This window comes from Halictus rubicundus, chromosome 12 (genome assembly GCF_050948215.1).
Source record: "Halictus rubicundus isolate RS-2024b chromosome 12, iyHalRubi1_principal, whole genome shotgun sequence".
Taxonomy (NCBI): Eukaryota; Metazoa; Arthropoda; class Insecta; order Hymenoptera; family Halictidae; genus Halictus; species Halictus rubicundus.
The window spans coordinates 119459-241354 of NC_135160.1; the positions used below are offsets into that span (position 1 = coordinate 119459).

General features: G+C 42.3%; 2 protein-coding genes and 1 long non-coding RNA gene across 5 annotated transcripts; 2 read left to right on the forward strand and 1 right to left on the reverse strand.

The window, feature by feature from the left end:
* The first annotated feature begins 31534 nt into the window (after window positions 1–31534).
* On the forward strand, window positions 31535–32366 carry LOC143359500 (uncharacterized). Its single transcript, XM_076797447.1, has 2 exons — window positions 31535–31937; window positions 32021–32366. The coding sequence occupies exons 1-2, from the start codon at window positions 31746–31748 to the stop codon at window positions 32279–32281; spliced, it is 453 nt and encodes a 150-aa protein (XP_076653562.1). The 5' UTR covers window positions 31535–31745; the 3' UTR covers window positions 32282–32366.
* A 23383-nt stretch (window positions 32367–55749) lies between these two features.
* Window positions 55750–114707, reverse strand: LOC143359572 (uncharacterized). 3 transcript variants are annotated; one of them, XM_076797580.1, is made up of 2 exons: window positions 114581–114672; window positions 55750–56127 (listed from the first exon to the last, which is right to left on the reverse strand). In XM_076797580.1, exons 1-2 carry the CDS (start codon window positions 114669–114671, stop codon window positions 55805–55807), a joined length of 414 nt encoding a protein of 137 aa, XP_076653695.1. In that variant the 5' UTR covers window position 114672; the 3' UTR covers window positions 55750–55804. The 3 variants fall into 3 exon arrangements, 1 of the variants encoding a protein (XP_076653695.1); XR_013083133.1 differs by lacking the exon at window positions 55750–56127 and adding an exon at window positions 59929–60079 and having other exon boundaries at window positions 114581–114687; XR_013083132.1 differs by lacking the exon at window positions 55750–56127 and adding an exon at window positions 74076–74360 and having other exon boundaries at window positions 114581–114707.
* On the forward strand, window positions 109673–110206 carry LOC143359686 (uncharacterized). Its single transcript, XR_013083150.1, has 2 exons — window positions 109673–110034; window positions 110086–110206. It is a non-coding gene; the product is annotated as an uncharacterized LOC143359686 (long non-coding RNA).
* Window positions 114708–121896: the final 7189 nt, after the last annotated feature.

Genomic DNA, 121896 nt, shown 5'->3' on the forward strand with positions numbered 1-121896 from the left:
AATAAAAATAATTATGTTATCTCTATTCCACACGTAATGAATTTATTCGACGAATAAAGATTTTTTTATAAAGACCGACCAACAGCCTACAATGTAAGCAGATGGAGAATCCAACATTATTGGCAATTTATGCTTTTATGTTTTTAATCGGAACAATATTGTTGATACGAATGAGTTGTAGAGCTCATCCCGATCAATATGAGTCCAAACACGACATCATTTGGACTGTCTTTAATGAGATTGTAATTTTTATCGTAACATTACGTATCAGTAAACCTGGTCGATTACACCCGAATTTGGCCTCATTTTCATCAGGAAAATCCCTCTATTCGCTCGTCACAATTTTATGAGGATATATTGAACAATCTAAAAGTTTAAACTTTCATTCGTGCGCGATTCTCCATCCGTTTACATTGTATGCTGTTTGGTAGACGCTGGGTATTCGACGTTCGCCGCTCGTCTGTCCTCGTCGGCCGTCGTCGCCGTTTATTCGTCGAGCTGGCAAAAGTTATCCGAAGATTTATTCGAAGCCTTCGAATAAATCTACGGATAAAAATATTAAATACATTCCAATTTGTACCGTGTTTAGTGTCATTTTAATCAGAAGAATGCCACGAATGACTTGCCGCAAGTCCCATAAAAAAATAATGAATAATAAAGAAGTTTTGCAATTGGATTGGTAGTTGATTCACACCGATACCTCGCGACTCTACGAGCTCGGAACTTCAAAGACCAGCGACCGACCAACAGCCTACAATGTAAGCAGATGGAGAATCGAGCATTATTGGCAATTTATGCTTTTATGTTTTTAATCAGAACAATATTGTTAATACGAATGAGTTGTACAGCTTACCCCCATCAAAATGAGTCCAAAGACGACATCATTTGGACTGTCTTTAATGAGATTGTAATTTTTATCGTAACATTACGTACCAGTGAAACTTGTTCGATTACACTCGAATTTGACCTCATTTTCACCAGGAAAATCCCCTCCATTCGTTCGTCACAATTTTATGAGGATATATTGAAAAATCTAAAAGTTTAAACTTTCATTCGTGCGCTATTCTCCATCCGCTTACATTGTATGTCGTCTGTCGTCGCTGGGTCTTTCAAGCTCGGCGCTCGGCAAAAGTTATTCGAAGCTTTATTCGAAGTCTTCGAATAAAAGATACAGATAAAAGATGAAAAAATTATTCGAAGTTCGAATAAATCCGCTTCGAAAAAAAGAATTATCTTTTTTCGTCGAATAAAATTATTTATTCGATACTCGTCGAATAAAGATACTTTTTTTATTCGAACCTTCGAATAACGAATAAAAATTTTTTTATCTTTTATTGGTTATTCGAAATTTTTATTTAGATAAATATTTTGCCCAACTCTGCCATAAGAAACCTATGGCACACCAAAATGACTGGTATTCAAACGGAGAGAATATCCGTCTCCGATATAATGTTGCACGGAGATGCAGACCGCGAAACTGGAGAACCGTCGTCGCGTCGTCGAGGAGTGGGCCACACATTGTCGGCTAAATCGGTGTGAGACCAGAAGACCACTACTAATCCAATTACAAAACTTCTTTATTTTTTGTTATTTTTTTATAAAACTTTTACCAACATATTCGTGGCATTTTTCTGATAAAAATGAAACCAAATATGATATAATTCCGATGATAATTACTTGTGTAATGAACGATTGAAGTTTTGGACGCGAAGAAGGACAGTGTATGGGAAAGAAAAAGCCGCGGAGAGTCGAAGCGTTCGGAAAAGATGAAAGACTTGCATGAGCTCAGGACTTTAAATAAAAAAATAAACTTTTTCATTATTAATTATTTTTCTATCGGACTTTCACCAACATACTCGTGGCATTTTTCTACGGAAAACGGTACCAAATATGACAAAATTCCGATGATATTTACTTGTGTAATGAACGATTGAAGTTTGGGACGCGAAGGACAGCGTATGAAAAGAAAGAGACGCGGTGAGTCCTCGCCTCGAGTTCGACTGCTCGCTTTTCGCCGCGTTGCACAGTGCGGGCAAATTGCCGAATTTCGGGCAAAAGTCTAGATGTGGTTACTAATGTATATGTATTGACAATTACTCACAGAAAATGAAATTTAACAATACAATTATTGATTATACATGTAAGTTTGTATCTTCGCGCCAAACTTGGTCGCCTGAGTCACACGGTTGGCACAGCGTGGTGGGAGGCAGCGTGGAGAGAGTAAGAGGCGCGGGCTTCAGTAATAAGGTGTTTATCGCTTACCATTAAGGACAGTTGTATTGATTCAGGTACAATATTATTGATTGTTTTTGAAATGTGTTATTGGTCGTGAGCTGGTCTGTAAATGTGTTTATTGATTAAAAACAGGTGTATTTTCTGCATCAACACGTGTCTACGGTTAACCTAAAATTCCAAATCCTATATTGGCGAAATATAAATTTGTGTCTTACATACATAAAGTTAATTGCTTATAAAATATGTTGTAAGTTTTTATGCTTACAGATTTATTTAAACTCTCCGTTCGCTAACTCGTACTTCTCCGCTCGCCCGCTCGAATATCTCGAGTATATCTCTCTTCGCTCGCCCGAGTACCTCTGCCTAAATACGTTTCTGTTACCGATCGTTCTTGTTTGTCTCTCACTCATTCCCTCTCACTCTTTCCTCATCCGACCTATCATTCGCTCCGTTTCAGATACATTCGATCACTCATTCGTCGTTACGCACATTCTCTCTCTTTCTCTCTCACACACAGTCACTACAGTTTCGGCCCTTCCTGACATCTTCGACGACCTCGTCGAAGTTATGAACTCCTTCTAATTGTTTAACGCAATACGAGGTTTTACACAGTCGTTCTGTACATCTTTAGCTGCGTTACTTGCACAGCTGCCTCGTGCTCGCGTGACGACTCGATCCGAATATTCGTGCGCGGATGATACATATTTTAATCGGTCGACTGAGACTACATTCGAGTAAACACGTTGACTTTGCTGTTCGCCTTCGATGTCTCGTACTATATATCTATCTTTGTCTAGGACTTCGGCAATTTCGTATGGGCCGCGATATTTCGGCGCCAGTTTTCGACTTTCTCCCGTTGCGGGAATTTCGCTTCTGACCAGTACGATATCGCCCTTGCTATAAATTTTTGCTTCTTTGCGGTTTTTATCATACTGCCGTTTCATCGCTCCCTCGTTTTCGCGTAACAGCTCTGAAACGTCGCGCTTTTCCTCCTCGGTTCCTAATTCGTCATTTATTTGCCTAATTTCTATCGTTAATGGATTTTCGCGCCATCCGCTGATTTTATAATTGAAAACAATCTCGTGGGGTGTTCGACGTGTGACTCTATGATAGCTACTGTTGATCGCCCACTGCACTTCGTACAGTTTTTCGTCCCAGTCTTCACAGGTTATCGTGCGCGTCGAAGTAGCTAGGCAATTTAGTATCACATTGTTTATCTTTTCTATCTGTCCATTTGCTCGTGGAGTGCCGGTTGCAATTTTAACGTGTTGTACATCATGTTCGCTACAAAATGCGGCAAAACTTTTTGCTGTGAAGGCTGTTCCGCGATCCGTTATAATACGCATGGGCTTTCCGTAATGCGACATAAATTCTATCACGAATCTTATTGTGCTAGCCGCGCCTACATCCTCTACCGCTTTTAGAACTACGTATTTGCTGAATCCACATACCGCCGCTGCTACATACTTCTTATCCCTTTCGGTAGCAGGTAATGGTCCTAGATGGTCTACATGAACGCTTTGAAATGGCCTGGCCGAAATTTTTCGAGCGCACATACGATCGCCAAAGCCTCGAGTTCGTACGAATGATATTTCGCCTCCTCAGGAGTAGTTTTTCGGCTAAAGTAGCTAACAGGTCGCCATGTATTATCCGACTGTTTTTGTAGTAAAACGCCACCCAACCCGGCCGCACATGCATCAGTGTGCACCTCGGTTTCTGCACCGTGCTGATAGATCGTTAATACCGGTCTAGTAGAAAGCAATTGCTTTATTTCTTCGAACGCTTTCTTTTGTTCCACCCCCCAACTAAACGGTACGTTTTTCTTTAAGAGATCGGTTAAGGGCTTCATTCTCACGGCAAAGTTTTTTATAAACCGGCGAAAATAACTGCTTAACCCGGCGAATCCCCGCACGTCTCTAATATTCTTTGGCTCAGGAAAGTTAATCACGCACTCGATCTTCCGCTTCCCCGGTCGAATCTTTCCCACCGATATGTCAAACCCTAAATATTCTATTTCACGCTTTAGATAATGACACTTTTTCAAATTAATCCGCAACCCGTTCGCGCGCAAAAGATCAAAGACGTGCTGCAATCGTTGCAACCCCTCTTCGACGTCTCCACTTGGGATAATAATGTCATCGAGGTAAGCTATTGCTGTATCAAATCGCAGCGATCCTAAAATCGTATTGATAGCCCTCTGAAAAACCGATGGCGCGTTGGTTAACCCGAAAGGCATACGGCGAAATTGGAAATGCCCGTCCGGCGTGACGAACGCGGTTTTCTCTCGTGACGACGGTTCCACCGGAATCTGGTAATAGCCACTGAACAGATCGATTGTACTATAATATCGATAGCCGCGCAACAAATCGATTTGGTCGTCTATACGTGGTAACGGATATTTATCCTTCAATGTAATTTTGTTTAAAGCGCGGTAGTCGATACACATCCGAACGTCTCCATTCCGCTTTTTTACTAATAGTACGGGGCTCGAAAACGGAGATTGACTGTCTTCGATCACGCTCGCGTCCTTTAATTCGTTTGTTAGATCGCTCAATTTTTTCCGTTCGTGATACGATAAACGGTACGGCCGATACACGATTGGTTTATCTATCGTTAGCTCTATTTTCATCGCCGTGCAATTAGCTTCTCCTAATTGTTTAAAATTCTTCGCAAAAATATCGCGGTTCGCGTTCAACATATTTACGAGTTTTTCCGTGTCTTCGCCGAGGACATCCGTATCTATTTCTTGTCTCGTGACTTCGTCGCAATTGACCTCCTGCGCCAACCCTGAATGATTGCCGTCACCCTCCCCCTCTTCGCACGTTTCGCCGCGAGCGACCGTCTCGCCCTCGCGCACAGTGATCGGCGCATCGGTAACATTCAGGACCGGTAGCACCGCTAGTCCTTCACTGTTTGTCGAAACGATGCACCTTGGGATGCTGAGAGTCTGCGCGCGCAGTCCTCCCTCGACGCAAATGTCTTGCGCTGGTAACTGGCTGCGCACTGTCACGTGTCCTAGATAATTTCGTGGAATCACGTACGGTCCTTCTGATACAAGCGTCGTCCGACGCGGAGCCGTGGTTGCTGCTGTTGCCTGGTATGCGTTGTCCAATGAGGGGGCGATGATCAGCTCGCCCGCCCGGCTGAGTATGACAACGCCTTCAGCCTCGGTGTATGGATGCCCAACGAGGAGCGGTATGGTCTGACTACCGCTTGGCACCACGTGTACAGTCACTCGAGTCTCTACGGCATCGATACTAATATTAGCGGTAAATATACCAATCGGACGTACCTGTCCTGCTCCATATCCGACGAAGGGATCCAGTGCCGTCTCATGATACGTGAGCTGCAGTTCGTCAGCAACATCCCGGCGCAATGCTACCACGCTGCTGCCTAAGTCGATGTAGCATTTTACAAGGTGGCCGTTGATGAGAGCGTCCTTATAATATTTCCGGTGCGTGTCCTCCGTGATGTGCAGCACGGCAGGGGGTTGACTGCGCGCCCTTATCCTCGTCGTTTCAGTTGGAGTCGTGGATGTCACCGCCTGATCGCTTCTTCTTCCATCCCGATTCGTCGTGGGGCAGGCACGTGAGACATGGCCTGTGTTTCCACATTTAAAGCAGGTTATAGCTCTCGTTCTATTTGGACATAGTCGTGCTTGATGACCTGGCTGTTTACAAACAAAACAGTTTGTATTACTCGCCGACCTTATTGTCGCGCCATGTGCCTTACGTTGGCTCGCTACGGGGTTCTCACGCATGAACGCAGATCCTGCTTCCAAATCCGGCAATAATTCGCTCGTTCTTTTATAACGGCTCAAAGGACCCAAAAAATCTCTGTATCTTGGATTGTTTAAACCGGCCACGATCCATTCAATGGTTTCGTCATCGGCCATCATCGCGCGGTTGCATCTCGCAAGTTTTTCATAAAAATACTCTATCACGTTTTGGCTGACCGTTTGTTTATAATTTTGTGCTTCTATTCGCGTCTCGACAGCGCTTCTTTTGCAAGGAAAGTCCCGACGTAATACGACCTTCCATTCCACCCAAGTACGTTCCAGTCGCGGAAGGCTATCTCTCCATTGTTTTGCGACACCCGCGAGCGATGACAGAGCATAATGCCTTACCGCTATATCATCCCATTGATATAAATCACCGTATTCCTCGATTTTTTCGATCCATTCGTCCACGGAGAGCTGTTTGGATACCGGGTCGAATTTCGGTAGTACCTCCTCCACGTTGCGAAAGTGTTGCTCCGCCATGCTGGCTTCCGTCTCCGCCGCTCCAAAATGGAATAATCGCCACTCAATTCGGCCTCGATTTTTCCTCCCGGCGCCGTAGTCTTCGCGTCTTCCTGACCGAAGTCTTCCACCCACGGAAACCCAACCCACGAAAAGTCACTATTTTTCGCCGCACCGAAATCGCAACTTCCGACTCGCCACGTGTTCGCGATCGTGATCTACCACGCGATTTTTCTCGATCGCCACTAGATTTTCGCGCTGGGATATCAGAGATCCCACTTCTGAGAAGCTGTTGTAAGTTTTTATGCTTACAGATTTATTTAAACTCTCCGTTCGCTCACTCGTACTTCTCCGCTCGCCCGCTCGAATATCTCGAGTATATCTCTCTTCGCTCGCCCGAGTACCTCTGCCTAAATACGTTTCTGTTACCGATCGTTCTTGTTTGTCTCTCACTCATTCCCTCTCACTCTTTCCTCATCCGACCTATCATTCGCTCCGTTTCAGATACATTCGATCACTCATTCGTCGTTACGCACATTCTCTCTCTTTCTCTCTCACACACAGTCACTACAAATATAAAATGTAAAGAAACAATACTATAAGGTATAAAAAATAGCAAACAATACAATTATAATTAAAACTTAAAATGACTTTGTAGGGACTAGAGAAAGTTGGAAAACTGCTGAACACGATTTATGGTATACGTGACTAGACAATGCTATTTTTGAGAGAACTGTTTAGTTTCAGACCCTAGCATGATTTTAGTTCGAGTTAGTCACAGTCTCAATAGCTGCACACGGGTACCATAAATCGTGGAGTGCCGAAGGACCTTCGACAAGAGGGCAGCGGTCGTCCGCGACCGGAAGAGCCCCACGTGCGAAAGGTCTGGAGGACACCAGCACTATTTGGAAGAGATTTCTCCCTGCCACAAAGGGCAGAGAAAAGTATAAGTAGACAGGGCGATGGAAACCCAGGCAGTGAGTCCTCAGCTACCAGTCTAGACGTCACTCTGTCAGTTGTCCGTTCTGAAATAAATCCTCTACAACAAATATCCGTGTACATTGAACCAGATTCCAAACAGACTCCTCATATATATGAAAAAATTTAAGATAGTGTTGATGACAATAGCTCATTATTAGATTAATATTCAGTTTGGTCGCTTTTAAACTTCGATATGAGATCTGTATTTGTTCGAATTTTTCCGGATTTTCCATTTTTTACAACTAAAGTTTGCAACTACAAACTTGGAAAAAAAATAAAATACGTATCATTACAATTAATATTATTCTTAATTTATATTAATTAGAGATTTTGTACACAAGATTTACATGTTAGTTACATATTTCATATACAACAATTAAGCTGTACGTTCTAATCCTGGTTAAAAAAATAATGTGCGTTCAGTTTTATGCTAAAAGACTGACCGGTTCTGTCCCAGGAAGGACTGACCGGTTCTGTGCCATGCTAAAAGACTGACCGGTTCTGTGCCATGCTAAAAGACTGACCGGTTCTGTTCCAGGAAACTCTGACCGGTTCTGTGCCATGCTAAGGCTGAGCAGATGTCAGCACTATATCGGGAACGCCGAAAACCCGGGCGTGAGCACTTTCATTCCTCTCTGATATAACAGTTTGAAGTTTCGAGTTGAAGGTACTTGAAGCGCTCGGAAATAGCGTTATGGAATTATACGCGCTTGAGTCCTTTGCTTATTCGTGAAGAAATAAAATGTACTTTAAATTAAATGTTCAAAATGTCCACCACGGGCTTGTAAACATTTATTTACTCGAAACATCAAAGTTGTTCTAACATTTTTTAACATTTCGGGAGTCACTGAAGCGCAAGCGTCACGTATTCTTTGTTTCATATCCTCTTTTGTCGTCGGTGGTTCAAACATTACTTTGTCCTTTACATATCCCACTAAGAAAAAATCTAATGGTGTTAGATCGGGGGATCGAGGAGCCCATTGACGAGGTCACCCACGACCTATCCATTTGTTCCGAAATTTTTCGTTCAAAAATTGCCTGGTGATGATTGCAAAATGTGGAGGAGCGCCGTCTTGTTGGAACCACATTTCTCTTTTAACGTGCAGTGGCACATCTTCCAAAAGCGCAGGCAAATGATTTTTTAAGAAATCACAATAACTTGCAGATGTTACAGTTTCTTGAAAAAAGTAAGGTCCAATCACAAAATCTCCTATTAGGCCACACCAAACATTTAAAGACCATCGATGTTGAAAGGGAACACATCGCATCCAATTTGGGTTTTCCACTGCCCAATAATGCAGATTATGTCTACTTACATGCCCTGAATTCATAAAAGTGGCCTCATCGGAAAAAAGTATTTTGCACAAAAAGTCATTTTCCACAATTCCCTGCAGCCACTCACAAAATCTTACGCGGTGATCGTAATCTGCTATCGAAAGCTCTTGTGATAAAACCATGTGACATGGATGATACTTTTGCCGTTTCAAAATTCGTTGAATTGATGAACGACTAATATGTGATGTTTGTGCAAGTGTACGTTGACTAATATGAGGATTTAATGTAATTGCAGCAAGAATACTGGCACTATTATTTTCATTAGTGACAGCTTTAGGTTTATTGCGAGTTTTTTTACACAATTCACCGTGCTCGCGAAGCCGCTTTTCTAAATTATGAAATGTTGCATGACATTTTTTGATCCCATAACGTTCAAAAAACATCACTGCTGCACGCCGATAATTTTTTTGGCATTCACCTAACGTTAATAACATATTCACTTCTGTGTCAAAAGTAGCCATAATCACAATGTTACTGCTTGAATAACAGCTCTAAACTGAAAACGTTTTCATAGATAAGTGAGTCAAACTCAAGAATTGTAAATATTATTGTTTGTGTTTCTTCACGAATAAGCAAAGGACTCAAGCGCGTATAATTCCATAACGCTATTTGCGAGCGCTTCAAGTACCCACAACTCGAAACTTCAAACTGTTATATCTCATCATGGTAGTATCTGACAAAAAAATGTTTCCGACAAAATTGACTTGTTTTTTCCGGTAGAATCTAAATATGTAACATTTTACAGGGGGTTCCATTTAAAATTACAAAGGTACCTCCCCTCCCCCGTTAAAGGGGAAGGGAGGCCACTTCACGTTTATGTAGTCAGAAAGGCCCTTCAGTTCCATGCAATTTAAGACTAAGAACTTTAAAATCGATGGCATAGTTTTCGAGATATTGAGCTGTTCAGAGTTATGTGGGCCACCCTGTATATCTCGTCGGTGACGCGACGTAGTTCCACAAAAAAAATGTTAACCATTCCACAATGAGTTTTCCCTACTGACCGTTCGAGGACCGTTCAAGAATTGGCGTGACAGTCAAGGTCAAATTCCTGCCGGCCCCCTTAAAGACGTTTTCTCACAAATAGCGTCTTATGGTGTGCAAACCATAAATCTTTCTTGGCGCTGGTGCGCTGAAGATTTCTCTTCCGGCGCCCAGCTAGCCGCTACAATACTAAATATTAGGAACATTGTTCCGTCGCAAGGAACAATTCAAGTGGTGCTTGCCTTCGGACAATTGTTTATGATACGCTCGTAACTAAGTGATCACTTTCAACGATTAGGCACGGCGCAACAGTGACGACCATTCAGGCTCGCATCACAGCCTGTCTTTCGTTTGTTTTCACTTCCTATGGTTACGGGACGTCATAAATTAAGTCCTACGAAGGACCACCCAGACGAAGGGGCACTGTTCAAAAGTGTCGAGGGTCAGCCTCAAGAGAGACCAGCATCAGCTTACGCTCTCCAGGGCAAGGCCTATTCAGCTCACCTGAACAAGGTGACAATCAGTCAAGGATGCGCTGATTGGGTAACGCAACATTCAGCAGAACCAATCAGTGCACTTCCTCTTCCATGAGGACCGCCCTCTCAATACATAGAGGAGCCTCACGAGACAGAAGAACTAAAAATCAAGAGCACTCTCGAGTTTTCTTTCAAACGTGAACGTTCAGTTCCGAGTCTGTTCAACCAAGATTCGACTCGAACGCTCTCGCGATCGATCACATACAATCATACGAGACGAAATCGACGCGTCGTCCAGTTCCTAAATCAAATCCCGAATGGATCGCATCGGCGGATGTCCAATACTATTCACACGGATGTCTAGTCACTGGGATCGTATCGGCCGATATCCAACATCCAGTTCCTAAATCGAATCACGAATAGATCGCATCGGCCGATGTCCAATACTATTCACAAGGATGTCTAGTCACTGGGATCGTATCGGCCGATATCCAACATCCAGTTCCTAAATCGAATCACGAATAGATCGCATCGGCCGATGTCCAATACTATTCACAAGGATGTCTAGTCACTGGGATCGTATCGGCCGATATCCAACATCCAGTTCCTAAATCGAATCGAAAACGGATCTCCAACAATCAAGATCCGGCGCGAAACGCTCTCGCGATCGAAAACAATCACACGAGACGAACCGACGCGTCTAAGGCAGGGCCTGCTAGATCAGCCTTACTGACGAATCCTCTAGCAGGTCTGGAGTGAAACGCGCTTCCGACTAAATTCAGACAATCAAATTTGAAACAGCTGTCCAAGATTAATTTGGCGGACAGTAAACCTCGGCGGTATCGGGAGTGACGCGTCCGCGATCCAACCGGGCCCAAGATTTACGACCTTGGGCGGAACAATCGTCCGCGTATCACGTCAAAAATCCGCAACCGAACAAACATGAATGCATACGTGGGGTCCATTGAGGATCCCACTTACCTAATTCCTTGCTAACTTTGATTGCAGCAACAATTTATTTCTGTAAACACATTAAACATAACCTAAATATTGACAGAAGCAAATAGCTGAACTCTCAGTTCACAAATGGCGCGGCTAAAAATGTTAACACAAAAAATCCAACACTGGGGTCTTTGCGGACCCCACTAATGCATTTAAGGGTTAAGAGTCCTACCGTCTTCAAGTCATAAGAAACCTATGACTTGAAAACGCTACTGACGTGAAAACGGCGACAACAGCGAAGGTCAAGAGCCGTCGTCGTCGAGAAGTGTGCCACACATTGTCGGCTATGTCGGTGTGAGACCAGAAGACTAATCTAATCCAATTACAAAACTTCTTTATTTTTCATTATTTTTTTATGAAACTTTTACCAACATATTTACCAAAATTTTTCTGATTAAAACTAAACCAAATATGATATAATTCCGATGATATGTACTAGTGTAATGGACGATGAAATATGTAGGAAAATTGTGTTGTGTCTTGACATGTTCTATATCTTTAGTATAAATTCGTGGTTAGATCGTGCATACATCACAAACGACAATCGTCCGTTCGCTGCACCAGATACCCGGTGGGCCATATCAAATGCCCTGGTTGGAAATTTTGGAGGTTGTGTCTCACATACCCTTTTGTTAATATCCTTTTAAATTTATTAGTTGTTTTGTTAAATTTCATTATCTGCGAATAATTAACAATACATATAGATTCGTAAATAAATATGGATTTTTGTTCAAAATTTTGCCATTTGTCCACCACAGTCACAGTGCGGAATTTACTAGAAAAGGCTATAGCCGGGTTTGGGGGTCACATTCGCCCTCGGCCCTAACTTAATCTAATTTGAGCCATTCGATAGCATACTAAAAAAGAGACCTTTCTATTGTTATCTCTTTGCTATTGGTCTATATCAGTGACGAGCAACTCGCGGACTGCAGTGGGTCAAAAGTGAAACCTAAGGCCTAGTTCAGAAACGGCGGGAAACCGCGCGGTTCTTATTTACATTAGCTGATACGCATCCATTGTGTATAAAAAGAGACTGAGGTGTGTGCATGAATAATAGTGGTAAAGTATTTCTAGGTTATAACATTCACAAAAATTCGTATCCAGATCTAACCTAATCATACATTACCATTATTAGGATCATACTGCTATGCAAATGCACACAGACTTTTTGACAATAATACTGAAATAAATGTAATGTAAAAATTACCATTTTTATTCTGCCATAACCTGTGAACACCTCTGAATACCAATCGTACCATACTTCAGGTAAAAAATCATGTCACTTATGTAGGATCGTCCACCCTATAAATATCCAACATTCAATAATATTGAAAGGCATAACGAAAACTGTACAGCAGATATCGACCTGCTGATTCTGGAAAAGTCTCATAACTAAGCTAGTATAATATCCTGGTTGTAAAAAATAAAAAAAAATCGGAAAAATGCAGATTTCATATTGAAGTTTAAGAGCAACATGATTTATATTTTCACAGCATCAGTGTATAGGTTTACGTATTGTTCATGAATTTTGTCAGATTGTCAAATAAGGTTCGCCGAGGCAAAAACGATTAAAAACCGCTTTTTCGATGTTATCCCCGCGAAGGACTAATGTAAAATTAATCTTTTAGATTTTATGAATTCTGTAAATATATTAGCATCGTTAAATATATATCACAACTTCATTGCAAAATCTGTATTTTTTCCTATTTTCTTTTATTCTTTACAACCAAGGTGTTCTACTTAAAGATCTGAAATAATTACAGTATATGTATTTGAGTATTTGACATCTGTTCGATATTTTTCTGAATTTTCGCATGGGACTAAATAGGGAAAATAGGCCAAAAACTACTCTTTTCTATTTTACCCCCTAACTATCCACCTAGTCGATATGTAGGGTTCAAATTTTACACAACGTGATTTTCCTAATGCTGCATCGAATGGTCCATTAACCTTTTATTTTGGTTCAAGGGCATTTTTTACCATCTTATCCGGCTATAGTCATTACATTTGCATTCGTAGAATTTTGTTGAAGTAATTAATATGGACAATATTGAGCATGTTACATACACAGGGACAATACAAAGCTAGTAATCAACTTTTTTTATTTTTAACTTGTTGTTGTCTCTTATTTTTAACTTGTTGTACTATTTTTACCAAAGAGGAAAATTTCTTCTCTGAGCGAAACTGTAGAACAGTTACTGCCTCTCCGCTTTCCATGATTTTTCGATGTTATAAAACTCAACATTTTTAACAGCTTCTTTCTGTACACATAAGGCATGCACTCGCTTAGTTTCCGAGATATTCGGAAAAAACTGCTGGTACTAGTACACTGAATTCTACTTATGAACGATGTTGGTCGAAATGAGCAATTTCAGTGAACAAGCATAAATTGAGCAAAGAATATAATCTTGTATCTAGTGTGACGTGGACAAATTTTGCATGTCCGTCCCTCCGACGTTCGAACGACCTGGACCACTCTCTGATTATTAACCCTTAGCACTCGAATGGTGACTGTAAGGCACATCAAAATATTTTTTACATTATTAAATTTGTTTGTATTTAATGAATTACTAAACATTTCGGTATTGTACGAGTAAGTTGCACCATTTTCGTATGTATAACATGAAAAAAAGATACATAGAAGGACAATATTCTAAGTCGGAAGAAATGTTTAATTTTCGAGTTAAAATAGCTTCGTTCGAGTGCAAAGGGTTAATTTAGAAACTTACTAGATTCGCGGGCGCTCTACCTGAGACGTTCTAGTAATGATTTCGATATATGGATTAACGTTTTTGTGTGCCGCTTCTAATACGCGACAGGAATTGCAAGACCATATCCGAAGGACAGGAGGCCTTTCCCCAAGTAGAAGATGTAATTCGAGCAATGGTAATAGAAATGCAATTCGACTCAGGGGCGCCTTCTTTTAAGGGGGCCGGCAGGCATTTGGCCTTGACTGTCACGCCAATTCTCGAACGGTCCTCGAACGGCCAGTAGGGAAAACTCATTGTGGAATGGTTAAAATTTTTTTTGTGGAACTACGTCACGTCTACGAGATATCGGTAAAAAAGAATATATGCAATGCCGACTTGAGTAGTAGCAGAAGAGAGAAACGAAAATTGAGAGAGAAAGCTTGCGACTAGACATGGTTGCCACATATCATCGTTCGCCTCACTGTTGCCATGTCGTCAAACCCGTAAATGTACAAGCGTTTCGTGAAACTGATTCCTGCCTCATGAGCCCAATTCAGCCGACCAACACATGCTAACACATACATTGCCACGGGCGCGTAGATATACGCAGGACTTGTTGTCACATTACCTCTGCAGTTTTTCGCTAATATCTCTGAAATGAAACTCGAATGGCGGTCAGTGTATGCAAAAGCTAAGGAAATCATTTGATTTATATTAAATTGAATCAGTTTATTCTTAACATTATAATAATTTTATACATATTACCAGGACTTCTTGAAAATGAGCCGGAATTTACTTCCTGTCAGAAAGAAAATTATATTCAAATCTCATTTAAATGAAATTTAAAGCAACTCTTTTTATGCCACGAAGCGCATAAATGTAATAATATATTTATATTATTATATATATATATATGTCTCATATTACGATATTATAAATTGTATATATATATATATAAATGTATATATCTTCTATGTCATGCCGTATTTGTTCTACACTACAAAAATTGGTGTGGCGCGACGGTAGCGTGCCAAGCTTTCACCCCGACGATCAGGGTTCAAATCCTGCCTACTAACGCATTTTTTAAAAATTTTATTATGTTTTATCATTATGTATTTATATTTTCAATCGATTAACACGCATAAAATTGCATTCTGAATTATAAATAGCATGTATTTATTTACTAACAACAGGATTATTTACTATTATTATATATTATTATTTATATAATAATTATATATTAAATTTTATAAATTTCCTGTGATTTTCCGGATTTCGAACAAGTTACTATTACGTTTGTGTGATGTGACATAAGTTCATCTACCTTTTTTTGAACAAGTGCGGTCTTTTCTCCCTTATATGATATTATCCTTTCGAACGTTGACTGATACTGACATCCTGTCTGATCCGCAATTAGAATTGCGAGGTGATATTTTTTACTACTTTCCGATAATTTTCGGCGGCCTGCTATATTTTATACCGCGCTTCTTCATTATGGACCTCAAGCTTCATGCATCAGTCATTTGTGTACCGAGGTCATTCCACGCGAAATCGGGCACATTTTCGAGTACTGCTGTGGGATTTTGTTCAAATTTGAATATGTTGTAGTCTTTGGCGACCTATGAACGAATGTCAAAGGATTTCTCGATATCTTAAAAATTGTTGATTTTAAATAGACGTGTTAAAAAAAGGATCACCCTTTCTTCATTACATTATAAAGTCAGAAAAGTAAAACCATAAAAGTATCTACTAAAAATGTTTCCCCTTCGTAATGACCCCTTTAGAAGGATGGAGAATTGAACATTGGCTTCACAATGAGCTGGAAAAGGACGCGGAGTGTCCCTGTTTCAGGTAGGTGAGTGGTGCGCTCCGCAATACCTGCAGACTTCGTTTACGACTAGACATGTGCGGGCCGCCCGGTATTCGGGTTCGGGTCGGGTCGCAGAAAGTCGGGCGGGCTCGATTCGGGCTACCCGAGAGTTTCGGGCTGCCTGCTCGACTTCGTCGGGCGGGTTCGGAATGAATCGGACAAGTTCGAGCGAGCGAGTTATCGCGATACCTGAGATTCAACTCTGCGTTCTTATGAAATACATAATGGCAATAATGATACTTCTTTCATAGCTTAATTAACGTAATTTTTAATATACTTGGTTTTTTTCATAATTACCGTAGGTATAATTGGCAAACATATGCATAATCTTGATTTGTATTAAATTTTGAAATAATGCACGTTACACGTGAAAAATTTAAGAGAGAATATTTCTGGCATTCTGACGAATTTGTTCCTCCGAATGAACTTGCATATGTATCGATAATGTCGTTAAAATATCCTTACGAAATTACATACAACTAGAACGCATGAAAATAAGGTAAATTATGACAATTTTTTACATTTTGTGCTGTTTTCTCTTAAATTTTTCACGTGTAACGTGCATTATTTCGAAATCATATATCATTGTTACCATTATGTATTTCATAATAACGCAGAGTTGAATCTCAGGTATCGCGATATATCGCTCGCCCGAACTTGTCGGATTCATTCCGAACCCGCCCGACGAAGTCGAGCAGGCTTCCCGAAACTCTCGGGTAGCCCGAAACGCTCGGGCCGCCCGATGTGTCATGAAGTATCGCGCGCCCGACTTTCTGCGACCCGACCCGACTATTCGGGCGCCCGACAATCGGGCGGCCTGCACATCCCTATTTACGACTAAATGACCCTTTTTTTACCTCGAGAACTATGGGTCATCCCTGTTGTAGTAATGTTTCGGCTTTTATTCAAATTTTAATATACGTAGTGTTTAGTGACCGAATCTCAAAGTATTTTTCGATCTCTTATAAATTGTTGATTTTACAGACATTTCAAAAAACGTGTCGCCCTTTTTCCATTAAATTCTAAGACTAGAACTCCCAAATCGACTATATGACCTTCCAATGACGAATAAAATTTTTTTTATCTTTTATTCGTTATTTGAAATTTTTATTTAAACATATATATTGCAGACAGTACCTTGCAGACTGCAAAGCCGACAACATGAAATTCTGGTTTTGAAGTATATTTTATGAAACCCTAATTGTCAAGTAAATAATCACCACGTTCTCGTGGTTTTCATTGAGAAATGACGCCTTTCTTGTAGAACATATTCAATTCACATACAAACTCACATCTATACATAATCAATCAGAATTCTCCATTCTTCTGAAGGGTTCATTTTGAAGGGGAAATTTCAGGGAATGTGACCACATTTTTTCCAACATGTGAATCACTGGCTCATCATCGAAAAAAAAAACGCAAAAAAAGAATTTGTTTACACTTTCCTACACTATAAAGTTTCTTGTCATGGTCGAAAACATTATTTTACAACAGCCGTATCCTTTCCAAATTAAACAAAAAGAAGTGTAGCTGAAGTGGAGAAACAGTTCCGGTGATAACAATTCGCAAGCGAAGCCCGTTCATCGACAATGTAGGCAGAAATTGCAAACTTCGCCTGTAATTTCTAAAAATAGTCCTCAAGCTGCAAAAAAGAAATTATTGCTAAACCTCTTCTACTGTCACATGGACAACAACATATTTCATTCTAGTTAGTTACTGGAATATAACGGATATTTCGAAGCAACCTGGCGTTACGAGACGCGTAGCGACACGTACAAGGGTCAGAAACCTTTCCAAACTATCGCTTCAATATAGCAATGAGCAGTTTATAAATGGTCAATTGTGATTCCCAAAGGTTCAATACATGTCTGTACAGAGCCCAAATTTCGAATTTCCACCTCATCGGGGAGTAATTAACAATATTCGGCAGCATGCCGCCGGTCGCGAGCCGTACGAAACAAGCCTGACGTTACGAGCCGCGTAGCGGCAAGTGCAAGGGTCAGAAACCTTTTCAAACTATCGCCTCAATATTGCAATGAGCAGTTTATAAATGGTCAATTGTGATTCCCAAAGGTTCAATACATGTCTGTACAGAGCCCAAATTTCGAATTTCCACCTCATCGGGGAGTAATTAACAATATTCGGCAGCATGCCGCCGGTCGCGAGCCGTACGAAACAAGCCTGACGTTACGAGCCGCGTAGCGGCAAGTGCAAGGGTCAGAAACCTTTTCAAACTATCGCCTCAATATTGCAATGAGCAGTTTATAAATGGTCAATTGTGATTCCCAAAGGTTCAATACATGTCTGTACAGAGCCCAAATTTCGAATTTCCACCTCATCGGGGAGTAATTAACAATATTCGGCAGCATACATATCGTACATACGTAAACCTGTACTATCGATCTGCATTATCGACCGTATTCTATCGCAACGTACAGTGTTTGCCGCGGAGAGACCGTGGCGCTAGTAACCGGAACCGCAAAATTGTGCCTTTTTTCTAGTCATTTTACGTCTTAAATAAGTAAGTAATCAATTAAAAATGCATACCACCGTGTTTGTACATGTCTTCGCTATGTCTGTATAGAGCCCTTTTTTCGATACGAACACTAAATCTCGCGAAATTAAGAGAATCTCTCAGCGGCAGCCATCTTGTGACGTCATACTTGCTTCAGAATTCGAATTTTCTGCCGAATATTGTTAATTACTCCGCGATGAGGTAGAAATTCGAAATTTGGGCTCTATACAGACATAAATTGGACTTTTAGGAAACACAAGTGACCACTTTTAAACTGCTCATTGCAATATTGAAGCGATAGTTTGAAAAGGTTTTGAACCATGCATAAGCATATGGATTTCAAACCCTGCCGGCCCCCTTAATGGCCAACAAATCTTCCGGAAGGGAAAGTAAAGAGTGATCGTATCTAGGTCAAGAGACCTGAAAGCGCCAACAATGGGATCATCAGGTCCCGAAACATAATTTCAACGCCCCGATCCAATGGTCAGGTGAAGCGGAAACAGCGTTTCAAGCATCCAAAGATGCACTTGCCAACGCTACGCTACTAACGCATCCATCGAGTCGTTTGCAACTCGCGATTATGATGGATGCGTCGGATTTCGCGATCGGAGCAACGCTGCAACAGCGACAGGGAAATTCGTGGAGGCCACTAGCCTTCCACACGAAATCCATGTCGCCCGCACAGCGTAACTACAGCGCATACGATCGCAAACTTCTAGCGATATATACCGCGGTTAAAAAATTCCGACATATGGTCGAAGGTCGCTCGTTCACAATATACACCGACCACAAACCTCTGACTTTCGCGTTCAACCAGAGATCCGACAAATGTTCCCCTCGACAGTTTCGGTATCTGGATTACGTAGGCCAGTTCACCATCGACATTCGGCACATAAGCGGCAAAGATAATGAGGTGGCGGACGCACTATCGCGAATCGAATCCATCGCGTCGACTATAGACTACGCGGAATTAGCACGTTCGCAAGAGAACGACAAAGAAGTCGATAGGTTCTTAACCGCGTCCGGCACCTAATTAACGCTCAAGCGCGTCAACGAATGTCGCGCGCCCATTCCTAACAGCACCGTTTCGCCGACACGCGTTCTCAGCTGTTCACAACTGCGCCCATCCAGGTATCAAGGCCACCGCGAAACTCTGCAAACAGAGATTTGTTTGGCCGTCGATAGAACGCGACTGTCGCGCTTGGGCTCGCAGTTGTACCGAATGTCAGCGCGCTAAAACGAGTAGACACGTCTTCAGCCCGATATCGGAATTCAAAGCGCCGTCCGCCAGATTCGAGCACATCCATCTCGATTTGGTGGGCCCGCTACCGGTATCAGACGGCAAAAGATACTGCCTCACATGCGTCGATCGCTTCACGCGTTGGCCCGAAGCCTTTCCGATCGCCAATATCGAGGCAGAAACGGTAGCGAAAGAGTTTGTCGCCGGATGGGTGGCTAGATTCGGTACCCTCATCCGGATCACAACGGACCAGGGTAGGCAGTTCGAGTCGCAATTGTTCAAACACCTGAGCAATTTATTAGGCACGAAGCACATTCGAACTGCAGCCTATCATCTGGCGGCAAACGGCATGGTCGAGCGCTTCCATAGACAGCTCAAAGCTGCTATAAAGTTCCACGGCACGCAACGTTGGACCGATCCGTTGCCCGTAGTACTTTTAGGTATTAGGGCAGCCTATCGGGACGACCTGCTGGCATCAACGGCAGAGCTTGTCTATGGCGAGAGCGTTCGGCTACCTGCCGAATTCTTTACGAACACAGCGAATAACGAGGGCCCCGCGAGCATGGTGAGGCAGTTACGCGAGCACTTCCGCGACGTTCGTCCGGTGCCGGGATCGCGTCATGGTGACAACAAAGTGTTTGTCTACAACGACCTAGCGACCGCCTCCTACGTGCACCTGCGTACTGACGCAACGCGGACCCCACTACAGAACGCGTACGAAGGACCCCTCCCAGTTATCTCTCGTAACGGGAAGAACTTCAAAATTCGAGTGCGCGGAAAAGACACGACGGTAACCATCGACCGCCTTAAACCCGCGTACACGGTAAACGGTGACGAGACCGTACAGCGTAAAGAGCCGCAGCCAACGGCTGAGCCGACCCCCACGCAGGTACCTGTCCACACGCGCTCAGGTAGACGCGTCAGATTTCCTGACTACCTGCAGGTCGGAACGTGAGACAACCTTGCCACGTTGTATATATTGTACATTTTGTAAATAGCCTGCTACAATAAGAATAGGAATAGATTACCCGGTAATTAGGATTAATTTAGGATAGCGTTAGCACTGGTAAGGGGGTGATGTAGCGGCTAGCTGGGCGCCGGAAGAGAAATCTTCAGCGCACCGGCAACAAGAAAGATTTACGGTTTGCACAGCATAAGACGCTATTTGTGAGAAAACGTCTTTAACGTTTTTGGCCACTTAGCGGACAGATGTGTCCTTGTAGTTCCTAGCGACAAACTCAATAGCGCAAATGGACGCCATAAATTTTGGGTAGTCGAAGGGTTTCCAGCCTAGAGTGTCCCAGCGACGCGCGCCTGTTTTCTATCACCCGGGAAAGTTGGGCCCGTTGATGTAAGCCAGCAGCCACGTACCGCACTTAGCACTGGACCCGGAAGACACCCCGCTGCTTCACCAAAATTAGTTTTTAACAAAACGACGCGCTCACCCTTCTCACGCACGAAAGGCGTGAAACGTGGGCGTGTTATGCAAAATGCACGGATTGGTGGAAGTTCCTCGAAAGGACTTCCACCAATCAGTCGACAAGCATTTTCGAGATATAAGGCAGAGACTACCGACGCGGAGCTAGTCAACGCAGTCTAGTCTCCGCCGAGTCAAAAAGTCGTTAGAGTCTAGTCGCAGTCCGGTCGCTGTTAAATCGCAGTCCAAGTTCAATCGCGAGTCGAAGTTAATCGCCGTTCTAGTTGAACTACCCCGGACGCTCTCGCGACAGCACTCATAATAAATAAACGACTCAGTCACGTACACCTGATTTGAACACTTATTCTGAAGGTACTCGCCTCCGATAACCCAGTTCCTTCAATAGTGTTTTGTTGACATACGAAGTCGTTGCCGGCGGTACACTTCCTCTTCATTGTTCGACAACTTGGCCAAAAACAATCGGATACCTACCATTGAGGGCTCATTTTAAAGCTCTGATCTTCAAGTCTACGTTGGTTTCATTCCTTTAAAAAATTTGTTAATGCTCGTACGAACGTTTAAATTTGGAAAATTTTTTTAATTAAAAGGCATGTTCTCTCTCTCGCCTGTTACGTGCTGTACAAAATTTTGTTGAGAAAAACGAATAACGAGTTCCGAAAGTACAAAGTTCAAGCTTTAAAATGAGGCCAGAACGAATATTCTAAGATTTACAGACTTTTATATGTTATATGTTCACAGACTTATCAACAGATGGAAAATACCGTGCTAATATTGCATTTGGGATTGGTGGACCTGGCAACGACCCTGGTGAATGCGGCGTTCGCCAGTGAAATTTGGCAGGTCCACATTTGGTGCCAAATGTCGGGATTCCTGACGACGGCGCTCCTCCCAATGTCGGTATGGACCATCGCAGGGATAACTTACGACAGGTTAGTGTACAATTTACTTTTCAGTCATGCTTGATCTTCCTTTTTGGATCAGGTCAAAAAACAATTTCCCCTTAAGGGTTGATGCTCGTCGGAATTCTGCAGCGTAATCTGATTTTTGTACAGGTACACTGCGGTCACGGCCCCACTGGAATATGTCACTCGGGTGTCTTGCCATCGCGTAAAGCGTTGGCTGGCAGGACTGTGGACCATGCCGATTCTACTGTGTACACTGCCGTTTTGGGGGATCGTCCCTGTTGCGACGCGTAACGACCACCCAATCGCTCAACGGTTTTCGGACCGTCCTTGGGCTACCTGCGCCCTCACCTTCCTTAACAATGGCCTAGGCGAGCCGTCTGTCCGCCACGTGCCTACCGAAAAAACGGTTTAACGCCACTACCGAGACGGGTTTTTTTACAACCCTTGCAAACCTAAATAAATTGCCGTTTATGACATAGCTACAATAAATCCTCGAAGCCATGGGACATAACTATTTAGCGTCCGATTTTTAACTACAGATTTCGTTCCCGGGCCATCTGTTTGCCAGCCCGCGCTATCCTATTCATCGCGTTTTTAACTTCAATATGTCTTGCCAGGTCCGAAGCGCTTCCTTGGTTTATTGTCTGCTACGGTCATCCTCCAAATTCAACTCCGCCAATCACAGCCCCTAGGCCACTTTGAAAACTCCTCCCAAAAATGACGAAGGGAGGGAATCGTAGCGAGCGTAGATATAAGTATCGCCAAGCACTAACATAAATGAGATCAGACCAACAGAAATCGCGAACAACAACCGAAATCATATCGTCATCGTATCGTAGCTTTAACATCGGGCAGTCGCTGTAACGATCGTAACCGTTTGTAACGCCGTATAAGTTGTAAAATCGTGATCGGCCAAGTTTACTCAAGTTTCGTTATATTAAAATAAATTTGTACAACCAACGATTCGTATATTAATTTCAATGAGTTCAGTTTTTCGTTAATTCGAAAACTAACAAGAGCAACGCGAAACGAAAGTCGCGGCATCGCTCAACAGTCCCATTTTACAGGTACACTTTCTTCATTATTCCTATTATTATACCTCGCTCTGAAAGGCACTTAACACATTATCTACCAACGATTAATTCATAATTTTTAATAGTTTTTTAATAGTTTGGGATTATAATGTAAATGAAGATTTTTAAGCTTTCTTTCCGCACGGCGCAATTATTAAAAGTCTTATTGAGTAATATGTGTAAGCTAAGATTTAATCCGTCACTGTATATATTGTTCATGCAAATACTTGAAGGAACAGGGTTATATAAGGCGGGTGCCTTAGAACAAGTGTTCAAAATCAGGTGTACGTGACTGAGTCGTTTATTTACAATAAAGAGTGATGTCGCGAGAGCGTCCGGGGTGGTTCAACTAAAACCGGCGATTCGCTTAGACTCGCGGTTGAACTGTATTGCAACTTAGCAACGACCGGACTAGACTCTAAGTCACTCGGCGGATACGCGGCTGTGTCTCGACTTCGTGACTCCCTTACGCGTCGGTAGTCTCTGCCTTATATCATCAAAAATGCTTGTCGGCTGATTGGTGGAAGTCCTTGCGGGGAACTTCCACCAATCCGTGCATTTTGCATAACACGCCCACGTTCCACGCCTCTCGTGCGTGAGAAGGGTGAGCGTGTCGTTCTGTTAAAAATCTAATTTTGGTGATGCAGCGGGGTGTCTTCCGGGCCCGTGCTAAGTGCGGTACGTGACTGCTGGCTTACGTCAATGGGCCCAGCTTTCCCGGGTGATAGAAACCAGGCACGCGTCGCTGGGACACTCTAGGCTGGAGACCCTTAGACTACCCAAAATTTATGGCGTCCACTTGCGCTATTGAGTTCGTCGCTAGGAACTACAAGGACACATCTGTCCGCTAAGTGGCCAAAAACGTTAAAGACGTTTTCTCACAAATAGCGTCTTATGCTGTGCAAACCATAAATCTTTCTTGGTGCTGGTGCGCTGAAGATTTCTCTTCCGGCGCCCCGCTAGCCGCTACATACTCATATATTCACATTATTGATAAAACGAACGTCGAAAAACGAAAAACGAACGAGACGATAAAAGGACGAGCAGTCTCGTCAGGTCGGATACCGGAGAAAGACGTGTTGTTAATAAATGATTTTATGCTTTCCGTCTGTTTAAATTCCTTACAAATTCAGAAGTGGGATCGAGGCAACCGTTTTGCAATTTCTTGTCGGTCTTGTCGGTCGAAGTTTAAGTTACGTGACGGACGTTTGTCTGAAGTGTGCATTCCGATTAAAAAATGAATTGTTCCCTTACGGTGTCGGAACTGAAGGAGAAGCTGAAAACCAAGAATTTGAAATCGACCGGTACGAAAGCCGAGCTGTTAAAACGGTTACTGAATGCTGGTGTCACAGCGGAAGAATTAGCCATGACAGAGGTCGGGACAGAATCGCTGCGGGGGGGGGGGGTCGCTCGTTGGGGTCGACCAACGAGACTCAAAACCAACCCGATACGAGAGGGCTGGACGAGATAACCATCCGTGAATTAGACGTTTTAAGAAGAGAACGAGATGTTATCGCTCGGGAGAATGAGCTGCTTAGGGGAGAATTGGCGTTATTACGGGAGACGCCAAGCTCGGAAACAATCCCATCTGGATGGACGAGAGTGAAAAAGTGGCAAGAGTTAAAAGACATAGTGGGTGAATTTAGTGGAAGCAGTAACGACTTTGATCGGTGGGAGAAACAGGTGAGAGGACTCCTGTCGACGTACGAGTTGGACAACCACCAAGCGCAAGCTTTAGTGTGTAGCAGATTGACAGGTCGTGCATTGAAGTGGTATCACTCAAGAATAGACTGCGTAGACTTAACTGCCCACGAGCTTTTGAGAGAGTTGAAGAGGCTGTACGGGCAACGACCGGATCCTTTATGTTTGAGACGTGAGCTTGAAGCGAGGAAGTGGGGCGTGGAAGAATCTTTCACCGATTATGTACACGATAAGACAATCCTTGCAAATCGAGTACCTGTTTCGGAAACAGAATTACTCAGCTACGTCGTCGATAGTATACCGAATAGGGAGTTGCAAATACAGGCTAAGGTACAGCGTTATGAGTCCGTGGACGAAATACTGACGGCTTTCACGAACATAAAGTTGCCGGCGGGAAGACTACGACTTTCGGAGGGAGTTTCGCTGTCCGGAAAAGTCGTGTCATCAGATGGGTCTGGTAGACCACCCATACGAAGACCATCGCCGAAGGAGGGACTAGGATCAGCGAGCACCGGGCAGAGATGCTTCAATTGCAACAAGCCAGGTCACTTCTCAGCCGAATGTACGAGACCAGTGAGAGAGAGGGGATCCTGTTTCACGTGCGGAAAGATGGGTCATCGAGCGAATCAATGCAACGCACAGACAACGAGGAACGACGTCAACTACATCGCGCGCGGGCGAAAAGAAGACGATGATTTTCGGCGAGCGGTAGAAATACAGATAAGTAGCGAGTGCGGTAGTTTCAGTTCAAAAGTAAACGCACTTATCGATTCGGGGAGTCCGATTTCTTTTGTTAAAGAGAATTGCGTTCCGAGAACATGTTTTACAGCTGATCGCGTTTCAGATAGGTTTCACGGGATTAACGGTAGCGACTTGAACGTGTTAGGAAACACGCAAGCCACAATTATTTACGACACGGAAAAATATTGCGTTATGTTGAGAGTTGTACCAGACGAAACGATGAAAAACCCTTTAGTTTTAGGACGCGATTTCATGAAAATTGCCAACTTATCGTTGAGTAGAGAGGAAACAGTAAAACGCGAGGATATAGCCGATATTATGAACACTGAGGTAGATCAGGGTAATACGTGCATCAGTGCCGATGACATGCGTTTTGACGAGAACCTTTCTAATGAAGTAAAGACACGAGCGCGGGAGTTATTTAGTAAAATGTACATTAACGCACAAAGACCTGTGGAGCCAAGTGTAGAAAACACAATGAAATTAACACTTACGAGCGACAAACCCTTTTCATTTTCACCTCGTAGATTATCGTATGACGAGAAAAACAAATTGCGTGGTATCCTCGATGGATTATTGGAAAAAGGGATAATTAGGGAGAGCACATCCGAGTACGCGTCTCCTATCGTTCTAACGAAGAAAAAGAACGGGGGAATTAGAATGTGTGTAGATTTCCGTACATTGAATAAAATCACGATCCGCGATAACTTTCCGCTGCCATTAATCGAAGACCAATTAGATTTGCTGGAAGGGAAAAAGTATTTTACCACCCTCGATTTAAAGGATGGATTTTTCCATGTCAAGATGCACGAAGACTCCATTAAATTTACATCTTTTGTAACACCTTTCGGGCAATACGAATACACGAGGATGCCATTTGGGTTAAAAGGCGCGCCTCTTAAATTCCAACGCTACGTCACTGAGATCTTTGAAGAACTAATCAACGACGGCGAAATATCTGTTTATTTGGATGATTTTCTCATCGCGACTGAGACTATAGAGCACCATTTAGAAGTCCTTGGAAAAGTATTTAAACTACTGACAGTGAATCTTTTGAATTTACGGTTAGATAAATGCAGATTTCTCCAAACAAAACTCGATTATTTGGGTTACACGGTAACAAGCGAAGGAATCAGGCCGACAGAACGAGGCCTCGAGGCGGTAAAAAAATTCCCATTTCCGCGAAACGTTCGAGAGGTGCAGGGATTTTTGGGCTTGAGTTCAATACTTTCGGAAATTTATTGAGGGTTTCTCCATCCTCGCGAAGCCCCTATACGATCTTACGAGGAAGGATGCAAAGTTTCAGTTTGCCGAAAAAGAAAAACAAGCGTTCGAGACGCTTAAGAATCGATTGTTAAGCGCGCCGATATTAAGTATGTATTCTCCACAAGACGAAACCGAGTTGCACTGGGATGCGAGCGCGTCGGGGTTCGGTGCTATCCTGTTACAAAGGAAGGCCGATAAGAAGCTACACCCAGTGTTTTACTTTTCTAAACGCACGACTGAGATTGAATCACGCTATCACAGTTTTGAGTTAGAAACGCTAGCAATCGTTTCTGCTCTCCGACGTTTCCGAACATATTTACTAGGAAGAAAGTTTAAGATAGTTACGGATTGCCAAGCTCTTAGTCTGACGCTAAATAAAAAAGAGACGAATCCCCGAATTGCACGTTGGGTGCTTGAAATGCAAAATTACGATTACGAGCTAGAGCATAGGGCCGGTTCGCGTATGCTCCATGTAGATGTTACAGTGAAACACCGAAATCTGGAGAATGTCGACTTTCACCGGTGAATGTCAACATTCACATAGTCGCTTGGTGTATGTCCGAAATATTTGCTAAATACCCTTATTTCTGACTTACACCGGTAAATGTTGACATTCACCATGCACTAATGGTGAATGTTGAACATGTTGGAGATTTATATTTTCTTCTCCGTAATTCAGTCGCTATAAAACGTCACGCCAAGTCGTGATTAATTTCGGGTTATGTGCCTTACGTTACATTTCCTCATAAAAAAGGTTTAGGGTTAGGGTTAGGGTTAGGATTAGGGAATCACTTGGGGGTAGAAGGGGGTGAATCGACTTTCGAGTAGAACTACGGGATTAGGTAAGGGTGGTATGCCCCTGGTAAATCCTCCCAAAATTTTGTTATTTTCTTCCTACGACGCTCGGTTTAGGAGATGCAACGATTTTTAGAGGAGGCGAAAATAAATTTGGGGAGGGCAAAGGGGTGGCGAATCGACATTTGAATAGGAAAGGAATGACCAAGAATTTAAAATACACAGTACATTCTACATGAGAAAAGAAAATAATAGTAATAAAAAAATGACTTACTGCATTAAACAACAAAAAAAAAAGCTGATTGACTCCGAGCAGAAGAAAGGATTTGGCGGGAGAGAGCCAGTCGCTTGTTTTTTGACTCTTCTGTTTTGGACCTCCACCAGAGCATATCTGTGATTGTCGACATACACCGGACAGGGTCCGAATATACAACAATGTAATAAAATATTCGATCTTTCACCGACGTATTTGGTATCTGTTGACATTCACCGGTGAAAGTCGACATTCTCCAATTTCGGTCATTCACGGTAACATAGACACGTTAAGTCGTCAGGTTTTTGTGATTGAAGACAATTCGTTCGATAGAAATTTAGCGCTATGCCAAAATGACGATAAAGTTATCGAGAAAATCCGTACGGAATTAGAAAATTCAGAAAATAAATTGTACGAAATGAGAGACGGTCTAGTATATCGGAAGCATCAGGATAGAATTTTGTTTTACGTGCCGAGCACTTTAGAATCAAGTATTATGTACAAGTACCACAATGAGATGGGACACGTCGGAATTGAAAAAACGGCGCGACACATTGCGGATAGTTATTGGTTTCCAGATATGAAATCCAAGATCGAGAAACACATTCGCGGCTGTTTGAAATGTATCGCATACACGCCGAACTGCGGAAAGTTAGAGGGAACCTTGCACTGTATACCGAAGGGTGATAAACCTTTCGATACCCTACACATCGACCATTTAGCGACGCGTTCACCAAATATATAAAAATGTACGCCACTAAGACTACGAACACCGCTGAAGTCATAAAGTGTCTAAAATCGTATTTCGAGCATTATAGTCGACCGCTGCGCATAGTTTCGGACCGAGGAAGTAGTTTTATGTCTCACGAATTCAATGAGTTCATACAAGAATATAATATACAGCATGTTAAGATAGCGACCGCTTCTCCTCAGGCGAACGGGCAGGTCGAGACATATAATCGCACAATTTTACCGATGATCGCCAAATTGATGAGTGAGCGTGGTGTGGTATGGTATAATGTATTGCGAGAGGTTGAATTTGCGTGTAATAATACTGTTTGTAAGTCTACCGACAAAAGTCCACAAGCATGTTACTGTTTGGTATGCGACAACGTGGTGAGGTCATAGATGGTGTAACGTGGCTCTCAACTCGCCGCGTGGGAAGGCGGGAGCGGGGTCCACTCCGGGAATTTATGGGCTCAGAGGCCGGGCCGCGTACGGCCGTGAATAGGCGGTCCTCCCGGTACTAACGGATTCCCGAAGGTTCTCGGAAATCGAAAAGAGCCTGCTGCTCGGGCGCCAGGCACCGGAAGGGTGCCACGCGAAACGCAGACGAAATCCGCCCTTAGCCGAAGCTGGGGGCGGGAGGTGAACCTTCGGGAACCACGGGAATGTCGAGAGGCGCGAAAACGGGTCGGGGGTTCGGACACGGAAGGGAGCGACGACAGCCCTCACGGCAGGGCGGATCGCGCAGGGGAAAAGATCGATAGTCGGGCTGGGCTCTACAATTTTATTGGCGTCGGTTCTTACAAAGCCGCGGCCACGTGGCCGCACCCGAGAGCCCGCGCTCTTCGTACAAAGTTTGCGTAGATCGGCACGAGAATTGCCCCTCCCCGAAGCGAGAGGCTCGCGGCACGCAGGTGGTCGGCGCGATTACGGTATGACTGTCGCGGCGCGGTTTCGGTTCCGACGGACGGCGAACGCTCGGCGAAAACTTCACGATAGGCTATGCGACGGCTCGATAGGAATAACGCGAGAAGTAACGTAACGAACGGACGGTTGCAAACGTTCACGGCGGCAGCTCCTCTGAGGAAGACTTCCGTACGATATTTTTCCAGGAACTCGGTGCCGCGGCTCAAAGTACCGATGGATTCGGTACGAGCGAAATGTCCGAGGCGAGAAGCGCCCCGGCACGCGAAAACTCGGGGAACGAGACGCGATATTACGCGCCCGACGGGCGATCCGCGAGCTCGCGTTGCCGCGAGGGCAGGGAATCGTCGTCGGCCGACCTCGTCGGTTCCCCGATAGAGCCTGGCGAACCAACTCGCAAAAAAAAACAAACGAATACGGTCACTTAGGGGACTCACCGTTCCTCTCGATACAATCCCGCCTTCGGTCGCGGTTCTGTCCGTCTCGCTCGGGATGGTCTCCGGCTTCCGGCGCTCGACTCGGGACGGGATCGAGATCCTCGAACCGCTGTAGCCCGGTAATAGAGCGCACGCACTTCGCGTTTACGGCAATCGGTACTGATAACGCGGTATCGCAAGCTACACGGCGGTCTGCGCTGGCTCGGTATTTTCGGGTGCGATTCGGTACGGAAGTCACCGCGACAGTAATTCGTCCTGGTTCGTTCGCGTTACGGCAGGGTCCTCGTATCCCCACTCCTTGCCCTAGTCCGGCTTTTCCTCTAATAGGGCGCGCGACTGGCGCGAAATTCGTAACACGCAGGATCGTGCCTACGTCGGGTCCTTGGGCCCCAGACCTTACGCGAAAATCATCCCAAGATTGGAACATGGGGCAGATCTGCGATCTCCCCCGGTATGGAGGGGGGGGGGGCGCCTACACCACCCTCGCCGAGGCCCCTTGCAAATGGCTAGGTGAGGCGGCGGCAGGACCGCGAAATATGTTGTCGGTTGGTCGACAGGGGCCTTCGTCCCGCTTCGTCACCTCCGGGTTGTCTGGCCCGTGTGTGGCGTCGCCCATTCCTCGACATTACCGGTGCACCGGATTTTCGTATTGGCCATGGTTTGGCGTAGGTGGTCCCGCGAAGCGCTGTGCCCTTTCCTCAGGTCGGCTGGGTACAGGGTTGCCATTCGCCTACCTGAAACTTGCCGGGCTCGGCGCGCGCGAAAGGTGTAAAAATGCGAGTTTCCCGTCGATTCGGGAGTTCCTCGGGGAGCGCTTCCTAACTCATCGAGCCGTGGTTCTATTCGCGATAACGTTGTTTTCGGGCAGTCCGGTCCCTTCGTTCGGTTGTCTGGGGCGCCAAAGGGGCGACGCGATTTGTGCAAATTCACAATGGGTTGCGTGATATGTTGGAGATTAGTGGAAAGATAAGTATTTCCCGTGATTTGAATAGCGTCCGAAAAGAAGCTAGTAACCGAATTCGAAAAAATCAGGAGTCGCAAAAACGCATTTTCGATAAAACACATAAGGCTCCGAATAAATATAGGGTTAAAGATAAGGTGCTTATGAGAAATTACGATTGCACCCCAGGAGTGTCAACAAAAATAATTCCGCGGTTCAAAGGACCGTACGAGATCGATCGTGTATTGCGAAACGATCGATACGTAATTAAGGACGTAGAGGGGTTCCAATTATCGCAAACGCCTTACCGTGGGACATGGGAAGCCGCTAATATGCGACCATGGCGACCATGAGTGTAGATTTAGATGTATAACGTTTCATTGTTACTTTTGCGTGTTATGTTTATGTTCAAATTTGTTCTACTTTGCGCCGTGATTAGCGATTGATTTCAAGATGGTAAATCGGGACGATTTGTCGTCAGGACGGCCGAGTTATAAGCTAAGATTTCGGTAAATCGGGACGATTTGTCGTCAGGATGGCCGAGTTGGAAGCTAAGATTTAATCCGTCACTGTATATATTGTTCATGCAAATACTCATATGTTCATATTATTGATAAAACGAACGTCGAAAAACCAAAAACGAACGAGACGATAAAAGGACGAGCAGTCTCGTCAGGTCGGATACCGGAGAAAGACGTGTTGTTAATAAATGATTTTATGCTTTCCGTCTGTTTAAATTTCTTACATATGATCCTGGTAGGTAAAGTGTTAACCACCTGGCAGCCTTTTATTCATTCTTTACTGCCTCTCTAAAGTTTTAATTACAAATTGGCTGGCACGTTCGTGCACGCATAATAATGAGAGGTGCACTTGCTTGGTATTGTTTGCAGATACAGACCAGGAATCCGGAGTTGCATCCCGGATTTCGGAAACAGCTTGTGGGGCATCACGGCCACAAGCTTTGGATTTGTATACGTCGCCATGGGGATGATTGTGCCAGTGATGTGCATCACTGTCTGGAGTCTGCATGTGCTGACTATAGCACTGCAGCACAGACATCGCATCGCTGGCGCAATCATTAACGCGGGATTGCAGTCTCAGGCTGCAGTCACAAAACAGCGGAGCACCACAAGTGCACCAGCGGTGGGACGGTCCAGCAGTGCGACAGCCACGGTTCGTACATAGAACACACGCATTCTATATCCATGAGATCCCCGTCTAGTACATAGTTAAATAAGAGTTAACTGTATTTTCAGGTGATCGAATTGGTCAGTCCGCTTTACGTGCTATATATGCCGTATTGCTGCCTGATCATATGGGAGATCAGCGGGGTCTACAGTCGACCGCAACTCCTCGAACACCCGGAGTTGACTTCGGCGGCCTCACTTCTGCTCGGATTGAGTCCGCTCGCCAATGGACTTTTGTGCGCCGCCAAGTCGCAATCCTTGCGACTGGCCGTACAGAGGTGTTGGCGGAAGAAGATGACCCGGTCGCAATTTCGGCAGGTAATAAACTAATTCTGAATATATGTGCTCTGAAAATTTTGCTGTCGTTCAGATTTAAATAGAAACTGTTCGTGTTTCAGGAAATTCATGCTCGAGCAACCAGTGCTGCCGAACTCAAAAGCGGCACTGGGTCCAACACGTCAAACGCCCCGTTGGTGCGAGCGATCAGCGACAATATGCTGATCGCTGGCCCCGCTCGCACCAAGTTGCAACCTGGTGGATCTTGCAACACGGTTGCCATCCCCATGCTTGAATTAGGTTAGTGATCGAAATTCCAATTAAAACAACTAATGTATGAAATATATAAGTTTAATCGTTTTAACTGTGGCGGACCCCTTGGAGAAGGGTTGATCGGACCCAGGTAGGAGCGTCGTCTGCGGGCTGGGACCTTGGACGCGCTTGGTCGCCAAGCCCAAGCTCTTTCCGAGCGCATACTTAGTCGCCGGAAGTCTGTTCCTACCTGGGGTGCACATTTGGCGACCAGGTTCGGGGTTTTTCCTTGGCGTGCACATTTGGCCGCCAACCCTTGTCTTTCGCCAGGACACGGATGTTCGGTGCAAGGACACGAACTTTCTCCAAGGGGCACGTACAGGAAGCGACATCCCCACTCCAGAAGTTTCCTTGTTCAAAGGAAATTCCTGGAAGCACGGGGAATAGATAAAAGCGCGCATTCTGACGGATGACGGAGTCAGTTCAAGTCAGTCAGCTCAGTTCAGTCAGTTGTAGTCATCTGTCCGCGCATAGCACGTTCCGCACCGTCGGCATTGTATTTCGTTCGTTATCTCGTTATTTCGTTGTTTCTTTTATTCTTGTTACGTTGTTGACTTTTTGTTGTTTTATTAATAAATGGTTATCGTTGTATTGGGTGAATCCTTTACTTAACACCCAAACTACCACACATACCAAATAACATAAACAACTTATTATGTTATTAGGCGAAAGCGGCGGGACGAGCCGATCGAGCACAAGCGGGGAGATCCATGAGACGGTGGCCAACATCGAGGCTTGTTCGCAGATGAATTTCCTGCCAACGTAATAAAGTTGTCTTCGTCCACTGCAACATGATAGTAAGTATCCAAATATTTTTAACATTCTTCAAATAAAATACTATTTTAAAAACTTATAAAAAGTTGGTTCGCATATTTAAAAATAAATACAAATATTTATTGTTTACTATTTAAAATACTATTTTTTCCAGCTCTGGTAGCAGCATGCCTGCGGAAGCCCTGCAGATCCCACCCGAGATACGGAGATACGCAGGAGCAAATGGTGAATTTCCAAATATAATGCTAGTAAATTACTAAATATCTGTTATTTTAGTTTGTATTTTATTAGTTCAGTTTTTATATGTTACAGAAGGAGATAATGCGCGGCAGCTACTACTATACTTATAGTTATATAAATATATATTTATTATTATATTATATATGTGGTATCGGGAATATGCGGGCACCCGGTACATAGTTTTAAGATATAGACTTTAGGTAGACTTTAGGGACACTTTAGGACAGGCATGCAGCGAAGACCGGATAAAGGCCATAAAAAGGGAAAGCGACATTGACCAGCGTTGGATTGCGAGCGACGATGGGCCTTCGGCCCATTGACGATGTTCATGTCCATATTTGAGCATGGTGAAAACTCCGGAAGGGGCGAGCGTGGGGATAAACCGAGTCTTGCTAGATGAGGGATGGGTGGGGGGGGGGGGGGTCAGTCGTAGTCGTTGTCTGAGAGTCGTGGTCGTTGTCCGAAAGTTGTAGAGTAAGTTGTAAGAAGTTGAGGGTTGAAGTTGTATAGTTGACGTGTAGTTTAGATTAACGGTTAGTAATTAAGCGCGCGACTATTGTACACTTAAGTCTATTTCTTTTCTGTTCCTTAAATAAATAATTAATTATACGTGTTACCAAATATATACTTATATACTATAAACAAAATATACTTATATTTATATAAATACTATAAACTACTATACTTATATAGTAGTTACTAGTAGTACTAGTAGTACTTATACTTACTACTATACTTTATACTTATATATACTTATATACTATAAACAAAAACTGTTTGCTATTCTTAATATAAATGTAAATAATATATACATACATGTATATAATGACAGTAAGGAGAATAATAGGTCTAAAATAGTGTAATGAAATTATACAATACAAAATAATTATTTTCCAAGCAATTACAGAATGGATTATGTCAGCATTCTGCGTTTATTTATTACCTATGTCACTGACGTTTCTTCTAACGTTTCTTTCTAATAAAATGAATAAAATACAAGGCAAGAGATAAATGTCATTCCAGTATTTTAATTACCAAATATTAACAAAAATTTTATAGCTTCCTTCAACTCTATTTTCACAAGGTATATTTTGGGTACATTGTTATTTTTTTTTTTTTTTACATGATACGCGCCTACTGTGTAAAAAGAGACCGAGGTATGTGCATGAATAATAATGGTAAAGTACTATTAACACGTTCACGGACAGGAAAAATTGCAGTGAGCTGCAAAAATAGACAGGCAATTTCTTTTGAAACTAGTTGTACTATCCGAAATCTGATTAGACATAAACAATAATAATAAGTTAACTGTCATTAGTAATGACAGTTGGTCATTACTTTGAAATGTATATTAATTACAAAAATTTAAGGTTGTATAAAATTAAATGAATAAAAATTGGCTTTAACATTTGAATGCTATAGCATTCATGTCATTTTGCATCACTATGAAAATGAATGCTATAGCATTCACGTCCGCGAACGTGTTAAGTTATATCATTCACAAAACATCGTATCCAGACCTAACTTAATCATACATTATCATTATTAGGATCATACTCCTATGCAAATACACATAGACTTTTTGACAGTGATACTGAAATAAATGTAATGTAACAATTACAATTTTTATTCTGTTATAATCGCTGACACCCGATCGTGCCATACTTCAGGTAAAAAAAAACACGTCACTTAGGACCTTCCTCCCTATAAATATCCAAAGGTTCCCTTTTGAGTACCTTTCTCATTCATGACTCAACACGCCGGTGGTTCCATCTAATACCATACCTCGTCTATGACAATACCACTTCTATAACGGAAACTGTACACCAGATACCGACCTGCTAACTATGAAAAAGTCACGTGACTACCCTAGTAGAACCACAGACGAGGTATAGTCCTTATACCTGTGGTATAATAGTCCTTATGTCTGTGGTAGAACCAGGTGGAACAACCTGGTTGTAAAAAATTTTTTAAAAATCGGAAAAATGCAGATATTGAAGTTTCATATTGAAGTTTAAGAAAGGCATCATTTATATTTTCACAGTATCTTTTCAGAATTTTTCAGATTTCGTTGTGAGGTGCGCCGAGATAAAAACACTTAAAAACCGCTTTTTCGATGTTTTCCCATCGAAGGACTAATGTAAAATTATAGTTTTTAGATTTCATGAATTCTGTATGTATATTAGCATCGTTACACATTTATCAATTCAAAACAACAATTATACAGTAAAATCAATATAATTTGTGAAATCTATATCGTGCGCGTTACATGCAAAAGTAAATAGTAACGCCATTTCGAGAAGTCTATTTGGCACAGCGTATTAGATAAAGAAAAAATTTTCCCAAAAGGTTTTAAATCTCAGATTATGGGTATTTCATGCACTAGATAACCCAATACACCTGTATGTACGTGCGTAGATGGAAAAGATCGGTTTAAGTCGACTTTTCTCACATCTATCACTCCTGCTTGGTTAATTAAAACCGTGCTAGGTAGTTCTTTTTGATGGTGAGGTGTTTTGAGTAGTAGAGAAAATGGACAACTTGTTAATAACAATAACACGTAGTTTAATGATAACGAATGTACAAAGATGTGACTAGTTGAGAACTGATTGAATACAAACTGAAGACTGAAGACTCGCACGCAGAGATGGGTATTTAAGAGATGTGAAATTGGTGGTGGAGGTGGTAAATGGTAGAGGGAGAAAATTGGGGATGAGTGGTTAGAAATTGTCCAGACGCTGTCTTACATGGTTATGTGCCAGAAACTCGCGGAGAAAATGGGACGAGTCCCGTCGTTTGGGTCTCAAGAGTCTTCGCCTCTTAGGTTAATTTATTGCCTCCAGCAAGGGTGGTCGAAGTGATAGGGACTCGGTGTCAGGTTCGAGAGACCCTTTCGTGGGTCCCGCATTGCGTTGCGTCTCAACAACACCATAGGTGAGTCAATGTATGTAAATGGCTCATGAGCCCGCTGATCGAACTGCTACCGTAATGGCTAGGGTTCGAATCCAGCTACATGATGTTTTTCATGATGTTTCTAACATTACTGGAACAATTAAAAACCATATTCTGGATAATTAGATGGCAAATCATGTTGTAGTGTAACTTCTACAAAAAAATTTTCTTTTAGTTCTACTTACAGGTAAATTTTTTATGGTGTCGACAGTTTATAAGAATAATAATAATACTAATATATTGTTTTATTCAGCCTTACAGCTAAGAATTGATCTCGGTTTACAATATCCTATATTTACAAAAATAAATAGGATTATTTACTATTTACTATTGAAGATACTATTTTTTCGTAGATCCCACCCGAGATACGGAAAAACGAAAATCCAGTTTTGGCCCATTTTCCCCATTTAATGGCAATTTAAAATTCTGAAAAAAATCTGACACATTTCGGACACCAAATCACATACTTTGAGTCGTTTTCAGATTTTTCCGTTGCAAACTCTGGCTGTAAAAATCGAAAAACACGATAAAAATCGAAAACATGCAGATTTCATATGGAAATCGAAGAGTGACTAGAACAGAATTAATTTAGCCATAAGATATTGTCCTAAGTATTATGCTAAATTTTTTTCAAATTCCTGCGTTTGGTGCGTCATAGTAGGAAAAAATAAAAACCACTTTTTTCGGCGTTTTTTCCGCGAAAAACTAAGTTATAATTATCGTAAAAATATATTATGTAATATTGAACATCCCTAAGTTCAGAGAAACATCGTGCAGACTTTAAAAATTGCGTATTGCAAAAAACGACAATTATACTATGCAGGGTATATTCCAATATTTCGAAGGTACTTTCAACGGCGCCGGTTGGTGCAGTAGCTATGGTCTCCCCCTGTGCAGCCCTCCCAGTCAAGCACCCCCGAGGCAGCGTTAGTGAAATCGTTCCAAGTGACACAGTGAAAAAATTGGTGTGAGTTAACTTGCGCAGTGTCATCGCAACAGTGTGGGTCCCCATCGGGGCAACCCAAATTGCAGATTAGTGGTGACAGCGTAACAAGTCAGTGAGTGCAAAAAGAAAAGAAAAAATAATTATCACAATAGTCCGCGAGGCCCAAGATCAGTGTAGGGCGGGCGCCCCATCAAATGCTGCGGGCAGCAAGCCAGAGCAAGCAGAGCCAAGCACGCCAGTCAAGCAAAGCAGCATAAAAGACACAAACAAGACTGCCCACCAAGCCACAGCAAAACCAGTAAAAAAAAATGCAGCTTCCCAGCCGGCATTCTGGAAGATCCACAAACCGCCAGAATTATCAGACAACTATCCAAAAATAATAGAAGCAGAAGAAGGTTAAACCCCGCGCCCAACATAAAAAAAGCAAGCCATCCCAAGCAAAAACAACACCAGCAATCACAGAGATGGGCAAAATAACAAAAAAACCGTCCACCCCCACACAGCCACAGAAGCCTAACGACAAAGAAATAAATCCCAACAACAGGATGGAGGAATTAATGAATCTCATAGCTAACTTAAATGAGACAATAGCAAACCTTACTAAGCAGTTAGAGGAGGAGTGAAAAAAAAACATTCTAATATGCCAGAGCAGATTCGCAGACGCGAATAAATTTGCAGCGTTGGAAATGGACGACTCTCCAGAACCATTCCCGGCGCTACCTGATACAAACGCCCCTAAGATAAAAAAGGACAGCAACGTCGCCGGTCATAAAAGACCCTGGCCAAACAACGACGCCCAAAAGGCCATAAAAAACGGATAAGGACATACAGCCTTCACCGAAGAGACAAACACAAGGACTTCCCCAAACAACAGATGCATCCCGGACATCAGAAAATAAGGAAACGTTAGCAGGGACCAGCAACAACATCAGCCAGGCTAAAACACCACCACCCCAACCAGAGAACCAAGGCCAGCAGCAGCACTCAACAGGAACACCAGTCCACAGACCACCGCATACTACACAAAACCCAGGTAGCCACACGCAAATCACGCCATCACCCGTAAACGAAACAAACAATACAAATACACGCACCTACAAACCGCCCCCAGTCATACTACACATAAACACAGTCACACCATTAATCGAGACATTAAAACAAAAAATAACAAACTTCACAATAAAGAGAATAAATAACAACAAACACATTCTAAACACGCCCACACTAGACAACCACAGAACCGCATGCGAAACACTAAAACAAAACAAGATACAATTTTTCACATACACCCCCAAACCGGACAAAAACATCACAGTTATGTTAAAAAACATAGAAGGAAACGAACCCACCGAAATATTGGAGGCATTAACAAACAAAGGCACACCAGGTGTCACATTCCTAGCAGTAAAGCGTTTTACAACCAAGAGAGCCATAGAAGAAGGCAGAGCCCTACCTCTATTCTTGGTGCAACTATCAGCGGACAGCTCGATAGCGAACCTGAGCCAGGTAAAAACCATTTTACACGCCTGTGTAAAATGGGAAAAAATAATCAAGAAGGACCGCATCCAATGCAAGAGATGTCAACGCATCGGGCATGCGACATCAAATTGCAACCTTGAATACAGGTGCGTCAAATGTGACAAGCCGCACATCCCTGGGGAGTGCAAAAGATCATCCGCTTCTCCCACCGAAAGAACAGAGACACCCCCATACTGCGCGAACTGCAAAAGCCACGGTCACCCCGCCTCATACAGAGGCTGCCCTAAACTAAAAGAGATGAGGGAGTCAATCGCGGCCAAAAAAGTGGCATCAAAAATAGTAATTGAAAAAAAGAACAGCATAAAATCAAACTTTGTAAAAGCCGGTATTTCATTCAGTTCTGTAGCAGCTAACACTACCCCGAAAAAACCATACACCCAAGCACACACAGCACAGACACCGCACCCACCCAACAAACGCAAAACACCTTACTAGATCAAATAAAAACAATAATGGATGCAGCAGTCAACACACAAACAGCACATTTACGCTCACTAATACAGGATAACAGCAACAAAATCAACACAATAGCTCAAGCACTAGACCCAGAGTCCTAAATGGCTAATAACACAGTAACTAACTCCACAGACACAACAACCACCCCAAACACGAACACATTCCAAGCATTAAAAATAACAGAAATAAACGTAAACTCCCTCATCTCAAATGAAAAAAGGGCAGCCCTCACTGACTATCTTAACGCACACGAGCCGGATGCGGTCCTTCTGTGCGAAACCAAACTGAACCACAGACATCGCGTTAACTTTAAGAATTACGTAACGATAAGGAACGATAGGCCAAACTTGAAACAGGGTGGGGGAACCGCAATCCTGATCAAGCGCAAAATTAAATTCAAAACCATCCAGTCAAATACTAACCTCAACACAACGCTCGAGTCAACAATAATAAAAATCAAAGTCCGGCAAAAAACCTGTTCCTAATAGCAGCATACGCCCCCAGCAGCAATAAAAAAGAATTTACGGCAGACCTTAATAATATATTCGAGAAATTAGAGCTACACAAATTAAACAACTACTACCTACTAGCAGGAGACTTAAACGCAAAACACACCGACTGGCACAACACCACAAACAACAACAGAGGCATCACCCTAAACAAATGGCTGCATCATAACGTAATTCAGTACAAAGTAACTCCTCTGAACACACTTTTACCATCCTTCCCAATCAGCGGATCATTCATAGACATTTGCTTGACAGACAATAGAATCCAATTCCATAGACTCCCCGCACCCGGAAGACTTAACACACGTGATTATGACAGCGACCACAGAGCTACAGAAATGACCATCACTCTAGACGCTGACGAACCATTCATAATAGACGAACCAACTCATACCAAGAAATACAACTTCAACAAAGCCAACTGGCTCGACTTCCAAACAGACCTATTAACCATCGACTAAACTAAACACAAGCATCAACTCCGCCATAGACAACACAATACCCCGCATCTCAAACGACTACAACTCGACAGACAGATATATCACACCGACCATAAAAAACCTAAAAAAACTAAAATGTACGCTAATCACGAGACTGAACAGAATGACCAATCACCAATTACACAACAGCGAACGACACACAAATAGCACTAACCAAAAAAGCATTCCAGAGATCTGTAAGTGATTACTGGAGAAAAAAATAGAAAACATCTCGAAACACAACACAAAAGATTTATTCCCCTCAATAAACACGATATTCCGCGCAAAAGAACAAAGCACCATAAACACCCTAAAAATACACAACAGCAACTCAGACTTAATAGCAAAGGCAAACATAGACAGCATAAAGACACAAACTGACGACGAAGGCAACCTACTAATCACGGACATAAAAGACAAACTGAACGTACTAGGGGCACATTTCGAGAATGCACACACACAGAACAACAGCATGGGTAAACCACAACTATCGATCATAATTACGCAAAAAATAAACACTTTAAGAGCAGAAATGGACGAGGACAGACGAAACAACATAACGGTGTGCAACTTCTCTGACACAAACAAAGCAGACAACCCAAACACAGACGTAACCTCGACAGACTTCTTCACTTCCACATACGAACTTAGCATAATACTAAGAAAACTTAACAATAAAAAATCCTCAAGCTTCGACAACATCCCAAACATCATTCTGAAACATCAACCCCCACGATTCATATACAATTACACCATAATCTTCAACAACTGCCTCAATATAGCATATTTCCCAGCAACCTGGAAAACTGCAAAAACGATATGCCTAAAAAAAAAAAGACAAAAACGAAAGCATCCCCGCCAGCTACCGCCCAATAAGTCTCCTGCCGAACATAAGCAAATTATTCGAAATCACAATCAACAATGCAATAGAGTCAGTCTGCGCAGAAAGAAAGCTGATCCCAGAAACTCAATTCGGTTTTAGAAGAAATCACTCAACGGTACATGCTATCACAAAATTCTCATCTGACATCTGCTGGGCGAGAAACGCGGGCTATTGCGCAGGAACAGTGTTCATTGACCTCGAGAAAGCGTTTGACACAGTATGGCTGGATGGTCTCTTTTACAAGCTACTAAAGAAAAACTTCCCGAAGCACCTAATAAAAGTTTTATGGAACATGGTGCACGAAAAGAAATTTCAGGTAGTAGAGGGCCCAAATATTTCCTCAAGAAAATTCGAAGTTGGGAATGGAATTGTGGCGACCATGGTGCGTGGGAACGTGGAATTTTCGGACGCGGAAATTCCATCCTTCTCAAGTGCGTACCATGGGAGGTCGGGTTGAGGACTTGGTCATTTAAGTGACGATTGCCAGAACCTCGGCTCGACCGTTACAGTACCCTTAAGAGTGAAGTCCCCGGATGCAATGTTTGGGGGAGGAAACTTTCTCCATGCCCTCGTGGGGGTGGAGAACCTCTCCTTATTTTAACGGTTTTCGGGGACATTATTTAACGCGCCTCAGAAACGAGAAGAGCAGAAAGCTTTGGACTCTCGCGGAGAACGATAGCTACAGAGAGTTTAGTCTGAGTCACCCGCGACGGTTTTATACGCGAAGTTGAGTTACCGTATATTTTGTCTTCGCGTTTTTCTCATGGACTCGAGTTTTCTCGTTTTGTTTTATAGTTGTTATTATTTGTTAATTGTTAATCGTTCTCGTTAATAAACTGTATTTTTGTTACCCGTGAAACCATCGTACTACATAACATTTCATTTACCCCACGTCACCTAAAGACTTCAACAAGGTGCGGTAAATTCCCCCATCCTGTTTAGCCTATATATGAGCGACCTACTTAAATATGTACGACCTAAATAACGACAACCAAAGAGGGGCTATAGCATACGCAGACGACCTACTGATATATATTAACGACAACAAACCCTCCAATCTACAAACTAAACTACAAAACCTATTCGACAAAATACAGGACTACTTCGACTCTTGGAAACTAAAAATAAACTCAAACAAATGCGAGACAATCCTTTTCAGACCATATACCTATCTCACAAATCTCAGACGCAGAGACGTACGAAAAAACGCCAGACACTTCCACATACGAGACAACAGGGACGCCACAAAATGGGACGCCATCATAATCCCCCACAAAAAGGTTGTGCGTTATTTAGGCGTACACCTAGATGTTAAGCTAAATTATAACGAGCATGTAAATATACAAATTAGCAAAGCGCAAAAAGCCTTCGCGGCGAACAAAAGGCTTTTTCATTCAAAAGACCTCGATTCATCAGTCAAAATCCTCTGTTATAAAATGCTAATTAAACCAATAATCTTCTACGGTTTCCCCATTTGGTTTAACATAAGCGCCAGCACCATGGAGAAAATCCGTCTCCTAGAGAGAAAATGTTTGACAGCCTGCCTTAATGCCAACAGAACACCCGAGTCTAATTATACAAAATACATTAGCAACCATAACCTTTTGCGCAGAGCTCAAATACCAAGAATTGATATACACATGATAAAACTAGCCAGGAACCACTGGGCGAATACACGCAGAATACAAAACAGCTCTAAACTGAAAACATTTTCATAGATAAGTGAGTCAAACTCAAGTATTGTAAATATTGTTGTTTGTGTTTCTTCATGAATAAGCAAAGGACTCAAGCGCGTATAATTCCATAACGCTATTTCCGAGCGCTTCAAGTACCTACAACTCGAAACTTCAAACTGTTAGATCTCATCATGGAAGTATCTGACAAAAAAATGTTTCAGACAAAATTGACTTGTTTTTTCCAGTAGAATCTAAATATGTAACATTTTATAGGGGGTTCCATTTAAAATTATAAAGGTACCTCCCCTCCCCCGTTAAAAGGGAAGGGAGGCCACTTCACGTTTATGTAGTCAGAAAGGCCCTTCAGTTCCATGCAATTTAAGACTAAGAACTTTGAAATCGATGGCATAGTTTTCGAGATATTGAGCTGTTCATAGTTATGTTGGCCATCCTGTATATATCGTGCGCGTTACATGCAAAAGTAAATAGTACCGTACGAAAAGCCCGTTTGGCACAGCGTATTAGATAAAGAAAAAATGTTGCCAGAACTTTTATACTTTTTTTGAATAAACAACTTTAGGAATAAACAATTTATACTTTATTTGTGAGTGTGTTCGGAGCTCAATGACACGACGCACAGTGGGCGAAACTGCCATTTTGGCACTTTAAATTAATAACTTCTAAACCATTAGAGATAATTCAATAGGAAATTTAATAGATAAAAAGGTAACATTTATAGCCTCAAATTGCAATAAAAATCAATTTGAATTTACACGGTGTTCATTAATTACACAGGATTTAAACAAATTATAGAATAAATGGAATTAATGTACCTGATCCTCTGCATTAATATTCCTGAAATATTCGGAAAAAACTGCTGGTACTAGCACATTGAATTCTGGTTTTGTTCGATGTTGGTCGAAATGAGTTTTCAGTGAACAAGCATCAACTCAGCGAAGAATATAATCTTGAATATAATCTAATAAAAAAATAAAGAAATACCTACCTTCAAATGATATCGTTAAAAATGTCAGACAAAAAACAGGAATAAAAAATATGCAGTATGTTTATTACATATTAGAGCGGAAATTTCCTCCCAGTACGTATGTTATCAGGAGATTGTGAATTTTATGTATTTATAGTATTTTTTATCTTTTCAAATTCAATACACAAAATTGTTGAAAAAATGTAATAACGTTCCTGTCTTCATTGAAATGAAGTGAAATTATTTTGTATCGGTTCGATATTGTATCAATTACCTAATAAAAGTTTGTATTTACATAAAGATTGTTGTCGGTCTAGTTATCAGTAAATCAAAATGATTGAACACCTACAAATATATTTGTCGTTTCATGAACATTGTGACACGTCCTCGTATTCGTGCGCTTCATTTTGTCGAGTTCGAGTTGTCGAGTTACTCTGATAGATTCACTCTGCAGAGACACTCTTGATCGCTCGAGAGCTAAACAAAATCTGCCGCCCCATCTCGGGCCATCGAGGGCTTTGCCTCCCATTTTCCCCACTCCGCAGAGTGACTCCGTCCTCGTGTACGCATTACAAGGAAGCCGATTTTGTTTGTCGCGGCCGCTCAAACGTTTCGGCCGCGCGTAATGGAAACGGATCCCAACTGTCGCGGCCGATCAAACGTCTCGGCCGCGCTACAATGTAAATACACGCGCGAGCACTCGGCAACCGACTCCGGCAACTTCTAACGGCAAATGCTTAACCTAATAAACGCTTAAATCTACGACATATTGAACATGCATTTTCAGGTAAACAACAGTAGTTTAATAATTGTTAAATAGAAAAACGGTCGTTTTGACGGTGGTAGGTTTAGTGTTAATAGACCTTGATTGTGTAAGACGTGATCGAATTAATATTTCAATCGACGTTTAATAGACCATTATTTCAAACTGGATTCCGTGAGACTTTCCAACGCAAGCCATACAGCATCAGACAGATGATAAAGATACAAACAACTTTCTACGTGAGTTCACGAAACGCGATAACAATGTACTTTTACCTCGTATAGTTAACATTTTTGAACCTAAAACCGCCGAGTGCTTCATATGCACGTGACGAAGGGAATCTCGTGAAAAACGCGCATGATCATATTGATTTTCATCGGGTCAGCTGGTGCTGTTCGCCGCGGAACGATGCGGTTACCGTTTCTCGCGAATTTCGATACGCGATTGTCTTTGGTGACACGAGCGAAATGGCCAAGGGATTCCCAATGAAGCAGAGCCGAGCGAAACGCAAAAGGATTCATCTATAAATGGTGATCAAGAAACGTCTACTTGTCAAAGTGAGTGCTGATTCGGGTGCCAGATCGGGAACCTGCCAAACGCGACACGTTTGACCAAGTCGATGGTAGCTGGCGATAGCTGTTCGCTCGACGGGTTTTGTAAACTTCTAACTCTCTGATGATATAATTGCAATTTTTTAAGTGTCGCTTAGACACTTTATTTTATAGCAGAAAAAAACATGATGTCCTCGGCATTGTCCAGCATCAGCACCAGTACGCAAGTACCGACAACGTTCTCCCAGTATTGATAATGAGTCATTATTAATGACAAACGAAAGTGTCATGTGCGTTTAAATTACTGCCCCGACATATAAATACACTGACTCATTCTTTTTTTCTTTTAAATAGAATATCACAAAACTATTGAAAAAAAGAAAATCTTTGAGTTACTCATTTCTGCTGATAAACTTATCAGTTCCTGAGAGACAAACTTCATCTCAACGTTATTATTGACAATGACGGATTGTAGTCCAAAATACAAAGATAAGTTTAATTTTGGATGACAATACAATATTCTCTATTCATAACGACTTGTATCCTTAAAAACTAAATGTTAAATTCGTATTTTTGATCGACTATTATACAAAATTTTCAATAAAGAACAAAAGTTACAAAACTTCGTTGACAATCCTGCATTTAAGAAAAGTGTGGAGTTATATGTTAATGACAGATAGTACTTACCTAACACCGTTGAACATAACCTCGACAGGAACTCCACTTTCGCAGCTTTGTTGTCGACCAATTGTCAAACTATCTGATCGAATGCAAATTTGACTTTGAATGTCACAAACGATACAATATTGAAAGAATTATTTAGTAACAAAATTAAATCTATTGAACCCCGAAACTTTTAAAGAGGTACAAATGCAACACGTCAACTTCGATACATTCTTATTCGCGTACTGACTTAATACACGAGCAACAAAAAATCAGTTTTGAGATATGCTAATCTTTCACGCGCAATTAACGGTTGATGCTACCTCTACACTGGAGTATACACTCGCCGAAATTTCTATAAAGTCACTGTGTTTTGTAATGAATTCTTATAATTATACCATTACCAATGAAAAATTTGTATTTGGTAGCATTTCGGGATTACATAAAGAAAGCATACACGCCGATTTAAAAACATAAGTATAACATTTATTGATAAAAGAAAACAAAAATATAATTTTACACAGAACAGACTGCGAAATTTCTATAATGTCAGTTTCGTTTTATACGGATAAAGTTGAAATTAACAATTGTTTTTTTATTATATCTATTTTAATATTTAGTGTAACCTCCATTTTTTTGAATTACATTAAAAATGCGATTGGGCATTGACGAAACTAACTTTTGTAGCGTTTCTGTTTTAACAGACGCCCATGCTTCAGTCACCGTATCCCTTAGTTCGCTAATGGAGTTGTATTGTTTGCAGTTTTTATAAACATGTCGCGCAATGATACCCCAAACATTTTCAATAAGATTTATGTCCGGAGAACAAGCAGGCCATAGCAAAACATTGATATTTCTTTCAAGAAGCCACTGCTTTGTGTGCTTCGACGCGTGCACTGCAGCATTATCTTGCTGATAAATAAAATTGTCATCTTCAATATTTTCTGTAAAGGGTATTAGAACCATGTCTAACAAATCCGTATAATTTTCAGAATTCATTTTGTGTTTTATGAAACACACTGGAGTCCTTTTGTCAGCTTTGAACGCAGCCCATATCATTAGGGAACCACCGCCAAAGTTACGACTCATTGTCACACTTTTCTCATTTCTCAGATCATGCCAATAATATTTACAGCCATCAGGCCCATCCAAATTAAATTTTTTCTCATCTGAAAAAAATGACAGACTCCCACTCTTTCGTCCAGGACATGTGTGCCCGTGCGAAATCAAGACGGGCCTGTTTATGTGTTTCTTTAAGGCCTGGTTTACGTTGCATTTTTGTCCACACAAATTGCCCAGAATAATTTAAAAGTTGTTGCACACGTCTTCTTGTTACTGGGAGCTCCAATTCAGCTCGCAATTGTGCTGCATTTTTCGTTTCCTTAGCCGCAGACCTCATTAATAATGAATGTTGTCTCTTTGACAATTTTTTATTACCACCTTTAAAATGATTTTTTCCGTCATTTTCGCGTAAATTGATATAATTATTAATCACAGTATATGACCGATTAATTTTCTTAGCAATTGCGCGATTAGAGCAGCCCATATTTTTATAAGCATCGATCGATGCTTTTTCTTCAATTGTTAGTACTTTTCCTCTCGGCATTATACTACACGCGAATCAAATTATAAAAAACAGGATTTCTATGAGTTCTAAAACTAATACTTTTAGAATGTTTGCAATTTCCTGTAGTTCTCTGCTCAGAATCCAGAGAAACACTAAGTGACTTTATAGAAACTTCGCACTTGTGTTCTGCACCACGCAGAAATAATTAAAAAAAAACGTAAATAGTAAACAATGCGGTCTTGAGTGCGCGGTCCTTCTATCAGAGTGTCAACAAAGCACAAGGCCAGATACGATAAAGCAACAGAAATTGTAATATTTTAAAAATATCTATGAAAATGACGATGACTTTATAGAAATTTCGGCGAGTGTATACGTACAACAACTCGAATAATGATAACAGTTACAGAAATGACTTTTGTAATACTTTGTAATAATTATCATTTTGTTTGATATCTACGTACTTTGAGATATAACTATCTACTTATAATGAAATTAAAAACTTAAAACCATTAAAAATAAATAATGTAATTGTAGAATATGTCATGGTTTTAACGATGGTGAATAATAAAATATGTAACACAATTGAATTGTTTCGTTCGGGTTAAATATGGTTTTATTAAAACGTAACAAATAACAATTGTTGCCTGCGGAATTAACTTTGGACAACTGTTTCACGGAGCCAGTAGACTCTCGCGGTACAAGAAATATGAAGAATTTCCGAGTAAAGAATTTTGTCTGATCGAGTAACTAACGAAGTCTAGTCTAACTTCTGTGTTCTCCGTGTAACGAGTCTAGTCTTTCTAACGAGTGACGAATGTAGTCTCACTTCTGTGCGAGTCTCCGAGTAACGAGTGTAGTCTTTACGATTCTAACTTCTATGCGATTCTGTGCGAGTCTAACTTCTGTCCCGGGGTCCGCTCGCTGGTCACCTCGGTGGTGCCGAGAAATCATCCCAATTTGGGGGAAAAGTCTTTCCCATTCGCTGGCTGACCTGAAGGGGATGAATCTTCCGGACAACCCTCACCGGTGGAGGAGGAAGTCTCCACCCACAAGTCAAACCAGGAAAGTTGGTAAACAAAACGAATTGCAGGACCCCGGAACAGCCCGAGTATTTAGCCTAAGTGGCTCGCGACGAATTTATTGCCCCTTAACTTGGGTCCGGTGACGACGGTTAAGGAGCTCGCGCACGTGTGGCACAAGAGGGGTTGCGCTCTTGGCCTGGTCGACGCTTGAGCGGGCTATAAGGCCCGCTTTGTTCGAATCCGGGACCTCCGGTACATTGCGGGTGGTACGCGGAGCGAGGATTTCCTGGATTGAACTTTTATGGCCACTTTCCAATGCCATCAGCTAAAAAATCCTCGAGGGCCGTGCGTACGGCCACTCGAGAATTAGCATTCTTCTAGTTTTCGAAGGATGGCTAGAAATCGGAGAAGGGCATAATTTATGGCTTTCAGCTTTAATTCTACGCAGCTGTTGCCTCGCGACGATTGACTAAATCTAAAGATAAATCTCGGTGGGACCGAACAACAATAACGAAAACGACTTCCGCAATGCGTTGTTATATCTGTAATGCTACTCCGATAGAAATTAACAATTTGATATTAACACTAGGTTTACTTTTAGAAATTATCTAGCAAATTTATTTCTTTGAGTATATATTATTTTAAAAGTATTGGTAAAAATGTGGGTAGCACCTTCTTGTTATTTTTATAAAGTAATGCAAAATAGTCACTTTTAGTGCTCCGTAAACCTAGTGTTAATCAATGCGAGACCACGCAGTATCAACCATTATTCATTTGGTCTATCAACAATTCACGCATGGATTAGATGCTTCGAATGTGTTTTGCAGATAGCATATGACCTAGACTTCAAAAAATGGTCAGCAAATACACAGGACACTAAAAAATGAAGAAAAGGGAGAAAAGAACACATTCAGACACAGTTCAAAGAGAAAATGGGTTTATTAGTTGACTTTGACACCTTATTTCAATGTCTCAAACGGTTCAAAAGTTATACATAAATGTCCCTAAGTTCTTCTATCCGGACCACTGTGCGGTGCGACGATCGAACGACGCGCATCGACGGGGGGCCGACCCAAGCGGCACGCATGGACTTTACATTTTGTTTGTGCTGTTATGCGAGACTACCGGACTTATCTATTCTCTATAGATAAGTCAGACAAATAGATGAGTCAGAACTCACGGGCTTTCTCATCTACTAGACTAAGGCAAAATTACTCACCGGTACAGAGATTTCAGATTAAAGTCCAACCCTGCGAAAACTCCGACCTCCACGTCATTCCCTATCTCTAAGGGCTAGTGTCATCCATCCCCACCAAACTTCCATAGTTGTACTCTTATATAAGGCCCTGCGAAAGGGCGCGGACAGACAGAGAAGAAGTTACAAGTAGCCCGTCAGTCGACGGTAAAAACTCTCGAGAAAATGAGTCGACCCGCGAGCCCTGTTAGAAGCAGCCTTGAACAACAAATGGCTGAACTACTGAGAAAATGTCTTAAATTAATGACCCTCTGCGAAGAGCAACGGAAAGAAATCGACGAACTACGACATGGGGAAACTTCAGTACCACTAGAACCTGTAAACGTTAGAATCAGAGATGATGAAAGTGACAGCTCCTTTCGGCCAACGGACGAACAACGCGTTTTGCTCAGGAGAACGAAAGAATCAAGACAGGTTTATACAGTCAACAAACCCACGGGATCTGACCGAGGAATTACAAATCGAGGAAACCTTACAATCGCTCTCCGAATGGGACAAAGCAGGTCAAGTCGAGTATTCCTCCTAGACACAGGAGCGAGAATAAATTTAATAAAAGCAGCAGCAGCAGTTGTTTTACCTACACGAGCGCGAATCAATCGTTTTTATGGAATTGATGATAGAGAAGTCGTCTCAACCAGAGAAGCTAAACTTACAGTAGGAAATCGTGAACATATTTTAGCAATAGTACCAGATAGTTTTCCTATAGTAGAAGACGGGTTACTCGGCATGCCGTTCCTTGAGGGGGAGGAAGCCAAGATAGATACCAAGCATAGGACGATAGAACTAACAGGTACTTTGCATAGGATCCTACATTTTAGTAAGGACTCGATTGAGGGTCGAGAAAAACGTTTAAAATTATTAGACGAAAATACACGGGTAGCCCATTTGACAGATCCGAAAGCTATTGAATTAGTCAGGAAGGTATCGCGAGAGTTTGAGGACATCTTTGCTTTGCCAGGTGACGCACTGCCTATGACAAAACTGACCGAGCATAGCATACCTGTCACAGATGAAGCCCCTATATGTGTCAAGCAGTTCCAAGGATTGGCAGGATATTACCGGAGATTTATCCCAAATTTCTCGCAGTTAGCTAAACCAATGAATACGCTTCTGAGAAAGGACAGGAACTTCGAGTGGAAGCAACAACGAGAGGAATCTTTTCAACATCTGAAGACAGAACTTTGCGGAGATCGTGTACTCATGTACCCAGATTTTAAAAGACAATTCATTTTATCTACTGATGCCTCCGGTGAAGCTTTAGGAGCGGTACTGGCACAAAAAGATGAGAGCGGAAAAGAAAAACCAATCAGCTTTGCGAGTCGGACCCTAAACGAAGCTGAGCAAAAATATTCAACCACGGATCGCGAAATGCTTGCCATGGTTTGGAGTGTAAAGCACTTCCGCCCCTACTTATATGGTCGAAAGTTCGTTATAATTACTGATCATCAGCCACTGAAATGGCTAAATAACATGAAAAACCCAACTGCCATGCAGACGCGATGGAGGATCATTTTAGAAGAGTATGATTACGAGATTCAATACAAAAAGGGATGTTTGAATTCTAACGCTGATGCACTTAGTAGAAATCCGGTAATTAATCAAACTTATCGTCTCCTACACGAACGTTTTAACCGCGATATTAATGAAAAATGGCGTATGTTATACAGTATAGGCATAACTTTACCTAATAGAAGTAAACATGTAAAACGTGGTTGGTTGAATCCCATTGGAGATTTAGCCAATGTATTATTCGGAGCCCTTAGTCAAAAGGACGCCGAATATTACGATTCGGAACTTGATAAACTTTATACAGATAGTAAAAGTTTAGCCGTACACCTGGATAAAGAAACAACCATTGTAAAAGGCATTGTTAAAGACTTTTCCAATTATCGTGATAGAATTCAATCATTCATAAATGTAACCACTGAAGCAATCTATCAGGTTATAGATAAGATAGAACAGCGACAAATTCAACTCAGTACAGCAACTTTATTATCTGAACTTGTAACTGAATACGGGGAATTAACGCACAAACTCAGAAGTTTAATCAACAATGGAATCCAAGGAAAATTGGACCCCACATTGCTAAATTCAGTAGACTTAGTAACAATTCTAAAAAGCATTGAATCCAAATTTGGAGCTGAAAGGATGCTATTTCCTGCCACGAAAGAATCAGCCTTCCTATATCAACGAGTCATCGAAGTTAATATTTTTGTCTTACATGATACACAACTTTGCTTTGAAATGAAAATTCCAATTCTTGAACCAGAACAATATAACCTTTATCAACTAGTACCAATCCCCCTTATTCGGGACAAACTAATGTATGTAGTTAGCATAACTGTTCGATATATACTACTAGACAGCACAACTAAATACTACAGCCCTGTCGAGTCTATGGATATTCACAAATGTAAAATCTTCGAGAAAATCCGAATTTGTGAAAGAACGACTCCAGTTCTCACTTCATCATTTCAAGACCAATGTATAGCGCAAGCAATTCATATATTCCCAGAAAGTAGGAAATATCAAATATCCATCATCAAAATTCTAAATCCCATCTGGATACAACTTTACTCTAAACGTGTAAAGAAGAAGAAGATATTTTAATTCATCACATATCTTTAGGTATAACCGACATGACGATTCCTAAATTAAACAACACCATTCTGGATTTTGCACAAATACCTTTAATCTCTGATGTTATAATCTCTCCAGAGCACTTGCAAATTTATTCCAAATCATTGGACGAAATATCTAGAGACGCAAATAACATAGCCACGCACGTAAGAAGCGCGACGCGAACCGAAACCATCTGGACCACACTTAAAATTATCACCGTTAGTTCAATCCTACTAGCTCTATTATATGTATTATGCAAATTAAAAGTCTGGAAACTCATAAGTTTATGCTGCAAACCTTGCAATCAGTATGTAAACTGTTTCAATACAGGAGGTACCCACGTTTATAACGAAAATGTAACGACAACGTCACCTCAGTATTCTGTCAGGTTCACATCAAAACCTCAAAATGACCAAGCATTCACTGTTGAGGAACTTAGCGACGAACCCGTACCAATTTATGTAAAACCGTCAAAGCGTAAAACCGTACTCAAACCAATCTTGTAAAAAGAACATACCTTACCAAGGTATATTCTTTTAAAATAAGGAAGGGGATGTTATGCGAGACTACCGGACTTATCTATTCTCTATAGATAAGTCAGACAAATAGATGAGTCAGAACTCACGGGCTTTCTCATCTACTAGACTAAGGCAAAATTACTCACCGGTACAGAGATTTCAGATTAAAGTCCAACCCTGCGAAAACTCCGACCTCCACGTCATTCCCTATCTCTAAGGGCTAGTGTCATCCATCCCCACCAAACTTCCATAGTTGTACTCTTATATAAGGCCCTGCGAAAGGGCGCGGACAGACAGAGAAGAAGTTACAAGTAGCCCGTCAGTCGACTCGTTTGTTACAAAGTTATTCGTCGTGTATAAAAATCGCTTGTATTCTTGCTTGGCGACCTATTCCCAAATAAACCTAAGTTGTGCTGGAAGAGTTTGGAGTTTATTCGAGGATACTCTTCATCTACCCCTTCCTGCGGCATAACAGTGCGACCCTCGAGGGTCAGTTTATTAGCTTGGACGAAGTGCCCGTCGTGCACATTTGGCAAACAAATGTTCCGAGAACGGAATCTTTATAAAATCATTTACAACCGGGAAGGTAAAAATCACGCTTCGGGGATTAGGACTCGGGAAGTAGTTTGTTACCCTTGCACGTGCGCTTCCCTGGTCTTCACTTCCGAAATGGCCGTTTTCACCCGTCTTCATAAAATATTTGGGTCATTGTCACGTGTCACCGGACGGGCCTTACCTGCGTTGCGCCGCCTGAGTCCGGGTTTTTCCGTCAACACGGCTTGCCATATGTTTCCTATGCTTTTCCACCACTTACTCTACCGTCGTGGGCGTTGGCCAGTCAAGTCACCGCCCATTGACAACTCGCTTTAAATATCAGTGTTTGGCAAGCGCGGGCAGATTTGGAAAAAACACCGAAGTCCCAGCACTTCTCTTACGACCACTGTTTCGTACAGTCTTTAGTCAGAACAATATACCGAAGTCCTAGCACTTCTCTTAAGGCCACTGTTTCGTACAGTTATTTAAGACAAGAGTATCTTCTCTTGTGATAATCAATCGCGCTAATTATACAGTCCACAAGTTTGTTTTATCTTAATGTTAAATAAAGTGATTAATCTGTTACTTGTTAAACCTGGTAATCTCACACAGACCATACAACAAACCCCTCCCGAACATTCGGCGCGAACACATTTACTCTTGCGACTTTCGGTGCGACCATACGGTCGACGAATTTGAACACGCTGTGCACGTAGAACTTCGCGTCCTTGGGACCGGCACAAATATCGGTAAAAACATTTCACATTTTTCACAGAGTTCGCACACGGCACGATATCTTAACCGTAGACGGCTGGAAAAACCACGTAAGCAGCTGGATACTGGATCTTTAGGAACCGGTAGCCGATGACTTCTCGAGAATGCCGATCCTGGGTGCTGAACGGTCCTCTGGATACGCCCGGGACGATGCGCTGTTCCGTCCTCGTCGAGCTCGTGCAGCGAGCGGTTTGCTCGCCGCAAGGAACTCTGAGAACGTAGAGTGCAGCGATCGGGTTGCTCAATTTACCTACAATTTAAAACAGTGGGAATATTATAAAAAGATTTAAGGACATTAGAAGAAAACACAAAACAGAACATATAGGACACACAGAATTTCTCAGAATGGATATTACTGGAAAAATCTGGTGGAATTTAAAGAATTTCATATGGAATGTACTGCATAAACAGAGAACATACATACATACATAGAGAGGCAGAGAACATACTTTTTAATTTAAAAAAATTTCCAAATTTATACGTTCGTACGAGAATTAAAAAATTTTTAAAGGAACGAAACCAATATAGACTTGAAGATTGGAGCTTTAAAATGAGCTCCCAATGGTAGCTGTCTGATTTTTCTTTTTTTGCCAAGTTATCGAACATTGAACAGAAAGTGCGCCGCTGACAGCGACTTCGTATGTAAACAAAAAAAACTGCTTGCTACACAATACGCAATAAGCACAAATCAAGTAAACAAACATACACCCAGCGTTCGACCGAACGATTTCCTCGACGAATGCCACAGACATTATTTGAATTCTGGCAGCACACTTTTCATTCAATGTTCAATAATGTGGCCAAAAAATCAGAGCTGCCTCCCTCAAATGTAATATTGATCAAACTTTTTTTTAATCGAATATCAAATAACGGTTAAAATTGCCACAATTAAGGCATTAATGTACAAAGTTAACTTAAAACTGGAAAGAAATAATTTAAGAGTTAAATGTAAACAAATACCTTCATATTTTACAGCAGAATTTAATTAAAAGTGCTAATAATATGAATATACGTTATAGTTTACGCTAGCGACCTTCAGTGCGACCATACTGTGAAGCCAATCTTATCACCTATCCGACGAATAGAGTAAACTGCTCCTTGGCTCACCGTACGCGTCATCTTCTCCTGACGCATAGAACAATTACTAAGATGTCCTTTGCATTTCAAGACTCATCATCGAAGATAACGTACCCTTTCGAACCCCCAAAACTGTATGTAAAGCCTACGCCAGCTCAATAAAGCAGTCCAGTTGTGAATACCTTACGCCACGCGCTGTTATTCTGCCCTGTCGACTCCGTATTTCGTACTACGGTTCAGAATACGTTATTTCCGAAGTATCAACACGCGAAATCGCGAAGTAATCATTGTCGATTCCCGGACTACGACAATTGTCCCGTGACAATACGGTCGACGAATTTGAACACGCTGTGCACGTAGAACTTTGCGTCTTTGGGACCGGCACAGACATCGATAACGTTTGTGTATGCGCGGATTACAAAAGCATGGCGCGAATGTCGAACGATCGACCGCGCAACAATGGAAAGGTCGAAGTAACGTTTACGTGAGGGAACGAAGGGCGAATCTACCTCGCGATAAATCGCCAATGTCTTTCTTCCATTTTTCACTGGGTTCGCACACGTCACAACATCTTAACTGTAGACGGCTGGAAAAACCACATAGGCAGCTGGATACTGGATCTCTAGGCACCGGTGGCCGATGACTTCTCGAGAATGCCGATCCTGGATGCTGAACGGCTCTTTGGATACGTCCGGGACGATGCGCAGTTTCGTCCTCGTCGACCTCGTGCAGCGAGCGGGCTGCTCGCCGCCAGGAACTCTGCAGACGTAGAGTGCATGGTGAGGCAGTGGTGCTCGAAAGTCCTAAAATGCAACGGGTCTCAATTCCTCAAAATCTCAAGTTTGTTAGGGGGGGGGGGGGCGGGAGAGGCAGGGATGGGTGACACAAGGAATTGTTCCAACGCGAAGCCGAAATTCAAGCACAACAAAAGGCGTTCGAAGAGTACATGAATACTTATAAACTCGAACTGTCCGAGATCCGTCGTGAACTAGACGAAATTAAAAACGAAACCGTAACTCATTCGCAAACTACCTCGCGAGCTATGCGCGAAGACCCCATCGAGGATTCACAATGTCAAGAACCCATCGCGTTCACAGTTAAGCAAACGCTAGATTTTGTACCAACTTTCGATAGATACAATTTATCCGTGTTCCGTTTTATTCGCGAATGCAAACGCACGCGCGACGTAGTTTCCTTGCATGCGGAACATATATTAACCAAATTAATATGTAACAAACTTCGCGGTCGCGCATATTCCGTAATAGAAGACAAAGATTGCTGCACCATCGATAATTTATCCAAAAGATTAAGAAACGTGTTATGCCCATTCAAAACGGTAGACCAGTATCGAGGAGAACTCGCGAGTATTTCGCAATATTCCAATGAACATATCATGGATTATATCAGTCGAGTAAAAGACCTTCGTACCGCGATAATGGACTCAGCAGAATGGTCAATAGACATTGAAGAAGTGAATACACTAACCGCGAGTAGTTTCTTACGTGGTTTAATTCCGCAGATTCGAATAGAAATCCAAATACCGCGTTATTCTCCAGTAGACGAAGTTTTTGACGAAGCAATAAAGGCGTATAAATTATACGAGCACGTCAAACTACGCGTTAGAGAACCGCCGCGTGAAAATGACAGACGCGTGCAATTCACCCACGGGTCTCTGGGGCGGACGGGGGCGAGGGACTACATGTTAAGGTGGTGAAGTTAGGTGAAATACTCGGTATATAGGGGGAGGTCGCGAGCACGTGTCCAACACACAAAAATGGAGTCATTTTTCTCTCTCTGATTTTTTGCAAATTGTAGCGGACTAGCTTTATGATGTTCCTTTAATATCTATTTTCTTTGAGGTTTTTGTTGAGGGTTACAATTAATGTTCCTTCTCGAGAATTCTTTCTCGAAAAATTTAAATCTAGGAAAATTCTTATGAATCTCATTTATTTTATAACATATTTTCGGAAATGAATTTTCAGTTAACTCAAATAGCATATTACTAATCAATCGCGTACGTATAAGCATATCTACAGGCAGAACATCAATGTCTACGTATGCATGTTTGCATTGTGAAAATTTATAGTAATTGTTGCGAATGCATGTCGACGTGAGGTAATGCACACCCAAAAGGACACCCAATCTTCAGCAACTTTTGGATGTTCTGTATACGATAAAGTCAACATCCAGACAAAATGAAAGAAATTTTTCTACGGCTACAGATTTTGTTAGAAAAAAAAGAAGTATATTGTCTGATTCTACATTAGACGCATTATGCTTCTTAAGAAGTCATTTAAAAAAAAAGCGTAACGTTTCACTTTATAAAAGTTTGGTTTTAAATAAATAAATTTGTCGGTTTCTTTGATTTAATTTTTTCCTTGTTTTTAAAGTTTTGTACATATTGAACAGGAATAAACACTGAGTTTAAGTTTTTTGCCCTTTCGATAAATATTATTAACGATATTCCAAATCTTATAAGTTTCCTAATATTTTTTTATTTTATCAAAATTCTCGAGAATTTTCGACAAATATAGTCTTATTTCTCATTTCTCGAGAAATTAAATATGTTGAGAAATCAGGAACACTAGTTACAATATCTACCGTATCAGTTTCTGTGCATACGGCACTGCGGACCGCCGGACTGCGGCAAGGTGGGAATACGGCCGCCAAGCGCGCGAGACGAGAGGAGCCTCATGGCCACTCATGGCGTCAGCCGAGTGTTACGTCCCGCGGGTCGCGATTGGCTTTTTTAAAAAGGGATCGCGAGGAATACCGCGGATCGAGACGTTAATTGACCTGACTTTGGTCCACGCGGCACGTACGTCCGTCGTATGACCGGGATTCGCGATATAACTATCGTCGACACTTACCTTTGCTGTCTTGCTGCCCTGCTGACGGAAGGTAGATTTATGGCCTTGTTTGCGCCAACGGCCCTCGTCCTCGCGTACAGTTCCCTCCTCGGGTCTCCCTCAGGTATGCGGGCGACTTCGTGGATGACTGGCTGAAGGGTAATGGGCACCAGCGCGTAACGTGGCCTCAAAGGGTTGGCGTGATTACGTTCTCTCAAGGGAAGCCTGGCTTCCTGTCGTGGCTGCTGCTGGGCTGGAGCTGGGGCTGGACCGGTCACGATGCGGATCTTCGCGGAACACGCGGTTTCGCGAATTATGCGCGGCACGGAGCGAATGCCAACGTATGGGCTGAAACGATAGGTTTGTACGTCCGAAGCGTATTCGCGGGCAAGGCGGCTCAACTGATACTTACGACCTGCGCGGCGCGGCATGAAGTGTACTTGTATAACAATCACGGGTTAATGAGATAGTAATATGCATGCGAGAGATCTTCCGTTTAACGTGTCGAGACTACCTGGTGGGCTCAGACACACGTGTAAAGGGGAGACTCGGTCTTAGCGCGCGTATTTCCGTCGAAACACCGAGACTGCCTGGTGGGCTCTGGCGTGCAATGAGGGAAATAGTTAGATTAATAATATGATGTCGAATCGCGAGACACTTCACTTCGCGTAGGTTAGGCGTTAGAATGATCGATACACATTTAATATAACAACTAGATTTATTAATGATAACTGGATTAATACAAAAACTAATAATATAAACGGTTTAAGAGTACGCGGTATGATATAGGATATAGAAACGCAAGATATAGAAGAACTAGGAATAGTAATCGCGAGATATAGAAGAGCTGGTGAAAAGCGAGATGTAGACGCGACTAAGGCGCGAGCACGATTGAATGTACAAGAGGCTGCTCGGACCTCCTTCGCTCGGCGTGCGAGTGGAGGGGCGGATGACGCAGCTAGCGCGGTGGTGGGGCGTGTGACGCGCGCCTGGCGCGAGAGTGGGGCTCGCTAGAACGTGATGACGTAATAGCGAGCGCTTTCGCGCGTCGTGAGGCGGAATATCGGACTTAGAATTATTTCGTGAACGGATATATACATAACGCTATAAAAATGAAATGAACAATATTAAAAATACAATGATATAAAATATGACTTATAGCTATGAGTATGTAGTGATATGTAATATAGAATATAAATGTTATGTATGTACATATATATATATAAGATCTTATTGCTAACTTAACCTAAGGTGCGTCGCGGATGACGTCACCGTCAACACGTCGTTCAGCCGACGTGACACCTCCCCCCCTGGGAAAAATAATTTTTCGCTCGGGAAAAATTATTTCTCTTCCTCAGAGTCGTAGGTAAGTGTTCTTCGGGTTGGTTTCGCAGGCTGATTGAATCTAAAACTAGTCAAATTTACAGGGTTCTTATCTGCTACGAGACTATCCACGATCACTGTGTGTAGTTCGTCGCGGACAATGTTTGTCGTTATCGCACTGGGGATGCACTCAAGGTTTACAGTTTTTGAGGGAGATTGTTCGCACTTCACTTCACTGTCCTTATTCTTCAGATATAGGCAGAAATGAGCCAGTGCACTCCATGAAGCTGCTAGGAGCTGAATGCTCCATCCGTATGCTGGGTGTAAGGCGATCCCGTTCAGCACAACGTTTATGCAGATTTTGACGAACCGAACTGCCATGTAGATGCCGATTAAGGGTCGACCCATACAAGACCGGGACGGGACCGGGGACGTTTGGCCGCTAGATTCGAAACCAGGGTGTAGGGTTTGAGTCGACGGGGCTTCAGTGTTCCAAACTATATTTCTGCTCGCCCCGGTTGGGTCATTATCTCGAGCGTTCGACCATTTCCAGAAGGCCTTTCGGGAGCGCGTTGACAGTTCCCTGCTGTGCATGGCACAAAAAAAATGTTTTTAGGGCCTTCACGGTTCCTTAGGTAAACTATCGGTATCTCCCCTTTACAATACCATGGAAATAGGAAACCTTCCTACCTCTTGGTGAAACATCATACATCCTTGTATTGTATGTAAATTATACATACATATATTGTAAAAACGAGAATAGTTGTTACTTTTTTTTTAAGGAAATATCCACATTAGGAAGGGGATCATTCCATGTGAATTCGATCATTTTTTGGGGACTATGTCTCGAATTTTGATGACATTGAAGTATGTTGTGGTCCAAGAGAAAATGGGAGGCGGGGGTTGAGCCGGGTTATCACAAAAGACTGCTGTTTTCAAATAATTTATTTTTTCCTTGGTGAATGTCATTTCTTAATTAAAAAATATTAGAAATATCTTTGTTTTGCAAATTTTACCACTGGTTCAAGTGTGAAAAAATTTGAATAAATATGGCTGTATTTTACGTTTCTTCATGTTTCTCTTTGAAATTTCGTTTTGTAATTCGCGGAGCCGCAAAACTATTTATTGTACTATTCATTATTTTAGGTTCATAAAATTGCTGGATATTCTTTAGACATTCTGAAGTAAGGGTCGCTAGCGAAAAAATGTATGTATATGGAAAACTCCTAAATTCTTGTCCATGATGGCCTAAACATGGTTAGATGGAAGGTTCCCTGGCAGGAATGCGATGGCGTATCTATATCTTGTCCAATGAGACGAGACAGTAGACGTAAACATAGGCGCTCGAGTGCGACAGAGTTGAAGTTACCCTTACAAGACAATTAGCAAAGGACGCACGCTGGGTGCTTCACTGCCTTGGTCTCGTTGGACAGAGCGTAGGTACGAATGCGCGGCCGATTGGATCAGAGTGCAAGGGACAGGCCTCGTTTCACGCGTACTTTCAGCTACAGTCGAGATATTGGCTACAGCGGTTACACGTACTATGTAGCGGGTGACGTCGAAGCCAAAACAATGGGACTACGGGCGCAGCTGTGGTGGGGATAGGCATACCTAACGGTGGGCTTCTCAAGAATGGTGACACTTTAAAAATGGCGAAATTAAAATGGTTTCAAGTGTACACTGCACCGCGACATTGCGGTGGTTGCATGGTGGTAAATACCATCATTAGCAGAGAGGACATTGGTTTTTCCAAACCTGTCGGAGAATAGCGGTCGATCAGTCGTGCACTTACAATTGGCTACCTGAATCGCCGAACGTCGCGTCCTTACCTGGTTTTACCTGATTGAAACCTTGGAGGCTCCATAAATTAAAAACCAAAATTTCAAAGAGGCATCATCGAAGTACTGCTCTGTAACTATTATATTAAAAGAACTATGATATTCACTTTTTGACCTGTCAATCGAATCTCGAAGGATTCTTGGGGCTATAGCCTCAATTTTTTTCAAATTTTTACAAAGGTACCTGCTACGAAAACATAGCACTTGTTTAAAATAATTGCCAAATAAATGGTGAAAAAACATTTTCTCCAAATGACAACATTTTCGGTAAACAGTTTTATGTTTTCGCTATAAGCTTCCAAAAACTCATTTTCATCGGTGTGACAGTTCTAGTCTTATAATATAATGAAAAAAGGGTGACACGTATTTTTACGCGTCTGTAAAACCAACAATTTTTAAAACATCGAAAAGTCCATTAAGATTCGATTAATAGGTCATCATCATCGGTGAAGTAGTTTTTAAAATAATACAACATTTATAATGTTTTTCTCCCTTCGCCACGGCGACCGGGATCGCTGAGTATTCTTCGCAAGAATATTTCGTGAAACCCCGGGCCGGGCCCGGTCGGCTCTACCATAGGATCCTGAGGGGTATGCGGGGAGTAAACGGTGCTGGGGTTCTGGTAGCTAACCCCCGTGGTGCGCGGCACTTGGCCTTTGTTGCGAGCATCTTGAGCGCCTCTCAAGTCTGTATGGCATAGGGAAAACGTGCCCCGTTCCCGGTCCCGGTGAGACCCGTCTTGTATGGGTCGACCCTAATCCGGCTATCACGGATCCAAATTCCGTGAAGCGTGCCCAGATCCTTTTCCCTGTAGACTCTGCTATTTTCTCCAGGGTTTCTTTGTCTAGCAGGTTGTCCAGTGAGGCTGATCCCTCGGCATAACTCCTTCCAGAGGCTCCTTGAGCTAATGAATCGATTACCGCCGTCTTTTCGATAGGGAACATTATATGCTCGTTTAGTTTGGAGATATCATCTGCGGAGTATATGCCTCCATTGGCGATATTCTTCGGGTCCACGTATCTCCAAGAAGATTTAGTAAGAGGCTGGATTGGCGGGAACGGCATGCTTTCGACCGGATTGGGCAACAATTTGTACCATGTGCCGTGAAGTCGATAAGCTGCAGGAATCAGCTCATTGCATTTTCTTCTGGTTCCTACTGTGGTGAGTATGTGGTTGCGGGCAGTTAAGAAGTACGAGGAATTGTGGTAAGTAACGGGAAGCTCCTCGTAGCAATCTTCCGTCTTCCTCAGTGTAGCCTCCACTGGAATGCATTTGATTAGATGAATAACTTCACCAGCCTGGACTGCCATGAAGCCGTGTTCTCTGGCGAGAGTTGTTGCGACTTCCGCTGGCTCCGTATGGATCATGGCGATAGCATTCTTCAGTATTTGTCTCTCCAGTTTGCATTTCTGCTGGAGGACGTCTCGGTACATGGAGACTACTTGATTTTTAATGTGACGTTCCAAGTAAACGAATTTCGTATTGATATACGTGAATATATCGAGGTTGTTTACTTGGATTGGTTTGATGTCCTTGAAACGTCCTGATTTTTCCGTTTCTAGAATGAGCAGCTTGGGATGCTCGGTTCGGATAAGCGTGTAGCCGCATATGGACGTGCGGCCTGCGCTTGTTAAAGAGAAAGCGGTTTCGTCTGTCGTCACGGTGTATATGGTGGTTGCAGTCGATCCTGGCATCCGGGTGCGTATAGATTTGCCGTCATAGAGCACCTGGTATCGGTTGAATTGGCAGCTGTCCCTGGGGAGGCTGGTCCAGAAGGTGTGGCCGTCTTCCGAGTCCATACAGGATTCGCGTTGGAGGCTGCACCGTTGTCCTGAGGGTAGGTATATCTCGTTCGACGTCAGTTTAATGGACGCGGAGAAATCTTTTAATGTGATGCGTATGATGGCCTGGACCACGACATCGTTCCAGGTACCAAATGGATCGCTATATGTAGCGCCGCTACATGTGCCGTCATTTTGGATACCGCCGGCCAGAGCGATACTTCGGGTAGAAGTATGATTGGATGCGAGCCCGGTGAGTTGAGCGAACGGCGGCAGGAAGAGGGTGCCGGTGGAATTCATCTGTCGGCAGGTCTCCTGGGAAGTATGCATGATGTACTGCTGCCTTCCGTTTTGTACGATCGACACGTGAGAATGCATCCCACAATGATAAATAGTTCGATCGATCTCGACTCGGCATTGTATGGCCGGAGTGTCCTCGAATTCTGTGAATTGAAGTAGCTGGATCATAGTTTCTTTGTTTTCCAGCTTGTTGTCGGCGACATCGCAGTTTGGTCTATCCACCGTCGAGAATGTTGTGATTTTTAATGTGGACCCGCTGCAGTCATAGCCGATTATGGCTGAGGCGATGTGAAAAACGCTCACGGCAGCTAGGGTGGCTGTGGTAGTCTTCATGGCTGAGATGTCGGCTGTAGACTGACCTTTCTGGAGCTCGCTCGCGGATATATACCGATCGTTATCAGCGGTATCGTTGGAGGGGGTTATCGGTGTTGTTATCGCATTTTGAACTCGAAGGGGCGGCGCATGCTTCAGTTTATTCACGTGAACAATACGTGTACGATTCTTAAAGCTAATTTTCGCATTGTGATTAGATAGCAATTCGACGACCTGATATGGACCGGTGTACTCATCGTCGAATTTGCCCTTTCTCGGCTCTTTGAGGAGATATACCTTATCTCCGACGGCAAAGGTCTCGGTACGGAGTTTACGGTCGTAATACGTTTTAGATCGTTCTTTTGCTGAATTTAGATTTTCGCGGGCATTTACGGTGGTTTCGGCTATTTTATTTTGAAGGTCAGATAAGTAGTGAGAGTAGAATTCGTCGGAGGAGTTGCATTTTTCAATGTCTGCTGAAGGAGTTCGCGCTATGTTTCCGAATACTAATTCGTGAGGGGTGAAAAGCGTGCCCTCGTGTACGCTTGTATTGTAGCTAAATGTGGCGTATGGCAGTCACTCGTCCCAATTTCCTTTTTCAATAAATTGCTTGAGATATTCGGTCAAAACGTGGTGCGACCTCTCGATGGAGCCATTACTCTGTGGACGGAATGCCGTCGTCTTAAATTGCGTGATTTTAAATTTTTTTGCTACGCTCTTCATAAGAGCGCTGAGGAAGTTCGTACCTTGGTCGGTCAACACTGCTTTCGGTGCGCCGAATCGACAAATTAAATTCAGGATGAACGCATCAGCAACATCGGTAGCGGTAGTGTTTTTCAAGGGAATAGCAAGTGAATATTTAGTAAGGAGATCTTGTATGGTAAGTATGTTTGTATAGCCGTTAGGAGAGGTAGGGAGAGGACCGACAATGTCCATCGAGACTTTGTCGAAGGCTCGTCCGGGTGTGTCAGTCAGAATCATCGGCTGTCGTGTTTTGACTCTAACAAGTTTTTTCTTCTGGCAGGGTATGCAGGAGTTTACGAAATTTTGTACGTCACGTTTCAGTGTTGGCCAAAAGTATTTTTCGCGTATGCGTCTGTACGTCTTTGTTATGCCTTTGTGTCCGGCGAAGGCTGAGACATGATTTTCTACGAGAATGTCATTACGTCTGTCAGCTGTGGGGATGGTGACCTCGTGAGAGCAACCGAAGATTTGAACGTTTGTGGGTGAAAAGAATTCTAGTAAGAGATTTTGTAATGAAGGCCATGAAACGTCTTCTACCGCGGACTTTGAAATACTAAATGATTGCAGCTGGAGTTCATTTACAACGTCGAGCAGTGAGCGGAGACACTCGACTATGTCTTCGTGAGATGCAATATGGAGAAGAGATTGTTTTGCAGGTAATAGTATTAATTTCTTCGAATTATAGTTTATAACTTTGGCGCGATGGAGTGTGAAATCCTTAAGAACTGGAATTTTATTATTCAAGACGAGATCTTATTGTTCCCGTGTCGAGCGGATGGCCATCAAGCGTAATAAAACCGACTAGATTATCGTTACGCATAATTAACCTGTCTCGCGTATGAATGATTGTGCGTCTCGGTGTGTCCGTCATAGGGTAGGTCGCTGGTTCAAACATATTCTCGTCGCTGCTCTCGTCCGAGTCCGTCTCGTCGGCCATATTGTCGGTCAGGGACGGGAGGTGATTGGACGAAGCGGGCGAGGAGGCGTGATCGCGGGATGATGCGGCTGGCCTATCGGAGTACGGAGAGCGGGGAGTGGGAGTGGCCAATGGCGCTGGGGATGGGGAGCGCGATGGCGGCTGAGTTGCTCGCATTGGCTGCGAAGCGGCGTTGTCGCGGGAGAGGGGCGGAGCCTGCGCGCTGATTCGTGGAATGCCGTCATTGGCGGATAGGAACGGCGGAGTGGAAGAGGACGCAGCGGATTGGCGGATGGAATCGAAGATGAGTGAATCGGAGGAATCTGAGGCGGCGGAAAATGGCAGCACGGGGACCGGATTACGCGATAATGCGTCTGCGTTCAGGTTTGTTTTTCCTGTTTTGTACGTTACCCTATAATCGTACTCCGCGAGCTTCAAGCGCCAGCGTAAGAGTCGCGATGTAGGGTCCTTTACGGAATTAACCCATACTAATGGCTGGTGATCAGTTATTAGGTTAAACTTATGGCCATAGACGTAGGGTCGAAAATATTGCACGCAGTAAATGATCGCGAGGCATTCCTTCTCGATTGTAGAGTAGTTCAACTCGGCCCCATGCAAGAGTCGCGACGCGTATGCGATCGGTTTGTCCTTCCCGGGGTCTCCCTGGCTCAGGACACCTGTGATATTAAATTCTCGCGCGAAATCGGGATATTGCAATAGTGGAGACGTAGTGAGAATTTCGCGGAGAGTGGTGAAAGCAATTTCCTGTTCAGAATTCCACTCAAACTTCTTATCCTTCTTTAATAAATTTGTTAATGGTTTAGAAATTTTGGAAAATTTATCTATGAACTGGCGGTAATAACCCGCGAGCCCCAGAAACTCGCGAACCGATTTTACGTTTTTAGGTCGCGGAAACTCCTGTACCGCCACGATCTTTTTGGGACACGGTTTGACGCCGTCCTCCCCGATGACGCGGCCAAGGTATGCCACCTCTCGATGCAGAAAACCGCATTTAGACGGTTGTAGTTTGAGATTTGCTTTCCGCAGCCTTCCAGCCAACTTTTCAAATTTTGACCGGTGCTCGGAAAGACTTCGAGCATAGATTACGATGTCATCCAGGTATACAAAGAGTTCTGTACCCTGGAGACCTGAGAGAATGTTGTCCATTAACCTCTGGAAGGTTGCGGGAGCATTCCGCAAACCGAATGGCATCCTTTGATATTGATAATGGCCGTATGGCGTTGAAAAGGCTGTCTTGGCCGCGTCCTCGGGTTCCATACCGATCTGGTGGAACCCACTGGCCAAGTCGAATACGCTGAAATATTTCGCACTGCCGAGTTGGTCAAGGATTTCTAAGATGCTCGCCAGCGGATACGCGTCGGGGATGGTTTTTTCGTTCAGCGCGCGAAAGTCGATCACCATGCGCCAACGTTTGTTACCGTGTTCGTCTGGTTTTTTCGGCACAATCCACAGAGGACTATTGTATGGTGAATCAGATGGTACGACTACATTACTAGCCAACAATTCCTTGATCTGACTATTTATTTCTTCTCTGTGAATTGGCGGATAGCGGTACTCTTTTACGTGCACGGGCATCGGGTCCGTGGTAATTATCTTGTGGCGCACGGTGGTTGTTTGGCCCAGGTAGTCGCCTCGGAGGTGGAAAAGATCATGGTGCGCTTGGATTATTTCACGCACATGATGTCTCTCTTCCTCGCATAGATGATCCGTGCTAATTATGCCGCTGATTTCATCTATACGGGAATTATCAGAGCTGAGATTAAATTTGGAATTGGAATGAGCATCTTGGCTCGAATTAGAATAAGCATTGTTGCTTGAATTGGAATTGGAAATGGAAAAAATTGAAATTACGTCGGCTTCCGCGGCATCCATGATCTTTTCAACCTCCTCCAGCTCCATGATCGGCTAGGGGAGGTCGACGTCGGTTTCAGTCGTATTAACGACCTTCAGGATGGCTCTACCGTCGGAGATTCGCGCGACGCAATGAGGAATTAGCACGCCGGGTGCTAATTCTTTTCGCGGGATGTAGCCGCACTCGGGTCCGGTGGCCGTTATCGCCACGTATGCGGACGTGCGAGCTTTCAATGATATTCGATTCATCGAAAGAAAGGGGAGACGGATAGAGAAGAGCATAGGATAGAGGATATTATAGGATAGAGGATAGGACAGGGTAGGAGATACGATATTATAGAGCATATTATAGGATAGAGGATAGGATAGAGAAGAGGACAGGATAGATGATATTATAGGATAGAGGATAGGACAGGATAGACGATACGATATTATAGAGGATAGGACACGATAGAGGATAGGATAGGATAGATTATAGGATAAGATAGAGAATAGGATAGTAAAGATGATATTATAGGATAGAGGATAGGACAGGATAGAGGATACGATATTATAGAGGATAGGATAGGATAGGATATAGGATAGGATAGGGGATTGGAGAGGATAGAGGATGGGATATAATAGAGGCTACGATAGGATAGAGGATAGGATAGGATTGAGGATAGGATAGGATAGTGGATACGATATAGAATTGGATAGGATAGAGGATAGGATAGGGTAGAGGATAGGATAGGATAGAGAAGAGGATAGGATAGATGATATTATAGGATAGAGGATAGGACAGGATAGATGATACGATATTATAGAGGATAGGATAGGATAGAGAATAGGATAGGATATATGATATTATAGGATAGAGGATAGGACAGGATAGAGGATACGATATTATAGAGGTTAGGATAGGATAGAGGATAGGATAGGATATAGGATAGCATAGGGGATTGGAGAGGATAGAGGATAGGATGGAATAGAGGATAAGATAGGATAGAGGGTAGGATAGGGGATTGGATATATATAGAGGATAGGATAGGATAGAATTGAGGACAACTGCACGGCTTCTCTTAAACACTGTCGACTTTCTCCATAAATAAAAATCATATCAATCTTATCTTCCTTCGAGTAACGCATTGTGAAACGTTCATCGATATACTGATCGAGAAATCTTAGAAACTGTGGAAATCTGATAGCAAGAAGGTCTTCTGAGTAATTAGTAGTGGATAAACACGATTCCGTACGAACGTATAGGTGAAGGTATATCATAATTGTCCTCCTGCCAACACCGAATCTGTTATTATGTTATGTATTGCGATACATTTGAATGTATAGCAGCTCAAGGGATGTATTTTTGAACATTTGGCGTAACAGAAATACATCAAATGAATCTTACACGTTGAATTTTATTTATACCATTTTTCTGGGTTGAAGGTCGTTTGAAGGTCATATTGTGTTACATGCATGAATTCGTTATTTTGTCAGCTACAACATTACGTTAACGAAAATATATCATTCCATTTAAAAAAACATCGATAACCTTGAAATCTCATAAAAATGACCTTGAAATTTTTTCCCTTACACCGTTATATGTGGCCCTTCAAACAGTGTAACTTTGTCCTACGAAGTTTTTTTGTACAACGAAAAGTAACGGAGATATTTAGGTGTCATGCTTTATCGAATTCACCCTGTATATCAGTGGTTATGCGGCTAACGAAACTTGCGAGTCTTGCCAGTTGGCAGAATTTGAACCCTGGTCGTCCGGTTGAAAACTTGGCACGCTACCGTCGCGCCACGCCGATTCTTGTAGCCTAGATAAAATACAGCATTACATAGGCAATAATGAAACTTTAATCGTCAATATCTCGAAAACTATTGGGTATCTGTCCCTATGATGGTATATATTCATGAACAGGAGAACGAGATCTATAAGTATGCAAAGTTTCAACCGAATCGGTGACCCGAAGGTCGTGGCCTCTCCTTGTTAGTAATATTTCCTCCTTGTTAGTAAGTCGGCTGTAATATAGCCAGAACACTTTAGGCGACGCGACGGTCCCAGGATTTGGAGTGTCATCGGACACCACTACGAGACCTCCGTGAGCAAGCCCATTGAAAGGGCAATATACAAACAGTTCACTTTCCAGACCTTTTTCCCATACCTCTCACACCTAATCCCTTCAGATCATCTAAACACAATTCCACCAAATCGCATCCCCACTCCGACGACCAAATGCACCACCCATTAACCAATAGAAGAAGAGCCCGAGTTGACATTATAGACGACACGACACCGAACCGCAGAAAGCTAAGATACCTCGAAACAAGAACACAAATCGATCGCGTCGAGAAACTCGTTGTACGCATTATATCTCGCCAACTGACTTGTGAATGTTAAGTTTGAAATACATTGAAGTGTTGTTCCAAAACGTCGAGTCTCATTGCAACTAGACGTAGCTACCCCGTAACTCCGTCAAGGCCCGAATATCGTCCGCGAGCAAGCGAAACGGGATTTACGACCCCGCGAAGTCCGACAGGCGGACTGACGACATTTCGGACGCCTCATTTTTGGTCCTTCGAGCCGGATGCAGCGTCACTGTGGTACGCCACAGTTTTGGTCCTTTAAACCGGATTCAGACTGTGGCAACGCCTCATTTTTGGTCCTTTAAACCGGATCCAGACTGTGGTGCCTGAGTCCATCATCACACGGAATTCGACGTCTGGAAGCAGCACTTCCAAACAACACTTTTCTACAACGCGAAGATTCGGTTGCACAGCAAGTGCAACATCTTCTGTCATCGACCATCGGAGCAGTGGAGTCGGTAGCGCCTGAAGCTCTACCTCTGCAGCATCCGCAAAATACATCACAATCGGTTGTGCGAGGACACAACATTCGTCGGGCGACGCGGCCATCGTTGACGAGAAAGCGCAACGTCAACATTACACCAGGGGTGTACCTCCACGGCTGTTTATTGCCGAACTACCTGCCACGGAAGCGCAGGGAGCATCAGCTACCTGCCACGGAAGCGCCCGGGGTCACAACAGCAACGCAAGGAGTCACCACCTGTGAGGACAACTCATCGTCCACATCTGCAACGCATTTGTGCTGGATGCACTTCCCACCTACACCGAGCTGAGAGCAGCCAAAGCAGTGGACAATCGAAGCAGGAGCAGCGCAAACCAGGTGCCATCCCAGGTGTCATCGCGTACCTTGCAACGGTGCGGTAAGTCACACTGTTAAATTCACCATTCCTTTGCATCCGTTTTCTTTTCTTCTCCCCTCCGTGTCATTCCGAACGTAACCATGGCATACGAGGGCAACGTACATACGGAAAGCGAACTAGTCAGAAAGCGTGGGTCAATAAAGTCGAGATTGACGACGTTTATCAAATTTTTGAATGAGTTCATTGAATCAGGCCCGGGTGCCATTCACCAATTGCGGTTACGTGTAGCAAAAATGGAACGCGATTTCGAATCATTCGAATTAATTCAAGAAACACTAGAGCTTATCACTTCCGATGAACAATATGAATCACGTCTTAGTGAGCGCACGGAATTTGAAGATTTATATTACGCGAACGTTGCTAAAGTACATAAAATTCTAGAAGGAATCGATCAACCGCAATTGTTAAATGTTACTTTCAATCAAAACACGGTAAAGAATAACCAATCGCCAGTAACGTTAGAATCTATGCATCTTCCGAAATTTAGTGGCTCCTCCACAATCGTTTCATCGTCTTCCATGAAGACGACACCCAGTAAGGTTCGGTTGTCCTTTCCTTCCGGCAAGACGACGAAGGTGGTCCAAAGGCGGCGACCACGAAGCTCTACTTCCATCCGAGCGGCCTTAACAAAACTTGCGTGTTAGTCTTGCCTAAGCCTAATTTCAACCAATATGTTGAATGTTGGTGCTATAAGGCGCTGAAACTCAAGGAAAACGTTAAGAATATATTTCGCAGAAGTCTTAAGGGAATACCAATCCCTAAGTCCCATAAATTTCGAATTCAAGAAAACAAGATCTATTCAAATTAAAACATTGATAAAGAAATAATGAGAAAATACCTGCAAAATTACTTCTTAACCGCTGGAAACAAAACACGTGGTCCGGAGGTGAACGAGGAACCAGTCTGCGGGGTAAACAGCGAACCCACATCGTAGCGTCCGGAAATATGTTGAATGTTGGTGGCGAATTGGCTATTGAAATCTAATTCTCCATTTTGTCTCGGAGTGTGTTTATCGGGTTTATGCGAAATTTTTCGGATTGTTGACCCGTGGAGGTCTTGCCTCTTCTACTACTAATTTCTTCATTTCCAAGGTCCATGGACATTTGAGAAATGATGTTCATTGATTAGATACCGATACGAGAAGGTTCGTTCTTAGACTAAATGTCACTTAATTTTCCGATCCGGGCAACTGTGCGGCGGTATATCTTGGATACTCGGGTAGCCGGGTAAATAAGATACTACCTGTAGCAGGTACACACGGGATGTATGAACTAGTAGCGGGAGTTTTTTAGGAATATCTCGACAATTATTAATTTGTGTAAAAATGGGGGGGGGGGGTCTAAATGTATAATCGAACAACATTTTTATATAAAACCTAAAAATTTACATACCTTTATCGAAGAACAGCTTCCGCTTTCGTCACCTAGGTGATAGTTTTTAACTCACTTTCACTTCTCACAACTTGAACCGCCGACGGCTTAGGTAAGACTCTTGTCATCGCCGCCTGCGACTGCAATCCCACGTTGACGATTGCGTCAGCGATGCGATGCCTGTGCTGCAGTGCTATAGTCAGCACATGCAGACTCTAGAGAGTGATGCACATCACTGGCATATTCACCCCCATGTCCACGTATACGGACCCAAAACTTGTGGCCTTGATGCCCCACAAGCTGTTTCCGAAATCCGGGATGCAACACCGGATTCCTGGCCTGTATCTGGAAACAAGGTCAGCTTTCATTACAATGCGTGCACGAACATGCCAGGCAGTGCACAAAGCAGAAGCGTCGCGGCCCACAGACGTGCTAGCAACCATGGCGAGCACTTCGAATCTTTGCTGCATCACGGGCGTCTGTACCAAACCGGCTGGTTTTAGGTTATTCGGCTCATTCCTGGCCAAAAGTATCGGCTGATTATTCGGTGTAGCGTACGCTGTTCTCCATAATTACCTGCAGTGGCATCGTCGTGGTATGCTCGAAGAATTTCCTTTCTCTCGTGCGAAGGTACAACCAGCTGTGGCTCTTCCATGTCCACATTTGGAGCGTGTCGATACAGTACTCCGTTGTTGACCAGATATCCCCTCGTCGACCTCTTGATCATTTCGTCGTCTCGCGTAGTCGATTCTAGTGCTTCGATTATAGTCTTCAGGGCCTCGTCTTTTAATTGTTCTTCTCGGGTTACTGCTGGTCCTCGTGCTGGTATGTCGACGGAAATCTCTGCGACCTCCGCTCTGTTTTCTTCGTTCCATGGCTCGCTTGGTATCCCAGATAGCATATCGGCAACTACATTGCATCGGCCTGGAATATATTGAATATTAGGACAATATGGTTGAAGTAACAATGCCCATCGGGCAAGACGACCGCTGGGAGAACGCAAGACATCAACCATTTCAGGGGTTGATGGTCCGTGGCGATAGTGACAGAAGTTCCTTCGATGTACCCTCGGAATTTGTCGACGGCCCAGACTACTGCTAATGCCTCTCTTTCTGTGGTCTCGGGATGTCGTCCTTGTCCGTCGTATCGTTCGTCCTCGGGAATCACCTCCCAGGATTGCTCCTTGACTTCCTTTGATGTCACCGGAGCGCCTTTTATCATGCTACTCCAGTTCCGTTGTCTCCGAGAGCGCTCGGTCGACGGACCATTTTTGGGGGTCTGTACCCTTGCGTCTGCCCTCTTTAGGGTCGCCTTCGTTGCCACCCCGCCGCGATATCGTAATCCGCGGCCGACGCTCCATATTCTGGGCACCCTCGTTGGCAAGGTCGGCTGCTGCGGTTCATGGAACCGCAGATCCATGCCCGTCTGTGTCGGCCGCGACACCATCGCCCATGATACGTAGGCCTGCGTGGACTGGTCTCGCTTGGTGATTGGCTTCTGTTCGTTTTCCATCGTTAACTGTGGGTTCCTCACGGTGATCCATGTACTTATAGATTGGAGATTTGGCGGCTTCTTAGAATTGCTCTACGTCGTGCCATGATATTTGGAGCTTTGTTTACTCGTCATGGGTCTCTTCGTTCCGATGGGATTTTGTTTACTCGTTAGGTACCATCCCTTTGCCCCGCGGCTCATCTCGTATTGCTCGACATTCGTTGACCTACTAGGTGTTTCCTTGTCTGGTTGGTTGTATTGCCGAAGGCTTGTTGCGTGGAACGTGCCTCGTATTTCGTCGGATTGTGGTCGTCGCAGAACGTACGTCGCCGGGCACTCTTTTCTCGCCACCTCGTATGGTCCTTTATACGAGTGGAAGAACTTTGCGACTTCTCGCTCGACGGCGTGTAAGATAGGGTTAGCTCTTAGTAAGACACGTTCGCCAATCTCGTATCGTGCGTGTGTCCTTCCTCTATTTGCATTTTCCACGGTCCGTTCGTCGTTGTACATTATCATTTTTTACTCGTTGCAGAAACATCTACTCCGTCTAGTCTAGGTGCAAGTCCTGTCGCTTATATCCTAATCGCAATTTTATCTTGAAGTCTCTTCCTGCTCCGAACCTATTTTATCACTGTAGCTACCGGAAACCTACTAACACCAAACCTACCAGCACCTATTGGAGGCTGTAATGTACGAAGCTGCGCATCGAATACAAGCGACATGACTCGCGCGTCGACCGAGTATACATTGGAATACCAACTTGTAACGGTATTACGATCATAAAAAGTTTCTTGTCCTTCTCAGCCAGAATGTGTTTGATAAACGTCCAGCCCGTGCCGACGAGGACAATGGTAATGAAAAGTACAGCACCCTTCAGTAAATGCGTGATATAATAAAGAATCGCCCACGCAGCTACGTGTTCCCCTTTCGTCTGGATGAAGTGATAGTTGATGCCGTGGAAGAGCAACGACAGAGGCTTTAAGTACACCAGCACCGCCATCAGGTAGTGGATCTTGAATACGGGGTGCCTGAAGAGAAACGAACGCTTAAACATCGTGACTCTCAACATCTGTACAGAGTACACCAGCTGCTAGCCCAGTTTCCCGACGTGACCCGACCCACAGCGACTCCTAGGCAAGTCAAACACGATGTTGTACATCATATTGTAACGACTCAGCGTGGGTAAAGCTGAACCCAAAGAAAGTACTCTAGCCCTCAATGTCAGCCAAAGTGTGCCCTTGAGGGGTGGCGACGACCCTCGAAACTCGAACCAGTGAGACCGAACGCCTGCTGGAACTGCGGGGGGGGGGGGGCACTGCCTTGGCGAGTGCCCGGAACCAACGAGGCCACACTGCTACACGTGTGGCCGTCCCGAATGCTCCGTCCGGATATGACCAACCTGCGGGCCCCCCTGGCAGGCCGAAACCTCCAGCAGAGCGCAGGAGAAGTAAGGACCACCCCTCAGTACCATACCCAGTACAGCCCTATTATCAATTATAACGCTCTTTTCTTTTTTCGTTCTCGTTAAAATTCCGCCACCCGCCCAATATTATCGTTGAGTACCGTTTCGGTACACATTTATGATCATAGCTCGTAGTTATTTCCGTTCGTTCCCGTTCGGGGAACCCCGCTATAATCAATAGACCGAAAGTTCAGTTATTTATTTTCATGTTAATTCGTCTTTCGAGGCCTCCCGAGAGGCCAAGGTGTTCCTACCGCAGGTGCGGGAAAACTAATAAAAAGACTACCGCAAAACCAACGGTGAGTCGTGTCATTTTCTGTTTCGACCAGGCCCAGCCCAAAACTCGGTTCACATATTCCAGTGTGAGTATTCGATTAATTCATATTTAAAAACACGGAGTCACAATTTGAAGTCTTCAAATAGGGTAGAAGTCTTCAAATAGGCTACTCTTCAAGTAGGGTAGGGAAAATGCCGTCCTAGTCTTGCGTAAGCCGTCGGAAAAGGAACTACTAATCTGCGAATTTAATTCGGACGAAAAAAAGAAAGCGGAGCTGTTCTACGCGATGAAGGTATGTAACTTTTTGGGTTTTATACAAACATTTTGTTCGATAAGACTTTGGCCCCTCCCCCATCGGTTTTTTCGAAATGTGAGGGGTGCAATTGAATTAACAGTAAAACGTCATAAAAACGGTTGGGCATTTTATGAACACGCAATAAACTTCGGGACGTCCAAAATGGTTTTATTGCCGTAACCGTCAACTACCTGCGCTGACGAACCGGGCAATTCCCAGCGTTAGTCCACCCCCACAAGGAGCGTCTTCCAAAAAATATTCCGCCAATTGAATTTCGAGAAATCCCCCCCCCCCCCCCCCCCGCCAACGCTCGGTTCATATGCCGACCAGGAAAGAAGAGACTCTCGAAAACCGGCAAAGCGACAACATCTAGCGTCTAACTCGCCGTCCGATACATTATGTAAGATTCTCGAGGAATGGGGTGGTTGATTTTAAATAACGCTTTACTGATTATATTAGTATATTTCAGCTAGTAGGTAAACGCTCGCTCTCTTAAAACGCACCGTGATATACTTTCTTTCTGATCGACTGCGACTACCACTCTCGTCGAACTTCCACGCCTTATATACTCTTTCACCCCCTTGCAATCATCTCGCTTGCACTCTGTCTCTCGCATCTGTCACGGCCCGATAAGACCAGGACAACAACTCTCGCAACACGTCACCAGGCCCAAGTTCACGTCTGACTCAACGCCCAACACTTGGACCCATTGGACAGTCCCAAACCTTCGTACCTCAAATAAGATTACCTGTCAGTATATAAGACCCCAGAATCATGTATCCAGTCAGTCGACGATTACCTCTGCTACGGCACGAAAGTGAAATACGGCGTTCTTTCACGAAACCACCCATTTCACCGTAATACATCCATGGCTTACATTCGTAAAAACATACACTTCCCTATCGCTCAGTTCTAAACACTTTTCGTTCACACCTTCTCAATCACTCGAGTTTTCCAAACATACCGGCACCGTTCTGTCGCAACATGATCCGGTCGCCCGCACGCACGCAAACACAATGAACCATTTATCCCACAATTATAACGTACTTCTCACTCGCCGTCTTCACATTACAAGTTCTGTTAGCCACCCTTCAACTATTCACTCGCCGTTAAGTCTGCGTGTGAAGTAAGCATTCACCACGAAAGATCGTCTTTTAATTTAATCTTTTACTTGCTCATGCATCAACAATAACTATTTTCAGTGTTTCCGAGTGGGTTCCCGAGATACAGCCATTTAAAAACTTTTTTTTTTTAATCAAAAGACTACATACTTCATGTGGTTGGGCATACCCCATATGCCGTTCTGTTAAGCCTTTTGCAAATTTCGTTATTTTTGAGGTAGGACGCACCGTTCCCGAGATACAGCCATTTAAAAATTTTCTTTTTCTTTTAATACATATATATCTTACAAAAATAACATGATATCCAAACCAAAACACTTCGTGTAAAGGTTGACCAAGTTCCCCGGCCTAAGGGGCAAGTAGGAAACGCGATGTGTACAACTCCATGTCGGATAAATTTCCACCTTTGTTTCCAATCAATAAATAACTAGCTTTTTCATGTGCAATAATAAATATCGCCAACATACGCCCGACTGAATTCCAAAATTTTTGTATCATTGGATACAGTTACTATTCCAAAAAAATATGTAAAATAATTCTGAAGAAAAATATGATCAAGAGGACTACAATGCAATTAATGTTCATTTAAACTCTATGAAATTGTCCACTTTATCATCTCGAAAACTTCTTCGTGACAATACATAAAAATCTAATCATACCTCGAGACTACACAACAAACAACCCTTTCTCTCGGGGAACAAGCAGCATAGTTCGCGAAAGGGTGGGCAGATGAACTAATCCAAAGTAAAAGTATTCGCTAATCCGTGGAGCTAGCAGAGTTACGACATCTATCGCAATAACAAAGTTGCCCACGTGTTAATCGGATCACCGCGAAGTTCGATGGTCCCTGTGGATGATGTTAACACGTTGAGCACCGTGTGAATTATACTTAACTCGCGCCGTATTTGATCAAGAAATTGCGTCACCTTAAAACATTGTTCTAATCGCGAACAAAATCTGTCAAGTGGACAAAGTCCCTTTCATTTCGCGTCTCTAAACACGATCCTACTTCTAAACAATTGAAACATCTTTGGATACATTCCACTGTCTGCGCATTGCTGAAAAAATTAAATTGTCAATGTCATAGTATACATAGATGTACATAGTACATCTTCTGTTCGTACAATCGTCAATCATGTCATAACTTTGCGTCGTGCATCACCAACATCTGTAGTTAAAAAATTAGATATATGTATTATGCAGAAAAAAGTTTATCGACAATATTGAATCATAAAGTACATGTCAAAAAGATTCTCAGCCTCGAATAATTTTTAATAGCTTTCCAGTATGAAATCGTTAAAAACGATCGAAAAAATCCCCATTTTCCTTGTGACTTGATGAAAGAATGGTACTTCCGTATAAATTCGTTATTTAAGACTAACATGTAGCTATCAATTACATGTTTCAGATAACTCTCCGAACAGATGGGCAGCCCTCGTTGGATTGCTGCTTGTACTATTACTCATGACGTGTGCATTGTTGCGTTTATTATATTATATGTTGAATGTATTGGAAGATGTCTTCCGAAAAAAGCAAGTAAATGTTAAAAAATAAAACACTCTCTACATACAGAAGATATCCCTATTATTAGAAGAACTCCCTATCCCAGTTAGCACAGAGACGTCTTAAAAATGTTTTAAAGACGTCTATCGATGAACATTCAGACGTCTTATAGACGTCTTGAAAGTCCTAGGAACGTCTTCTGGTCGTCTCTGGAACCTTCCGTCTTCCGTCTTCCGTCTTAACAGAATGTTGTTAATGATTCTAAGATATGTTGTTAACAATTAATAATTAATAATTAATACAATCGGCCGCCCTCTTCAGCCACGTCTGTCTGTATAGCTGCCTAGGTGTCCTTTTGGCTTCCAAGCATTTTCGCCTCTTGTGTGCTTTAGACTCTTTAGCCTACAGCAACACTTCGAGTAGCAATCAGACAAACTGTGTCCCAAAAAAATGAACGAAAATTAAGAAAAGTTATAAAACAACAAATGGAACAAATATAGCTGAAGAGCATAAACAAAAACAAAAACGGTAACAAATGATAGCAATGAAAATACTTACTTGTCTAAATAATATGTAAATAACGACGTGCAATAGCGATGTGGAATAACGCTGTCCAAAGTACCCAGTTCACAACACTCGACGACTCACAACACTAAGGGATAGTTCAGACACGGCGGAAGCCGCGCGTTTGAACGAATATGAAGACGTCGTTCGAAAGTAATCGAAACACGGCCCTGAATCCTTCTAGGATAATTGACGAGAAGTCCTTCCCCACGCTGTAACAGTTCGCCATTGGTTCCCACTCAGATGGATCGGTAGAAAAGGTGTTATTGAGTCGCCAGTCTACTAACTCCAGTCTACTAAGAAAACTACCATTATTCCTAACTCAAATAGAAGCGCACAGTGATCTCTCATTATTAAAAGTCATAAAATACATATTACACCATAGAATCACCTGGGATAGGCTAAAACATCAGTCATTTAAACAATGTAAACGCTGCCAACGCTTCGATAACAACGCAAGAAACTGTAACTTAAATTACAGATGCGTCAAATGCAATATCAATCACGCTCCTGGGGAATGCAACGTCAAAAAAAGCTGTCCGCTGACCCTTCCGATCGCTCTGGTACACCCCCTTTCTGTGTCAATTGTGAGACCTCTGGACACCCAGCCTCGTGTAGAGGGTGTCCAAAGATAAAGGAGTTCATAAAACAGATTAAAAACGTAAAGCATCAGTCAGGTAATTCAAGCAATCTTTGACTCAACCCGGGATTTTTTACGCTACTATAACCTCAGGTCGATGAAACGATAGACATCCACACCTAACACCACCACATCCCCAAATCTCGAGTCAATCCGAAGACAGCACGAAAATCTCCTTTTTAAAGTCCCGGACAAAGAGCCTTCAAAACACAATTACTGATCTCACAAATAAGTTTGAGCTTTTTAGCGCACAACTGAACCATATTATATCAGCACTCAGAAATGACCCTTAACCCATATGCACGAAATTCAACTAATTGCAATATAATGGTTACCTCCTGAAACACAAACTCGCTCATAAGCAATTTTAAAAAAGTAGCACTTCTAAAAAAAAACTAATAGAGGATAATAATTCCGATATCCTGCTTCTAAATGAAACTCACCTTAAACGAAAGCTCACATTCTACCTTAAAGACTACCACATAATCAGAAATGACAGACGGACTGTCAAGGGCGAAGGCACCGCAATAATAATAAGAAAAAAAGTTTCAAAATAGTAGAATTTAATAAACAGTTTGAAGTAATAGAGAGAAATGCTATCCAACTAAACCCAACCCCAGTGATATGAAGGATGGACCAAGTTCCTCTCGCCTATCAAAGTTGTGATATGAAGGATGGACCAAGTTCCTCTTGCCTATAAGGGCTGTGATATCGGGAAGGACCAATTCCCAGAGGCCAATGATTGTTGCACTTACCTAATTCAAACTTTACAACTTAGGGAACTTGGCGTCGGCGCTGGCACTAGTATTTTGACTTGCATGAGAAAAATTTATATCCGGATAGATAGTATTACTAAAATAACAAATAATTTGCAAACAAATAAATGCATTAGCACTTTTAAAATTAATGAAATGAATTATACACCCTCTCTTTGACTGTTTTACACGTCGCCATCTTGAAATTTCAAATGTCAGTGTCGCACGATGAAACGAAAAGGTTAGAAATACATGATTATGACAGGACGTGCAGATATGCAAGTAATGAAATATGTAATGGTACGTAAATTGTACGTAAATAGACTGCCGGTCGCGCACGTGCTCATGGTTCGGCGGTCGAGAGCAGAGAGAGCTCGGCGATCAGGCGGCAGCGGTCAACGCGTTACAAAACAAAAAAATTCCGCACGCGGTTCAGGTGTCTTACGTGCGGGCACTTTGAAAATCTTAACACGTACCTTCTGCCTAGCATTTCGCCGTCCGTCGGAACCGAAACCACACCACGACAGTCGCATTGTAATTGCGCCGACCATCCGCGCGCCGCGAAGTTCTCGTCTCGGCGAGAACGTTAACCCGTGCCAATCTACCGCACGCGCGCGGCAGATTTTATCGAACGACTCCCACGCGCTGCGATCCCTCCATCGATCTGCCAATCTTGTACAAAGAGCGCGGGTGCGGCCACGTGGCCGCGTACCTTGTAACATCTGACAGGGTATAAATCTTTTAGAGCCCATTTCGTATTGCGATTCTTTCAACCTGCGCGACCTGCCCTGCCGTGAGGGCTGTCCCCGCTATTCCCGTGTCCGAACCCCAAGCAGGTGGATAGTGGATTATGCGCGTATGCGAGACTTTAATGATCGCAAAAATCAATCTGCCGGTTTTAGCTGGGCAGATGAGGTCGATGTAAGAGATCGTTATGAGGCTGCGGTCGGTGCAGGCAAAAGAGTAACGTCGTTTATTAAGGCTACCTTTGTAACGAGAGAACGTTTACACTTATTTGAAATGCAAAACCAGAAGGTTAGGAATAATTCCACGGGAATACCTGTGATGAATAGAAGTGCGAGGCGGATGTTTGAATATAATTCCCGTAAGCATGAACAAGCACCAATTAGTGCTAACTGGGCCGATGAACCTGAGCCTCCCATTCAAAGGCCCGCTGGTCGAGGAAAACCCACCAATCGGTCTAGAGGCTGGGCACAGAAGGGTGAAAAACCTCCTACTAAGCCAGCTTCAATATCAGATCACCGCGGCGTCCCGCAGGGGTCGGTCCTCGGACCGCTCCTGTGGAACTTGGCGTACGACGCGGTGCTGCGGGTTGTCCTCCCCCCGGATACGGGTGTCATCTGCTATGCGGATGACACCCTGGTTTATGCCGAGGGGGGACTGGAGGAGGACCAGGCACCTGTGTGAGGCCGCCCTGGACTGCGTGGTCGGGCGAATCCGGGGGATGGGACTGACCGTGGCCGCCGCAAAGACCGAGGCGATCTGGATGTATGGATCGCCTCGGCCGTGGCGGCTACCCCGTGGTCAAGATCTCCGGATTCGCGTCGCTGAAACCTCCGTCGCGATCGGGCCCAGGATGAGGTACCTGGGCCTGGTCATAGACGGCCGCTGGCGATTCGATGGACACTTCGAGCTCCTCGCCCCCCGACTAGAGAGGACGGCAGCCGCATTGGCGCGGCTGCTGCCAAATGTCGGGGGGCCGGATTTGAAAGTACGCCGCCTCTATATGGAGGTGGTGCGGTCTATAGCCCTTTATGGGGCCCCCGTGTGGCACCGCTCGCTCGGGGCCAGCACGCCAAGCCGCAAACTCTTGGAAAGAGTGCGGCGGCGGCTGGCCTTGCGGGTCATACGGGGGTACCGCACCATCTCCACCGAGGCGGCGGGACTCCTCGCCGTGATTCCACCCTTCACTGTGGTGGCGGCGGAGCGGGCGAAGTTATACCAGATCGCCCGCTCCTTCCGCCGCCCGCCGGGGGTGGAACTCACGCGCGAGGAGGAGTTGGAGCTCGAGGGCCAGAAACGCCAGGCCCGGACGGAAAGCTTTTCGGAGTGGAGGGCGCTGCTGACGCCCTCCACACGTCCGATTGTCCGGGCCCTCCTGCCCATATTTTATGTATGGTGCAGGAGGCGGGGAAGGTTGACCTTCCGCCTCACGCAGGTGCTCTCCGGCCATGGCTGTTTTGGAGAGTACCTGCACAGAATGGGGCGGGAGCCGACGGCGCAGTGCCACCACTGCGGCGAAGATGTGGACACGGCGCGGCATACCCTGGAAGAATGCCCAGCTTGGGCCGGGCCGCGCCGTGTCCTGAGAGCCGCGGTGGGCGGGTGGGACCTCGCGCAGCCGGTCGTGGTCGACCACATGGTCGGCGGCGTGGGGTCGTGGAAGGCGGTGGCCTCCTTCTGCGAGGAAGTGATGAAGCAGAAGGAGGCCGCCGAGCGGGCCCGGGAGCGGGACCCGGGCTCCGCGAGGAGGGTGGGGGCGCGGGGAAGACCCCCGCGCCGACGTGTGCCCCCAGGAGGGGGGCGGAGAGGGTAGGGAGGGCGCGGGGGTCTCCCCCGCGCCAACGTGTGCCCCCGGTGGTGGGGGGCGGAGTGGGTCTGGCGCGGGGACTCTCCCCGCGCCATGTTATGCCCCAACATCTGTGGGCGGTGAACTTGGGGGCTCGGGGTGTGAGCTGACCCGGGCCCCCGGGGGGGAGCGTAGCTCCCCCCGTGATAGGCCGACACCCCCCGGGTTAGTTTCCCGGTGTAGGGGGTGTCGGTCCGTCCCTCCCCGATTGGGGAGGGGGATCCGTGGGGGGTATTGGGTGAGGAAGGGTCGGGGCGTGCCGGATCACGCCTCCGACGGCCCTTCCTTCCGGTGGCGGCGTCTTCTTGCCTCGGCCGGGGCTGGTTCCTTCGGGATACCGGCTCCGAGCGGGGCACGAAGACTCCGGGAGCTGTGGGTGGACCGAGCTGGGGCTCGGGAAGCCCAATCCGAAGGCTCCAGGGATGGGGTATGATGATAGCAGGGAGGTGTCCTGTTGAGTACTCGCGTGATCCAGGCACCTCCTGTGTAGCTTAGGTGGGCGTGAGAGGTTTTAGTGGGTAGTCCCCGGGGGCTCGCCCCCCGGGGAGAATCCCACATAACCCCGGCTTCCCCCAGGGAGTCGGGGTATGTATAAAACATTTCCTCACGATAAAAAAAAAAAAAGGCAAAAGAGTAACTCCTAGCCACCAGCAACATAACAAATGTCGTTCCGACCGTTGGAAGGAGGGAGCTGGAACACCAGCAAATAAACAACCCTCTTCTGGAGATGCCGAGTCCGTGGTGGACTTGAAGATGTTCCGGGCACAGAAACAAACGCCTGAAGTAGTCGACGACTTGTACTCCGTGGGGTCAATGGGGCCACTGACGCCCATCGCCCAGCAGTAGGGTCACAATCTTGACTATTCGACATTTCCGCTTCTTGTTGAGCGGACATTTCGAGACTTACTCACCGTTGACGAACGGTTGTCACACAAGATGCCGTTTTGTGCATTCTTGCATTACTGCAACACATTGCTTAATGCAACTATTATTGACGTCTCCCGAAACGAAAACCGTCTCGGGGGCCCTATATGGAGAAGGAGATGTAAGGGGATATCTTGACTACATGGTACCTAGTCAGATTGGAGAATACTTCTCCCTTATATCACATGTCACCACGATTGCTGGTGAGCACGTCCGAGTTAACATTCCGGACGTTGCTATTCGGCGGAGGGGGAACCATGCTGGCACGTTTGTACCAGTGACTCCACAAAACCATAATGCATATGAGTGCTATGTCGCCCCGATGGTTACGCGAAGAAGAGTGGAAGCCACTCTTGATAGAAATAGGAACTGGCGTCCATTGCCCGAAGACCTGATGGGCTTGGAAATGGTTCCAACATCGAACTTCCTAGGATACGGACCAATTGAAGATCTTAGTCCGGAAGGAAGGAATGTTCTTACGGGGGGATATTTTCCGCCCGCAACCGCCGACACTTTGGAGGGACGCCTCCAATTCTCCCGGGAATTGATGACCCGAGTTAGCCATGTTATGAGCAACATGGAAGAAAAATATAAGATGACGTCGGCCATGACGAAAAAGAAGGTTGTACCAGGCCTTGTTGGCTATCTGGAGGTGACACAACCTACTGAGAGCACTGAAGACTTGGCGAATGTTAATGCCGCCGTCTTGACGTGCAATAACGTCGGTTCTTCCATCGTACAGATGATGCAGAACCATGGATTAAAGAGGAAGCGATCTAGAGTCGCTCCTGGACTATGCGCATTGAGTGTGGAGCACACGCCTCTTGATGGGTGGATGACCACCATCAATGCTAATTTTGATTGCAGTGGAGATTTCTCCTGCACGCGATATCGCGATGATCCGGGACTACGTTCAGCCCGATTCATCGCCATCGCACCAGATGGAAACCGGTCATACGAAATTGACCGATGGATCATCCGTAACTTCAGAAAGGCAGATGGATGGTGTTGTAGCGCGTCTGAATCCGGGGTGGATTCTATGGGATTGGAAACATTTGGAAACACTTGGAATCATTGGAAACAAGAGTAGTAAAACTAACGTAATACTACGCATCGATAGCTCAGATTCAGAGCCAACGTGTAGTGCTTACTTCAAGGGGGTAAGAATGTAAGTAACAAAGGACATCTTTTCAATTATAATCCAAAAATCATTTAAATAAACCCTTATTATACCCCGATGGAATTTTATTTGACTATTATTAGACGTGTTTTAACGAAAACACGACTGCCCCGATGGAGGCCACCGTCTCGAGAATCTCCCCGCGAGGATCATGCGAGTACTCAACAGGACCTACTCTATAAGACCCCGCTCTGATCCTTCCCAGCTCACCCCCACGAGTCCTGTCAAACTCACTGAATTAGTTTATTACCTGACGAAATTCCGACGTGCTCGGAACTGTGTATGACTTGTCCCAAGCATTGCGACTTGATGGCGTACAATTGAGTGATATTGGTAAAGTATACAGTAGAAGTTAAAACATACTCACTTAAACTATATTCTTAATAATAATTTATTTGACTTCACAAGTACTTCATCCTGCGGAAATTAGACTGTGACTGACTAATTTATTTTACTTTAATTCTGATAAGACGGCACTAAAAAATTTACCGTTATCATTCAGCGCTTGCTAGTGCATTTGAGTTGCATTATTGCAGCGATTTACATTAGAGTACGGAGTTAATCAATATGGCCTCTGAAATAAATTATTTATTATTCAATGGCCAAACGCTCACACAAACGGCGTACAAAATTTATGCGGCAATATTGGCAGAGAGATTAAGAGAGGAGGTAGAGGGAAAAGGCTATTACCGGATAGTCAGGCAGGCTTTAGAAAGGGGATGGGGTGCATTGATAACATTTATGTGTTAAATTATTTAATAAACAGGCAAGTGAGGAGGAAAAAAAGAAGGTTTATAATAATGTTCATTAACCTAAAAGCGGCATTTGACTCTGTTGACAGGGAAGAGTAGGTGAGGGCAATGAGGAAAAGAGAAGGGGGGGAAGGAAGGGTTAGTAGAAAGGTGCGGGGAATTACTAAAAGAAACAAAAAGTAAAGTTAGAGTAGGGGATGAAGAAGGTAAATGCTTTTGGACCGAAAGGGGAGTGAGGCAGGACTGTCCGCTAAGCCCACTACTTTTTACGCTGTTGATGGCAGACATAGATGAGGAGTTGGAGAGGGGAGGATGGGGAGGGGTAAAACTAGGAGGGAGGAAAATATATACGTTAGCGTACGCCGACGATTCAATGGCCAAAAAATTTTGTCGTTTAATGTCTGATGGAGGTAGGTGAGTTGAGTAATATTACAATACTCCACCAGGCCACTCCCCAAAGTGACCCCATGCCCCTCACGACAGATTACGATTTTCGTGAGACAGCTCGTAACCCAGACAACAACCCTGGTAAGGACTTGTTGTAAGCCGTAGCTCTGCGCATGCCAGTGCGAGAGAGCACCATACAGATATTGATACCTGACTAGTAGGTGGATTGCTCTGTGCATAGATTAATTAGGTATAAGTGTAGGATTAATTTAGAATTAACACTATACATAGTCTTCTAGTTAAGCGCAAAAAAAAGAGCCTCGGACAAATAACAAAGAGGTGAAGGAGGGGACACCGCACCCGGAAGCGGTCGAGAAGGGAGCGGTGGTGGACGTATGCCACCAAAGGACATGGGGCCCCCGGCCCCAGTTTAAGAGGCCGGCCCAAGCCCCGGCCTGGGAGGGGCATCCCGGTGCCCAACCCGGCGGACGACCAGGCCTCGGTGCTGTCGACAGCCTCGGATGCCACCGTCCGGAGTCGGAAACACCTACGCTCGGGGGGCTCTCCGACCCCGTTGGAGGATGGAGGCGGCTGCATGATGTGAGGAGCCTCCTCCCGGGTGAGCTGACCGCTCTTGGAACAGAGCGGTCACGCGTGGTCGCTGACCTGGCCGGGAGGAGCAAGAATCTGAAAGGGACGTTTCAGAAGGCGTTCCGTGACTGCTCCGGGGTGACAGAGAAGGTGTTCAGGGAGCTGGAGCGGAGGGGTGTCCAGGGGGAACACCCTGCTGCTGGCACCGACCCCGCCTCTCTCGCGGAAAAGAAGATCTTACGGGAGAGGAATGCCGAACTGGAGAGGGAGTTGCGGGATACCCGCGACACCCTTGAGGCTATCAAGTGGGAGCTGATGCTCGCCAAGCGGCTGCGCGACGTTCCCCCCTGCCGTCAATACCCGCCTCCAGCGCCAGCGGGGACACCCCGAAACCTGTGTCCCTCGGGGCGCCTCATGAGGGTGAGGCGGCGGCGGATATGATGGCCCAGATGCGGGCCCTCGTGGAGGCGGCCCTGAGCTCCCTCCGCGAAGAGATGCGGAGGGAGCTGCGTCGCGCGGCCGGGCTCGGTGCGCGGGGAGCCCTCCACGCCGCAGGCGCCTCCGCCCGGGGTCATATAGCGTAGACAATGGGGGAGGCTAACCCACTCCCTCGGGTATCATGTTAGCTAGTAGGTGTCCTGTTGAGTACTCGCGTGATCCAGGCACCTCCCCTTTAGCTTCCCCCAGGGAGCCGGGGTATGCGAAAAGCATTTCCTCACGATAAAAAAAAATGGTAGGTTAGGGAGGGACGTACGAGAGGAGAGACGAAGGCACGTGACACCGACGTAGATGCGCGCTGCACGAAGATTTACGATCACTTTGAAGATTTAGGATCGGTAGGATGTAGTAAAAAAAGTAGCGACTAATACATTGGTTTTTATGGTCAGGGGCTTGTTGCATAATTGGAAACAACTTGTAGCATACTTTCTGACCAGTAATGCAGTAAAAATTAGCGATTTATCATCCTTATTGGATGAAATAATAGAAGCAATTTTAAGCACGGGTTAAAAGTACGTGCTGCTGTTTCTGATCAAAATGCCAGTAATCGAAGTGCTATTAAATATAGAATTTCTGTAGACCGTCCATATTTCATGCATGGAAATAAAAAAATATACACGACCTTTGATTCAAAGTCAAACAGTAATGCATACTGCTGAATTTTTCAAAATTCTTAATGATAGTTTTGATTCCTTAAACAGCCGGAGTTGCAACGATTCGAATCCAGATAGATGTAAATTGTCGGAAATTCGATTAAATTCACAAAATAATTTAACTACATTATTAGAAAGATGTCCCAAATGGCGCACCATTAAAACTAATGGTCAGAATATACCACCATGTTTCGAAGGCTTGGAAATTTCTGTGAAAGCAATTTTGCAATTATGGGAAGATCTCAAGTGCGATGGAATTAATTTTTTATGTAACGTCTAGAGTGAATCAAGACCCATTGGAAAATTTATTTTCAATGATCCGCACTTATGGTGGAATTTATGATCAAAACCCGTCTGCAAAAGCTTTTCGCTTATAATTGCAAAAAAAAATATTGTATTAAATTTATCAAAACCGGCTCAATCTGCCAATTGTTTATATGATGAGGACGAAACATTACTTCCAAGCTCGAAATATGATGCTACATCTAATGTTGCACTAATATCGACAAATACAAGTCGTGAATGTGAAATTGATCAAGAAACGTTTATTGATGTCGAAGAAGTTGTCATTGACGCGTCATATATAATTGATAAAACATTAGAAGTCACTGCGGTTGAATATTTTGCAGGATTTGTGGCCATGAAATGGGTCTCATTAATTAGCGAAAATCACGAATTCCTGGACGCTACAGATACATAAGGGAGAACGCGCTGATCCCCACTCCGGTGCATACCACTCAGCATGCATATCAGTGGCAAATCAATGGAAACGGCGCTCCACCACATGGTTGGTATCACTGGAGGAGCGCTGACAAATCGGAAGACGGTTCTAGGTGTCCCCTTAGGCATCGAAGCTATGGTTCTGTAACAGTTATTTCTCGATTCTCTATTTTGGTTCTAGTTTCGGTTATATTTCGATTCTGTTATTTTGTTCGGCCATATATCAGAATATACAATGTATATAAGCAAATGAATGATCGACGATCGACAATCGTATTTATGTAAATAATTGTTTAAGTAATATATAATAATAAATAATTATTGAAATAAGACAGTTTTGTTCCGTTATAAGGCGACGGTGTTTGTTCCAAAATAAGGAAATCGCTATCCCCTCCCGCCGCTTAGAGTCGTTACATGAGGGTATGTCATATTTTATCGTTTTCCAACGAAAGATAGTCTTCCTTCCACGAGCGATAAAATTTTATCCCCACTACTATGGGGGAATTTCGATTATACTTACTTATTTAATAAGCAACGAATGTTTAAAACGCAGACAAGGACAGCGTGTGGAAAGAAGGAGACGCACAGAGTCGTAATAGTCGACATAGATACAAAACTTTCGTTTTTCTTTTTCTTTTTCTTATTTCTAGAAATTTTAATAACATATTTGGAAGATTTTCTGATTAAAATGAGTCTAAACACGGCATAATTTGGAATTTTTTTACTCGTGTACTAATTCATAGTAGCTCCTCTTTAATCTTTATCTCGGGGTTTTCATCGCTCAGCTGTCGTAGTGGTCGACTTCGTGTTCTTCAGTACTGATGAAAAACATGTATGATGGATTCTTGAAAAGAAGCAGAGAAGACACAAATTTCCTATTCACGAAACGAACATTGGTGCCGTTTCTCGAGACAGAATATATCAAAACATCTTTGCGGTCGATATTCTTCCGATACCGTTTACTGCCAGAAGGAGAAGGACAACTTTATGATCTTGCGCTACCTCTCCCCTCTTGCTGACTCTCCATCTTGCTCCTCTCTCGACTCACAGGAGAACAAAGTCAAGCCAAATACAAGATGTACATATGCAGCAGAATGAGAGGGCATGTTACACTTGTACCACTGCTCGGCCGACCACTTTATAGTTATAGTCGCTACATTCGAGCCTCTCGCAAAGTCAAGCCGTATAGGTAGTGTGATCCAAGAAACGGCAGAAGACGTTCTAATCCATCTCCGTTTCTTCAACAAAACTGTATTATGTTTTTGTAAGTTTTGTTTATCAAGTAAAATATTTCCAAGGCCTCCAAATGTAATTGTAGAGAGCATGCTAATGCCCGTTCGTGTTCAAGCTGAACACGCTGTTTTTGAGTATACATTTCCACTCGCACCAACATCTTCCTTCTTGATATCTTGCTGTACTGGTCTCCGCAATTCGTTAACTTCTCTCTAATCTTCATCTTAACTTCTCTGTAATCTTCATCTTCGTTTTCATTTTCGTTGCTATCGATAAAGTATCAGCGTCATGTTCTTTAACTTCGTAGTTCCTTACAGTTGGTTTGTGACAACAGTAAAACTGTGCATTACAGGATGATCAATTAGTAATGCATCAGGTTCCATTAAACCATCAATTCAATCAATGTGATGAGGCTTCCACTGTTGCAGAAGTGGTCAATAAACATAATGTTTTAAAGGTCTAGTGAATGACCTACACCGCCGACAGCGGTCAAAATTCGCTACCACTATCCCGACAGTGATCACTGTTAGCATCCGAATTCCCTTCGACAATTTCAAGAGTGATCAATGAACAAGACATTGTAATTTCTTTTCAGATTTATGAGATTTATATGGTTGAAAAGAGACCAAGCTCGATAGAGTTTTAATGATATTTACTTGTATTCTAGCGAGCTATGGTCACTCATTAAATAATATACAAGATCAAAATTGTGCCATGATTACACTCATTTTAATCAATCCCTCTTTGTGGTCACCGCGCTATCCTTCTCTATCGTCGACAAACTTCAAATAACGTAGTAAATACCTACGACCTACACGATCATTGATACAGTTTTCTTTCGAAATAAGACGACGATGCTTTTTCGCAAGAAGAAAATGTTTATCCCCTCTCTTTCTTTTGAAGTTGTCTGTTCGACACCGGCCAGAACGAGAGGCTATGCCATGTTCTATCATTTTTGCAACGAAAGATATGACTGTTCGGCCAACCAATTTGTAGTTTGCCGCCACCCTAGTAGCACAAAATATTGTATACATATTCATACAATATTAAAAAGAGATACAATCTGTTTTTAATATTTAAATATACATATAACATTTATTCTACATTAAGAAACAAATATTCTTTTTGAAATATACAGGAAATATCTATTTCATGTTACGAGAAAAATATTTTTTTCTAAATATAAAATGAATCTTTATTTAATATTAGAAATGGAATATTTTTTTCCTAATATACAGATAATATTTATTTCATATTATGAAAAGAATATTTTTTTCTCATTATAAAATGAATCTTTATTTAATATTAGAAATGGAATATTTTTTTCCTAATATACAGATAATATTTATTTCATATTATGAAAAGAATATTTTTTTCTCATTATAAAATGCATCTTTATTTAATATAAGAAATAGGATTTTTTTTAAATGTGCAGGAAATACTTTTCATGGAAAAATATTTCTTCCAGAATATGGAAGTCATACAACTTTCATATTACGAATGAAATATTGGTTTCAAATATAAAATAAATCTTTATTCAATACTGGAAGTAAAATGTTTACTTTTAATTTACTTTGAATTCGAGTGTGTCACTTAATCGACATACATTTATATTATAAGAACATTACGAACTTTTTAATCTTATACAGTTCAATCACGTTGCGTGAGACATAAGAGTTATGATTAATTAATTAATTAATTAATGTTCTTACTATGTGCGACAAAGTTGCACGAACAATAATCGTAACTCTTATGTCTTACGCAACGTGATTGAACTGTATAAGATTAAAAAGTTCGTAGCAACAGACTCCCCATAGTATTGGAACCTATTCGAGATCTTTCTCGGCTTTGTCTAAACAGAGTCTGGAGATTATACTCGCTGCGCTAGAAAATATAAACATTCGACTGCAGTCAAAGTATTTGGGAGAGGTCCTGGCCTTATTGCAGCGGAGATCATTCATTCTTTCTCGAGCAATCTGTGTTGGGACGCAACGTATACAATGTGAGACCCACGAATGTATCTCTAGAATGAATTTGACACCAAATCCCAAGACTTCGACCACCCGACTAGAAGAAATATATCAGTCTAAGTGTCGAAGGCTCTTGAGCTCGAAGCGACGGGACTCGTCCGATTTTTTGTACGACTTTCCGGCGCCCTAACATTTACAGTTTAAGACAACGTCTGGACCATTTTCTAGATCTCACCCCCAATTTTCTCCCACTTTGCTTCATCACCTCCACCACAATTTTTGCGTTCTAGTCTTCAGTCTTCAGCCAGCTCTTACATAACGAACGGTTTGACTGCGGAACGCGACCTATATGTATACATAGTATAATTATAGTATAGAATAGTATAGAAAAGTTATTATAGTATAGAATAGTATAGAAAAGTTATTATAGTATAGAAATACGTAGCGTGCGTGTAGTGTAATAATACAAACGGATACCTCTCTACACCTGCATTTCATCGATCGCAGAAAAGGTAAGTACATTTATGTAATGTATAATAAATAAATAAATATATATATTTCATTTTCTAAAGACTTGCAATTAAAGTTTTGGTAAATGTTACGTTTAGGGGAGGCACCTTGGATGACATATGTTGTCAAGGTCAACATTCTGAACAACTTTTCTCTATACATCTATCCGTCGCTTGGACTTAGTTTGCGAAATAATTGCAAAAAACTTTCGTTAAATTTTGGTTACAAGTACAGTTTATTCTCATACAATCTGTCACTGAACACTAATTGAAATATACAGAATCATATACAAGTTGTTTTGTGGTTAGTTTGGCGGTGAGGGCCGCCCGACTACGCTTACAATGTTCCACATTTTGATTTCGTACATGTGTTTTTATTTCACGCGTACGTTGCCAACCCAAATGACTTTTTTCCTTAATACTTGCTTCATTTCCACGCACATATTAGTCGTTTTTGCCTTCAATACTTAAAATAACTGTTGCATTTTTCAAACTTTTTTTGTTCATAACTTTTAAATTAAAAACGAGCAAAAAGGTGACCTTGACAACATATATCAAGGTCAAGGTCATCCGAGCTGCCTCCCCTAAACGTAACATTTATCAAAGCTTTCAAAGATAGTTTTTCATATACCATTTATTTTGCAGTTACACAATTAAATTTCACAATGGCCGAAAAACGTTACAAAAAATATAAATTTATAAAGAAACAGATAGCTTTCAATCAGAGTCAGATGAGTCTTCATACCGAAGAAGAAAGTATAATCATGCCAAATAATTCGACAACAATTAATGACCCCGTCATATCCGATCAGAGTCCACAATTTGATCTTCAAATTACAAATAATAGGAGTAACACAAATTACATTACAGATGATACATCTACTGCTTTTAGAAATTTAAAATTAATTACCTTTTTAAAAACATGGTCCCTAGAAAATAAAATCAATCATACCTAACTAAACAATTTATTAAAAGGCTTGAAGGACATTTTTCCTGATTATCAGATTCCACGCGATGCACGAACTATATTAAAGACTATGCGCTCATCAAGCAATATTACATCACTTATTAGCAAAAAGAATACGATAGCTCAATATTCATATTTAGGTATAAAGGCGCATTTATTTACTTTATTAGAAAATGAAAGTGTATTGACGGAGCTGAAAGAAACATTTATGTTTCAATTAATTTTTAATGTCGATGGTATTCCACTTTCAAAAAGTTCAAATAAACAGTTTTGGCCCATTTTATGCAAAATAGTATTGAAACATTGTACGGTGTCCCCTTTTCCAATAGCAATATATTATGGCGATGCAAAACCTAATTCCTTGACTGATTATTTAAATGATTTTGTTCATGAATTGAACGATATTTTAGAATATGGATTATTTTACGATGGTAATAATTTTAAAGTAACTGTTATATGTTTTACGTGTGATGCACCTGCGAGAGCATTTTTAAAAAATATTAAAGGACATACGGGTTACAAAGGTTGCGAAAGAAGTACAGAACGGGTATATATTACAAAAAACGAATTAGTTATGTAAAACGTGACGCTAGCGCTCGAACGCATTCCCATTTTGAAAACTTTCACGACATTGCTCATCATCAAAATAATCAAAGAACACCTCTGTTAAATATAATTAAACTCGATATAATAAAACATTTTGCTCTAGATTATATGCATTTATGTTGCTTAGGGGTAATGAAAAAATTACTCGGTCATTGGTGCAAAATACAACTTGGAATTTCAGATAAAAATAAATTATCAAAGAGAATGACATCTTCAGCAAAATATGTACCCAGTGAATTTAATCGTAAATCGCGTCCCATATCGGAGCTACCTCGATTCAAAGCTACTGAGTTCCGACTATTCCTTTTATACTTGGGACCCATTCTGTTAAAACAAATTCTTCCAGATAATTATTATGATCACTTCTTGTTATTTCATGTCGCTATTAGAATTTTATTACATAATAAGTTATATCCAAACGCAGAGTGGTTAAATACAGCTCGGGGAATGTTATTTAAATTTGTTGACAATTGTCCTAGCCTTTATGGCAGAGAATTTTGTACATATAATATTCATAATTTAGTGCACATTTCAGACGACGTAGAAAATTTAAGATATTCTTTGGAGGAATTAAGTTGCTTTCCTTTTGAAAACTATTTAGGAAAGCTAGGAAGCATGCTACGTAGATGGAATAAACCTTTAGCACAAATAACAAATAGATTATCGGAAAATGGAATGCCTACAGTCACGGAAAATATTAATACACAAATAAGGATTACAATCAGCAATAACAGAAAAACAATACAACTTCCTTATTTTAAATTAAAAGCGTATGGATTTTGTGACCGTTATGTCTTTTTAAAAAATGGACATGTCCTACAAGTCACAGACATATTAGAAAACAGAATAGTTGGGAAATTATCAACAAACTTAAAAAATTTTTATAAACACCCTATTAAATCCAAAATAATAGGATTATTTAAATTTGATAAATTCACTGATGAAATCTTGTCTTACGAACTAAATGAAATTTTGTACAAATCATTCGTAGTTAAATGCCATTCATATTTCGTAGCATGTGAACTGCTTCATCAGTATCATTAAATTTAAGTTTAATTACGTTATTTTAAAGTAAATATTAATTGAGGTATTTATAAATTTATATTTTTAAGGATTATTTTATATAATTTTTAAAATGTCGCCAACGAGAAAAGTATCCAAAATTCCAAAACACAATATATCCAAAAAGCGCATTATTTTCGAATCATCCGATTCATCTGATTCTTCGAAAGAAAGCCAACCAATTGAACCATCGCAAATAGAAACACCAAGTAAGTCGGAAAATAGACAAAAATGCTAAATCTTTATTATAAATATCAAAATAGTAATCAATTATACATATAATAAGATAATAAACTTAAGGTGATAATAATACTTTGTGATATTCTCCACAGATGTACATAGTATAACAACAAATAAGGATGAGGGACAATTGACCGCATTAAGTCGGCAATATATCGAAATAAAATACGACAAAATTAATTTTAAATAAATTAGAGAATATTGAAAGATTATTAAATGTTAGAGTAACGGGTGGAAGCAGCCATGACGAATTAGATAATAATTTTCTAAATCAATTACCATTAGCATCGGTAGTTGCCATCAACGATTTTGATACGATGATATCAGAACACACAGAAAAATTTAATTCGCTGGTTTGTATTTACTGTTGTTTGGTATGTGGTACATATATATAATCTGTAATGTTGACATCAAATAAATAATGGCATATATTTTTCAGGTACAACTGTTATATTTAGTCGGTGGAGACACCAACAAAAAAATTATTTATAATATGCTTCGGAAAATTATGACAAATGAAGCAGCTACGAATTATTCCGGACAAGGAAAGAAGAAAAAATTATCATTTGTAAATTTAAAATTATATGATTCTGTAATGAGTAAGTAACTATAATTATTACTTTTATGTATTGCCACGAGCCATACGTAATACATATGTATGTATTTTGTTTCATTTTTAATTTCACAGCTGCCACAAGAAGAAGGCAAACTACAATTACGGAGGTGGAAATAAGACAATGCGTGTCTTTATTTTTAGCGACAGCCAAGTCAAGGCTGTAAGCTTATAAATATATATAAAATATATCTTTATTTCAAGCGTATTCAATAAAAGTTAAATTAATATGCCATCAAATCCGTATTCATTATTATATATGTATCATTTGTTCCTTTGCCTTTTTTCCCTAGCTTCTTTCGCTTTACTAAATTCAATTTTCAGAGAAAGTCATACTTTGATTATAATAAAAAATCTTAAACAATAAAGTTCCATAAGATTCTGTTCAGCTCCTTCCACACTTTTGAACGGTAGTGTATCTTTTATGGTGCCACTAGTATTGTTAGTGAAAATTGAAATGTTGGCAAAATGATTTCATCTGATGATTCGAAGGGGTAGTAGGAACACAGGGAGTCTCGCAAGAGCGCTCGACGAGTGAGCATCGTGCAGCACAGCGAAACAAAAAAGTACTCTGTTACAAGTGTTTAACGGCTTCCAAACGCAGCGGAGGCGGCCCAGTGGGCGCGACACAGTGCCTGGTGGTTGGGTAAGTAAGATCCTGACTCCTTTGCTACCCAGCAAAGGACTCAGATCCCCAAAATCGGCAATGGAAGGCCCAAGTGCGCAGAGCCAGCATGGCGCCAAACGCACCCTCACACCGGACTCGGATAAAGAGAATTCAGCAGGTGACCAACACACAAGCTCCAGAAGCCAAAAAACTCCTAAGCTTAATTCCTTCCAAATAGACAGAATGTACAAACATCTTCTTGACGACAATAGCATTCCCTACAATAAAAGAATCAAAGTCGCGCCTAACCTAAAAACCGGTCGCAACCATAGACTGTCCCTGACGCCGGTGCCAGCACCACCATCAACGGCAGTAAATTCAACCAACCCACCCATACCGATCTCTAACATACCGACATCAGAATGGGAAACCCCCAAACTAACCGCGAGAAACAACGAAAACAATGCAGCCAACAGCTTCATCACCGACGACAATCGCTTCCTTCCTCTAGACAGCGAAGAAACCATGGAACAAGAAAACGAGAGCACGGCAAACCCAATTACCAACACCAAAACAACAATCAAACCATCAAGACCGCCACCAATCTACACAACCAACTCCAACCTGAAAGTCCTCATCACCACGCTAACATCGCTGAAAATTCCAAATAATAAGTTCACAGTTAAAGAAGTAGACAATCAAAACCACACAATCTACCTCATCGACATGGACCACCACCAACCCACTATTAATCGACTAATGGAAATGAAAATCCCACACTACACATTCACACCGAAAAATATAAGACCAAAATCAATAATCATTAAAGGAATTAAAGGAGATTTTACTGAGGAGGACATTTTAAGAGAGATAAAGGAGCTTAATATACCTAACTTAAACATCATAAAATTATCACAATTCCAGTACGATAGAAACCAACCAGAACGTCACCACCACCTCATCCAGACCACACCGGACAGCAACATAAAAGAGCTATACAAAATTAAAGTCTTAGCTCACCAGAGGATTAAATGGGAACAGCTAAGAAAACCACCCATTTTTCAGTGCAGGAAATGCCAAAGGCTAGGGCACTCGAGCAAGAACTGCTTCTTGCAGTTTAGGTGTGTGAAGTGTGCACAATCCCACGAACCTGGAAATTGCACAATAACACAGAATGAAAACAGACAAGCACTAAAATGTGCCAACTGTAAACAGGAAGGACACCCCGCATCGTATAAAGGGTGTCCATATATCAAATTCGCCCTACAGAAAAAGAAGGAACAAGAATTGACCCGTCGCCACTCAGCGGTGAACAAATTCAACTCATTATCTGCAGCAGTTCGCGGCAATGTATCATACGCACAAGCAACCAGGAATGTAAGAGCAACCCCACCGGAAGATCAGCACACTTTTCCAGCAACCCGAACCTACCAACCATCGAGAGGACCACAAAGCACAGAACAGAGAACCGATGACACCCACCAACCTCACCAAAACACACAGCCACCGTTATGGGCACAACAACTTAAAGGTGACCTCATGAACATATTAAGCAACCAACTACAAACCTTAGCAACCCAGATTGCCAGCAACACACAAAAAATAGAGTACATACTAAACTCTCTTTTTACTAATTAAGTTCACCCCCCCCCCCCAACCCCCACCCAAATCTGATCAGAATCGCAGCAATAAATGTAAATTCAATAGTAACCAACCACAGAAGACTTGAACTACTCCACTTTTTACAAACACAGAACCACGATGCTGTCTTCATATCTGAAACCAAGCTCACACCTAAACACAAAATGTCATTCAAAAACTACGCAGTAATCAGAACAGACAGGCCTAACTCCAAACAAGGTGGTGGTACGGCCATTCTAATAAAGCGAGAAATCCCTTTTGAAATAATCAAAATTGCTATTGCAACTGAAATTATAGAATTCACCGTAGCAAAAATCCGACTCCTCAACAATAAAAATCTATACTTAACCAGCATTTATGCGAGATCTGACAATAGACCACTCTTTATTACAGAATTGAACACCCTTTTAGATGCCCTAAAAATACACTCCGAAAACAACTTTTTTATAGTCGCAGGAGACCTAAACGCCAGACGCAAAGCCTGGGGAGACAGAGTGGACAATCAGCGAGGCAGATACCTACGAATATGGGAAGACAGCGACGGAATCACATATAAATCAAAAATCATCACTCCGGAACTCCCGACATTCAAACGGGCCCAGTCATTCTTAGATATCTGCCTCGCAGATACCAGAATGACCCTGACGAACAGTATCAATGGTAAAGCAAAGACTCTCCCCTACGACAGCGACCATGCAGCCATCTCACTAACCTTCTCCATACCTGACTCCAACTCCCTTCCCTGGTCCCCTAATCCAGATTCCCATACTTTCAATTACAAAGCTACCAAATGGCCCCGCTTCACCAAAGAACTAGCCAAAACGTATAATCACAAAGTTCCCTATAACCGCAACCTAACAATCCCAGAAATTGACACGCACATCGAATCCATCAGCGAAAGCATATCTCTCGCCATCTCCAACCACATACCGAAATTCAAAAGCACCAACAGTATTCACAAATACCTAAACAAAAAAATCATAAAACTTCAAAAAAACAAAAGTTCCATAGTTTCACTGCTGCACAACCTCCGCCGTCACGACCCATACCTACGCCAGCCCCTTTCCAAAGCTGTAAAATCACTCCTAAAAGTCACATCAAAAAAACTCCATTCCGAACTCCAAAAATCAATAGAACAATTCTGGACTAATCTAACCAAAAGTATAGACTATAGAGACTCCGACACTTTCTTCCCCAGAATAAACGCTATGTTCCGTCCAAAGCAAATGGCTCCCATCAAAGAATTACACATCCCCCAAAACAATACCTCCATTCTCCAAAAAAGTGGGTGCCCTCTACCCAACACCAAAACTCCCGACAACAAATACATATTCTCCTCTCCACCCGACATACTGAACATCATAGGCGCGTACTATGAGACAATTAACTCACCAAGATACCTCAATACAGACACGCCCCTCAAGCGTATCGTAGACTCCACAACCGACGCAATAAAAAGCAACTTCACAGCAGACAGATTAGCCGGAATCACCATCACTCAATTCAATGACACCAACCAAGCATACTCACCAACAATTCCAATCAACCAAGACCACCCCTTCTGCTTACCACAGACCATAGAACACATACTGAAAAACCTGCCGAACAAAACCTCAAGTGGCCTAGACAACATCCCACCCATAGTTCTCAAACACTTACCAAGAACCATAATCAAAGACATAACCGCCATTTTCAATAACGCTCTAAACCGCTCCTACTTCCCAAAAAAGTGGAAACAAGCCAAAGTTTTGCCTATCATAAAAAAAGGGAAAAACCCACATGATCCTTCCAGCTATAGACCCATAAGCCTCACCCCAAGCCTCAGCAAAGTTTATGAAGCAGTAATAAATCAAAGCATCAACTCATTTAGCGTCAACAACAAAATAATTCCAGACTGCCAGTTCGGCTTCAAACATCGTCACTCTACCACCCATGCTATCCATAAACTCCTATCTGACATCAACATTGCAGTTGCAAAAAATCACTTCGTCGGTGCAGCACTTCTTGATTTAGAAAAAGCATTCGACTCAATTTGGCTTAACGGACTCCTCTACAAACTGAATAAAAAAAACTGCCCAAAATGGCTCCTCTATACAATTTGGGATATGATAAGCCATAAAACTTTCACCACATGGGACGGCAAACTTCTATCAACCCAGAAATTCAAAATTCTTGAAGGCCTTCAACAAGGAACAGTCAACTCCCCCATACTTTTCAATCTGTTTCTAAGCGACCTACCAAAGCTCTTCAACCTTAACACAGACGGAACCTCCTTCACACTAGCCTTTGCCGACGATCTTATCGTCTACTCCACCGGCAACAAAGTACACGCAGTCCGAGACGACCTTGAACTCCTCACGGAGAAAATAAACCAATATTACATATCCTGGAATCTCCGATTAAACCCTAGTAAATGCGAATCTATACTCTTCAGAAAACCTCTACACAGACTTTCCACGAAACAAAAATCTGACAGCAACAACTTTGGAATCTCAGTAACGATCCCCGGCACCACCACTCTAAAACCTATCCCCCACAAAAAGACAGTAAAGTACTTAGGAGTCCACATTGACCATTTACTTCGAGGCAATAAACACCTGGACATTCAAATTAACAAAACGAGATCAGCTTTTCTCTCCAATTGCAGAATATTCTACAACAAACACCTATCCGACCGAACAAAAATCATTCTTTACTTACTCCTCATAAGACCTGTTATAGCCTTTGCAGCTCCAGTATGGTGGAACTGCAACCATACTACAATGGAAAAAATCCGCTGCCTCGAAAGAAAATGCTTAAGAGCATGCCTTAAAACTTACAGATCACAACAATCTAATTGGAAACATTATATTAGTAACCAAACATTATACAACTTGGCAGGCATTACTAGAATTGACTCATTCATCATAAAAACAGTCCGGAACTATTTCAACAAACTCCCCTCCATAGATAACGAAATAACCCGCTCCCTATACCAACAAGATCCATCTATCTCCCAGCAACAACTCATCAACGGATACACCACTCCTCAGGCCTTCATTCACTGCGATAAATCAGGACTCATCCAGAACGCAGAAAACATAAACCTGATTTACCACTGGAGACGCAATAAAGCGGATAAAAGAATAGCGTACCACCACCTTGACTTCGCACTCAATAGAGATAAATTTACGTACTCACAATCAATACCGCAGATAGACCGTCTAGACTTCCACCGCCTAGACAAGAAAAAATGCTGGTGGCTAACTCCAAATGACACTCACATGAGAGAACTATCCGAGAGAAAAATCAGATCCCAATTACCTCAATAGGATTAGTTAAGAAAGTCCGAAAAATAGAAATCCTCCATCGGAAGGCGACTGTACCGCGGGCACGATTGCCACCTTCATTGTAAATATGTATATAACGCTAGTAATAAGCTAGGTTTAAGTCGTATTCTAAGTAGTTCTAAGCAATTTCCAAAGACGGATGAGGGGGTTTTATTTTAACTAAAAAGTTTTTCCCCCTTGCGCCACCCCACTACCTATTAAGTTACTTTGTATTACTTATATTAACCAAGCCGGTACATAGTTCCTACAAAATCAACCACCGTCCAAAGATATGTATAACTCAGAGATTCGCATACAAGCGAACATTTAGTTATCAACGCAATATTGAGTGGTTATTTTTTTATGTTTGTTGTTACCTGTTATTGCTGACTGTACTAATCCCTCATTCAATAAACATTATAAAAAAAAAAAAAAAGGGGTAGGAACACCACTACGTTACAGATCACCGAGGTACAACAACCGTAGGCCACGTCACAAGGAGGGATGGGTGACCGCTCCAAGGAATTGCCCGCGCCGCGCTCACGTGTGCCCATATTTTCAGTTCGCGTTTGGAATCGAAGTTTTAAAAGATACATATTTAACATTACATAAAAAAAACACTAAATCCCGATCTAGAGAACCACAATTAGCGCAAGCCAAATATATAAAAGTGAGTTAAATATATTTTTTCAAACATCAAACCAATATTTTTTGAGCCACACATTTTAATATAAAGCAAACATTCGATTCAAATATTGTATACACATACATTAAATGTAAAATAAACGTTTAAAAAATATAGACTAACCATTCATAGAATATAACAGAAATATTTATTTTACATTTTTTAAATATTGATTGTATATTTTCTGAATATTTACATTACGTATTTTAAATATCTCTTTCATATTTGATGAATATTTAATTTACATTTCTTTAAAATTTATTTCATATTTCCTGTATCTGTATATAATATTTCAATCTGATATTTATTTCATATTAAAAAGTGTGGCTCAAAAAATATTTATTGAATATCTGAAAAAAATATTTAACCAATATTTTGTGCTACTAGGGCACATTCAAACCTCTGGCACATTCTCCTTACTCACTCGCGGTCCGCTCAAGAACAAACCGAAGCGACATAGATACCGTTATTCATAATAGGTCAAAAGTCGTACCGAGCCATCGACTTATAGCAAAAGAAAACTGTACTCCAGAGCCCGGAGGTTTTATCACTTTCGGAGGGAATACTGTATTGCTACACGGCTGACAACTTTATGGTCTGCAACTACCTCTCGCCTCTCTCATTCTCCGTGTTCACTCTCGGGCGACTCCATAACAAAGTCAAGTCGCATAGGTACCCTGATCTGAAATACGGCGAAAGCAGATCCCGAGCTTTCGCCCTATATAGGAACAAAACGATAAATATACAAGTGAGTTTTTACAATTGTGTTCACGATGTTGACATCTACAACATACATAAAAAATCATCGAAATAGGTGAGGTGAGGTGGTACAGATATCAATAGTTGACCGATCTCGTCGAACAGGTTTGTGTTTTGTCAGTATACGCTAACCTTTCATCGTGGTATTTTAGGGTCGCACTAACGATGATTTAGTTGCTTGCACACATTGTATACTCTACGTTCTGTCACAGAACCGAATTATAAACGAAACTGGAACCGAAAAATAACAGTTATAGGATCGATATAGTAGGGGAAAAGTCACATAAAATATTATTGAAACATATTTGTGTGATCATTCACCGGTAAAAATCAGGAGGTATAACCACGAATTAAAATGGACGACTTGCAATTATTTCCAACTGAGACCATTACTCTGGAAACATTATTAAAAATGATACAGCCAAGAAATAAGGAGCAATATCGGATGGTCGACAGCTCAGAAGTGAGTTATATGTTTGGGGATATAGAAATCTTCACCAAAGGGAATATGATATCACCAGAGTCATGCGTACAACTAAATACATTGTCACCATCCAATTTTAAATTACCAGAAGAATATAAGAAACTCAAAATTCCTAGTTTCAGGGCAACAAATGTTCTTAACATCAAGACAAATCTACTAGAGGATTTATTCTCAATGATGATGCACAATCAGGACTTAATAGACGAAGGTATAGAGAACTTACACGATTGGTTATGTTTGTTTTTAGCCTATGGAAATGATTTCTTTGCAATTATAAGTAAATGCACCAAGAACCCCGACGAAGGAGTACAGATTAGAGACGAGATTAAAGAAGATTATACATTAAAGGTAGTAAATAAACCGGACTTAAAAAATTTAGACGATTTTTATGCTAGGGCTACATGCCATTTATTGCTTATATCAATGTTCAAGACTTTCCACACGACTGAAGCTATTGGAACAGAACAAAGAGAAACCTATATGGCCAATCGACGTAGAGCTGTATTGGCAGCAATGAATGTACCACAGGGTGTATTCCTTGTGTCAGATAATTTGATGACCCTTTATGCACCCCCCCTTCAATTGGCCCCTCGGTTAAAAAGAGTATTATTCAAGTTCTGATTTCAATACCAGAACAAGTTGGTCTTGGTACCAGAACAAGGCCGCTGCCCTTATATTATTAAGTGAGACTGCAATGACAGGCATTACAGCAATGATTCAATCCATACATGGAGAACCTCTAACTGAAGCACATAAAGAACGTATCATTTGGGAGGAAGTTGGAGAACTTATGGACAGAGTTGACAATATAAGATCGAAAATGGGCAATCCTATATGGCCGTATTATCGCGTTTCGTACCCGATATTAGGAATTATAGGGGCAGAAGTTTCAACGTAATCAGTGTTGGACTAACGGCCAAATGCTGTGACCATGACGATTGTACTGTTATGCCGTGAAGAAAGAAGGATGAGATTCTCTCGAGAAATAGTCCTTGACTTCTTGATAACCTGAAGTTTTTATTGAGTAGGCCACACACACGCCAACAGATTGCTTACATGAAACTCGCGCTTACAGAAATTATGCGTCCGTGCAATAGAAGTGTTAACTCGGAAGTGGAAGTCCTTTGATGAGAAGGCTCCTAATATGGCCCTTTTTCAAAGACCTTTGGAACCTTAATATGTGTCACCGGACACGTAACTCCGCCGTTCCTAGTCCAATCAAATAGGTGAATCAGCCGGGCAAAAAGGGCGAAGATAAGGTTGGAGGATGATGCGGCATAACAGTACTGTGTACACTGCCGTTTTGGGGGATCGTCCCATTTTACAGGCACGCTTTCTTCATTATTCATTACATTTTCTGTTAGCAATTTTGTGTACTATGCTCTGAATTTCTGTGGATCCTTTGTACAGTACTGAATTGTACTGTAAACAGTAAGATTACATTGAAAGTAAAAGAATGTTGTTATCAATATTCTTTACACTTATTGTAGTGTGTAGGAATGAAGCATTTAACATTCAGTCCAGTTATGGTAAAATTTCTGTGTACTATACTCTGGACGGCACTGAACACATTTATTCCATGGCGATATGGACTATCGCTGAGATCAATTACTTTTTTAATCAAATCAAAAAACAATTTCCCCTTAAGAGTCGATGATGAGCGGGGAGATTCTCGTAACGGAGGCCTCCATCGAGGCAGTCGTGTTTTGTGATAAAGTCGACTGTCGAATACGAAGATTCTGAAGACATCTTTTGATGTTTCTAAGAACGGCAGGATCAATAGAAGAGGCAAGACCTCAATGGGTCAACAATCCGAAAAATTTCGCATAAACCCGATGAACACACTCCGAGACAAAATGGACAATTAGATTTCATTAGCCAATTCGCCACCAACATTCAACATATTTCCGGACGCTACGATGTGGTCGCGAATACGTTCTCCAGAACGGTGTCACGTCCGGTGGTTCGACCGCTCAAGAATCAAACGAATAAAACTTCAGACAACGAATTTTTATGAACTATTGTTGAAACACAATAATGTCACGCAGGGAGAAGGAAATAAATAGGATTAAGATTGGTGTTAAAATTTCTAGGAAGTTAGCGCACAAAACAATTCCAATTATCCTCCTGCGAGAGACACAGTAAAGATCGGTGTCACCCTGAAAAATAAACAGAAAGTGTGTCCAGTTACACTAAGTTCCAAGAAGGCACACTGAGCCCATGGTAAGAGTGACGCGCATTAGATAGAAAAATTAGGAGATTAAATCAACATCTTATTGAAACAAAGGACTGTCCATCCTATAAAAGGGAACCAATATAACAAAGATCAATCATTCTGTCATAGAGTTCGGTCCAGGTCATTCCGTTACAAAGTTTTGGTATATTAAAGTTTTGAAAGTTTGTCACGCAATAAAACAACAGTTCTGTTTTAAATAAATCACGGGTTTCTGACGTAAAGTGCGGTGAAGTGCTTTTTAATTAAAAAGGGTGTCCAGTGACCCTCCTACAAGCACAGCGACACCGACTTTTCGACTTGCGAGCGAATTGAAATACCAGCGCCCTAACTTGCGAGGAATCCAGAAAAGCGGCGACTCGGTAAATTAACATTATTGTAATAAAGCGAAATATTTGTAAGCTATCTAGTTTATGCACTAACTACATATAATCTCTATTTGTAAAATCATATTTAAAATATCTGATTCAGCACATAATTTTGAATAAATCAATAATTTTGTTGTTTTTTGAAAATAAGAATACAAGTTATTTAAATAATCCTCAATTTCCCGAACCGTAGCCGGTGTATGCAGGTAGGTTCGAAACTGCGTCCTATCCTCTTAAAATCGTAATTCATTCCACTTGGGACGTAACACTATCAAAGCTTGCAAAGGAGTATCTTTGTGTTATGGCAACATCTGTTCCTTCCGAAAGAGTATCCTCAAAGACTGGCGAAATAATTAGTAAAAAAAAGAAATAGATTAAAAGACAATATAGTGAATAAAATATTGCTTCTTAATATGTACAAAATAAATCCTTTATTATGTCTATTTCGTATATTTTCGTTTTATCTACCTTTTTTTCTTGCCGAAATGTTCCAGTATTTCCACTCGTGGCATTTCTATACTCATGTCAGGTCCGAACTCAGAGTCAAATTTAAAGCATCGAGATATTTGAAGGAATCATTTGGCAATCGATACATATAGTATAGAAACAGCTTATAGTGATCATGAAAAAATTACTTCTGTGAATTTGATTGCAAAGTGGAAGAGCATTGACCCCTTCGACTCGATACTTTCATAGGGTGTATTAAAGAAAGTTTGTTGTGCATTGTAGGTATTAACGAAAGAACCCTCCCCCGCCCTAAAGAACAAATTCGGTCATTCAAAATAAGGTAAAGGCACCAATAGTTGACCAGGTACCAGTAGTTGACCATTTTATAGAAAAACATAAAAAATAAGGTTGTTATGAGCTGTGCACTTTTGATGAAAGTGAATCTCGGATGCCATGCTATCTGTTGTTTAAATTTCAAAAGAATTGCATGCGAAGTGAAGTATGCATAGTAATAACGGACGTTTGAATTCATTAAGGTTAGTAATATGCTGATATATCTCTATTTCCTTAACGTTTCTGTTAAGAAAAGCTGTACGGTTCAGGTAACGAAATCTATACGTTGTGAACTTTTCGCGACCGAATTATTTGCTGTTTATATTCTCACAGAGTTTTAAAAGGATAAATGCATTGTTTTTGTTATTCTAACCTGAAAAACAATAGTTTATTAGGTGGTCAAATATTGAATATTGTTTTTGAACAATTTTTAGAAGTTGACAGGCGTGATCAATTACTAACGTGACTCATTTAAATTTGTTTACGACTTATAATGTATCCATTTTACATCTACGATTGTTAAGAGTACAAAATATAATTATAAATTTTGTAGCATGCTGTGTTTTAGAGGATGACCACATGGTCAACTATTGATTGCATTCACGGTCAAGTATTGATCAGTGTCTTTTAAAACAGCCATGTGCGTGACATTATAAATACCAACGGAAAATTAAAATGCATTTATTTAATTATTTATTTCAGAAGTTATTTCATTACTTATCGAGAGATGCCTCCTATCAAGGGCTCCTTTAGAAATTATTCTGAAAAGACGATGAAATTTTTTTTTTTTTGGAAAAATTCTTCGTGTAACTAAAACAAAAGCGACTATTTCGTCCATGAAAATGTAAGGGCGATTATGGAAGTGGCCAGACAAGCCTGATGTGCATATCAATGAGCCTGAATTGAACTTTTTATGGAATTGATTTATTTTATTTCTTATTTTATTCTTTAATTGTAATTTGTGCTAGTAATTGTTGAAACTAAATGATACTAAAATGATTCCCAACATTATTGCTTTAACCCTTTTTCTAGTATAAGTGGTCAACTACTAACGAAGAGAAGGTCAATTACTAGATTTTTCATGTTTAAGAGTGGTCAACTTCTGAAGCAATTACAGAATTTTTAAATATGTTTCTTAAATTTGTATAAGTAAACTTTTTTTAAAAAGTGGCATTGTTACATAATCTAGAAGACTTAAAGAGTGTCTTCAGGCATCGACTGTCGCTATTTGATGACAGAGCAGGCGGTTACTGTTGTTCGCGTGAAAAACTTCTCTTAACTGGTCAACTACTGATACCTTTACCTTAGGCAGAATTTTTCATCAAAATAGACAGTTTTTTGCAAATATCTCGGAAAATAAAGATACCGCAGTACTGTGCGGACTAATGGCCTGTTTTTGGGCACTTCTCCTAATTTGGTTATTAATGTATAAATATATATCAGAAATTGTTTGCAGAAAATTAAATTTACTGTGGCGGCCGTGCAAATAGCACGCCGACGAACCGCCAATATACATTGTAAACGCGGCGGCGACCCTCCTCGGAAAGCCGCAAAGAAACACGTGAAGATCGGCTCCGGGGACGGTCGCCATCTGTTAAACAATTGACTGACGCGAGGGAGAGGTGGTCAGTCAAAGGTATGCGATCGACACTCGGTCGCGAACGTCGATACAGGGCAGTCGACGGTCCACCGACCAATAAAGACGTATACCACCGAACACGGCCTCGATCATTACACCCGACACCCACATTTACCAATATAATTAATAAATTTAACAAAGATTTTATTTTTAAAAACATTCAATTTAAAACGAAATCAATAATAAATGAAGTATATGCAAAATTAGTAATAAGAGACTTGAGCAAATTATAATAGTAGTAAACAAAATAAGCAAACTTAACAAATCACTATTCGCTATAAACAATTTCGATCTATCTTTACATTCTTATTACTTTTCCAGTAGGTGTAAAACATATATGTCAGAGTTGTATCGAAACCCGTATCGTCCAGCGGTTCTGGGGTAAGTGCTGAGCGGTCTCCCACAGTCCTCTTACCGGAAGGCATGCTTGCCTTCCCCACTCCGTGGCCAGATCCGCCCCGAAATCATCTCGATTGTTTCTTCATCCGACACGTCACCGATGACGTCGCGTCAACGGTAGCGTCGGCAATCGGCAATTAGGGATCGGTGTCTCTGTCACCTATTTCAAAGCGTCGGCCGACTCTCAGAGGTCGCCGCTCAAAGCATCGGCCGACTCTCAGAGGTCGCCGCTCAAGGCATCGGCCGACTCTTAGAGGTCGCCGGTCAAAGCATCGGCCGACTCTCAGAGGTCGCCGCTCAAAGCATCGGCAGCCGTCCCTGATTGGGCCCGAAACATATTGGCGCTAACATATATTAAAAACAAATTAAGAATACGTAAAATGACATGATGCGAGTTACATGATGCGTAGTAGACATGATGCGCCTCCCTCAGGTCAATCAACGAATGGGGATGAGTCTTTCGGGATTTTCGGGTCCATCCCTTGGAAGAGTTGGACACCAACGAGATGGCCAGCAAACGGACCCCGGGGCAGTCTGTCAGAGTCTTCCTTTCTTATCAAACGCTCGCACAGCAAACGCAGCAGTCATTCCGTTGTTATCAGACTTTCGCGATCGTACGCAACCACAGCACTTTCAATCGGATCCCGTTACCCAATATTAAATTGGCGGGTAACTTCTCGGCGACACGGGTACGCGACGCGTTCACAACGGTGAATCCGAGCCTTACAACCTCGGGTGGATATACAGTGGAAATCCGCGCGGCACACTCGATAGTCGCATCGCAAAACACTGGATCAGGTTATTCGGCTATCGAAACTTGCCAGTTAGTCATTCCTAAACCTTTCGAGAGTAAAATATTATTGTTTTCATTTATCGAAACAGCCCCTTGCGGGCCACACGGGGATACCGCTCCATCTCCGTCAAGGTGGTGGGCCTCCTCGCAACGGTTCCATCGTTCCATTTGGCGGCGGCAGAGCGTGGGAAGTTATACCACATCGCCTGCTCGTTCTGCCGCCCGGCGGAGGTGGAGCTTATGCGCGGGGAGGATGAGGAGCTTGTGGCTCTGATACGCCAAGCCCGGGCGGATAAGTTTGCTGAATGGGGGAAACTGCTCGCCCCCTCGACGCATCATACCGTACGGGGCCTCCTGTCCATATTTGATATATGGTGCAAGAGGCGGAGAAGGTTGACCTTCCGCCTCACGCAGTTGCTCTCCGGCCACGGGTGATTTGGGGAGTGCATGCACAGGATGGGGCAGGAGACAACGGCGCAGAGTCACCACTTCGGTAATAAGTAGGTTACGATGTAAATAGTAGGGCGTGGCGGACCCCTTGGAGAAGGGTTGATCGGACCCAGGTAGGAGCGTCGTCCGCGGGCTGGGACCATGGACGCATTTGGTCGCCAGGCCCAAGCTCGTCCCGAGCGCACACTTAGTCGCCGGAAGTCTGTTCCTACCTGGGGTGCACATTTGGCGACCAGGTTCGGGGTTTTTCCTTGGCGTGCACATTTGGCCGCCAACCCTTGACTTTCGCCAGGACACGGGTGTTCGGTGCAAGGACACGAACTTTCTCCAAGGGGCACGTACAGGAAGCGACATCCCCACTGCAGAAGTTTCCTTGTTCGAAGGAAATTCCTGGAGGCACGGGGAATAGATATAAGCGCGGATTCTAACGGATGACAGAGTTCAGTCAGTCAGTCAGTCAGTCAGTCGTTGCCAATAGTCGTCATTCGCCGTCAGTTGTCGTCAGTTGTTCGTAGTCGTCTATCCGAAGTTCTTGTTTCATTGTTATTTCGTTTTCTTTGTTCCTTGTTACGTCGTTGAGTTTTTGTTGTTTTATTAATAAATGGTTATAGTTGTATTGGGTGAATCCTTACTTAACACCCGACCATACATCAACCAAAAGGGTAAGTTATATTAAGTTAGTTTAAGAATTACTTGCAAGAGTGCTGCCGACTTACGTAAATAACATGTTACGTTATTATGTTCCGCGACGTGTTGGCCGCAAAACGCACAAATGCTGACCTTCAAAGATCTTAAAGCTGCACCTCGTTGGGGAACACCGGGTGGATGACCCGCACGGTAAACCAGTAAAAAGTCTCGCAGAAAGAGATACAGATTCACAGCAGCCAAATCGGAAAACACTTCAACAAGCAAGCGCTTTAAGAGAAGCTTTCCTAGGCGTATCAAGCAGAGATTGGTGCGTGTCACAAGCACATTCGAAGCGAGATCACCGTCACAACGCTAAACTGGTGCGGATACCTACACAGACTGAGCCTAATCAAGATGCATGGGGTACTAAGTACCAAAAAGTGGGATCCGATAATCTCTGGGGATTGAAATGTACAGAAGTGAATGTGTGGCCTACCCATGTTGTCGGCGCTATTATGTATGAGATACATCCTGACATAGAAGCAAATAACCCCAGCGTTAGGTGTTATGGAGCGACTGATACATATTGGATGATCTCGACAACTGTTGCTGGGGCTAAGGAGCAGTTTATAATTAGGCCGAAACAGCCGTTTATATTTTTCTGCAAAGGACTTGTTAGAGTTGTTTTAGCTCATGTAATTGTTAGCAAAAACAAACTTCCTTCAGGACAGTGCATTTATGCGTTGTCACGTCCGGTGGTTCGACCGTAAATGAATAAACGCTTAGATAAAGAATTAGTATTAATTATTATAGAAAAACCCGATGATGTCGCGCGAGAGGAAATAAAATAAGATTAAAATATATGTTAGCAATTCTACGCAGTTAGGTAGCGCGGAAAAAGACTCCAACTTATCTTCCTGCAAGACACGCAGACGAAGATCAGTTTACACCTTGGAAACAAACAAGAAGAATATTATGCCGAATTACAAGAAAAGACGTCGACTTCATAAGTAAAAGAACCCTGGCAACACACAGCTGACTAATCAGGAGACATTGAGAAGATCAACTCCTCAAAATGAGTTCAGTCAGTTAGTAAAAGATCCATACGTTAGACGCGTCGTGCAATTATTAACAGTTCTTTTTAAAATCTATGAGTTTCAACGTATAAGTCCCGCGAAGTGCTCGTGAAAGTTCAGCAACTTCGACCTGCGAGCCACTGCGGAAAACCAGCGACTACAACCTGCGAGCGCCCACCCGAAATCAGCGACTGCAAACTTGCGAGCGATCTCCAAGAATCAGCGACTCGATAAATTAATATTATTATAAAGCGAAACACTTGTAAGCCCTCTAGCTTATGCGCTATACAAAATCCCTGCTTGTAAAGTAAAGTCAAACTTCGAATATCTGATTCAGCACCTAATTCTGAATAAATCGATAATTTTGTTGTTTTTTAAAAATACGGATACAACTTATTTAACCAATCCTCAATTTCCCGAACCGTAGCCGATGAATGCAGGTAGGTTCAAAACTGCGACTTATCCCCAAAAAATTATAATCCGCCCCACCTGGGAGATAACAAAAATTGGTGACAGCGGTGGGATAAAGCGCAGTGACAAAGACCTTTGATCAACAAAATATTGGAAAGTTTTGGAAAGAACCTTCAATATATGAGTATGTATATCGGAAAATTAGTCCAGAGAAGCTGCTATCAATCCTCAGCACATCAACTTGTATGGGTAAACCAGTGATAAATTACATCAGAAACCCTGATATCCCAGAGACCAACTATATAAAATCGATGAAGGTAATAGCGGGACAAAGGATCAATTCAGAAAGACAACAATGCCTGTCCCAAGGCCGAATTATCGCCCAGAGGAAGAGGTGTTAGAAGAATTCTACGGGCCTGTAGATGGGATAGTACCGCCCCACTATCCAGAAACATACCGGAAGCTCCTGAATCTGTACTGTGTCGTCGCACCACGACAAGAGACGTCCTATATACCTCACTGAAATAGGATATGTCGTGCGTGTTATGGCCGCCTGATCAGAAGGGAACAATGGTATTGTGAAGAAGGAGGCTGGCACATCTTGTGTCAGCTAGATCCAGCCCAAACCTACTCCAAATATGGACTGCCCGGACTGGAATTTTCCGGACCGAGACGTACGGAGGAGACGTATGGACTACCGCCCCGAAGAGGAGGTATTGGAGGAATTTTATGGGCCGATAGATGGGGTAATACCACACCATTACCCTGAAACGTACCGGAATCTTCTAAATTTATACTGCGTGTGTACGTCACAGCAAGAGGCATCGTACGTGTACCACCAAAATAGGATATGCCGGACATGTTATGGCCGCCTAACCCCAAGAGAGCACTGGTACTACGAGCAAGGGGGCTGGCACATCGTGTGTCAGCTGAACCCGGCCCACACCTACTCCAAATGCCAAGACTGCGGTCGGCAACTAGGAAGGGTCCGTAAGGCATGGGAGTGCACGGAATGCATCGAAGAGCACTTCGAAATGAACGTGGACGAGTGATGGCTGATCCACACTGGCTACGCCCAAGAAGTAGTCACCCGATGGTGACAAGCGCACCCACACCATGTACACATTTTTTTTCTTCTCATCTCATTACATTTGGATCCTTCAGTGCAGGAATATTAGCAGTCCTTATAATCCTCAAATTTATAAAGGTGTCACGTCCGGTGGTTCGACCGCCAACGAATAAACCCTCAGATGAAGAATTATTATGAATTATTATGGACATCCGATGATGTCGCGCGAGGAGAAGTAAAAATAGGATTAAGATATATGTTAAAAATTCTACGCAGTAAGGTAGCACGAGAAACGTATCCAACTTATCTTCCTGCAAGACACGCAGATGAAGATCAGTTTTCACCCTGAGAACAAACAGGAAAGGTGTCTAATTATGCCAAATTATAAGAAAAGACGCCGACTTCATGGTAAAAAGATCCTGTCGGCATACAGCTGACTAGTCAGGAGACATCAAGAAGATAAAAAGATGCAAGGTAGAGACTCCTGTGCCAGCATCTTTGAAAAACAAAGGACTGTCCATCTCATAAAAAGGGGGACCAACTCCTCAAATTCAGTTATAAACAGTCAGTCGGTCAGACAATCGTGAACAATCAGTTATTCAGTCATAGTCAATAGTCCAGTAACCTCTTTTGAAGTTAAAATAGTTCATTCAGTTGTTTCGCGACAAACCGTTTCAAAGACCAGTGTCAGCAATCGGAGTATATTGTAACCGAATTCGAACCCGTGATCACGGTAATATTAATATTATTATTATTACTATCAAACTATTTGTAAGCACTCCAGTATATGCGCTATATAAACCATATTTGTAAAATCAAATTTGTAATCTCTGATTCAGAACCACACTTTGAATAAATCAATAATATTGTTGTTTTCAAAATAAGGGTACAAAGTTATTTAAACGATCCTCAATTTCCCGAACCATAGCCGGTGTATGCAGGTAGGTTTGAAACTGCGTCCTATCCTCTTAAAATCGTAATTCATCCCACTTGGGACGTAACACTATCAAAGCTTGCAAAGGAGTATCTTTGTGTTATGGCAACATCTGTTCCTTCCGAAACAGTATTCTCAAAGACTGGCGAAATAATTAGAAAGAAAAAAAAAAAAAGATTAAAAGACAATATAGTGAATAAAATATTGCTTCTTAATATGTACAAAATAAATCCTTTATTATGTCTATTTCGTATATTTTCGTTTTATCTACGTTTTTTTCTTGCCGAAATGTTCCAGTATTTCCACTCGCGGCATTTCTATACTCATGTCAGGTCGGAACTCACAGTCAAATTTAAAGCATCGAGATATTTGAAGGAATCATTTGGCAATCGATACATATAGTACAGAAACAGCTTATAGTGATCATGAAAAAATTACTTCTGTGAATTTGATTGCAAAGTGGAAGAACATTGACCCCTTCGACTCGATACTTTCACAGGGTGTATTAAAGAAAGTTTGTTGTGCATTGTAGGTATTAACGAAAGAACCCTCCCCCGCCCTAAAGAACAAATTCGGTCATTCAAAATAGGCAGAATTTTTCATCAAAATAGACAGTTTTTTGCAAATATCTCGGAAAATAAAGATACCGCAGTACTGTGCGGACTAATGGCCTGTTTTTGGGCACTTCTCGTAATTTGGTTATTAATGTGTATATATATATAAGGCGCTAAAACTCAAGGAACGTAAAGAATATATTTCGCAGAAGTTATAAGGGAATAGCAATCCCTAAGACCCGTATCCTATAAATTCCAAATTCAAGAAAACAAAATCTATTCAAATTAAAACATTGATAAAGAAATAATGAGGAAATACCTGCAAAATTACTTCTTAACCGTTGAAAAGGAAACATGAGACCCTGGGGTGACCGAGGAACCAGTGCGTGAGGTAAAGAGCGAACCAGCATTGCATCCGTTGGCCAACCTCACCCATTTGAAAACACTGGAAATAAATAATAACATGTATCACTCAATGAATACATTGTTACGTATGGAGACGTTTCTCCACGTTCATTTCGATTAGAAGTTCTAATCTCTTTTTCTGAGAACGAAAAGCGTCCCAACAGGCCCCTTGTTTAATAATTGTACTCCGGCTGGACGCAGCTGGCACGAAGCATGATTCAGTAACAGCACCGTACGATTTCCTAATATGGAAATCTTCAAAACATCCCCTTCTGGAATGTTTTGTCAAGATAGTCTTTGATAGGAAACATCCTGGCTAACCCTTCGTTTTACCCCTATAAACAAAGATCCAGCTGCAAACCTTAAACTCACTAGAAACGACAAATACGAGTATGCGACCGTAAAATAAAACAGATACATTCCCCCCTCATTTTTAGGGTATATAAACCCATGCATTTTCATCCTCTTTGGTTCAGTCGAGAAGTGGTTCAGTAGAGATTCAGAAGTGATTCGGTCGCGGTATAGTAATCGTGCAGTCACGTCGCGTTACACGCGTAAGAGTCAGTTCTAGTGAGATCGGGTAAAAGTCCCTTTCGAATCAAACGTAACCTTATAGAATCCGTTAGTTCGTGTATATTCTATTTGGCTTTCAACAATCGCTCTCCGACCCCGCATTGCCAGTGCGTCAACACCGTGCATCACTAGGTAACAATTTCTCTAATTGTACACTTACCACATTCACTCGCGACACAGACAATCACACTTGTAACTATTCCAATTCAGAATAAATTGTCTTGTTTGTTAACTCGCGTAATCTACAACCCTTAATTATTGCCTAATATCCTAATCTAATAATTGAACGTTCCCACATGATACAATCTTACCGCTCGGATTGTATCAATTAAATTATATATAAGTTACGAGGCTTACTAATCCTAATTCAAATCAACAAAGATTTCAATATTAACTAATAATAGAAACCATATTCAAGGAGTAATAACCCCCTCGTCGGCCTCTCGCGTTGCTCGCAGCCCTGGCTCGTAACAACATATATAGAAACAACTTATAGTGATCATGAATAAATAACTTCTGTGAATTTGATTGCAAAGTGAAAAAACATTGACCACTTCGACTCAATAATTTCATACCTCCCTTCATATATTAATGTATATATATATATACAGTGGCGTGCAAAAGTTCCCGGCCAGATGGTTTTTGCTATTTTTCTTAAAAAAAAAAAGCGTTAAGAAATTTTTATTAGAATCATAAATAAGGTGGTATTACATCAAAGGATATTACAAAAAATATCAACACTAATTATTTTTCTTACTTGTTTATTTAAAGAATAAGTAAACTTGCGTGTTCAAAAGTTCCCGGCCAGTATGTTTAACGAAAAAATTATGCTTGTTTTTCATTTTGTAACAATTTTGCAGTATATTATTTAATATGTTATATGTAATTAATATTTCGTTGTCATGTCTTTTGCAGCAATAACTGCAGCACAGCGACGAGGCATGGACTCAATTAACCGAGTAATGTAGTCGTGTGGTATTTTGTTCCACTCTTCTATTAAATTTTGAAAAAAATTGTGTTTTATTGGAACTTCTATGATTTTTCATTCGACGTTTCATCTCTCCCTAAAGATGCTCTATTGGATTTAAGTCCGCAGATTGAGAAGGCCAGTCTAAAACCTGTACTTTATTTGTAGACAACCACCCTTTTATGATTTTCGATGCATGTTTGGGGTCGTTGTCATGTTGGAAAAACCAATTTTCTGGCATTTCTTTTTCACCATATGGTAGCATATGAGTTTCTAAAATTTTTTTATACGCGACACCAGTCATGATACCCTCAATTTTTATAAGAGGACCAATTCCTTGAGCGGAGAAAGCTCCCCATACCATAATGCTCCCTCCACCATGTTTAACAGTTGGTGTTTGGTACCTGGGATCATTTCTTGTGCCAACTAAACGTCATACATATTGTCTTCCATCGCTGCCGAATAGATTAAATTTAGATTCATCCGAAAAAAGAACAGCTTTCCAATTTTCAACAGTCCAGTCACAATATTTTTTGGCGAACTTTAGTCGGGCTACTTTATTTTTCTTATTGATTAGTGGTTTTTTAACACTAACTCTGCCGAACAGTCCTACATCATGTAATCTTCTTGTTACCGTACATCGACTAATATTAGCAACGTTTTCCTGTTGTAGTTCTGCTGCAATATTGCTCTAGCTGTCTTCTTTGGGTCCGCAATTGATTTACATTTTATAATTCTATCAATTCTTTTAGTGGTCTTCCACTCCGTGGTCGATCTTTCACGCCATGCCCTGCACGATATCTGTTAATTGTATCGTTCACTGTACTTTTCCCGATAGACAATACTGATGCAATTTCGCGAGATGACTTTCCCTTTAACGACAATTCCATCACAATTTTGCGTACTTCGACAGATGTCTTTCGAACAATGTTTACGTTTCAGCGACTGACTACCAACTGAAGACTAACAACACGTAATATTATTTGAATGTAAACACTTACTGACCTTTTACAGGCTTAAATACAATCCCGACTTAAACTGGCCGGGAACTTTTGAACACGCAAGTTTACTTATTCTTTAAATAAACATGTATGAAGAATCAGCAGCATTGATTTTTTCTATAGTATTCTTTCACGTAATATGCCCTTATATATGATTCTAATAAAAATTTCTTAACGCCTTTTTTTGGAAGAAAAATAGCAAAAACCATCTGGCCGGGAACTTTTGCACGTCACTGTATAAGGCGCTAAAACTCAAGGAACGTAAAGAATATATTTCACAGAAGTCATAAGAAAATACCAATCCCTACGACCCATATCCCATAAATTCCAAGTTCAAGAAAACAAAATCTATTCAAATTAAAACATTGATAAAGAAATAATGAGGAAATACCTGCAAAATTACTTCTTAAAACCGTTGAAAACGAAACATGAGGCCCTGAGGTGACCGAGGAACCAGCACTGCATCCGTTGGCGAACCTCACCCATTTGAAAACACTGAAAATAAATAAGAACATGTATCCAACGGCAGAAGGTGAAGTTTTCAAGCTACTACACGCGGTAAGGAAAATAAATTGTAGGGACAACTTGAGAATAAATGAAGGGATCGTTTGCGGTGCAATTAGAAATTGTCTCTACCTGAAATACTTGCACTTGTGAAGACTTCATTCAACGTTGATGAACTCAATGGATACATATACAATAGTATATCATGAATAAATTTCTTCCGTGAATTTGATTGCAAAGTTCAAGAACATTGACCCCATCGACTCAATAATTTCATAGGGTGGATAATAAAAATTCCCTTGTAGATTGTTATGACACACAGCCATTTCCGAGGAAAGACCATTAGACCTCGGGATACTTTTATAAGGGTCTCGAGAAGGCCTACGCATTTTTTATATACACGTTACCAGTTAAGGCCTAATCGTCACGGGTTAGGCATCCGCGTAGTGCATTAGGGTTAGAGACCCTAATGCAGACCCCTTGGGCCATCAATTTGGGGACCCGTAATAAACATAGTTGCCAGATGACTCGAACAGAGCGACTCTTCTGCCAAGTCCTTGGAAAATCTAGCTTTTCCAAGGAAGCATTGTTCCCAAACTCGATGGTCCTCGCCCTCATGGGACAAGGGGGTAATAAACCATACGCACTTGGGCCCTTTTTTTCGTCACGCTGCTCTGGGGTCTGGCAATCGTCACGTGCTGGTCTAGGCACTTTCTCTACGCGTTTGACTTGGGGTGGGGACTTCCTCCACCACCAACAGGGGTTGCATACAAATGACTCCTCCCTCAAGTCAATCAGCAAGTGAGATTTCTTTCCCCCAAAAATGGGACCATCTCCCACTCTTCTCCAAAGTCACCACTGAGGTGAAGAGCGAGCTGACCCCAGAGCAAAAATTAGATACAAACTTGTTCTGAAAGGAAACCGAATAATCACCAGTCCGAATGTAAACTGTATATAGTCGTTGTTCTAATAAACCAAAGTTGTTATTGCAAAGGAAGGTGTCGGGTCATTAATTCGACAAAATAACACGCAGAACCTCTCCTACAATTGCGAGAAACTGCACGACATAACATAGATTTTAATGAAAGAACTCTCCTCCATCCTAAAGAACAAATTCGGTCATTGAAAATAGGCAGAATTCGCAATGGAGACTCTCACAGTTTTTTGCAAATATCTCAGAAAATAAAGAGACCTCCGTACAGTGCGGACAAATGGTCTGTCTTCGGGCACTTCTCGTAATTTGGTTATTAATGTATATATTAATGTACAATAACGAGCAAAACTGAGTCTACACTATTTGAAGCAACATAACTTTTTAAAAATTAGACCAAATGACTTGAATTTTATTGAGAAGTTAGAAGGATTAGTTTATTAGACGAGGTGTAGGAAGGAATGGGAAGGGGTGGAAAGGTTGCAGGAAAGGTTTCTGAGGTGGGTCCTAGGAGTAGAGAGGTACGCACCGGGGTATATGGTGCGGGAACAGCTGCAGAGGGAGTTGTTGAGAGGGAGGGCGGGGTTGAGGGCATGGGGGTACGAGAAGAAGTTGAGGGTGGGAAAAGGGGGGGAGCTAGCTAGGTTGTGCTGGGAGCAGGTAAGAGGAAGGGGCAGAAGGGGAGGGGAGGTAGTAGGGTGGGTGAAGGATTGACGGCGTTTTTGGGAAGAGAGGGGCTGGACAGCGGAGGAGGTGGAGGAGATGATGGAGGAGAGGATAGAGGCAGTGAGTGAGGAGATAGTGAAAAGGGAAAAGAAGAAGCAACAGGGGAGAGATGGGAAAAGATAGGAAGAGCAAGGTACAACATGTGGTACGGGAGGGTGAAGGGAGAGCGGATACCGGGGTATCTGAAGAAAGGCTGGGGAGAGAGCAGGTGGCAAAGGGTGGCCAGGTACAGGTTGGGAAACGAGATGAGAGGTGGAAAGTATTGGTTGGAGGAGGAGAAGAAAGTATGTAAGGTCTGTGGGTGGGAGGAGGAAACGTGGGAACATGTGTGGGAAATGTGTAAGGGAGGGTTGAGGGGAGTGGTTGGCAGGGGATGGTGGGGGAGTATTAGGGGATGAAGGAGGAGAGGAATGAATGAGGAAGGTGGATGAATGGAGGAAGAGCAGGAATGGAGAGATATGGGAGATGAAGTAAATGGAGAGAATGCATAGGAATGGAGTGAAAGAGAGAGCAGCCGAAAGAGGAGGTCCAGGAGGCGTGGGAAGGATGGGTGAGGTGTAGGGAGGGGAGAGAGCAGAGAAGCATGTATGTGTGGGACAGGGAAAAATAATAACGCGGCGGATATTAGTGAAAGATCGTTCTCTCTCTCTATGGCGTGTTTTTAGGACACGTTTAATTAAGTTAGGGTAAGTTAGGATAAGTTTAAGGTTAAGATTGGGGTAAGAGGGAGATGTAATTAAAATTGTAACCCCGTGGGGAATCAATAATTGATATATATATTAGACGAGGTGTAAAAAATTTTTGAAAAAAATTTGAATTGGTCGGAATCGCAAAAGAAATAGTAAAAGTTGGTTTTTTCAGCTTTTTTATCTGAGCCTGTATTGAAAATTTAAGGAATGTATTTGATTCGCTCGAATAAATTATATCTATGCTTAAAATTTCACAGATATTGGTTAATTCGATTACGAGTTATAAACGATTAAAAGTGTGATTTTAAGTCGAAAATCATGAAAAACGGCAATTTTTCCACTTTTAAGCGTTTATAACTCGTAAACGAATTAACCAATATCGGTGAAATTTTCAGCATGGATGTAATTTACTCAAGCGAATCAAACACATTTTTTAAATTTTCAATACAGGCTCAGATAAAAAAGCTAAAAAACCAACTGTTACTATTTCTTTTGCGATTCCGACCAATTCAAACTTTTTTCAAAAATTTTTTACACCTCGTCTAACAAACTAAACCTTCCAACTTCTCAATAAAATTCAAGTCATTTGATCAGATTTTTAAAAAGTTATGTTGGCTCAAATAGTGTAGACTCAGTTTTGCTGGTTAGTGTATGTATATAAAGCGGTAAAACTCAAGGAACGTAAAGAATATATTTCGCAGAAGTTATAAGGGAATAGCAATCCCTAAGACCCATATCCTATAAATTCCAAATTCAAGGTAACAAGATCTATTCAAATTAAAACATTAATAAAGAAATAATGAGAAAATACCTGTGAAATTTCTTCTTAACTGTTGAAAACAAAACACGAGGCCCTGGGGTGACCGAGGAACCAGTCAGTGAGGTGAACAGCGAACCCACATTGCATCCAATGGCCGGCCTCATACTTGAAAACACTGAAAATAAATAATAACATGTATTCAACGGCAGAAGGTAAAGTTTTCAAGCTACTACACGCGGTAAGGAAAATAAATTATAGGGACAACCTGAGAATAAATGAAGGGATCGTTTGCGGTGCGATTAGAAATTGTCTCTACCTGAAATACATCCACTTGTGCACTTCATTCAACGTTTATAAACTCAATGAATAGATATATAGAAACAACTTATAGTGATCATGAATAAATAACTTCTGTGAATATGATTGCAAAGTGAAAAAACATTGACCACTTCGACTCGATAATTTCATACCTCGCTTCACGTATTAATGTATATATATATAAGGCGCTAAAACTCGAGGAACGTAAAGAATATATTTCACAGAAGTCATAAGAAAATACCAATCCCTACGACCCATATCCCATAAATTCCAAGTTGAAGAAAACAAGATCTATTCAAATTAAAACATTGATAAAGAAATAATGAGGAAATACCTGCAAAATTACTTCTTAAGGTCGATGCACATCTCACCGGCCCGGCCGGCCGGCTCAAAATTATAATCCTGGTTTTGGCCCTAGCGTTTACTAGCGGCAACCGTGTCAGACTTTGGAACCGAATTTCTTCTCTGGCCTCTCGACCCTTTCCAGATGGCCTTTCGAGAGCGCGTTGACAATTCCCTGCTGTGCGTGGCACAAAAAAAAATGTTTTTAGGGGCTCCACAGCTCCTTAGGTAATCTATCCGTACCTCTCCTTTACAACACCATGGAAATAGCACATCCTTATACAGGGTGGTCCACGCAATTGTTTCAAGTCATAACTCCGTTATTATTGCATTTACGAAAAAATGATAAAGGAGAAAGATAAATGGTTCGAAGAGCACTACATCTGTAGGACTTTAAATTTTTTTTAGATGCTGCAGTG

What these genes read in the sequence shown, in the direction of transcription:
- LOC143359500 (XM_076797447.1), top strand. Translation starts at nt 31,746, where the DNA reads ATGGGGATGATTGTGCCAGTGATGTGCATCACTGTCTGGAGTCTGCAT. An exon ending in CCAGCAGTGCGACAGCCACG is followed by an intron (nt 31,938 to 32,020) that starts GTTCGTACATAG and finishes CTGTATTTTCAG; the next exon opens with GTGATCGAATTGGTCAGTCC.
- LOC143359572 (XM_076797580.1), bottom strand. Translation starts at nt 114,671, where the DNA reads ATGCTGGTTCGCTCTTTACCTCACGCACTGGTTCCTCGGTCACCCCAG. An exon ending in GTTAAGAAGTAATTTTGCAG is followed by an intron (nt 56,128 to 114,580) that starts GTATTTCCTCAT and finishes GTTGCATTTTAG; the next exon opens with GACTTTCGAGCACCACTGCC.